At 41.1% G+C, this 121,896-nt stretch overlaps 2 protein-coding genes across 7 annotated transcripts; one reads left to right on the top strand and one right to left on the bottom strand.

Moving 5' to 3' along the window:
• The first annotated feature begins 51,824 nt into the window (after positions 1-51,824).
• LOC129173699 (homocysteine-responsive endoplasmic reticulum-resident ubiquitin-like domain member 2 protein) lies at positions 51,825-61,092 on the top strand. 3 transcript variants are annotated; one of them, XM_054764820.1, is made up of 9 exons: positions 51,825-51,966; positions 52,364-52,582; positions 55,244-55,321; positions 55,971-56,084; positions 56,217-56,332; positions 57,877-57,978; positions 58,063-58,368; positions 59,297-59,411; positions 60,401-61,092. In XM_054764820.1, exons 2-9 carry the CDS (start codon positions 52,436-52,438, stop codon positions 60,572-60,574), a joined length of 1,152 nt encoding a protein of 383 aa, XP_054620795.1. In that variant the 5' UTR covers positions 51,825-51,966; positions 52,364-52,435; the 3' UTR covers positions 60,575-61,092. The 3 variants fall into 3 exon arrangements, with proteins under 3 accessions (XP_054620795.1, XP_054620796.1, XP_054620797.1); XM_054764821.1 differs by having other exon boundaries at positions 58,066-58,368; XM_054764822.1 differs by having other exon boundaries at positions 55,974-56,084.
• A 794-nt stretch (positions 61,093-61,886) lies between these two features.
• Positions 61,887-120,892, bottom strand: LOC129173696 (sodium bicarbonate cotransporter 3-like). 4 transcript variants are annotated; one of them, XM_054764814.1, is made up of 25 exons: positions 120,734-120,892; positions 104,792-104,873; positions 102,263-102,412; positions 100,415-100,553; positions 97,032-97,192; positions 95,184-95,372; positions 94,024-94,407; positions 86,577-86,656; positions 85,014-85,171; positions 83,387-83,474; positions 83,082-83,228; positions 82,051-82,157; positions 80,342-80,516; positions 79,807-79,940; positions 78,078-78,323; positions 77,707-77,812; positions 77,378-77,539; positions 75,819-75,932; positions 75,561-75,722; positions 73,990-74,241; positions 73,850-73,918; positions 73,598-73,771; positions 72,691-72,828; positions 70,721-70,821; positions 61,887-67,475 (listed from the first exon to the last, which is right to left on the bottom strand). In XM_054764814.1, the coding sequence occupies exons 1-25, from the start codon at positions 120,773-120,775 to the stop codon at positions 67,394-67,396; spliced, it is 3,642 nt and encodes a 1,213-aa protein (XP_054620789.1). In that variant the 5' UTR covers positions 120,776-120,892; the 3' UTR covers positions 61,887-67,393. The 4 variants fall into 4 exon arrangements, with proteins under 4 accessions (XP_054620789.1, XP_054620788.1, XP_054620787.1 ...); XM_054764813.1 differs by having other exon boundaries at positions 72,706-72,828; positions 86,541-86,656; XM_054764812.1 differs by having other exon boundaries at positions 86,541-86,656.
• Between the last annotated feature and the right edge of the window lie 1,004 nt (positions 120,893-121,896).

Consider the following 121,896-nt stretch of genomic DNA (forward strand, 5'->3'; position numbering starts at 1 on the left):
ATATGTACAAATCCTCTTTTCAATTTAGTGGGTGCGGCTTATATTCCTGTGCACTCCATAGTCTAGAATTTACGGTAATTTAGATTCACCATGATTAATACCCATTCATTATTAATTGTGTAACATTTTCTGGAGGAATCAAAGGCAGAATTGGCAAAAATACAGCCAATGAACAGCTCACATGGAGCGCAATAATCCAAAATACAAAAATAAGAAAAAGGTAGCAACCTTTTTTTTCTGATGAAAGGCGGGAGTCTAATCTTTTTTTTTTTGGTATGTTCCATGTTTATTAGGAGTGAGTGAGTACACCACTATATGTATCTACGTCTGTATCTGTTTACTCATCTAAATGATCTGTATTCGTAGCTGTATTCGGAGTGGGCGTGGTTTAACCGTGTGATCTCTGTGAAGTTGGGGATTCATGCAAACATCCAGTGATGGCAAACAGGGAAATAATCTGTCCGCATTTTTCACAGTCGTTTTTCGCAAAAGCACTGCGTTCAGACAACTGACTTTCTAAAATAAAACACCAGCAGTGACCGACACGACACGAGCCGTTTACCGCTCTTGTCAAATGCACCGCGTACGTAACAGTTTACCGAGTAACCTTAGATGTGAGCTGAGCTGAGGAAAACCTAAAAAAAACATTTTTCCCTTCTCTAGTCAGGACTCTAGCAGCAGCATTATCTTGTCAAATGTGCCGCGCACGTAATGAATCAAGTCTACCAACTAACTTTAAATATCATACAAACCGAAACAGAGCAAACTAGAGAACGTGAGCTGGAGTCGAGCCAAGCAAGCAGAGAGTCGCTGTCTGTATTGTGTCTGTGTGTGCAAACGTGAGAGGCATGGCTCCTCTCTCCGGCTGTAGCGAGTCTGTCCAGGGTGGGGCGGTCGCTTTGTGTGACTGAAGAGCGAATACACAAGTAGTTACCCTTCATCACGATTATGGATAATGACGAGCGGTACTCGTTTCATGCTCATACTCGGCAAAAATGCATTATCGAGTATCCGGCTCATCCCTAATGTTTATATAGCCATAGAACACAATATTCTGTGTGCCTTGAAAGATCAGTCAAACTCGTCTAAAATGGCCGGTACATTTTGAAAAATGGCTGGGATTGAATGAGTTAATATAATCCTCAAAAAATAGGCACAAAAATACTAGACTGTACTGTAATAGAAGAAACCGGAGGAGGAGAATGCTCACATTTCTTCATCACACTGATCCATCCGGTCCGCCCCTACTCGAACCACGGTCCACCGAATGAGTCCAGAGCAAAACCCGATGTCCAGTGCGACTCTCAAGGTTTCACCAACGCACTTTCGACTGGAACATCGATATGTTCACGCGAAGCATGGAAGACCAGGAAAAGGAACAATCCGTCGACTTCCTGTCGCAGCCGCTGTGGTTTTGAACACCACAAATTGGAAAGCAGGTGTGCGTTTTTGCTCCACCTCGCACCGTACGTAAAGGGATCTGCGGAGAAAACACAAAAAAGGAAGCAGTTGGGGCAAACAATACAAACTAAAAGGCAGGGTATAAAAGTTGCGTTTTAATGTACTTTTGTGTTTTATTTTTACTGTGCTTCTTAATGGCGCTTTACAACCTGCAGAACTTTTGTAAAGACTTTGTCCGTGGTGATAATAACTGACCTGCAGTTTGGCTTGGCAATTTTTGCAGCCAATTTGTCAGAGGTGGGCTTACTGAGGCATTTTCGTGGAACGGGATGTTCTTCAAAAGCACTAAAAACATATTTTTCGATTCCTTTGCAAAAACCATACTGGTGAGCGCCATACTGGTGGGCTCATTGACAATATGGAGGCCAACAAAGGATAATAACAGATAAGTGAAGTCATCCAGTGGAGCTGCTATTGTCTGGTCCATTGAATATTTGATTTCACGCCACACATGGCAATCGAGTCAAATAGCAGGCACTCCTTACACATGCTTTCCATTGGACAGTGACAATAGCATTACACAGCGCAAACACAATGCAAGCAGGATGTTGTCGCCGTCTCGAGAAGAATGTGTATCCCCAGATTCTGTGAGTTCCTCTTTTGATGATCAGGGCTGTCCAAAGTGCAGTTCGGGGGTCATTTGAGGCAAGCGGCTGTTATTTTTATTGACCCGTGGCCAAGCCTATTATTAACTTTGCTTTTTTTTTTTTTTTTTTACCCATTTTTACTGTTTTTTAAATCATTATATTAATTTTCTTCTTAAATAATCTTCATACATTTTCTTCTTGTATTAGGACTTTATCCCCAAACTATTTTGACTTTATTCCCATTAACGTTACAACTTTTTTCCCAACCAAATTTTCCAAAAATTACGACATCGTTTGGTTTATTTCTCACAATATTGACTTAAAAACAACGTATTTTTTCTTTAATATTTCAACTCCATGTGACTAAAATGACATTATTTTCCATCATAATATTACGAGTTTATTCGATTATCACATTATGTTCATAAAATTACAGATTCATTTTTTTTTACATTTAAATAAGATTTGAAAACTCAGCATTTTTTTTTCTATTTCATACTACTTCTTGTCCATTTTTTTCTTGTAACAACACAACTTTATTCCCATAATATTATCACTTTTTCCCCAACCTGATGTTCCAAAAATTACAACTTTATTTTCTTCTGTTTTTCATGGTACGACTTAAAAAAAACATATTTTTTCCTTCATATTTCGACTTTTTTGTGACTAAAATGACATTTTTTTCATATTATTTGATTCTCACAAAATGATGACTTTTCTTGTTTAGATTATGACTTTTTTTTCGCAATATTTTCACTTTGTTTTTGTAAAATGACTGCTGATCTTTACATTTTTGCTGTTTTTTTTTTTGTTAAATTATGCAGTATGTGCCATGGGCCACAAATGGCCCGCGGGCCGTACTTTGGACCAAGCCCTGATCGGCATTTCTTCACTTTCTGAGCATTTTACAAAGTCTTATTTCGCTCTGGTTTACTTTCACGTTCCTTTTCCTCAGAAGAGTCTGCCGAGACCGAGTTGAGGTTGAAGCTAAAAAGTTAACAAACAAGAATAAATGTGCCATTCTTCTTCCTCAGTGTGGTGATGCTCGACTACAAGACTCGACCATATTAAAACTAGACTTCAGTCTTCCCAATATAGCAAACGTATAAAAGAATTCATAGATTTTATGGCGTAAACATCCAATTATAGCCCGATATGTTTTTTTTTTCAGACACAAAGCATGCCGGCTTCGTGAAAATGTATGTTTTTAACATGAGTCATCTACAGTAAGTCATCAGAGCTCTCGGACATGATGACAACAGCCAAGATTTCAGATCAGTTCCTGACATGACTAAAGCAGGACACAATGGCGTTTATTTGCCTGCCGGGCTTGATTGGTTTTCAAATTTGACACCCAATTACCTCTCATAAAAGGGTGCTCCTGTTTGAAGAAAGCAGCCTGAATACACCAATGTTGTTATTTTAGAAAAAAACAGATTGGTTGAGCCATTTATAGAGACGGAGAAGCTGACATGTTTGCTTGTTTTTATTTTGCACTGGACACCGTCAGCCAAAATAAGTGCAACGGTAATTGTTTGTATGCCTTGAAAATTGGAATACAAATTGGTGACTACAATTTAGGGACCCTCTTACCGGACTTGCTATTTCGGAGACAACTCTAGAAGAAGGGTGGGAAATCATATTTTATAATAATAATAATGATCATGTATTTATAGAGCGCTTTCAATCAAAGTGCTGTACATACCGTAGATTAAAAACAAAGCAAACACAGTAAAAAACAGTTTAAGTATCAAATCAAACAGTAAACAGGCCTTAAAAAAGATTTAAAAGAGATTTCACCCAACCATTTTCGATGCTACTTGTCCTCCATTAGGGTCACGCGTGAGCTGGAACCTATGCCAGCTGACTTAATAGGTGGCAAAAACCCATTACATTTTGGTAATAACGGTAATAAAATGATGGATATACCAAGTTATTTTGTTTTTTCGCCTATTTTTCTAAATTGCACGCCTGCCCTAGTATTGCGCTTCGCATTTTGCGGCTTCACTCTCATCATGGTTTTTCAAAATATATGAATTAATAAATCATTGCTGTTTCGTGGTTGGCTATAGCCCATTAGCAGACAGAAAAATATGCATATTTAAGCAACTTTAATGTATTTTTGTCCTAAATTAAGCAATTTAAAGCATAAAAATGGCTAAATAAACTAAAATACAAACATAAGGCGTTCAGAAAATGATATGTAGTATTCTACACTGGTCACTAGGTGTTAATAATGTTCCATCATGTTACACTGATGAGACAATAGCCACCGCAGGAAGTACGAAATCGGAAGTAAACAGAACAACAACAAGGAACTCTCCCAGTGCTAGCTGTGAATCTATATTATGTCTTATTTTGTCTTATTAGGTCTACTATATTGGGCATAGTCACCTTTCTGTAGGGGTGTTATTTCATGCCAAGGGGGCTCTAATAATGTTAAAAATCCTACTTAGAAGGTCGTAAACAGGTTTGCTACGCTGTAACTACAAAAATATTCCATTCATAAGTAAGGAATCCTACTTCTCAAAAATTCACTTGTCGTGGTCGGGTCTGGAACCAATTAACCGTGACGAATGAGGGATTGCTGTAGTCCCAATGACTCAAAATAATTCACAAAGTCAACATAGACATACAGAGAACTAAACTGCTACACTGAAGAAACACATCGCTTTCAATCTTTTTTCTTTTCACTTTTTTCCCTTCCCTTCCATAACAATTGTCTTAATATAATAGTTATCATATTCATTTTTAAAAAGTATTTAAAAAGTAAGAACTTCTTTGTCAAAATTTACAACAAATACGTACATTTAGCAAGAAAGAAGAGTATTCTTGAATTTTTTAATAAAAAAGTTATTTTTTAAAATTACTTTTTACTTAATATAATATAAATATATTTTAAATAACTTTAATAAATTTATAAAAATAATTTTCTTACAGTAAAAGTAACAACAATTATATATAATTTATAATATTAAAATAAGATTCAAGATTCAAGAGAGTTTTATTGTCATGTGCATGGTAAAACAGCAGTTATACCATGCAATGAAAATCTTATCCTGTTCATTCTCCCAAGAAAAGAAGGAAAACACAAGAAAGAATAAGAACATAAGAAACATAAACACATATACATAAATACCAAGAATTTAAGCAACAACAACAGAAGAGACATTAATACAAGTAAATAATACAAATAAATAAATAAATAAAGTGCTATGAGTGTGTGCGTGTGTTGCGTGTGGCGTGTGCGAGTGCTTCGTTGAGAAGCCTGATGGCCTGTGGGTAAAAGCTGTTTGCCAGCCTTGTGGTCCTGGACTTCAAACTCCTGTAGCGTCTGCCTGACGGTAGGAGTGTGAATAATGAGTGTTGTGGATGTGTGCTGTCCTTGATGAGGTTGTGTGTTCTTCGTAGGACTCTAGTTTTATAAATGTCTTGCAGTGAGGGGAGGGCTGCCCCAACAATGTTCTGTGAGGTCTTGATCACCCGCTGGAGTGCCTTCCTATCACGTGTTGTACAGTTACCGTACCAAACAGTGATGGAGGCGGTAAGGACACTTTCGATAGTGCATCTGTAGAAGCAACTCAGGATTGTGGTGGACATGCCAAATTTCCTCAGTCTTCTCAGGAAGTACAGTCTCCTTTGGGACTTCTTCAGAATTTGTTGGGTGTTGTGAGACCAGGTGAGGTCCTCGCTGATGTGTGTGCCAAGGAACTTGAAGGTTTTCACCCTCTCCACCTCAGTCTCACCAATAAACAGGGGTCTATGCGGCTCCTTTTCCCTTGTTCTTGGGTCGATGATCATCTCTTTAGTCTTATCTGTATTGAGAAGGAGATTGTTATCACGACACCAAGCTATGAGGTCCGCCACCTCTCTTCTGTATGATGTTTCAACACCACCAGTGATCAGTCCGATGACTGTAGTGTCATCCGCAAATTTAATGATGCTGGTGTTGTTCTGGGAGGCCACGCAATCGTAGGTGAAGAGCGTGTAGAGGAGTGGACTCAGCACACACCCCTGTGGGGTCCCAGTGCTCACAATTCTTGAGCTGGATGTGCGGTTGTGGACTCTGACTGACTGGGGTCTGCCCGTGAGAAAGTTAAACACCCAGTTACAGAGGGAGGGAGACAGGCCAAGTGTGAGGAGCTTATTTGTGAGTTTGTGGGGGCAGACTGTATTAAAAGCAGAGCTATAGTCTATAAATAGCATTCTGACGTATGTGTCCTGGCCCTGTAGGTGAGAAAGGGCTGTGTGGATGGCAGTGTTGACTGCATCATCTGTGGACCGGTTCTGGCGATATGCAAACTGTAGAGGGTCCACAGTTGCCGCCGGGATGCTCTTTTTGATGTGGGTCATGACTACTCGTTCAAAGCACTTCATAACAATAGGAGTGAGTGCTATAGGGCGATAGTCATTCAAGCAGGTCACGTTGCTCTTCTTGGGTACGGGCACTATGGTGGTGGACTTAAAGCAGGTCGGTACAGATGCTTGTGCAAGCGACAGGTTAAATATGTCAGCAAGCACATCAGCTAGCTCTGATGAGCAAACCCGAAGTGCACGTCCTGAGATGTTGTCTGGGCCTGCTGCTTTTCGTGGGTTTGTTTTGTTTAGAACCCTGCGCACATCAGCTGATGTCACCATGAGAGGTGAGTCCTGTGTGCTCCCCAGGTTCAGCCACCCTCTCTGCTCATCAGGAGTTTGGGTGTCAAAGCGGGCATAGAACTCGTTCAGCTCATCTGGAAGTGTGGTTTGGCTGGACGTGGCTACGCTACTCTGCTGTCGATAGTCTGTGATGTGCTGGAGCCCCGCCCACATGCGCCGAGGGTCTGAGGTGGAATAGTAGCCCTCCAGCTTCTGTCTGTACTGTCTTTTGGCCTCTCGTATGGACCTCCTCAGGTCATATCTGGCCTTTTTGTAGTCATCAGCGGTGCCCATGACAAATGCAGTCGAACGAGCACGTAGCTTAGCCCTTACATCACAGTTCATCCACTGTTTTTGGTTAGGGTATTTTCTGTAATACTTGGTGGTGGTAACAGTCTCTATACATGTGCTAATGTAGCCAGTAACAGCAGAAGCATATTCATCCAAATCAACAGTACAATCTTCCCTCCCCGCTGCAGTTTTAAACACATCCCAGTTTGTGCAGCCAAAGCAGTCCTGAAGTACTTGATCAGTTTCTTCATTCCACACTTTAACTGCTGTACTTACAGGGGGAGCTTTTTTGAGAAGTTGTCTGTACGTTGGATAAAGGAATATAGAGATGTGGTCGGCCTTTCCAAAGTGGGGTCTTGGAACAGCCTTCAAAGCACCTTTCATGTTGCAGTAGACTTGGTCCAGGATGTTATTTTCCCTTGTGGGAAAGCTCACATGCTGGTAATATTTGGGGAGGACAGTCCTGAGGTTACAGTGGTTGAAATCGCCAGATATAATGAATACAGCGTCTGGGTGTTTGGTCTCGTGTTTATCAATGATGTCATGCAGGAGGCCTAGTGCATTAGCAGTGTTAGCTCGTGGTGGGATGTAAACAGCAGTTAAATACACAGCGCTAAACTCACGAGGTAAATAAAAAGGTCTGCATTTCACCATCAGCAGCTCAATGTCCTGCGAGCAGTACTTTTCCATCGTCTGTACGTCTGTGCACCACCGTTTGTTTACGTAAACACAGACGCCGCCACCTCTGTGTTTACCAGACGCTAAAGTCCGATCTCCCCGGTAAGCAGCAAATGATTCCAACTGGATCGCCGAGTCCGGTATATCCTCCGTCAGCCAGGTTTCTGTGAAGGTGAGGACACAGCATTCCCTGATCTCACGTTGAGCTGTAATCCTTGCTCGTAGTTCGTCCATCTTGTTTTCAAGAGAGCGGACGTTGGCTAGCAGCAGGCTTGGTAGCGGTGGCCTCGTCGCTCTAGCTTTTAGCCTAGCATGCAGGCCGGCTCGCTTGCCTCGTTTACGCCTCAGATGCTTTGCTCGCCGGGTATTCAGCTCACCGGGGCCGCAGGCTGCTGCGTTCTCCCGGCGCAGAAGAAAGGCAAAGTCTGAGAGGCTAAATGAAAGTTCATGGTGAACCCTGCCGATGTTCAAAAGTGTCTCCCTGTTGTAATGTACTGCGTGAGTGTGTTGAATGTCCAAAATGAACAATAAAATAGCAAAAAATAGAAAAACACGGGAGAGTGTCACAGAGACGTCTGCCACGGAGGGCGCCATCTTTGAGGCACTACAGCAATCCCTCATTCGTCACGGTTAATTGGTTCCAGACCCGACCACGACAATCCTTGATCAATAATACAATAAAATAAGTGTCTTTTTGATGTGCATTATTTCCAGGCTTTCGCGGGCCACATAAAATGATATGGCGGGCCAAATCTGGCCTGGACTTTCACACCTACATACATGATCTTCATATGAAAGTAAAGGGGAGACTGCTGCTTACTGTACATATGAACATTTAGATATCTATACTTTTTTGGGAGTGTAAATATTGCTTGTTCAATGAGTTTTAGCGACACTTTTAAGGAAAGCTTCCTCGTGCCCAGGGTCACCACGGGTCTCACAGCAGTCTTTACAGCCTTGATGGGCAGTAACGGAGCAGGTCCAGTCTTAAATAGAGTGGTACCCCGGTTTTTGTTGTTAATTCTTTTGTTATTGATATTGAGCAGATACCATAGCGACATAGAACCCAGTAGCCTCCAGAAGCTCCCAATGTTTTAAGGCAGTTTGACGCTGGAATAGAATATTTATACCATTCCATTCCATTCCATTTTCCTCCGCTTATCCGGGTCCGGGTCGCGGGGGCAGCAGTCTCAGTAGGGAAGCCCAGACTTCCCGGTCCCCGACCACCTCCTCCAGCTCCACCGGGAGGACACCGAGGCGTTCCCAGGCCAGCTGTGAGACATAATCCCTCCAGCGTGTCCTAGGTCTTCCCCGGGGCCTTCTCCCGGCTGGGCATGCCCAAAACACCTCACCAGGGAGGCGTCCGGGAGGCATCCGGACTAGATGCCCGAGCCACCTCAGCTGGCTCCTCTCGATGTGAAGGAGCAGCGGCTCTACTCTGAGCTCCTCTCGGATAACCGAGCTCCTCACCCTGTCTCTTAGGGTGAGTCCCGCTACCCTACGAAGAAAACTCATTTCAGCTGCTTGTATCCGCGATCTCGTTCTTTCGGTCATGACCCAAAGCTCATGACCATAGGTGAGGGTGGGAACATAGATCGATCGGTAAATTGAGAGCTTTGCCTTCCGGCTCAACTCTCTCTTCACCACGACGGTCCGGTACAGCGACCGCATTACTGCAGACGCTGCGCCGATCCGCCTATCGACCTCACGCTCCAACCTTCCCTCACTCGTGAACAAGACCCCGAGATACTTGAACTCCTCCACCTGGGGCAGGACCTCATTCCCAACCCGGAGGGAGCAATCCACCCTTTTCCGACTGAGAACCATGGCCTCGGATTTGGAGGTGCTGAGTCTCATCCCAGAAGCTTCACACTCAGATGCAAACCGTCCCAGTAAACGCTGCAGGTCACAGCTCGATGAGGCCATCAGGACCACATCGTCTGCAAATAGCAGAGATGAGATCCTAGTGCCCCCGAACTGGACTCCCTCGACACCTTGGCTGCGCCTAGAAATTCTGTCCATGAAAATTATGAACAGAATCGGTGACAAAGGGCAGCCTTGGCGGAGGCCAACGTTCACCGGAAACAGGCTTGACTTACTACTGGCAATGCGAACCAGGCTCCTGCTCCGGTTGTACAAGGACTGAATGGCACGTAGTAGCGCGCCACCAATCCCATACTCCCGGAGCACCCCCCACAGGACACCGCGAGGGACACGGTCGAATGCCTTTTCCAGGTCCACAAAGCACATGTAGACCGGTTGGGCAAACTCCCAAGTACCCTCCAGGACCCTTGCAAGGGTGTAGAGCTGGTCCAGTGTTCCGCGACCAGGACGAAAACCACATTGCACCTCCTGTAGCCGAGGTTCGATTAACGGTCGTACCCTTCTCTCCAGCACCCTGGAATAGACTTTCCCAGGGAGGCTGAGGAGTGTGATCCCCCTATAGTTGGAACACACCCTCCGGTCACCCTTCTTGAAAAGGGGGACCACCACCCCAGTCTGCCAATCCAGAGGTACTGTTCCCGACTTCCACGCAATGTTGAAGAGACGTGTCAGCCAAGACAGTCCCGCAACATCCAAATATTTATACTGATATTGAATTCTCAAAACATGTACAGTATGTAAAGTCAACTGACGACTCTTAATTGCCCAAAGACATGGACGTTTTTCCGCGTGTACACTTATTGTAAAAACATGCAATTTTATTGTTTGTTTAGCTATGACTGGATGCCATTGTCCCTCTTTTGTTCCTGCAAACTTTACTCTTTTAGAAGTGTGAAAAGACAGACAATTTGCTTTTGTTAGTATTTGTACAAAAAAAAAAAATAGAGAACAATTTTTGTTCCCCGGCCTTCTGCCAGTGTCTGTGTCGTGCTGAGGTAAAGCTCGGAACTTGCTGAAGGAATAAGTACGATCGTCATGGTATACCTTCGAACACGTGAAAGGATCTGCTCCTATAAAAGGCAGTGAGGTGGTCTCACCAGTGAGACTTCCTTCTCCCAATAAGCCTGTCTCTCCCTCCTTTGCAACGCCCCTTTCAGTGTCCAAGACAACCACGCAAGGACTTGTTCTCTCTTTTTAAGTGCTGTTTGATTTAATTCTTGTATTTACTCATTGTATTTTGTATGTCCTTTATGTGTTACGTGCACACTTAGGCGTTAATTTAGGTAACTAAGTTACGACTTAGCATGTGGGCCGACGTCTTGAATCTCCTTGCATGGGTTTTCTCCGGCTTCCACATTCCAAACATTACATGGCAGGTTTATTGGAGACTGTAGAAATAGTCCATGAATAGTTGTTTGCTTGCATGTGCCCTGCGATTGATTGGCTGGCTAAGGACAAGCCGACAGGTGGTGTAGAAAATGGATGGATGGACGGAAGGTTGCAGTTATCACTAATCAGGAGTTTTTGTTGACATACAGTTGAGGTCAGAAGTTTCGTGGGAGTGAATGTCATATTAATCACATGCGACTTGTGCATAACCAGGTTTTGGTCTGCCTGTCACCATTGTCGCCTGCAGTACCTTTTTTAAAAAAAATTAAAGGTTCAAATACAGGAGATATACGGGACACTATTTACAGTAACGGGCCAGCCGTGGGCAAGAAAGGCAAAATACAGTAGTTTCCTGGGAAAAAATGCTTGACATCTACAGTAGCCCCTCGTTTATTGCGGTTAGTTGGTTCCAGACCCTACCATGATAAGTGAATTTCTACAAAGTAAATTCTTTAATTATAAATTCAATATTTCATACTTAGAGCCTAGAAAACCTCTTTATGTCATATAAGACATATAAGACATAAATACGACATGTGCTTTGCTGTAAATGTGTTCTGGTGCAAGGGGAGCAGAGTGGGGGGTGGACAAGAAGTGACGTCAGGGACATTGAAAGGTGGAAGACGGTTTTATTCTCTGATGATACAAAATGTAGCCTTGATGGTTACTGGCATGGCAAGGAGATCCCACCTGAGATGTTTTCCACACGGCACAGTGGAGGGTGCTTTTTCCTTCATGGAACAATGGAGCTTCAGGTTGTGCAGGGGTGTCAAACGGCAGTAGGCTATGTGGAGATGTTGCAGGGGGCATCCCTCACGACTGAAGGCCCTCGTCTGTGTGGCAATGACTGGCTTTTTCAACGGGACAACACTGCACTTCACAATGCCCACCTGACAAAGGTCTTCTTCCAGACGAATAAGCTCACTCTTTTGGACCATCCTGTCTTCCCCTGATCATAATCCAACTGAAAACACTTGGGGATGGATGGCAAGGGAAATTGACCAAAATGGACGTCAGTTCCAGACGGTGGATGCCCTCCGTGAATATCAGTGCCATTCAGTATTTCCAGTATTGATGAATTTCTTCTGTTTTCACGTCACATTGAATGAGCCCACTTTATAAAGTCGCTGACTGTATTCGTCAAGAGTATCCGACTTGACTTTGTTCTCATGAGGATGTTTGTGCCACGGAGAAATGTGCCGCTGTCCAAATTGTGCCGTTGCCAGCGTGATTTAAATTGATTCTTACTTGTGAATTTATTAAGACCAACCCGTCTTAAAAGAAGCATTATGTGTTCATTCATTGCACTGCCCGGTTGATATCGGTATCAGTAAGAAAGCCAATATCGAACATCTTTATTGTCCACACATACAGTAAATAAAAATGTTCGTACAAATCAAGGCCTACCTCCGAATAAACACTTTACCACCACTCGACTCAGCAAATGTTCGCCATCAAGAGATCATAGACTGATATGATAAGTAGAAATTTTACAACAAGATCCGGAAGGCACAACAAATGGGACCTACATTGCAAATCACGGCTCAGCCACTTCAAGTGCTGCTTCTGTTCAGTTACTCATCCTCCACTACATGATGTAGTCGATCAACCTGCTTCTCCGCAGCCTCATTTCTAGTAGTTGTCTGTGGGCTGGGAAGGCGTGCAGCACGAGGATCACGGGCTAAAAATGATTCCCACCTGCTCTCCCAAAGGCTCTCCCACACCAAGACGGGATAGAGTTGCCTTACAGGTCATCAGCATCTCACGCTCATTTCTCGTATTCAATCAAATGTCAATCAGATTTGACGCCGGCATTAAGCCAAGGCCAATTAGAGAATTAAAAAAAGTCCAGGGCCAGATTTGTGTCCCAGTCCACCCCTGCCTGGGAACAATACTCCAAATATAATAATTACCTGAACCAATATAATGAGGCAAATAAAATTCAATTAACTTCTTGATGAAGATCATTTTAGAAGGCTGCTTCACCTTTCGGAATTTGTCTTGTTGAAAGGGAGCTGCCATTCTTTCTCTTAACGAGACGGCCTTGCTCTGATGAATCATTTGCTGCAAGATTGGAAGAAGTGTCTTAAGTAACATGAAAGCAAGACAATTAGAGCGACTATCGCTTGTTGCCGCGTGGTGATTCACTCCGCTAAGTCAGCATGTATTACGCCACTTGCTGTGACTTGGGTTTCTGTTTAATTCCCACCTTCCTGCTCTGTCGTCGGCTGGCTTGTCGGTGACTGTGACGAGATCTCGCGAGATTATGAATGATAATACAGTATAAAATTGAAGTGATGGTTTGAAAGGCGTTATTTGGAAGTGCTTTGGGCACACCTTCCACTCCAACCTATCTGGTGTTCTCAGCGCCACCGAGTGATGTGTGGCTGTTTCTTCCATCGAAGTTGTTTGATCAGAGTTACTTCAGATTTGTCAGATCAACCTGAGTAGATGTTGGGACTTGTCCGCGCCTTTAATTCTATTTGCGCTCGTTATATTTGGTTGAGCACCAAATTTACAAGCTTCGTCAATCACCGGTTTTGCTTCATAACACACTCCTACGTAGAAGAGATCCGTGTCGACAATTTAGCAACATTGTCACTGTGTTAGCGAGTAGAGGTGCGCATTAAAAGTGAAAGTTAGGAAGTGTTTCTTGCTTCAAATATCCACCGCACGCACGATAAATATCACGTGTAATGCCAGTTACGCAGTGAAAGCTTCATAAACCCCTCCACAATGCAGCCTAACCCTTGCAGCGACACAACCACAAAGGCATAGCTTGGACAGACTCCTGAGACTTGCTTTCCTGGCCAAACCAAGACAGTCTGGCTCGCCGAACACGCATGGGTGTCCAAAGTATGGCCCAGGGGCCACCTGTGGAATGTGGCTCATTGTAGAAATAAAATAAACAAAAACCCGTCGCAAAAGTGCAAAAATAGAGCGAAAAGGCATAATGTAAGTAGAAAAAGCTAAAATGTCGATACTAATAACTAATAAACAACAAAGTCTGACAGGCGAATTGACAGACGCATTGCCTGTGAGAAAATACATGTCGCAAACGCCAATTTTGCAACTTTACAGAGTGAAAGATGACATATTGCATTAGTGTTATTATTTTTATGATATAATAACAACAATAATAATAATAATAAATTATATATAATAATTATTATTGTTGTTATTTCCATTCATTTATTTTCTGTGCCACTTAATCCTCACTAGGGTCCCAGCTGACTTTGAGCGGGAGGAGGGGTACACCCTGGACTGGTCTCCAGCCAATCGCAGGGCACATATAAACAAACAACCTTTCACACTCACAATCATACCTATGGACATTTTAGAGCTGCCCATTAACCTAACATGCATGTTTTTTTGGAATGTGGGAGGAAACCGGAGGACATGCAAACTCCATACAGTACAGAGATGCCTAACGGAGATTCAAACTCCATTCAGCACCATTTGGCAAAATGTTATTTTATGTGTGTGTGTGTGTGTGTGTGTGTGTGTGTGTGTGTGTGTGTGTGAGGAAAATAATGTAAATGTATGCCTTTTCAGCTGCATGACTAAACGACTGAGGCGTCCTCCTGTAAACTCCTCATCTGTACAGGCCACTGTGCAGAAAGCTGGCCAAGAGACGGCATCCCTAGCTCTTCTCTGCCCCCCTCAGGTTAGATTGGGAATGGCAGGACTTCCGGTTTTTATGGATATTAGTATTCCTGTTGCGGCGCAAACCTCCTCCCTTTTGTGCTGTGTTTTTATTGAGTCCTTTTCATTGAATCCTGGGCTGGTTGCGGCTTGAAGCATTGGTTAAAGCTTTTACTTCAAAGTCTGAAAGAGGCTCATCGTTAAATAGTCAACAGTGACGTGAGAAACTTCTGTTCTTTTAAATTTTATGCAAACAAAATCCACAGAAGACACCACATTACTTATTGACATCATACAATACATGAGCATAGACGAAGGGGGTGGATAAAAACATGGCAGGTCGAACAAACCCTCACGATGTAGAATTTCTACCGGATGTGTTGCATAATGTGTGTCTGACACAAGAGCCTCCCTGGTGCAGCACTCTAGCAGACCTTTGCAAGCAGATGTGAAATTAGGTGTGTTTGTCACCGCAACAAATATGTGTTGTAGGCAAAGTGCTCATATACAGCAGAGGTTTAGTTCAGGAGCATAGTTAATGTTACTGCTGATTGTTGGAGCTATCATTATTAAAATAAACATTTTACCTGCAATCGGGTCTTATCTCTCTGCATCCTGGGGTCGCGCGACAACACGAACATGCCGCGGCGTGGCAACATTTATTGCAAAACAACTCTAATAAATAACAGCTTACAACCAGCACTGCAACTACATTTATAAAAATAAAAAAATGTATCAAATATACGTATGAGATAGAAATACAGGAGTACCTCGCATAACGTAAACCTCCTTTTACGTAACTTCCACTGAACGCAAAGAATTTATGTAAAGTTTTTGCATCGTATTACGTAAGAAATTCCATATAATGTAAAGCATCTTTTTTTTTTTCAATCAACTTTATTAATGCCTTACAAATTACACTAACAGTGCATCTGAAAATGCACTGAGCTTAATATTGTTGAATTTGGCATCATCTATGTTATTGTTGAGTTGTTATTGTTGATCGTTGTTGACTTCCAGCAGCATCAAGTCTTTGATTGTGTCCCTAATTTCCTTGCAGTTGAGCTGCTGTCGTTTGTGCAGTTCCTCGATGTCTTTCATAAGTACTTGGTTTCCTCTGGTCCTCCGTTTAACTTGATGTAGACTTTGCAGTTGGCGCGCCAAGTGCATCGGTTTTTCTCCTGCTTCCTTAAGTTGCGTGCTTTCTTGTGTTTTGTCAGATGCGCATTGAGGACTTTTGTACCTTTCAACTCGCTTCTCTGCTTCAACAGTTCCAGCATGTTTTTATTGTTGGTGCACTTTGTGATGATGACAGGTGTGCTGTTGTTATTCCTGCCGGAGACTGGAACGCATGTATCGATGTTGCTGACATTCACATCCACCTTCCATTGTTTGCAGAAAGTTGGCGACCTGTTGAAGCAACGTCATCCTTTTACCCTCCTCTGTTTGTAACATATGCTAGCTAGTGGTGGTGCTCCTGTATGCTTTGAAAAAAAAAATTATCTTGAGCCAGCGATACACTTTTAAACAGATCAACTATTACTACGACAGATTTCACTGTGCATCGCTGTTGTGGCTACCTTTACCCAAGCTTTCCATCCATTCTTCCATTTCTATACCGCAGAGAACATGCAAACTCCACACAGATGTTCCAATGGGGATTCGATTCCACTCAAGAATCATGAATAAGCAGTAGAAGGATCAAGAATACACCAGTACACCAAAAATGATCATTATACCAACTGAAATCATGGCGGGGGATCAAACTTGCGCCCTCAAACCCACGCCCCCTTCCTTAAAAGCCAGCAGCTCAACCATTACACCAGCAGGGACTGACAGGTGAGTGGGTGGGTTCTGCTATTTCATTCTGTTATTCTGCTGCATGCTGTCTATCATTGCAGCAACGCGCCTGGTGTCGGATTTTTTTCCCGTCTTTTGCCTTGGGCTGACTTGGTGCTCTGTGCCACTTCCTCGTGGGGGCCTTACACAAAGCACGTGTCCTCCGTGTGGGGAGGGGCGGCCCTGTGAACGACGAAAGATGAAAAACGTGGGAAAACATCAGGATGAGGTCAAGGCAGGCCAGAAGTCAGAGGCACAGAAGGGAACCATCTGGCGTATTCCGTAAATGACTTGTCAATCAATTATAATGCAATGATATACAATTTGAATTCAATAAATGAAAAAGGCGTTGGTATTTACTGCAGTAGTTGTCCAGGGTTAATCATATACATGCTATCAACATATTCAGTGACGTGCGGTGAGGTTGACCTTTTACAATTTTCCTCACTTCTTCCATGACTGGAAGTGACGTTTACACCAGAAGTTCCCACCCGTTCACGCTAATGTTTTCCCCCATTCTTACGGTCTAGTTCTTGCTGAATTTTTAATGTTTGTTGTATATTTTATATATGGTGTTGTGTTGTGTTGGAACACTCGAGGAGATGGAGTAAGCTTGTTCATATTTCCAAAAGACGCCATTCTCCGTGTCAGACGCTTCGCCACTTCATTTTACTCGTATTTCATAGTTGTTTTTTTTGTCTATGACAGCAGTATGACAAAAAGATCACACAAAAGTACAGTAGTTACTGAGGAACTAATGCAGAACCAATGAACTAATGAGGAACTAATGACTAAGGCACATAAATTTAGACTAGTTACTGAGGAACTAATGAAGAACTAATGGAGAACTAATGATTAAGAAATGTAAATTTAGACTAGTTACTGAGGAACTAATGAAGAACTAATGATTAAAGGCACGTAAAGTTAGACTAGTTACTGAGGAACTAATGAAGAACTAATGAGGAACAAATGACTAAGGCACGCAAAGTTAAACTAGTTACTGAGGAACTAATGAGGAACTAATGACTAAGGCACGTAAATTTAGACTAGTTACTGAGGAACTAATGAAGAACTAATGAGGAACTAATGACTAAGGTACGTAAATTTAGACTAGTTACTGAGGAACTAATGACTAAGGCATGTAAATTTAGACTAGTTACTGAGGAATTAATGAAGAACTAATGAGGAACTAATGACTAAGGTACGTAAATTTAGTCTAGTTACTGAGGAACTAATGAGGAACTAATGACTAAGGCACGTAAAGTTAGACTAGTTACTGAGGAACTAATTGGGAACTAATGACTAAGGCACGTAAATTTAGACTAGTTACTGAGGAACTAATGAAGAACTAATGACTAAGGCATGTAAATTTAGACTAGTTACTGAGGAACTAATGAAGAACTAATGAGGAACTAATAACTAAGGCACGTAAATTTAGACTAGTTACTGAGGAACTAAAAAAGAACTAGTGAGGAACTAATGACTAAGGCACGTAAATTTAGATTAGTTACTGAGGAATTAATGAAGAACTAATGAGGAACTAATGACTAAGGTACGTAAATTTAGTCTAGTTACTGAGGAACTAATGAGGAACTAATGACTAAGGTACATAAATTTAGTCTAGTTACTGAGGAACTAATGAGGAACTAATGACTAAGGCACGTAAAGTTAGACTAGTTACTGAGGAACTAATAAGGAACTAATGACTAAGGCACGTAAATTTAGACTAGTTACTGAGGAACTAATGAGGAACTAATGACTAAGGTACATAAATTTAGTCTAGTTACTGAGGAACTAATGAGGAACTAATGACTAAGGTACGTAAATTTAGACTAGTTACTGAGGAACTAATGAAGAACTAATGAGTAACTAATGAGTAGTGGTTAGGGTTACGTAGGTTCGTTCCTCATTAGCTACTGTAATTTTGTGTAGCTTATTGTAAAGTGTTACCGACAAAAATGCTAATTTCATTAGACCAACTTTTTTTGGTGTCATGAGCACTTTAGGAAAATGTTTAAAATGATTGAAATCATACAGAAAATACATGTGTAATACAGTTCAATGGAAAATAACATTAATTTTATGTTTATGTTGTCATTATTTATTTATTTTTCATCATGACCGCCTCCCCTGACTGCACTTCACTGGTGATACCGCATATTTTGGTATCGATCTGACACCAATATTGCAAAATAAGCAGACATTTTTCAAGCTCCCTGAATGATTTTATGAATTTGCCTTTAACTTGTTGATCAAAAATAATAAAATAAACAAAATAATAATAAAATAATAAATAAAAAAATGTAATATGGAGTAATTAAAATAAAATAAAAAATATTATATCTTATTATCTTATTCCCTTTTATTATATACAATTGTTTCAGCAAAATGAAGTCAATAGTGCAAAGGAACTAAAAAAAAAAAAGCAAAAATGATCATTAATGCTGTCGTCATGCAAGTGTCTATAAATCCAATGCAGTCCCTCATTTATCGCACCTCATTGATTATGTGAATTTCCGTGAAGTAGGATTTCTTATTTATAAACTGAATGTTTTCAGAGTTAGAGAATAGAAAACCAGCACAGAAAAACTGTTTACGACCTTCTAAATGCTGTCTTTAACATTATTAAAGCCCTCTAGACATGAAATAACACCCCTATAGTCACCTTTACACTCATATTACCCAATATAGTAGACATAATAAGAGAAAATAAGACATATAAGACGTAAATAAGACTGACAGATGAGCATTTAGAGAGTTTCTTGTTGTTTTTGTTCCTTTTTTACTTCCGGTTTCTGGACAGTATGTCCTGTGGTGGCTAAAGCTAAAGCTATGTACACAAAAAAGTGACATTATCATCTAGCTCAGGGGTCGGGAAAATTTTGGGCTAAGAGAGCCATAAAAGCCACATATTGTAAAATGTATTTCCGTGAGAGCCATATCAGATTTTTTAACACCGAATACAACCAAATGTGTGTATATTTAAGGAAGAGCAACAATTTTAGAATATAATAAGTCTCTGAATTTATTCTTTGTAATAATGTTGTTATATTGAAGCTAACCAATAATAAATGAATTACTTTTTACCATTAATGCGACTTCTGGTGCTGCATGGTTTTGCGCCCTACTCCGTATCTTTCTTTCTTTTCCTTTTTCGTCAAAAGCGTTGTCTCTGCACAATTAGCCAGCTGACTATTTGATTAAAGGAGGGACGATCCCAATAATAATCAAGTTTTGGTGTCTGACACGGAAAATACGGGAAGGACAGCTGGCATTGCGCTAGAAAATAAAATGTATGGGTTAAAATGCATTAGAATGCATATTGTGAATGTTATTTTTAACATTGTAATTTCTGTAATGTTTTTACTTTAAAATGTCAGGAAAACAAATTAAAATAAACACATTTGATGGTGGGAAGAAATGTCTGAGAGCCAGATGCAGTCATCAAAAGAGCCACATCTGGCTCCCGAACCAAAGGTTCCCTACCCCTGATCTAGTTTATGCACCAGTTTTGGAACCAGTCTAGTGCAGATGTGGTGAATAGAGTTAACAAAGTGTACAGTTAAATATGATTTATTATACTTACAATGCATATCTGCCCCAGGGTGTGCTGCGACGGGCCGTGACCCTAATGAGGATGGATGGATGGAGGGATACTCACCATTCTGGAATCTTCCGCCACAAGCAAACCTACAGACAACAGAGAGATGTGATGATGCCGATGTGTGTTGTTATGGAAACAAGCCAGCTGCCACACTCGGGAACTGTGAAATGTTAGACAGGAGCTGCCTTGTAATTGCCTGGAGGGTAAGTAGCAGTTGTTAAAGTTAAGAGGTGCAACAGCTTCCCAACTCGTATCATAATGCGGCTGTTGCTTAGCTGCTGCTGTTGGGATGCTGTCAAAGGAACCCCACTGTTTCTCATTCACATGTAGAGGGTTTTATATATATATCTATATATATTAATTCTCTAGTACATAAAGCTGACACAATTAAGGTTCATTATACAAAATACTAACTTGTGTCAAAAAGGAATTTGGGAAGCTGTCCGGCAACCAGACTCATCAAAACAGAGTCATGGATGCACAGCTAAGCCAAGAAAGAGAAATATTCACAAGAGTCATACAATAATAACATTCACTGAAAGTGTAACGTTGTGATGAGTAGTTATTTATATACAATATGCATTGTATATACATGTGAATACAATATACGTTGTATATTGTTACTACGTACATGTATACATTTGTTTTTCAACATTTATAGAACAAGCATAAATATATTTGTGCAAGAGGTTGAGACATTCCGACTAGACATAGTCGGACTCACCTCAACACAAAGTTTGGGTTCTGGAACCAAACTCCTTGAGAGAGGATAGACCTTGTTCTACTCAGGAACTGCCACAGGACAATTTTGAACACCACGACGTCTATAACTACACCTGGAGCCAAGACACCTTAGGTCTAAGGTTGACCTGGAAGACGCAACGTATAGTGAGGGTGTGCCGGAACCATTTGTGTTGGCTGTTTGTCGAGTCTTTGACTTTCATCTCCAGCAGATCTTTGCCTGCATCCCGGGTGAGGACAAAGATATCAAGTCCGGATGGGTCGTATTTCTAGCTTCCATTGCTTAGGCAACCGATCGGAGCTGCAAGGTGGTTGGTGCCAGTCATGTTGGCAAACTCTGAACCTGATGTTGGACACCAGAATTTTGGGCTGCCGTCAAGCCGAAGCATACTGAGCATGGATGGCTTGTGGGACTCCTGAAGCAGCTGACAGATTCCGGCATGCGTCTTCCGCGATGGTGGAGGTGAAAACTTGGGTGTGGGAGAACTTCAATGAGGCCATGGAGTACGATTTTCGGTTGGCTTCTGGCAAACCACCCGACGCCTCAAACGGGAAGCAGTGCGCTGTCTACACTGCCATACTTCCCATTGATGAAGAAGAGTCTGAAGACATGAACACGGGCAGGTCCATCACCGTGTCTGGGGTGTCTGAGATAGTCAGAAAACTCCTCAGTGGCAAAGCTCCAGGGGTGAACCAGTTTCGCCTTGAATTCCTCTAGGATCTGGATGCTGTGGGACTGTCTTGGTTGTCACTTCTCTTCAACATTGTGTGGAAGTCGGGAACAGTACCTCTGGATTGGTAGCCTGCCAAACCAGAGGTACTGAGGTGGTCCAGAGGTGGTCCCCCTTTTCAAGAATGGTGATCAGAGGGTGTGCTCCAACAACAGGGGGATCACACTCCTCCCTCCGTTGGAAAGGTCTATTCTCGAGTGCTAGAGAGAGAGGGGTACAACAGTTAGTCGAACCTTGGCTGCAGGGGGTGCAAAGTGTTTTTTGTCCTGGTTGTGGAAGACTGGATCAGCGCTACACCCTTGCAAGGATACTGGAGGGTGCATGGGTGTTCGCATTTCTGGTTCACATGTGCTTTGCGGACTCTGAGAGGTATTTGACCGTGCCTCACGCGGTATCCTGTGCCGGGTGCTCCGGTGCCATTCAGTCCTTGTACAGCAGTAAGTCGAGCCTGTTCCCGGTAAATGTTGGCCAAACTTTCCTTTATTTTGAGGCACAGTATCAGAACAACTGTCCTCAAAATGCGCTGAACGTGTCTCCGGAAAATCCTAGCCGGAGAATGGTGTCTTTTGGGAATGTGAACAGGACTAGTCCATCTACTTGACTGTTCGAGCAAAAGCCTGACACACAATGAGCGGGCATCATATCAAAAAATATGTAACAACAACAGAAAACCAACAAAAAATGCACCACAACAATATGAAAACACTATTCCATGCGTAGCTCTGAGAGGGCACATTCTCGAAGTGACCTCCTACTTCACCAGTCTCTGACGGGATTATAATGGAAACGTGGAACATAACGCATTCCAGAACACAAGTGGGCCAGTCGTCCCAAAACGTCAGCATGCAAAGATTAAAATTCCACTGCCAAACCTTTGTATTAATCATGGACCACAATTGCCGGGACATGCAATTCCAAGAGGCATGGCATTGGCCTCCTTACTCTCCGGACTATCTGACTTCCACCTGTATCCACCCATGAATTTCAAGCAACTCTAAGATGGTAAAGCACTTATTTCCGAGGTCAAGTTCTGGCGTCTGATGCAACCTGCAGACATCTACAGGCTGCATAAAGCGATGGGAGAAGTGTGTCACCTCTGGTGAGTGCTTATGTAGAGAAAGACAACATAACACAATAAGTGTCCCGAGTTTTGTTTGTCTTGGTCCATGGGAAGTGGGTCAGATCATAAAGAGATCATCATTATAGGTGAACATACAGGTGGTCTTCGGTTTATGACGTTCCGTGGTTTAACACCCTAATTTTGGTCTGAAAGCACGAGGCCCTCTTGAGAACTAGTTACAGTGTTTATGGAAGAAGAATACACTCTGGGTGTGATGTACTATGATAGGGTAGAAGTTTACTCAAAGATACCTTACCATTACAATACAGTAATGCTTTGTTTATCGTGGTTCATTCGTCCCGATAAGTGAATTTCCGTGAAGTACTTATATTTCATTATTATATATAATTATTTTCATAGTTAGAACATAGAAAACTTGTTTACAACCATCTAAATATTTTTTTAACATTACTAGAGCCCTCTAGACATGAAATAACACCCCTATAGTCACCTTTACACTCCTATTACCCAATATAGTAGACATAATTTGACAAAATAAGCCATTAAAGACATAAATAAGACTTGTGCTCATGTGTATTGCTATAAATGTGTTCTCTAGTGGAGCTGAATGACGGGTGGACAGGAAGTGGTGTCCAGGGTTCAGAGTTGAGTTTTAGCTTGGGCTGGGTTACAGCTGCAACAGTAGCCTGTGTTTTTAGTAGGGGTTATTGTGCCTTTTGTGAGATCATTTAAACCTGCAATAAGAACCTGTTGTTCCGGCGATGTATGGTGCGATGTATGGTGCGATGTATGGTGCGATGTATGGTGTGTCTCATTGAACCTTACAGCAACATTACTGACACCTAGTGACCAGAGTAGAATACTACATATCATCCCAACGTCTCTGAATGTGTCTTCTGAATGCCTCTTAGTTCATTTATATGCTTGAAAATGCTTAATTTAGGCAAAAAATACGTCAACTTTGCTTCAATATGCACATTTGTGACTAATAAAAGGCCGTATTCAACCATTAAAAAAAGCACGGTTTATTTTTTTATTTGTTTTTTGATTTTGTTTTGAAATGTAACCAATATTTTTGGGAAAAATGTGCCCTCTAAGGTCATAATTTGAACTGCGCATTGTGCAATTTACAAAACTCAGCTAATAATTAACTCTGTGCATGTTTTGCTCTTTTGTTTGGCTTTTTGGCAATGCTAATTCAAAACCATGGTACCCTCTCAGGGATTGCGATACGCGAGTGCCCTAATGCTCCTCAATTTAATATCAAAAAACAATGAAAACCAGGACATTTTCATCACTTTCTAAAAAAAAAAAAAAAAAGCAGGATGGCTGATGCACTAATATTCAGGGATGGCTTTTCCAGCGTTTCCTGGCAACTGGAACAAAGCCTTTAAAACAATTACGGTACTGCTGATGACGCTGGAGTATAATTGCTTTCTCTTTTTCTCATGAGAGCAAAAATTATAAGGGTGGGGGGGGTGGGGAGAGGGGCTTAGTGTGATGGATTGCATCCCTATATGCTTATGCATTGTTCAGACACAACCACTGTAATCGGTATATTGCCTGAATTTATTTCACACATCAAGGCGCCCGACGTGATCCCTTTCACTCATTCATTCCATGCAAACACAATGAACGCATCTTCTACCTAGCCCTGGAAGCTAACAGGAAGTGTTTAAAAAAAAGGGATGAGGAATGCCCGCTGCAACATCTGCACGGCCGCCGTTTGACGACCCCGCACCACCTGAAGCTCCAGTGTTCCACTGAATGAAAAAGCACCCCAGATCATGATGGACCCCCCCCCCCCTCCATTGCACAGTGTAGAAAACATCTCAGGTGGGATCTCCTTGTCATGCCAGTAACGTTGGAAGCCAACTGGACTGTCAAGGTTACATTTTTTCTCATCAGAGAATAAAACTTTTTTCCACCTTTCAATGTCCCATGTTTGATGCTCCCTGGCAAAGTCTAAACGGGCAGTTCTGTGGCGTTGAAGGAGACAAGGTCTTTGAATTCATTTTTTTTAAATTACAAAGATGATTTAAGACGGGGGACGACGAGCTCGCTGACTACTTGATTAAAGGAGGGAAGTTTACTTTCTGACATCTCAATGACCCGGCTAGGCTACCGCACGATCCAGTAAGGGAGTTTTGGTGTCTGACCCGGAAAATATGAGAAGGACAGCTGGCATTGGCTCTGGCCACCCACATTGTGGTACAAAATGGATGGATGGATAAAAATGCATCGGAAAGTTTTACATTTTGAACGTTTTACTTTTAAAATGTCAGTGGAAAAAAACAATTTGGTCAATAAATTTTACCATTTAAGAAATGTCTGAGAGCCAGATACAGTCATCAAAAGAGCCACATCTGGCTCCCAAGCCATAGTAGGTTCCCTACCCCTGATTTAAAAAGAAAAAAAACACCAAAAAATGGGACTAAAAGAGCAAAGACTAATAATATAATACTCATACTAATAATAAAATTTCCACCAATATCACAAAGCAGAGATGCAGTCTTTTTTTAAATACACTCCTGATCAAAACTGCAAGAATTTACATTTTGCACTGTTGGATCTTCAGGAGGTTCTAAGTAGAGCTTCAAAATACAAAAAAAGAAATGAACAAAACAAATTGAGTAAGGAATTTATTTCCAGTAATCATTAAAAAGTGAAACAGGCTGTTCATCAGCTGATCAAAAGTTTAAGACCGCCGCTTTTAAAAGCCAAAATCTTGGCAAAAATGAGGATTCAATGTCATTTTCTGTCAGCTATTCACACTGTCATGATCTCTTGACGGCAAAGGCAAAAGCGCTTTCTCTCTTTGAACACGGTCGGATTGTTGAGGCCTCTCGCAGCGTGCCATTGCTGCTGAGTCATTTGAAACTTGTTTTTTTGGACGTTTTTGGAGGTGTGTGTCCCATTACGTGCCTCTTTTTATCTGTTTTTATATCTTTAGAACGTACAGAAAAGCACAAGACGTGTGTTCATGTCTCCCATTTTTTCTTTTTGCATTTTGAAGCTTTACTTAGGACCTCCTTAGGATCCAACAGTGCAAAATGTAAATTTTTGCAATTGTTCAGCCGGTCTTAACATTTGAATGAGTGTATATATCATTTCTGAGCATATCTACATGTGTTGCGTTACAAAATATCAGAGTGGTCGTTGCATCCTTACATTTTTCACAATGTGGCATTTGGTCGAAAAAGTTTGGACACCCCTGCCTTAAAACAAACCAAAAAACAATTTTAATTACCTTCGAGTTGAGGATCTAAGCCAGCAGTGTCCAAAGGGCCATTTGTGGCCCGCGGCTGTGATTTTATCAGCACAGTCTAAAAATGTAATTTAACAAGGAAACTTAAAAAAAACAAAACAACAGCAGCAGCAAAAACGGGAAAATCAATCAAAAGTCAAAATATTAAGAGAAGAGTTGTAATCTAGCAAGGAAAAAAAGCCATAATTTCACAAGAATAAAGTAATAGTATGAGGAAAAATGTCATTTTAGTAGCATGAAGTTGAAATATTAAAGAAAAAAATTTAGATTTTTTTTTTTTAAAGCCAAAAACAATGATTAAAGTTGTAATTTTTGGAAAGTTAGGTTGGGGGAAAATTTATACCATGGGAATAAAGTCAAAATATGACAAAGAAAGTTGAAATATTTGGAAAATTATACAGAAAAAATCCACAGCAGAAATGTGACCACGGTGGAGTCAAAATATTAAGGGGAAAAAAACATTTCTAATGAGAAAAAAGTTGCAATTTTATGAGAATAAACTTGTAAAACGAGGAAAAATGTCATTTTGGTAACACTGCGTCTGTGTAGGCTCTCAGTCGTACAGGAGTTGTCCATCGAGGAAAAGGCTTCTTGAGACGTCATCTGTACTTCTGTGAAGAAGGTGTCGGACGTTTCGCTCCTCATCCGAAGAGCTTCGTCAGCGAACTAATAAGTGCTGGTAGCTTAGGCCTTAAATACAGTAAGAGTGGGCGGAATTGGTGTGCCAACACCCTCCTCCTATTGGTTCGTTACACTAAGCCTGGGCGGAGTAGTGGTATAATCCTATCCTGTTATTAACACCTCCGATAAAAGGGAAGTGTCGCTCCCTGAATTGGGTATGAACGACTCTGATACTGGCTTGTTAGCATCTATTGTTCTGGCTCGGCCCTGGCTTCACCTCATTTGCAAGACTAGCTCGCTGACGAAGCTCTTCGGATGAGGAGCGAAACGTCCGACACCTTCTTCACAGAAGTACAGATGACGTCTCAAGAAGCCTTTTCCTTTTGGTAACACTGTTGAAATAAAGAAAAAATACACTATTGTTGAAATGGGAAAAAAACAGCTGTAATTTTCTGACAATAACGTCAAAATATTAAGAAAAAAGCCATAAACGAATGAAGAACAAAAGTCGCAATTTTACAAGAATAAACTCGTATTACACGTCATCTTTAGTAGCATTTCACATACGTTGCAAAGGTGGAATGCAGTTTTTTTTTTAGCTACATTTAGCTTCTTAGCATGTCTCTATGTGTTGCTTTGCTAAATATCAAAGTGGTCCTTGCATCCTTTCACTTTTCAGTATGTGACCCTTGCTGGAAAAAGTTTGGACACCCCTGATCATCGTTCATCTGCACATAATGTTAGTTTCACTGCCCACCGACATGCTGTTGGTCGCGGCTTAAGTGAGTGAGTCATGTGACACCCACATACATGTAGTACATGTGACGTCAGGCTGTGAGGCGCAGAAACACAACACGGAGACATCTGCACACTGCTGTCAATACGTTTTCATCATAAAGCGACATTGAATCTCTCAGGGTGTGCTGCACAGTGTTTCCTTGCAGGGACTTTGGACGTCACCAGCAGAGTTAAGAGGCAGACTGAATCATTAATTGCGTAACTCAGCAGTTGATTTTGCGGCTGTCGGAGCAACGAGGATTCAAATGGACACCTCGAGTTCACTTTTTTTTAGTCACAGCGGGTCCCCTCACTATAAAAAAAGGCGGGGGTACCCAAACTTTTTCCCGCAGACTTACAGAAACTTACTTTACAGAAAGAAATCGGGGTGTGGGTGGCCATTTTGATATTCTTCCTATTTGAAATAATGAAATACTGTATGTGCATGAAGATGTCTAAGCAATGAAATACAATCAAGAAAAAATAGCGCCGTGGTGTAGGACAAGGCTATTTTTGGAAAAACAACATTGTCTTCCCTCGTTTATCACGGTTAATTGGTTCCAAACCCGACAGCAATAAGTGAATTTACCATCATTAGAGCCCTGTAGACACAAAATAACACCCCTATAGTCGCCACTACACTTGTATTACCCAATTTAGTAGACAAAATAAGAGAAAATAATCCATGTTAGACATAAATAAGATAAGATGGACGTTTGCATTGACAGCGTACTTGCTGGTGGCTGTTGTCTCGTCAATGCAATGTTACTGACACCTAGAGACCAGGGGTACCAGAATACTACTCTACCGCTGCTGTTTGTGGTTAAAGAGAGACTCAAAATGCACTCACTTCAAGTGCTGATTCACAAACAGACAACGCATGCATTGAACATTCACACAGGAGCTGCTGCCGCCCACTCTCGACACTGCTGTCCTGCTGCTAGCACTCAGCTTGATGTCACGCATGAAGATACTGTATTACAAGTCTTTTGAACGCCTTGTATTTGTATTTTCATTCATTTAGCCATTTTTATGCGTGAAAATGCTTCATTTAGGACAGGAATAAGTACAATTTGCTTAAATATGCTTTAAAAATAAAAATAGACCATGTTCAACCAGGAAACAGCAATGATTTATCAATGAATACATTTTTGGAAAAGCGGCATCGAGTGAGGACGAACCGTGATGCAGCGAGGGACGACTGTATTTCATTGGGTTTCACCGAGCATTTAGTCCCACTTTGTCGGTCCTTGAACGCACCATCGTTGTGCGCTCCCAGACAAAGTGAAATGAACTTACTCCGATGCCGCCACAACTAGACGTCTTTGTTGTACCCCAATGCTAATGCTGTATATGGTTTAACTCTGAGGGTGAGTCCGGCTGTCATGAGTTAGAGTGCTGCTCTGCTGCCATCTTATGGTCTCTCGTTGCAGCGCACCTGCCCACCTTGGGGAGGAGCTCAGACACACCTGTTGTCAATCTTTGTTGGACTATTTTAGCTCTGCTTCCATGTTCAGTGATTGCCGGATTGTTTTCCCATGTTCACATGTTCCATGCTCCTGTCCTGTCTTCTATGCCTTCCCTTGTTTCTGGCCTCAGCTATTTCCTGTAAGTACTACTCCTGCAAGTTCCTGTCAGCCTTTTTGCTACAGTCTGTTTGTCGCTATTTTCAAGTTCTCGCTCCTGCGCAGTTTTCCATTGCAGTGAAGTTTTGTTACCATTTTCTGCTAGTTTTTCAGCAGCTACCTTAGTTAGCATTTTTTTTGTATTGGAATAAACCTCCGTAAACCTACACCCGTGTCTTCTCTGCATCTTGGAATCCGGTTACCGGCTGTGTGCCATCCCGTGACAGTACAATCCGGCCATGGTGGATTCCGCAGAGTTAGACTACCCGATTTGGGGTCGGGACACAGAAGAACTGTTCAGCCGCACCTCCCCCCAGCCGATACCACGGACGGTTCCCTCGCCGCACTGGGAGCGGCGCCTCGACCCCGCCATGGCTGAGACCACCGGCAGTTCCACGGAGGAACCCATGCAGCGGGGAACAGGTCGCCTGCCTACGGCGGAACTGGCTCGACGGCGTCGCCTACGCCTCTGCCTATACTGCGGAGCTGCGAACCACCTCATCGCGGCGTGCATCATCAGGCCACCTCGCCGCTCTCAATCACCCCCAGACAACGTCAAAGGTACTCGCCCTCCAGCTGACGCAGGTCGAGAATCGGCTGGGGATCGACCACCAGTATCAGACTGTGAGTACCCTGTCAAGCAAGGTAACAAGAGGACCACACAATTAGGGCTACATGTGGCTGGAACAATTAGTGGGGGGGGGAGGAGCATACCAGTGTCCGCATTCATTGACTCTGGAGCGGACGATAACTTCTTGGACTCAAGTTTCGTCAATGCTCATAAGATACCTAAGGTTAAGTTGTCTAATCCTAAAGTGGTTCGCTCCCTTGATGGTGCATTGTTAGCGATGGTGTCATATCAGACCGAACTGGTGTCTCTACGACTCTCGGGTAACCATCAGGAGATGATTCGATTCTTTATTATTCCCTCTCATTCAGCCCCCGTCGTACTTGGATTGACCTGGTTAAAACTCCACAACCCATCTATTGATTGGAAGAGCATGACTATTAACTGGGGGAATCATTGCTTTGCTAATTGTCTCCGATCTGCCGTACCCGAGAGTCCAATTAGTAGACCTATTGACGAGAAGATTGACTTGTCTAAGGTTCCCATGTGTTACCATGATCTGGCACGAGTATTTAGTAAGGATAGAGCCCAGAGTTTGCCACCCCATCGTCCGTACGACTGTGCAATTAAAGTCATGCCCGACGCACCATTACCTAGTGCTAGGCTTTACAACGTTTCCGCACCTGAACAGAAGGCCTTAAAGGATTATATCACGACCTCGTTGGCAGCAGGGCTCATCCGCCCCTCTTCGTCACCACTGGGGGCTGGTTTCTTTTTCGTTGAGAAAAAAGATAAATCCCTACGCCCGTGCATCGATTATCGTGGGCTCAACGAAATTACTGTAAAGAATTGCTACTCGCTTCCACTCATGGATTCAGCATTTTCGTCCCTTCACTCCGCTAAGATATTTACGAAATTGGACTTGCGTAACGCTTACCACCTGGTCCGCATTAGGGAGGGGGACGAGTGGAAGACGGCATTTAACACTCCACTGGGTCACTATGAATACCTGGTCATGCCCTTCGGGCTTACTAATGCACCTGCCGTGTTTCAAAACCTCATCAACGATGTTCTTAGGGATCTCTTAAATCAAGTCTGTTTTGTCTACCTGGACGATATATTAATTTTTTCCAACTCCTTACAGGATCACATTCGCCACGTACGCCAGGTCTTACAACGGCTTCTGGAGAACCGCTTGTTCGTGAAGGCAGAGAAGTGCGAATTTCATGTTACTACGGTCTCGTTTTTGGGATACATCGTGGAGAAGGGCCAACTGAGAGCCGATCCCGCCAAGATACAGGCGGTGGTCGATTGGCCTTCTCCCACATCAAGGAAGCATCTACAGAGGTTCCTTGGGTTCGCCAACTTTTATAGGCGTTTCATTCGCAATTACAGCAGCAAGGCGGAACCTCTGACGAGGCTTACATCCACCAAAGTACCCTTTGTTTGGTCTCCAGAAGCCGAAGAAGCTTTTGTTAAGTTAAAGTCATTATTCACATCCGCACCAGTACTTACTCACCCTAACCCCTCTCTACAATTTTTTGTTGAGGTCGACGCTTCGGATACAGGAGTGGGAGCTGTCCTGTCCCAACGTTCCCCAGTCGACCAGAGGCTCCACCCGTGTGCATTCTTCTCACGTCGCCTCACCAAGGCAGAGGGTAATTACGATGTGGGTAATAGGGAACTGCTTGCCATCGTTCTTGCGCTGCGGGAGTGGCGGCATTGGTTGGAGGGGGCAGCCATACCTTTTGTCGTCGTAACAGATCACAAGAATCTAGCTTACATTCGTACAGCCCAAAGACTGAACTCTCGTCAAGCTCGCTGGTCACTTTTTCTGACAAGATTCAATTTCTCAATCACGTACAGACCTGGCTCCAAGAATGTTAAACCCGATGCTCTTTCCAGAATATTCGACCCTTCCAAGGAGGATGGACCACCAGAGACCATTTTACCTGTAGCCCGGGTCTTGGGGGGCCTTCGCTGGGACATCGAAAGGAGAGTCTTGGAAGCAGCGGCCGAGACAGATCGGCCCGAGGGGTGTCCAGAAGGAAAGCTGTTCGTGCCACCAGAACTCAGACCCGAAGTCCTTCGCTGGGGCCACACATCTAAGTTTTCCTGTCATCCCGGGGTCCAACGTACCCACTTCATCTTGGCACAGAGGTTCTGGTGGTCATCTATGTTGGCTGACACCAAGGGATACGTCGCAGCCTGCTCTGTCTGTGCCAGGAGCAAACCATCCCATCGCCCTCCTGCTGGATACCTGCAACCACTACCCATCCCCTCCCGCCCCTGGTCTCACATTTCCTTGGACTTTATTACAGGACTACCCTCTTCACAGGGAAAGACTGTCGTACTTACTGTCGTAGACAGATTCTCCAAGATGGCACATTTTATCGCTCTCAATAAATTGCCATCAGCTCTCGAGACCGCACGCCTCCTTGTAAAACACGTGTTTCGTATCCATGGAATTCCTAAGGACTTGGTATCAGATCGTGGACCTCAGTTTACCTCCAAGGTTTGGAAAACATTTTTAAAAGCGTTGGGAGCTTCGGTCAGTTTGTCTTCAGGTTATCACCCACAGTCCAATGGCCAGACAGAGCGGGCCAACCAAGATTTGGAGTCCGCACTTCGATGTGTATGCCATCGACACCCCTCCTCGTGGGCCACCTATCTTCCTTGGGTGGAGTACGCCCACAATTCGCTCCCCAGCTCGGCTACAGGTATGTCCCCATTTAAGGCTGCATATGGCTACCAGCCTCCCTTGTTCCCTTCCCAGGAAGCAAGCACCACGGTTCCGGCAGTTCACTTGCACCTACGGCGAGCCCAGCGCGTATGGCGAGAGACAGAGGCGGCCCTCACGCGCACCGCTGCACGCAACCGCCAAGTTGCAGATCGCCACCGGATTCCTGCTCCCAATTACAAGCCAGGACATCAGGTATGGCTCTCAACTCGTGACCTACCTCTAGCAGGGACCAGCCGGAAGCTTGCTCCAAGATTCATCGGACCTTACACCATCAAGTCCATTATCAATTCATCGTCGGTCAAGCTTCAACTTCCATCCTCGATGAAGATTCATCCTGTATTCCACGTCTCCCGCATCAAACCAGTATCATCCAGTCCACTGTGCCCTCCGGCTGAAGCTCCGCCCCCGCCGCGTATGATCGATGGCTCGCCCGCTTATACAGTGAAGGCTATTCTAGATGTCAGAAGAAGGGGTAGAGGGTGGCAGTATCTGGTCGATTGGGAGGGATATGGTCCGGAGGAACGCTCCTGGGTTGCCCGCTCCTGTATCCTTGACCCCACCCTCATTAGTGTCTTCCACTCGCTCCATCCCGACAAGCCAGGTAAGCCGCCAGGGGTCGCCTTATAAGAGGGGGGAGTACTGTCATGAGTTAGAGTGCTGCTCTGCTGCCATCTTATGGTCTCTCGTTGCAGCGCACCTGCCCACCTTGGGGAGGAGCTCAGACACACCTGTTGTCAATCTTTGTTGGACTATTTTAGCTCTGCTTCCATGTTCAGTGATTGCCGGATTGTTTTCCCATGTTCACATGTTCCATGCTCCTGTCCTGTCTTCTATGCCTTCCCTTGTTTCTGGCCTCAGCTATTTCCTGTAAGTACTACTCCTGCAAGTTCCTGTCAGCCTTTTTGCTACAGTCTGTTTGTCGCTATTTTCAAGTTCTCGCTCCTGCGCAGTTTTCCATTGCAGTGAAGTTTTGTTACCATTTTCTGCTAGTTTTTCAGCAGCTACCTTAGTTAGCATTTTTTTTGTATTGGAATAAACCTCCGTAAACCTACACCCGTGTCTTCTCTGCATCTTGGAATCCGGTTACCGGCTGTGTGCCATCCCGTGACACCGGCCACCCTGCGAAGGAAACTCATTTCGGACGCTCGTGTGCGTAATCTTGCTCTTTTGGTCAACACACGTGAGAGTAAGAACATAGACTGAGCGGTAAAATCGAGAGCTTTGCCTTCCACCTCAGCTATCTCTTCAGCGCAACGGTTGCATTACTGCAGATGCTGCGCCAACCGCCTGTCAATGAGCCTTCCCTCACTCATGGAGAAGACCCCAATGCATGAACTTAATAAACAAACCATATGTTTCCCCTACTGTCCACATGCAATCCCTCTGGTTCTTTTCACCATCAGCATCCAGAGACGTCATTCACAGCTCAGGCCTTTCACAGCTAGTTAGTCATATTGCCATTGTGCGCAATAACTGCAATCAACCCACTTGACTTGCTTTCTCTCTGTGGACTGTGACAGTGTGTGTGTGTGTGTGTGTGTGTGTGTGTGTGCGCGGTCGGGTCTGTTTGCACGGTTCATTTGCGTCTGAGTCGGAATGAAAAGGGTCTGTGAGATGTTGTCGAGGCAGCTCCGGTGACGTCAATGACATTATAAGAATGGCGGCGGATCAAGTGAACACTTGTAGCAATCACTCGTGTGAAAGTTCCACCTCAGTCGAACAATGTGAGTACAGCATCGACTCGCAATCATCATTCCTCTCGTCGCATGCTGTGCCGTTTGCCTTCATTTCCCGGAGAAACCTAATGTTTTGCAGTGTACTCGTGCATATGTCGCTCGGTTATTAATATCACTCGCCAGACACGCTGTTCTGCTTCGATGGATTTAAAGGTGTAAATTTTTAAAGGCACTCATTAACTCAAAAGACACACCCTTCAGTAGCGGCCATTTTAGACGATTTTGACTGATCTTTCAAGGCACACAGAATATTGTGTTCTATGGCTATATACTATAAACATGGAACCTACCAAAAGCACGATTAGAATCCTGTCTTTCAGCAGAAAAATAAAGTTTGTTTCTACCTTTTCTTTAGTAATCAGCAGTAGAACGTAGGTAAGTTTCAGGAAAATATCAGTTCCCAACTAGAAAAGGGAGAAAATGAGCTTTTTGTGAAAGGATACATTTCAAGCATAACATTCACTTTGACCAAATATTTTGTTTTGCTTTTGTGACAGCTCAAATATAAACAACTACACCAACATAAACAACACAAAAAAGGGGTTGTTTTACATCAAAATAACTATTTATTTACAAATATTACACCATGAACTATTTATTTGGAACTGAGCTGTGTGTGTGCATGTGCGCGTGTGTGCGTGTGCATGCGTCAAAATGTCCCTACAACGTGTGACATCTGCATGCTCCACTCCTCCACGCTCTCTCGCTTCCTCCATCCTGTCACGTGTGATTTGTCCGTTCACATGATTCCCGCCGAGCGCTTACCAAATGCACTTCTGCCACCTTGTGGCCGTTTTTAATGGCTTAAAATTGCTCTGCAAGTGACATGCATTGGCGGAGAGTTGCGCCATCACCCCTTTTTGCCTCTGGTGCTAAAAAAAACATAAAAAACGTATAACTACGTTGTTGGGATCACGCGTTTGGGTTTATTAAAACGTATAACTACGTCTGTGGCGTCTGTTCCAATGCTTGCCCCCAATCCATCCAGTTGTGCAGAATGTATGCATTTTTGCCCATTTTGCACACTTTAATTTTACTTAAAGTTTTAAAATGACTGTTCAACTTACATGTCACCAAATGTACACATTAGTTCCTCATTAGTTCTTCATTAGTTCCTCAGTAACTACTCTAAATGTATGTGCCTTAGTTCCTCAGTAACTACTCTACACATTAGTTCTTCATTAGTTCCTCAGTAACTTGTCTACACATTAGTTCCTCATTAGTTCTTCATTAGTTCCTCAGTAACTACTCTACACATCAGTTCCTAATTCGTTCCTCAGTAACTACTCTACACATGAGTTCCTCAATAACTACTCTACACATTAGTTCCTCATTAGTTCTTCATTAGTTCCTCAGTAACTAGTCTAAATTTATGTGCGTTATTCATTAGTTCCTCATTAGTTCTTTATTAGTTCCTCAGTAACTACTCTACGGATTAGTTCCTCATTAGTTCTTCATTAGTTCCTCAGTAACTAGTCTAAATTTATGTGTGTTAGTCATTAGTTCCTTATTAGTTCTGCATTAGTTCCTCAGTAACTACTCTGCACATTAGTTCCTCATTAGTTCTTCATTAGTTCCTCAGTACCTAGTCTAAATTTATGTGCGTTTGTCATTAGTTCCTCATTAGTTCTTCATTAGTTCCTCAGTAACAATCTAAATTTATGTGCGTTAGTCATTAGTTCATCATTAGTTCTGCATTAGTTCCTCAATAACTACTATATTTTTGTGTACCTTATTGTGAAGTGTGACCACAAAAGCAAAATCTACAATGAGCCTATTATCTCTCATTTAAATCCTTTTTGCCCCCAAGCCCGTCCTGTGTCCAAGCACTTATACCCTCAGGTAAGTTTTTGTTTGCAAACAACAATATCATCAATGTAACAACACACAAAAAAACATAGATTTTTATCAAATGAAGCATATCAATCTCACCACGCTAGTATCCATTGATACTAATACTACCCTTGGTGTTAAAGTTTTAAAATGACTGTTCAACTTACATGTCACAAAATGTACAAATAAAAAGGCGTTGTTTTTGGACAAACTTTGTATGTTTTCTGTTTTCTAAAGTACCGATTCGGTCACAGTTTAAGCCGTTTCCAAGGTACCGATTTGGTGCCGGTATGGGATCATATGTAAACCATATTTAACAGATGTGGCTCTCTGCTGCCAGGCCTTGCTGCTGATGTTCACTGGTTGGCTGTCACTGTGACCTGATGTCTCTTCGAAAATGGCCTCGGCAGAGAATGAAAGTGTTGGCGGGTTCTTCTTCACAGCTGGCCTGCCAAAAAGAGGTTATGCATGCTCTGTGTGCGTGTATGTGGTCTTTTTGGCTGCGTTTGTGTATTGTGTCAGAAGATACACAGTATACTTTGAACTAGAACACTTTGAGGTCAGACTAGACCTCAGAAGCTCCAGGAGGGATATTTGCCACTTCCCATTGTTTGCAATGCAGCACAATGTCAGTGCAACTCTGAATATTTTGGGTTTCCAATAAAATAAAATGAATCATTTTCATTGAGGGTCCAAAAAAATATACTGTATGTATATGAATTTGCAAAACCATTTTTTAACCAACTTTGCTCTGAGAAATATCACTTTATCACTTTGACCCCCCCTCAAAACACATAGGTTTCAATCGATTCAAATATTTAATCACAATTAATTGTCCATAGTTAATTTGTAATTAATCGCAATTGATCGCCGATAGAAAGCGTTTTTATGTGTAATAAGTGTAGCTTTTGAAAGATTATTTACACCTATCAACATCCATCCATCCAATTTTCTATGCCGCTTACCCTCAGTGGGGTCGCAGGGGTATGCTGGAGCCTATCCTAGCTGACAGGGGTATGCTGGAGCCTATCCTAGCTGACTTCGGGCGAGAGGCGGGGTACACCCTTGACCCGTCGCCAGCCAATCGCAGGGTACACCTATCAACATAAGACCGGATAATATTTTTTCTTTATGCTCATTTTTGTTGATTAAACAAGGTGTTTTTTAAACAGCTCAACACAAAATGGATCTCTATGTGTAAAAAACAAACACAATGTACAACAAGTAGATGATGGTAAGGTAAACTGTCCATCGCTCAAATATCATTCTCTTAAAGCAAATAATCTCACAAACTGTGACGAACATTTGAAATAAAGCTTTGCAAAATCACCCAACAACTCCCGTAAGTGAAATGAGAAGCACGGTCATCCCGGAGGAGCTCGGAGTAGAACCGCTGCTCCTCTGCATTGAGAGGAGCCAGATGACGTGGCTCGGGCATCTGGTCAGGATGCCTCCCGGACGCCTCCCTGGGGAGGCGTTCAGGTCACATCCGGGGAAGACCCGGGACACGTTGGAGAGACTATGTCTCTCAACTGGCCTGGGAACGCCTCGGGATCCGCCGGGGGGAGTTGGACGAAGTAGCTGGGGAAAGGGAAGTCTGGGTTTCCCTGCTTAGGCTGCTGCCCCTGCGACCTGACCTCGGATAAGTGGAAGAAGAAGGATGGATGGATGGATGTTTGAGGAAAATAAGTCAACAAAAGCGGTAGCACTTTACAATAAGGTACACAAAAATTACAGTAGTTAATGAGGAACGAACGAATCTAAGCATAAACCTAACCACTACTCATTAGTTATTCATTAGTTCTTCATTAGTTCCTCAGTAACAACTCTAAATGTATGTGCCTTAGTTTCTCAGTAACTACTCTACATATTAGTTCTTCATTAGTTCCTCAGTAACTTATCTACACATTAGTTCCTCATTAGTTCATCATTAGTTCCTCAGTAACTACTCTACACATTAGTTCCTAATTAGTTCCTCATTAGTTCCTCAGTAACTACTCTACACATTAGTTCCTAATTAGTTCCTCAGTAACTACTCTACACATTAGTTCCTCAACAACTACACTACACATTAGTTCCTCAATAGTTCTTCATTAGTTCCTCAGTAACTACTCTACACATTAGTTCCTCAATAACTACTCTACACATTAGTTCCTCATTAGTTCTTCATTAGTTCCTCAGTAACTAGACTACACATTAGTTCTTCATTAGTTCCTCAGTAACTTGTCTATACATTAGTTCCTCATTAGTTCTTCATTAGTTCCTCAGTAACTACTCTACACATTAGTTCCTAATTAGTTCCTCAGTAACTACTCTACACATTAGTTCCTCAATAACTACGCTACACATTAGTTCCTCAATAGTTCTTCATTAGTTCCTCAGTAACTACTCTACACATTAGTTCCTCAATAACTACTCTACACATTAGTTCCTCATTAGTTCTTCATTAGTTCCTCAGTAACTAGACTACACATTAGTTCTTCATTAGTTCCTCAGTAACTTGTCTATACATTAGTTCCTCATTAGTTCTTCATTAGTTCCTCAGTAACTACTCTACACATTAGTTCCTAATTAGTTCCTCAGTAACTACTCTACACATTAGTTCCTCAATAACTACACTACACATTAGTTCCTCAATAGTTCTTCATTAGTTCCTCAGTAACTACTCTACACATTAGTTCCTCAATAACTACCCTACACATTAGTTCCTCATTAGTTCTTTATTAGTTCCTCAGTAACTAGACTAAATTTATGTGCGTTATTTATTAGTTTCTCATTAGTTCTTTATTAGTTCCTCAGTAACTAGTCTAAATTTATGTGCGTTATTCATTAGTTCCTCATTAGTTCTTCATTAGTTCCTCAGTAACTACTCTACGGATTAGTTCCTCATTAGTTCTTCATTAGTTCCTCAGTAACTAGTCTAAATTTATGTGCGTTAGTCATTAGTTCCTTAGTTCTGCATTAGTTCCTCAGTAACTACTCTGCACATTAGTTCCTCATTAGTTTTTCATTAGTTCCTCGGTACCTAGTCTAAATTTATGTGCTTTTTGTCATTAGTTCCTCATTAATTCTTCATTAGTTCCTCAGTAACAAATCTAAATTGATGTGCATTAGTCATTAGTTCCTCATTAGTTCTGCATTAGTTCCTCAGTAACTACTATATTTTTGTGTACCTTATTGTGAAGTGTGACCACAAAAGCAAAATCTACAATGAGCCTATTATCTCTCATTCAAATCCTTTTTGCCCCCAAGCCCGTCCTGTGTCCAAGCACTTATACCCTCAGGTGAGTTTTTGTTTGCAAACAACAATATCATCAATGTAACAACACACAAAAAAACATAGATTTTTATCAAATCAAGCATATCAATCTCACCACGCTAGTATCCATTGATACTAATACTACTTGTACCCTTGGTGTTGATACCATCGATATTTGCATATATCTGCCCACCCCTGGTGTCAACCAGTTTCCTGAAGAGGTCCCCTGTGGCTCATTCCATCTTTCCAGGAGACAAAAAACATTACAAATCAATCATTATAGCTCAGGTCAAAGACCTTGCACTAATCACGGTTTGTTTCTCTGATTTTGCAATTAGACTTTAATGTCTATCCATTAACACACATTAGTGCGTAACATGTGGCTGTTTCCTGCACCTTGCATCCACCGCCTGAGTTAGTCAGAGGATACCACCTTACAGAGGCAGAGATGTGCGTCACGTTAGCATAATGACGCTTATGGGAAACAAAATAAATAAATAATAAAGTACATTTTAAAAATGTACACATCATTTAAAGCTGGATTAGTGAAGTTTGGTTGTCACCGTAATACGAGCCAATGTGGGCAAAGAACACTTTCCACACTGGAAAATAAAAAAGCTTACACAGTTTGACGTTACAAACACGAGTGTGACCATTTTAAAGAAAAACAATGAGAGGTCCCATCTTAGTTTAATATCTGGGATAGGGGTTAGGGTTACGGTTTAGGGTTGGGCAGAGGAGAGGAGAAAGAATAGTTAAAAGAGGTTTGACACAATTCCACGTGGATTCTTCTGAGATGACTTGTTCGTGACGTATTCACCCCAGCGAGGCTTTGCACATCAGCTGGAGCGCGCGGCTTGACCTTTACCGACAATGTCTTTTCCTCGTCCTTGTGACAAGGTGGTGTCATGTTTGGAAGCGGGGTTGCACATCCGGGTGCAAAGTACTGACTCACTGAGGTAAAAGAAATGAATCATCAATTATAACTCCGAACAGTTTGTCTTTGGCTATCTAAAAATCATAAACGGAAGGGAACACTTCATCACTGCAATAGCCACACGTATGATGCCAAGGGCTGCAATATCTGGCCAATGCTCTCCCATGGAAACAAGAAAACACACCAAAATCTCCACAGCATGTCAGGAATACCACAAACACAAGAAGTGTGCCCTAGGCAGGTCAGAGGGAATGCAACTGAGCGTCTGCGTCACAATGGGAATTGATATGTTAGACTGGGTGGCTACCATGCTGCTTCTTTTGAAGGAAAACACATCCTCAATCTCATTTTGATGCCCCAAATCCCAAACGGAAGTAAAAACCAAAACAAGAAATATATTTTCCACACACACACACACACACACACAAAAGAAAGGTAATTGGTGGACGTGCTGAGTATTTGCCACCCTCACGCAGGGAACTCCTCTTCACCATGAAACACATCGCCATGGTAACTGAACTTGACATATGGAGCACTCTGAAAGCTTTGTTGCTGCGATGACGCTTCTCGGTTGGCCTCAAAGAAAAAGTGTGAACGTAAAATGGTTAAAAAATGCAATGCGAGAGGCTTCGTTTCTCTGAATGACAGAAGCAATGAAGTAGAAGCAATGGAAATGCAGGGACGCATGCTATACTTCTGCACACGACATGCCTCTATCGTGTTGCAGTTCATGACCTTACACGTGTACTCTTTGAATGTACAATTCAGCGAAAATGAAAGCCGTCGTTAGAGCCTGCTGAGGATCTCTGCTATTGCAATTACAATGACTTGCATTGGCTGTCATTGTCTGGTGGAGCCTCTGCTTCCGGCTGCAGCTCAATGGTGAATACTAATGTCGGAATTATTGTAACCCAGCAACAGGAAGTGGGCTGCCCCTTATACGATAAGAACACGGTTTCTTGCGAAAGTCGTGAAGAGGATAGTATGGATGTAATGAAGGGATCAGTATCTGAGGAAAAGTGCAACCATGTTTGAAATGTTCCACCGAAATGGAAATCGTGTAAAAAATGTAGAATGGTCATGGACAAAGGTTTTGAGAACGGCTTGAATTCATTCTTTTTCTGTATGTGGCCTTCGGGTTAAAACACTCCTGCTTTAGTAGTTTAAGTAGTAGTAAGTTCAAGATGGGGAGACCCTGCATGGCATGTTCAACCAACGTTGAGCGTGTTTCTTCGCACGCTTTTTCAAGCTTTGCACCCATTATCCCAATGATGATTGACATGATGATAATAGTCGATCCTCAAAGTTTGAACACGTGTGACATTTTGTTTGTGAATAAACAATGACGCTCGTTGGAAGCGGCGTCTGTGGGAGGTTTACAACCTGTCACGCTTCCCGCTGCCAACGCGCTTGCTGGTGAAATTTTGCGTTATTTTTGGAGTAGAATGACGGTAAACAAATTCATTGTGGTAGTATTATTCATTGAATCAACTGAGGCGTGGGGAAGTAACTTGAGTGGGACTTGATATGACACATTGTCACCCACTGTTTATTTTCTGTGCCAAGTGGTAGCGGTTAATGTTTGTGTTTAATGTGCGATTAATCTCTGAAATATGGATTCAGATCGGAATAAAAGGAAGTTAGCAAAAATGTTGTTGCTCTAGAGTCATTTCAAAAGGGTCTGGTAGTTACAAGCAACGCACTTTGACCAGAATTTAGAAGACACTCATAAAATCACTCAAAAAATTTCTGCACCACTCATGACTGTATGTCTATACTTTGCAGGCCCATTAACACATGGAAGCTGAAGGTCTTCATTCGGGACAAAGTGGTCCAAATATCGATAGCATCAATACCAAAGGGAGTATCCGATTGATATTTTTACAAATATTTGTGTTATTTTGTTTTGTTGCTAATATTGTTACATTGTTGTTATTGCTATATTGTTTACAAACCCAGGGAATACATCCTTGGATAAAGGGGGGCTTCATCCATAAGGAAGCTGGAAGAAAGAGCCCAGAATGAACGAACACAGAGTCTATATAGCAGTTGACGTCATATCTAAGTGTTGCACAACTCTGTGCTATGTGAGTGTGTGTGAGAAATTATTAGACTGAACCTAAAAGTATAACAATTAGGGATGCTCCAATCAGGGTTTTATGCTGCCGATTAGAATACCGACCATCCATGACTGAAATCAACCAATACCAATATCAATCACATGGATTAATTATCAATTTTTCCATTTATTTACAGTATAATGAGTGCTATTGGCCCAGGGGTGCCGTATAAGGGGGGAAAGTGAGAAGAATTCCAAGGTTCCCTGGGGGCCAAAAAATAGGTAATTACTAATGATGTGAATAATTAATTGATAAAAGGGGGACCTGATTTTTTGTTTTCATGGGGCCCAGAGTTCCTGGCTGCACCCCTGCTGTCGGCTATGTGATATGAAAAAGGGAAGTACTTACTTTTTCAAGAGAACATGTAGCACTGGTAAAACGTACAGAGGATGAGACGCCTTCTTTTAAGGACACTTTGGACGTGAGAGTACATTGCTGGATCTTTAGCAGGACCTCCAGGTAGCACATAGGTGGGCTCCAAGTGAGAGAGCAGTCGGCAAACCCAGTGTCTTCCACTGCTAATTCAATTATTCCTTCTGAGTAGTCATTTTAGTACTTTTACTGGTAGAGATGCTCGATATTGGCTACTTTCCAATATCCAGCATTCCGATATTGTCCAGCACGTCATTTCCGATACCGATATAGGCAGATATACTGGATGCATTTTGCAAACAAATGCTGTTTGGGCAAAATAAGACAAATACTGCAGAATGCAGTCTAAGTTATAGAAATAGTGCCATATTTAAAATAAATGATGATCAATTGTCATCTAAAATAACATGTTCTTCCACTATCAACAAGTAAGACAGGGCACAAACGTCGACGGGCGAACTGGTGCGGCATCTGTATCGACTCTGAATCGGGCCGTTGTGGTGAAGAGGGACCTGAGTCGAAAGGCAAAGCTCTCAATTTACCGGACGATCTATGGGTAGTGGAGCTTTGGGTAGTGACCGAAAGGAGAAGATTGCGGGTACAAGCGGCCAAAATGAGTTTTCGAAATGAGATCTCCCCTAGACATAAAGTGAGAAACACTGTCATCCCGGAGAAACTCGGAGTAGAACCGCTGCTCCTCCACATTGGGAGGAGTCAGATCAGGTGGCTCGGGCATCTGGTCAAGATGCCTCCCGGACGCCTCTCTGGGGAGGTGTTCAGGGCACGTCCCCGGGGAAGACCCAGGACAACTCTCAACTGTCTTGGGAACGCCTCAGGATCTGCCAGGAAGAAGCTGGACGAAGTGGCCGGAAGAGGGAAGTCTGGGCTTCCCTGCTTAGCTTGCTGCCCCTGCGACCCGACTTCGGATTAGCGGTAGAAGATGGATGGATGGATGGACGGATGGATGGATGGATAATGATCGTGAGGCTGCGATCAGCTGGCGACCATTCCAGGGTGTACCCCGGCTCTCGCCCAAAGTCAGCTGGGATAGGCTCTAGCATACCCCCTAGCATAAAAGATCAATGGATGGATGGATGATAGTGATAGGTCTAGCAATAATAGAAGGGGGGGTGCAGTTTACTTGTACATCTTTGCATATTCACCATTTCCAAAGGTACTATTTCCGGCTCTCCATCATTACATCCGATTATTAATATTTGTCTTAAGACACGAGTCACTGTTTGCTCACCCCTACTGTTATCATTCATGTTTGGGAGTCGATGTAGTACACTATTTTTAGTGAACGGAGCTACTAATTTTGTTGCGTAAGAGCCATTTTGTCTCTGCCAAGATGTTCCTCTTTCAACGGTACATGTCCTCAGCCCGCTAAGAACACTCTACTCTGTCTGTAAGGGGCCATTAGGAGGTGACCAGAAATAGCCCAATATTGCACCCGCATGTGGCACATGCATCCGTAATGGCTCCTTTGTACAGAATTGGCTCGAGGTCGCCCTGCCTTTCATGTAAACTAACGACCCGCTGCAAGATGTGCGACTTAAATACCGTCACTGTGAATGAAGCGTTCCCCTCCCAGTCTTCCACACGGTCATTAACACTTCCATTTAAAGCACCAGTGGGAGGGGTTTCCTTTGGTCCGGTAGCACGCAATTGACCGTGTCGAATTTGAACACTTCCGCCCTGCCCTGCGAGCAGAGGTGCCTCGCATATGGAGGGGAAGGTTGAGTCATGCTTCTTTTCTGACAACCTTCACTCATTCATTCATTCCTTCCTTTTTTTATTGGACAAGCGGACAATGCCAAAATGTGAGTCAGTCAGCGGATGTGCCATAAAAACGTGATATACCGTGGACCAGGTCTAAAAAAAAGGCTGAAAGAACGTATGATAAGTGATACACGCTGGATGAATGTCACAGAACTTAACCACCTGACTTACAAACAACCTCCTTCTCTTTTGCAGGAGATCAGTTTAATGGATCTCCAGCAGATCTGGAAAGCAGTTTCCATGGGGATTGCAGTTTTGTAAAATGGTAAATGACTGGAAGTAATGCCTGTAAGACTATTGTCGAGCGTGGTAATGGTTTTAATTGATTTCAAACATGCATGCAGGTTACAACGGAGTATGTCACATGTTTACAATTCACACTTCACCTGAAGAAGCTAAATTGATTGTTCACCTCCTGTATTCAACATGCAGCCGTTACCAAAGAAATGGTATGTGCTTTGTGTAGTGCCTGAAAGGATAAGATCGCAGGTACAAGCGGCCGAAATGAGTTTTCTCCGTAGGGTGGCTGGGCCCTCCCGTGGAGATAAGGTGTGAAACACTGTCATCCCGGAGAAACTCAGATTAGAACCGCTGCTCCTTCGGATTGGGAGGAGACAGATGAGGTGGCTCGGTCATCTGGTCAGGATGCCTCCCGGACACTTCCATGGGGAGGTGTTCGGGGCACGTCCGGCTAATAGGACGCCCTGGGGGAGACCCAAGACACCATGTCTCTCAACAGGCCTGGGAACACCTCAAGATCCGCCAGGAGGCGCTGGATGAAGCAGTCGGGAGAGGGAAGTGTGGGCCTCTGCGACCTGACCTCGGATAAGCGGAAGAAGATGGACGTATGGATGGATAAAAGAAAAAATGATAAACATTAGCGGTGCAACTGCACAGGTAACCCGTGGTACGGTCCGTACTTCGCTATTTGGGCTACTTCCCCCCCCCCCCCGAGAAACGAGGAAAACAGACACACACGCACATGGCAATATATTGAGGCAGGCAAAATGATCAAGTTCATTTGCATTTATTGTGTTATTCATTCATTTGTTACTGTTATTGGTCCAGGCCCAGTGGCCTCGTTTTTTTTCTGAACGAGAAATCTTGTCATGTTTTAATCTTGCGAGATCTTTTGACACGAGATCTTGTCTAGTCTAGTCATTTGTAATTAGTATTAATTAGTTTTCAAAATCACCCACCTGACACCATACCGTTCTAATTTCTTTATAAATATGTTGTGATTTAATAGTTAATAGTTTCATTACTACTAATATGTATGACTATTTCAATGCAGTATTATCATTGTGGTTTTATATGATGTTACTTTGTCATCTCCATTGTGGTCTTTACAGCCGTCACAGGCATTTGCTGATGTAGTCCTGTTTGTTTCTGTTGTTTTGTTATTGTTGTCACACTTGTTGTTGTTGCTGTTGTCCTTGTCTCTCTATTGTCCCCCTTTTGTCCCCGCAATCCCTCCTCTGTTTTCTTCTCTCTTCTTCTCTATCCCCTCATGCTCCGCCGCTCCAAAGTTGCATAACAAGAAAACATCAAAGTTAAATAAATTTTGTATAACAGGGGAAATGTATCTCACACTATTTCCCGGACAAAAAAATAATAAATAAATAAATAAATAAATAAATAAATAAATAAATAAATAATAGTGATTAATTGTGTCAAATGCTTTTGACAGATTTATAAATAGTCTGGTTTTAATTAATAATTAAATCATTACTAAATAAATAAATAAATAAATAAATAAATAAATAAATAAATAAATAAATAGTGATTAATTGTGTCAAATGCTTTTGACAGATTTATAAATAGTCTGGTTTTAATTAATAATTAAATCATTACTAAATAAATAAATAAATAAATAAATAAATTGTGATTAATTGTGTCAAATGCTTTTTACAGATTTATAAATACTCTGGTTTTAATTAATAATTAAATCATTACTAAACAAATAAATAAATAAATAAATAAATTGTGATTAATTGTGTCAAATGCTTTTGACAGATTTATAAATAGTCTGGTTTTAATTAATAATTAAATCATTACAAAATAAATAATACATAAAAAAAATAATCGCTTCAAATGATTAAATAAAATAATATTAAACATTCACATTCAAGCTTGCTTCTCCGTCCCGCACTGTCACTGTCACAATCATAGTCCCTATGATTACCATGACAGCCCAGCATGCTTTGCGGCGGGAAGATACGGGCTTAATATAACTGAACCAATATTAAGAATTTCAGTTGTAAATGTAGGTCAGTGCTTCTGCTAGTGGTTAAGACAGCAGAGAAGGCTTTGCTGGCCCTGACTGCGCAGCACCGGTTTCACACATGTGTTGACTGTTGTTTGTTTGGGGTGAGGTGGTTGTCTGGATTGCTGTACATCTTTAAACCATTGAAGATTGTCTCAAATTGTGTGTGATTATGTGATGCGTGACTGTAAATCATGGTGCAAAGGTTTTATATCAAATTAAAAGCAATTGGAAGGTTGAATTCAAACCCTTGGCGACCTGAATAAAAAATACCTCTGAGACTTATTTCATCCATGTGTTGCATGCATGGTCCAAAGTCCGCCATGACATTTTGGACAATTCTAAGCATTACAATATTGTGGGTACATTTTGGTGAAGGTTCTTTTTTGTGTCCCAGTGCAACCTCAACTCCATCAGTCACCTTTGGAATGAACAAAAGACAAACATTGAGAGTCAGTCCCTCTTTGTCCAACATCCGTGACCTCTGACATTACAAATTTCCATTGTTTGGAAGTTGTTACATCTGCGGAGCGGATGACAATGTTTCACGAACAGTCAGGAAGTGTACTTTGTGTCCTTAAACATAAGGACACAAAGTGTGCTTAAACATAAAATAAAGTGTCTTGGTATGGGGGTGAGAAGGAAGACGGCTGACTAGCTTGCTCCACCGCTCAGCTGTGGAAATGAATCCACACTGCCACCTAGTGGTCAGGAAGGTTTTGCATCTCATTGGCGCAAGTAATTAAACCCAATTTGCATCATTTTGATACAGTTGGTTATCGCCTGAGGCATAAAAGATGTTCAAACGAGACTATAGGTTTTGATTTCTTGTACATTTGTATTGTATTTGTACTTACACTGTGTACGTTTATATCAGGGGTGTCCAAACTTTTTCCAGCGAGGGCCACGTGGTGAAAAATGAAAGGATGCAACTTTGCCACTTTGATATTTTGTAAAGAAACACGTGCTAAGAAGTTAAGCTATTCTATATTAAAAAAAAAACAACTGTATGTCGGCTTTGTGAGATAGATGAAAAAGTGTATGAACTAGTCTGAACTTCGCTCTTACATTTTTCAAATCTTTCAACAGATTGTTATATCATCTTCATAAGTTGTCTTCTCATAATATTATGACTTTATTCACATAAAATTTTGACTTTATTCTGCTAATATTATAACTTTTTCCACAACCTAGTTTTCCGAAAATTACAACTTCATTCTTTGTTTTGTTTGTTTGTCATAATATTACGATGTAAAAAAATAACATCTTTTCTCATGAATATTTCAACTCTAAGGTATAAAGATGACATTATTTTTCAAAACTGCAACATTTTTGTCCATAGAATATGACTTTTTTTCGTTGAACATGTTGGCTTTATTCTTGTAAAATTACAGCCGTATTTTCCAATTTTTGCCATTTTTTTTTTTTTACATTTTCCAACTATTTCAACTTTCTTCTTGTAAATGTTCTTCTCGTCTTCTTGTAATATTTTGACTTTATTCCAGTAGTATTTTGCCTTTATTCTTGTAATATACATTTTTCCAGATCAAATGTTCCAAAAATTGCAACTTTATTTTGTTTTGTTGGTCATAATATTACGGCTTTTTTTAGTTAGTTTCCAGATTTTTTTTCTGAATATTTTTGTCTTCAATTTTTTTCTCGTAATTATAACTCTATTCCCATAATAGTTTGACTTTATTCGCGTAACATTATAACATTTTTCGCAAACAAATTTTCCCAAAATTACTTTATTCATTGTTTTGTTTGTTTCTCATAACTTTCCACCGTGAAAAAATAGTATATTTTTACTTTAATGTTTCAACTTTATGCTACTAAAACGACACTATTTATTCTCGTAATATTATGAGGTTATTCTCGTTAAATTTAAAAAAGTTCTCGCTATATTACAACTTTTTTCTCTTAATATTTTTACTTTATTCTTGTAAAATTACTGCAGCTTTTTGCGTTTTTGCTGTTGTTTTGTTTTTTATTTTTAGTATTCTTGTTAAATTATGTTTTTAGAATGTGTCGTGGGCTAATAAAAAAAGAGCCTTGGGCCGCAAATGGCCCCCGGGCGCACTTTGGACTCCCCTGATTGATTGACTGACTTCTTTCTGCTTGTAGATTGTAGATTTGTAGATTTATTTATTTAAGAAAGACAGGAACGGTGCATATTAATCAGCATTTCCATGTAAACATGCAAGATTGGTCCCTGGTCTGAGCGCAGGTTGATCTTAAGTGCAATAAAAATAACATTGTCATAAAAGACAATACGTGCACTTGACAGAACCTTGAATTTGGGAAGACATAAAGTGCTCGAGTGCTAAAGTGCTGTAATATCAGAACCAGATGATGTTATTGCAGGTTTTAAAATAAAGAATTGCTCAAACGATTTAAAATTAGCTAGCTTACCTGGCACACTGCCAGTCTCACGTGTCTGTCACATGACTTGAGTTAGTCGAGCACAAAGCTGTGATGATTTTAGGACATTTCAAGTGTCACCACGGGTTGGTATGGCTTAAATCCTCCTCCTCTTGTGTGTACATTTTCATCCACCAAGCAAGGGAGTGAGTCATTAATTGCAGGCAGCAGCACAAACTGCACTGGAAGGGCAGCAGGGCAATCATATGAACACAATGCAAATTCAATTGTTTGTGGTTGAATAATAGACAATTTCGAAACGAAATGTCACACTCCGAAAGGTTACACGGCTACTGAGAAATAACAATGAGTGGTGCAGATTGCTCACAAATCCTAAGTATAGTTTGCAAGACTAAAGGGTTAAACCATTTCAAACACTAAGTCTCTAAATCAGGGGTGTCCAAAGTGCGGGCCAGGGGCCATTTACGGCCCGCGCCACGTTTTAGAAATATCATTTAACAAGAAAAGTAAAAACAACAGCTAGGCCTGTCACAATAACAAATTTTGATGGTCGATAATCTTGCTCCAAATTATCGCCAATATTCGATATTATCGGCAACATTTTTTATTATACCATTTTTTTTCATGAATTATTGTCAATGAGAGGTGTAATTGACATTTATCACTTTTGTGCCATCATTCATTCACTCATTCACGCTGGCTCGTGGTTAAACCCTCTGTACCAAGTCACTAGTTGCTCCGCCTCCACAAAGAGGCTGAATGAGATGAGGGCCCCCTCTCTCCGTTCATGCCGCTATAGAACCGATGCGCAGACAGACGCAGGGTAAACCCCGCTGTCCTCCAGCCTGTGTGGTACAGAGAGACGACAAGCAAACACACGCATACATGCACATGTCAGTTTATTATCGACCCTTTTTTTTCATCGTTTGATTCATCGATTTATCGATTATCGTGACAGACCTAACAATAGCACACTTCTGCAGTCATTTTACAAGAATAAAGTCAAAATATTAAGAGAAAAAAAGTTGTCATTTAACTCATTTAAGTTGTGCATTTTTCCTCATAATGGTATAATATTATGAGGAAAAATAACACAATTTTAGCAGTGTAAAGTTGAAATACTGAAGCAAAAATACATTTTTTTTAAGGTTTTAATATTATGAGAAGCAAGCAATGAATAACGCTGTAATTTTGGGAAAATTTGGTTGCGGAAAAAACACTTTTCCTCACTCTTTTTGCTGGTCTGATATGAGGCACCACACAAAGTATATTTATGCAGTATATGATATACTTAGTGTATATTTACTGTTACTGTCATGAGAAGTACAGACAGCCTGGCTGGGGCTGGCTGTTACATATGTAATGGGACGTGGTGCCTCAGTGAAGGACGTCATTGGAGCAGACAGCGCATCGCCCTCGTCATAAGAGTTTTTCCCATTGCATTAAATACCGATATTGTTGTATAACTGTGACGAATGAGTAAGCGACCGTTCTGCAGGATATGATTCATGAGGCTTTCACTCCCGCCACACAATTGCTAAATGGTAAAGCGCATTTCAAAGTGTTTTAATTGCAGAGGAAGCAGACGCAGACTCATTGAAATCACCACAAAGTTCCGGCTCAGGGAAAATATCCATCAGCTGTCTTCATAATGCCATCATGATAGACAGGCGACCGGTGCAGGGTGTACCCCAGTCTCAGCCTGAGTCAGCTGGGATAGGCTCTGGCTCAGGATAAGTGGTCAAAAAATGATTGTCTATGTTATGTTATTTCTTTTTTCAACTATTCACAACTCTTGTGACATGGATTTTATGATTACATGTGTTTGTATTTACTACCTGCATGCTTTCAGGGCAACCGCAAGTTGGGATCTGTTCGGGGTTTCTTCCCAAGAGGACGTTTTTCCTTGCCTCCATCGCCACGTGCTTGCCCATGTGGGGTTCTGTTGGTTTTTTCTTATGCAGGGGTGTCCAAACGGGCCAATTTGCGACTTCCAACTGTTGATTTTTATAATCTGCAGTAATTTTACAGCAATAAATTCAAAATATGAAAAGAAAAAAAGTTGTAATCTACAGAGAAAATGTGGTCATTTTACACAAATAACGTTGTAATATTATAAGGAAAGAATAGCATCAGTTTTGCAGCATAAAGTTGAAATTTTCAATTAAAATAAGGCATTATTTTTCTAAACTTGTAATATTCTGAGAAACAAAAGAAAATAAAGTTGTAATGTTGGGAAAATTAGGTTAGAAGAAAAGTTATATTACGGGAATAAAGTCAAGTGATTGTGTGAATAACGTCATAGTATTACAGGAAGAAAATGTAAGATTATTTAAGAAGAAATACATTTGGATAATAAAAAAGAAAACAGCAAAAATGGGAAAATCGGAAGTATGTTTTACAAGAACAATGTCAAAATATTCCGACAAAAAAGTTGTAATCTACGAAGAAAATCATTTTACGAGAATAACGTTGTAATATCATGAGGAAAAATAAAGTCATTTTAGTGGCAGAAAGTTGAAATATTAAAGAAAAAAGACGTTATTTTTCTAAAGTCATAACATTATGAGAAACAGACAAAACAAAATAAAGCTGTCATTTTTGGAAAATTAGGTTGGGGAAAATTTATCATGTTATGAGAATAAAGTCTAAATATTATGGGAATATAGTCGTAATATTGCGAAAAGAAAATGTACAAAAAGAAAGTTGAAAGCGGTTATCCTACTGGCGTGGTTCTTCTATTGTGAAGGCCTGGTTTTACCGGATATTGGATTTATTACGCCGGTTTTGCCCGAGTGTCGCCGAGCTGACCGGAAGCTGTGCTGTGAGGATGTTTTTTTTCCGTGAATGTAAAAACACAATATTTTATTCAAACGGGAAGGCGCCAGCAAAGAAGGGGAAAACACGATGATTTTCCCAGTGAAAACGGGAGGGTTGGCGTGTATGTACAGAATACATTCCATGAATTCCAGCAGTTTGGTCAGTTGCGATTTTACCGCCAGTACACGAGGTGTCGCCCTGTAACTTAATGTTGCTTGCGAACACGCTGTTAAAGTGGGGGAAAGTAAGAACACAGCTGGGCTCGGTCACTGGGAGTAAACACACAAGGTAAACCCAATTTGTCTCTTTTTTTGTAGAGTCACCAGTCTGAAGATGGTTGGTCGTTTTATTTAGCTTTTGGACTGTTTCTGGTCTTGTTTTTCTCTCTGTTTAACGAGACCAAAAGCAACAGCGTCGCTTCATGTCGTATCGGGGCTAATGTTAGCGTAGCTCCATGGGTATTACATGAATTCCTAACCAGTGCTTTATTTACTAGCGCTATTAAGGAGGTAAATTGTAGCGTATTGAGCATGTCGTTTACTGCTTTTTTGTTTTGTCATGTTATTAAATTCCTTGTTCGACTGTCACTATAACGAAGCTTCTCAATAAAAATAAAAAAATCATTCCCCCCCCCCCCCCCCCCCCCCCCCCCCCCCCCCCCCCCCCATCTGTCTTCACTTTACAGCCAGAGATGAAGTTCACGTAGCGTTCAAGAGTTCCTCTGGTGTTTTCGGAACACTTTACTCTCTTGTGAATAATGGCTCAAGGTGTGATGGGTAGTCCGGTTACCCTTGTCATCAGGGCGCCGAACCAGAAGTATGACGACCAGACTATTAACTGCTTCCAGAACTGGACCGTAGAGAAACTGAAAGCCCACTTGTCAGATGTGTACCCGAGCAAACCTGTGAGTATTCCACTCCGTTATGATTCCAAACATCTCATCCATACCTTAAAGGATTGTTGGCGCCAGTGTGGCAATAATACCGACACTTGCACAATAATAACTGTGGCAACCAGGTCATTAGGTGCTTGTCTATTTTGGGACAATTTTAATCCTGCTAGTGAGTCGCGTAAACAGCGATAAGGGCTTGAGATCGAAGTCCATCTCATGCCAAGGACGCAGATACTGTATATGTTCTAGCATAATGTAGTACAGTAGTCTTTTGCCACTTTGCGCTTCACTTTTCGCAGCTTCCCTCTATTATGGCTTGTCAAAAGTATATGAGTTAATAAATCATTGCTGTTTTGTGGTTGAATACGGCCTATTATTAGTGAAAAATGTGTATATTTAAGCAAATTGTATGTATTTCAAGCATATAAATGGCTAAATGAACTAAACTAAATACTAGAGAAGCACTCGGAGAGCGCAGGCCTCCACCAAGCACCATAGTCCCCCCCCAAAAAATTTCCGACAATTCCTGAATACTTCATCCAAATCCATTTGGAACTTTTCAAGTTATTTTGAACAGAATCAAACAAAAAAAAAAGAAACAAACAGATATAAACGGCGGCAAAAAACATGACCTCCGCGCTCGGCAGAGGTAATAAATACAAGGTATTCAGATGATGCAATCAGACATGTAATGATATGTAGTATTCTACACGGGTCACTAGGTGTCAGTAATGTTACATTGATGAGACAATGGCCACCACAGGAAGTACTGTACCGAAACCAGAAGTAAAATGGTAACGACAAGGAAATCAACCCCACTAACGCACGAGTCTATATGTCTTATTTATGCCTTGTGTCTTATTTTCTATTATCATGTCTACTATATTGGATAACGGGGGTGTAAAGGTGACTAGAGGTGTTATTTCATGTCATGGAGGGCTCTAATAATCTTAAAATCACATGTAGCAGGTTGTTAGGTTTTCTCTGCTCAAACTACGAAAATATTCTGCTTATAAATAAGGAGTCCTACCTCGCAGAGATTCACTTATCTCGGTTGGGTCTGGAACCAGTTAACCGTGATAAATGAGGGATTATTGTACACCGGCAAGATTGTGAGCGGAGGAGGACTCCCCTTGGAAAAATGGTTCCATTTATGTCATCGCGTTGTTGTATTGTTACCTTCGTCATTTTTACGAAGCGGCGTAAAAACGACAATAGCGACGTATTAAAACGTGCACAGGTTGACTTCCTGTTCAGTGCAAAATAAGCACGGCAAGATGAATCTGAATTCTACCATTGCTACTTGCAAATAACACTCATTTATTCATTTTTTTTTAGATTGTTAGAAAGTGTTGCCTGTGGATATAAGCTTTTTGTCATTGGTAGTGAAGACACAGAACAAAATTAGCCTGTTAGATAAGAGTATAAAATGTTGTAATATTGGCAGAATCACAATGTGCACAAATTAGCCTTTTATTGGCGTCTACAAAACAGCACTGTATACGTTCCAGCAAGACCCACACGTGAATGAGTCCAAACCTTGAGCTGGTTCTATCGAGCTGGCAAACGCTACTGCCCCCTATAGCCTGACCCCTGAATCACAGCTCAGCACCATGCACGATACTCCCATTGCGACGATACTGTATATGAAAACAGAGGAATCAAAATGAAAATATGCACAAATGTCAATGAAACTATGTCAACACCCGAGGTTGAAAAATCCATTCTTATTTTCAGTTCCCCTTTTATATGTTGTTTCAGTTTTAGTTTGTTGATGGTCGCCAGTCAGACCGAGGGGAGTCGAGACAAGCGTTTCCTTGTATAACCTCACATGAACATGACAAAACACCCGAGAGTTCCGATAAAATATTCATTTTCAACAGAACTTTGTCATCAAGCCCTTGTTGCTATAAATGGAAATCATTTTTTATAATTCCTTTTGTTCCTCCCAACACCTCTCCCCCTCTCTGAAACTATAAAATGAAGTAACTTGGCCGCGTTCTAAAGACATGACTTGAAAGCCACTGAGATTATGGCTGTGTTGTGCTGCTAATCTGACGTTGCCCCCTTTTCCATTCCATTGCTCAAGACTGATGTAACCCTTGTAAACACACAATCATGTAAATGCTTTTGTTTGTGGAAAGCAAGCGGCTGAAGGGTAGCTTTATAATATATAAGATTCTGCTTCCTGCACAACAAATGTCAGAATATTCTGGAAGAAGACACTTTTAATACGTGACATGACACCCAGAAACGTATCGGTCGGCCACTTTTGCATTCAAAAATGGATTGAAGTTTGTATTTAGTTAGTCATTGGCAGACGCAGCAGCTGCAATCTCCAAGCCAGGCATAATTCATGTCCGAATTAAGTCATTAAACACTGCTGTCTTAAATACGAGGGCCGCACGGTGGTCTAGTGGTTAGCAACACAGTAACAGTCTGGAGATCGGGAAGACCATTTCAGTGTGGCGTTTGCATGTTCTCCCCGTGCGTGCGTGGGTTTTCCACGGGTACTCCGGTTTCCATCTCTCCACCTATAATATTCCATGCACACAAGACCCAAATAGACGTAACATAAATGTAACGGTAATGCTGCTGGTTGAGTGTGTTGCTATATGACACTTTTATCTTCTGCTTGAACAATACCTTTGTCACATTCCAATGTGCTTTCAGAGCTCCAAAGACCAGAGACTGGTGTACTCCGGGAAGCTGCTTTTGGATCATTTTACTCTAAAAGACGTCCTCCGAAAGGTAACTTCCCCCACTTTTCTCAATCACAAGAAAAACACGAGAGATCGAGGAATTTTCCCACGACACCAAAACGCTATGCCCACACGAATACGGAGGTGTTTAAAAAGTTCTGGCCTCTCACTCGCACGCAAATGCAGGTTTTTGTCCTCAAAAACTGTGCTTGAGGTGCATATGAGAGGCTCTGATGAGATGTGTAGTCGCATGCTGCAAAACACGCACACAGTTTCTGCTAGACGGATAATACTGACCAAGTACAGGAAGCTTGGAAGCCCAATAACAGTCGTTAGCGTGGGAGGCGCCTTGAACGCCTTGTGTTTTGCTTCTAGCCGCAAAGCAAGACGCTAGACCAATCATGTCAATCATGTGTTGATGTCTAAAAATCACGTGGCGTCCGATCATCACGACACTTATGACCCTTTTGAGCGTTTTGCGAGCGCTGGTGTTGATTTGCTGTTGTTTTTCATTGTGCAGTTATCTTTTGACATGTTTTTTTAAGGATGTGGCGGCGATTGAACGCCGCAAAATAAAAGCAACGTTAAATGTTGTCACATTTTTTTACTCAGCACGGTCGAATTGCTGAGGTGAGGAACCGGACAAGTGCACGACTTGACTAGTCTGCACAACTAATGGGTTCTAATTGCTTGTACAGCAGGATGAGTACCATATGCTTCACTTGGTCTGCCCCTCGCCGACTCCCCCCAGCTCCCCCAGCCCCGCCCGCAGACACATAAACAAGCCTCAGGGGAATGCAGCAGGACCTGCAGTGAGTCAAAAAAAAACAACATTCCTTTCCATCATGAGCACTTGGTGCCATCATTCACATTCACGCTGTCAAAACAAAGCCTGCTCAACTACATCCAGAAGCTAAATGCTAACACCCCCTCCCCGTTGGCAGGTCACTCAGACTCCTAGTCCTTCCTCCCCCGGCCAATCAGAGGACAGCGGTGACGGACTCGGACAACAAGCTGGACCTTTCCCTTACCACCAGTTGCAGCAACAACTTATTCACAGGTAAAACGTGTTGTTTTATGAGAACACAGATATCGAAATGTGTGGTAGCTCAAGTCTTAGGGTGCAAAGGACGCCGGTTTTAGCAGTATTGTACCACGAACGATGACAATGTGACGTCCAACGATTAAAAATAACTACGAGCCTTCTTCCCGACAGTCAACGCTAAATATTTCAATGAAACATCGGAAAATGGTGTGCTATGTTGCAAAAGAAGTGCAACCTTTCAATACATTTGAGAAGCCAGCAGTAGGAATCGCCTGGGAGATATCAGCAACGTGGCATTTTAGCTCACCGCCTCGTCTGTTTTAATCTTTTTATCCACCTAGTGCGTTGCTGTGCGTAGTTCTTTAGACACCATGAGTAGGGCGGTCTAGTAGGCGGCGTCTGTGCCTCAGTTACACAATGCTTGAGCGCCACCTAGTGGCGCAAATCTGACATGACAAAATGATCATTGAATAATAATAAACCAAATGATATTATTGTTTAAAAAAAAAAAGTCCAAATTGTCGATTATCGTCGATAAATTTGAGCACAATTATCGACCAGCAAAATTTGTTATCGTGACCGGCCTAGGTGTGGGCGATTCTGCAAATTGTGGGATGGATCCAACATCATGTAAATGCCAGTACTGTGGTGCCGATACCGCATTGCTGAAAGATTTTGTGCTCGTACCTTTACTTCTATCACAATCACAGTAAAACACATTTGTGAACAATTTAACAATATTTACTACAACATAAAACTATGTAACAATATCAAGAAAATAATACTATTATTCCTTTTTACTCGATATAACGGCAATTACAAAATAGAGCGAGTAGTGCAAAAATAAGTTAAAAAAAAAAAACAAAAACAGAAAAAAGTAAAAGGTACTATTGGCTCTCACTGGAATCCTTGGGATTTTTGCACCCATTTTTGCCCTCATGTGTCCAAGGATTATTCACTGAGCGAGTTTTTGTTTTTAAAGAACATACAATAATCCCCCGTTTATCGCTGTTAATTGGTTCCAGAACCGACTGCGATAGGTGAATTTCCGCAAAGTAGGATTCCTTAGTTATAAATGGGATTCATACAACCTTGTAAATACGGTTTTTAACATTATTACAGCCCTCTAGCCACGAAATAACACCCCATGACCAAATACAGTAGACATAATAAGACAAAACAAGCCATTTAAGACATAAATAAGACATAATATAGACTCACATGTCAGCATTGGGAGGGCTCCATATTCTTTTTTTTTTTTGGTACTTCCTGCTGTGGCTTTTGTCTCATCAATGTCGCGTTACTGACACCTAGTGGCCAGTATAGAACACTACATCTCTTCACATCGGCTTTGATTGAGTCCTCTCGTGTTTGAGTTCATGCTTATGCTTGAAAATGCTTAATGTGGGCAAACGATACGTAACATTTGCTTAAATCCGCATCTGTTTAGACCAACAGCAGGCTGCGTCCAACCAGGAAACGGCATCGTTTATTCATAGGACCCTGACGAATGATAGCACTGAAACGCTCTCATGTCCTTCTGGTGGCATCTTTTCCAGCTGGAGCATGTCGACCCCTCCGGCAAATGTGACCTCCTATTACAACCACATGACGCTAATGTGGTGGCAGCAGCTGTATGCTCGGCAGTACCCCCTGCACTAGTACGCCTCCTCACTCCATCACATTCCCTCAGCTACTGCCCAATCCGCCTCCGACCCTGACGTCTCTCCATCTTTTCCACTCAGCAGTCAGTTTCTGGCCGCCTCCGCCTCCTCCTCCCAAAACCTTAGGCCACCACACCTGCCCAGGAATCCCCCCGTCTCCCAGGCGGACCCGCAGAACCGGCGACCCCCGGCGGATCGCCGCGGCAACCCCGAAGTGGAGATGAACGCCCAAGGAGGGGAGATCCTGAATGAGGAGGAGCTAAACCGGGATTGGCTGGACTGGGTGTACACCTTCTCGCGGGCCGCCATCTTGCTCAGCATCGTGTACTTCTACTCCTCCTTCAGCCGCTTTCTCATGGTGATGACGGCCATGCTGGTGCTTTACCTGTGAGTACTTGCTAATCTACTCATTTGGATACACAAGCCAGGCTAGCCTTTGTGCTGTCGTGCTAACAGTTAGCAGGCAGGCGATTTTGCTCATTTGAAATAAGAGAAACCTACTTGGATCGAACTGCCTTAGCCCTTTCTGTACTTACAGTCGTGTGTAACTCTGTGTTAGCATACTTGTGCTCAGTGCAAGCACACCAACTGTTAGCATTTACGCCGCCATCTTTGTGTTAAATTGCATACAGGTTTACTGTATTTATGTGCTGTGATGTTAAGTCACAAAAGAGCGTCCTTACCAATTTTGATACCTGGCGCTATCTTGCTAGGTCTTCTAACTGTTAGCATTTACGCCGCCATCTTCGTGTTAAATTGCATACAGGTTTACTGTATTTATGTGCTGTGATGTAAAGTCACAAAAGAGCGTCCTTACCAATTTTGATACCTGGCGCTATCTTGCTAGGTCTTCTAACTGTTAGCATGTTAGACATTTTATTATTTATATTGAGTCATCAAATTAAATTGAATATATTTACATGGCATGATATAAAATCACGGTAGCTCGTCGGTCGCACTTTTGGTACTTTGTGCTATGCTATGTAGCTAGGCGCTCTCATGCCAAGTGTAGCAAGTTAGCAGTTTTACTCATTTGGCATTTTTGAAGCATTTAAAATACAGTAGCTATCTGTGTTAGCATGCAATACCTTGGATTGAAACGTTGAGCGTTTGAAGTATTTTGATATTTCACACCGATCACATACTCGTTTGTTTTGGTGACGTTTCAATGCCTTTGATGTGAACATGCAAACATTCAACAGTAAGCTACTACATTTATCGTAGTAAAAATAACAAAAAACACATGAATCGCTGCAGTAAGGCTTCATTTAAGCTTTTTTTCGGACATGTTTGTAATGCCAATGTTGTTTGGCAGGCACCAGGCCGGCTGGTTTCCCTTCAACTTAGAAAACGAACTCCAGCTTCCTGGAGACGGAGCCAATCAGGAGGAGATGGAGGCGGAGCTCCCGAACAATGACCCCCACGAAATGGTAAGGGTTGGTCCGCATCCATCCATTTTCTATGCCGCTTATCCTCATTAGGGTCGCGGGGTTATGCTGGAGCCTATCCCAGCAGACTTCAGGCGAGAGGCGGGGTACACCCCGGACAGTCGCCAGTTAGGCATTTTACTAGTTTGAAATGGTATATAACTACTGTACATGAGAGCAAGTAAAATGACTACGGATCTGCCTTAGCACTTTCAACTATTAGCTATTGCTAACTGTTAGCATGTTGGCATTTTAGAGATTATCCTCCATGTTAAATAGCATGTACTATATAACAAGCCTTAGCATGTCCAGCACTTAGAACCATCTATGCTAGCAAGGTGCTAGCATAGTTTTGCTAAGTTGTGACCGACTGTATGGTAGCATGGTAACAGTCTAGCCACCGCCGTCAAGTTAAATTGAGTATATTTACATGGCATGATATAAAATGACAACAAATTGTCCTTAGCACAAAATTCAAAAAATGCTATCTAGCTAGGTGCTCTCATGCTGTTAGCAATTTACTCATTTGAAATAGTAGAAACCAACTTGGCATGATGTAAAAGCTTTATTGAACTGCTTTAGCACTTCCAGTGCCGAGTCATGTGTAGCTAGGTGTTAGCATGCTTATGCTCAGTGCAAGCTACCAAACTGTGAGCATTTTCGCCTCGGTCCTCATTTTAAATTGCATATACGGTGATGTGACGCAAAATCACTTCAGAGCTTCCTTACCACTTTCGATACCTGGTGCTGTCTAGCTAGGTACTCTCATGCTAACTGTTAGCATGTTATGCCTTTCACTCATTTGAAGTAGTGTAAACCTACTCAGCATGATGTAATCACGATGGAACTGCCTTGTCACTTTCATCCTTGGTGTTGTCAAGCTAGGTGCTGGCATGTTGAGTGTTAGCATGTTAGCATTCTTCGCATGTTAAACAGCATATACCTACACAGCATGATTGAATGTGTATGGTTTGTCACCGTAATGTCGTCAGGAACAAGTGGTGGATGACAGCTCTGATGATGAAGAAGCAGAAAGCGGAGAGGAAGGAGCTGAAGGTCCAAACAGCAACGCCCCCCAAACAGGCTTCCTGTCCTCCACGTGGTCGTTTATCATCACCTTCTTCATGTCGCTCATTCCGGAGGGTCCGCAGAACGCTGCCAACTGAGCCAAAACATTCTTTAGCAGTGTCAAAAGTCGTGTGTTCGGTGTCGAGCGTTCCTTTTTCCTCCCGTGTTTGAAACTAAAGAACGGCAAAGATGTGTTGGATTGTTGCCACGTTAGCTCAGTGCGACGTCGCATCGTCTCAAAGGTGTTCGATAGGGTTGAGCACTGCAGTTGCTAACATCACCAATCAAGGTTAGCGGATGGAATCATTTCTTTGTGGGTTTTTCAAAGTGTGCCGTTTCAATTGTGTACGTGTGACGCTAATTGAGGTGTAAGACTCTATTCCATATAGAAGGGTTACGTATTTCAGATCAAATTATTATCAATGTTTAATCTACATTATGGTAATAGGATGTGCTCCTCTCGGTTTCTGTCCAGATTTTCAAATTAAGGGTCAACACGAACACAAATAGTGACTTAACATTGGGGGCATGGGGTGTGTGACGCCCTCCATCCCTAAAAACACATTTAAATGGATTACGAGGCTGCTTTGGAAGTAAAATGTTGATTTACAGTAAACGATGTGTGTGATGTTTTGTGTGTGATACCTTAATAGAACAGATGGCCTGCTAACTTGCAATGAGTCTCTTACAGCGCTGTGGAGGAATTTTGGCCCACTCATCTTTGCAGAATTGTTGTAATTCAGCCACATTGGAGGGTTTTCCAGCATGAAGCGCCTTTTTAAGGTCAGGCCACAGCATCTCAATAGGATTCAGGTCAGGACTTTGACTAGACCACTCCAAAGTCTTCATTTAGTTTTTCTTCAGCCATTCAGAGGTGGACTTGCTGGTGTGTTTTGGATCATTGTCCTGCTGCAGAACCCACGTTGGGTTCAGCTTGAGGTCACCAACAGATGGCCGGACTTTCTCCTTCAGGATTTTTTGCTGGACGGCAGAACTCATGGTTCCATTTATCACAACAAGTCTTCCAGGTCCTGAAGCAGCAAAACAGCCCCAGACCATCACACTACCACCACCATATTTTACTGTTGGTGTGATTTTTTTTTTTTTTTCTGAAATGTGACATTACTTTTACACCAGACGTAATGGGACACACACCTTCCAAAAAGTTGGATATGGAAATATCAAAATCCTGAAGGACAATGTTTGTTTGATGATCTGAAACTAACCCCAACACTCTGACTCTTGGATTTTCTAATATTTTCTCCTCTCAGGCACTAAATAACCAAAGTATTAGACATGCAATATTTACACAATAGCACTCATTCAGTACAGTATTACTGAGGCAACACTGGATTTGAGACGCGTGCGTGAAAAGAGAGACTGGACGAGCAAAAGGGAGGGAGAGCCGAGAAAGGTTTGTGTATTTCTTTATTGATTATGACTTTTATTGCCTTTATCACCTTGACAGAAGTCGTCATTCACACGGACAACAGGAGCGTTCGCTTCACAGATGTGTCCCCCGAGCGCAACGCTCTCCGGTCTCTAACTGTACAAAACAGTCACATTCAACAGTCACACGACCTGATTGGTGGAGGCTCACTTCCAGCTTGAAACCCGACGACCAAGACTCATTCCCGACTGCCTTCTGATTTTGAATTCCTTATCGTAAAAGTCAGCAGCTACGGCTACCACGTGAACACGAGACGCGATCCAACGACGACACGCCAGGAAATAAATAAAGCACTGGTCCACTCCATAAACGTCTTTGGCATTTATATACCGGATGCGGAACACTTCATGATGAGGACAACACAAAGAGCGTAGACAAGGCACGTACTGTACAGCTACACACACACACACACACACACACACACACACACAAAGCAACACTGGATGTTGTCATGAATCCATAACGCTTATTGCTGAAACCAGACTGCACGCGGCAAAAACTACAACAGCTTTGTAGAATATTACAAATGTCGGAAATATTTCTTTTGCATAAAATGTTGAGCATCACTAAAATACAGTTTTTTTTCCCCACACAAACACACACGCGATACAGGAATACAGACGGTATAAAAATAGACGCAACTAAGCGGGGACACTCACTTTATTCTTACCCGCTGCATGTTGGCTGGTGGTCTGTTTGTGTGAGTGTGTGTTTGCCACAATCAAAAAAGAAAAGAATACTGTGGAACCTCAAAAGATTTTAAAATTATTTTTTTGGGGGGGGGCTTTTTCTTTGGATTTCTTTATTCCCAAAAGGAAAGAAGTCGACTGTTAATGCTAGCAGCCAGCGCTAGCTGATGGGAGTGTTTTTACTGCATCGCATTATCATACCTGTCAACATTTGCACTTGCAAGTACGGGAAACTCCCCTGGAAAATAAGGTAAAATTATGGAACATTCCATGACCTTTTTTCATGGAAGTTAAAAAATAAATAAGAATGATTATATAATAACAGAAAACACGGAGGCCGGGAAAGATGGGGAGAACGAGAGACTTGACAGGTTTGGGCTTAGTGGTTCATTTGTAATGCACGGAGAATTCATGCTTTGACACCACATGACTCATTTTGGGCTTCGACAACAACAAAACACTCAGCGGCTCAGGGGTGTCCAAATTGAGGGCCATTCATGGATACCAGATTCAGGATCAATAACTATGATTCTGTTTTGTGCCTCATTTGTAAAGTGATCGTAAACATCCATTGCAGAGGGAGACGGGGAAATGTAAGCCAGCAGTGCCCTCAAGTGGCCAAATGACGCAAAAAGGACAAAAATGACCCTGGACTCCAAAGCTATATAAATAGATATTGCACTGAATATATATATATATATATATCAGTGCTTTGTGGACCTGGAAAAGGCATTCGACCGTGTCCCTCGCGGTGTCCTGTGGGGGGTGCTCCGGGAGTATGGGATTGGTGGCGCGCTACTACGTGCCATTCAGTCCTTGTACAACCGGAGCAGGAGCCTGGTTCGCATTGCCAGTAGTAAGTCAAGCCTGTTTCCGGTGAACGTTGGCCTCCGCCAAGGCTGCCCTTTGTCACCGATTCTGTTCATAATTTTCATGGACAGAATTTCTAGGCGCAGCCAAGGTGTCGAGGGAGTCCAGTTCGGGGGCACTAGGATCTCATCTCTGCTATTTGCAGACGATGTGGTCCTGATGGCCTCATCGAGCTGTGACCTGCAGCGTTTACTGGGACGGTTTGCATCTGAGTGTGAAGCTTCTGGGATGAGACTCAGCACCTCCAAATCCGAGGCCATGGTTCTCAGTCGGAAAAGGGTGGATTGCTCCCTCCGGGTTGGGAATGAGGTCCTGCCCCAGGTGGAGGAGTTCAAGTATCTCGGGGTCTTGTTCACGAGTGAGGGAAGGTTGGAGCGTGAGGTCGATAGGCGGATCGGCGCAGCGTCTGCAGTAATGCGGTCGCTGTACCGGACCGTCGTGGTGAAGAGAGAGTTGAGCCGGAAGGCAAAGCTCTCAATTTACCGATCGATCTATGTTCCCACCCTCACCTATGGTCATGAGCTTTGGGTCATGACCGAAAGAACGAGATCGCGGATACAAGCAGCTGAAATGAGTTTTCTTCGTAGGGTAGCGGGACTCACCCTAAGAGACAGGGTGAGGAGCTCGGTTATCCGAGAGGAGCTCAGAGTAGAGCCGCTGCTCCTTCACATCGAGAGGAGCCAGCTGAGGTGGCTCGGGCATCTAGTCCGGATGCCTCCCGGACGCCTCCCTGGTGAGGTGCTTTGGGCATGCCCAGCCGGGAGAAGGCCCCGGGGAAGACCTAGGACACGCTGGAGGGATTATGTCTCACAGCTGGCCTGGGAACGCCTCGGTGTCCTCCCGGTGGAGCTGGAGGAGGTGGTCGGGGACCGGGAAGTCTGGGCTTCCCTACTGAGACTGCTGCCCCCGCGACCCGGACCCGGATAAGCGGAGGAAAATGGAATGGAATGGAATGGAATGGAATATATTTATTTATTTATTTATTTATTTATTTATTTATTTATAATTGGCCCTCAGCATATTTCAAAACAAAAATGAAAATAACAATATTAACATTAAAATCAAAGTGTCTGTTTTCAGCCCCAAACTGTTTTTTTTTGTTTTGTTTGACCACGTGCAAAATAAAAAATACGCCCATGTCAAAAAAACCCCCCTACAAATTCAAGCGTCCATTTTTGGCATGCAGATTGCTTTTTTTTTTTTTTTTTTTTTTGGATTTGATTGGCCCTTGGCATATTATAAAAAATAAATAAATAAAATTAAAATGCCTCGCAACTCCTTTTCTTGATTGACCGGAAGCATATTCTAAAAATAAAAACGAACATCATCATCAAAGGAGTCCGTTTTCGGCCCGCAACTAGTGTTTTTTTTGATTGGGCCCCCTGCATGTTGCATGTTATACGTGTTATACAAATAAACATACAAGTCATTATGATTGAGATCCAGTATATTGTTACATATTACACTCATTAGCTTTGTCACCAATAACACGCAGCTAACGTGGGTGTTTTATTTTGATAGTTAGCATATACTGGCCTATATTGGGGTGGTTAGCATTTTGGCCACATAGTCAGGAGATCGGGAAGACCTGGGTTCTAATCTCCACTTGGGCATCTCTGTGTGGAGTTTGCATGTTCTCCCCGTGTGGGGGGGGGTTACTCCGGGTACTCCGGTTTCCTCCCACAGTCCAAAAACATGCATGGTAGGTTAATTGGCGGCTCTAAATGGTCCATAGGTATGAACGTGAGTGTGAATGCTTGTTTGTCTGTAAGTCTAAAATGCATATGTATGCATATACAGTATAAGTACAAGTGGCCTCCACATCTTTCTGTTTTTCGGTGTGCGGCCCTTGCTGGAAAAGGTTTGGACACCCCTGCACTAGGCAAAGTGAAAACAACGTTATTGTTTTTTTTTTTTTTTTTTTTTTAAGTCGTATGACTTGATATCGGTATCGGTAACGAAGTGCTCGCCAACTTCGGTGTGTCGGTAAAAAGCCAATATGGAGCATCGCTACATCGGACCCATTTTGTCGCGCATTTTTGCCGTGGCAAAGTGGAGTTGGGAGGCAAAGGGGGCTATTTTATTGCTTCACGTTACAATAGAGGTGAACGTCTTTTTTTTGGAAAAGAAAATTGCCTGGTGTTACGCCAGTTAACCTCATTTCACAACACTTACTAGCAAAGATGTCAGCGGGCATCCAAGTCTCCCTTTTACTTCGATGCCAAGGTCATCCATGCGGATGCGGAGAAAAACTACTTGCTACTACAACGTCCCAGGGTTTAAAAGGTTCAAATACTCGTTCATTAGAAATAAAACAGTTGGCTCCAGATTCATTATTTCCATTCATTTCTGTGGGAAAATGCTTTCACCGATATCAGTGATACTTCCTAATAAGGGTGTCACGAGACATTCACTTCACGAGACAGGGACGAGAATGAGACAAGACAAGATTTTAACATTACTTGTAAGAAAAGTACAATGAAGAAATACGAAAAATATAGCAATATATTGCAATACTAATATAATTTCGACTATGTTACACTCTTCTGCACTCTGTGTGCGTGCGCTGGTGGCCCCGCCTCCACCCACCAGGACAAAGAGACTGTATGACTGACGAAAGGGCTCACTCTGTTCATGCTGTTCTATGGAACAAACGCGCCAAGGTGCCCTCTTCCTGCCTGTTTGGAGGCGAGAGACAAGGGAAACAGACACGTGTGCACATGGCAATATATTGAGGCGGGCAAAATGGTCAAGTTCATTTTCATTCATTGTGTGATGAATTAATTAATTTATTATTGCTCCAGACCAGTTTTTTTTCTGAATGAGGAATCTTGTCACGTTTTAATCTCGCGAGATCTTGTGACACCCCTACTTATTAATTATATTTCCATTCCTTTATATGGGAAAATGTTGCTTATATCTCTAAATCAGTGACGCAGATGAATTACATTTCCGGTCATTTCTATGGGGAAATGTTGTTTTCACCTCTAAAGAAATCCACCAGCGTCAAGAACCGAATTATGTGCGACCTTTACGGTTCCACCGTGCTTGGCCGGGCGCGGAAAACATAAAAGTTTAAAATTTGGACGATCGGAACTATCGTGACGTAGTGATGATGGGCTAAAAACCCACTGGACAGTCACGCACGCAGCCTTTTGCGAGAGCGTGACCCCGCAGTCAGAAATCCTGAAGAGATTCCTGAGTTATGTCACTTGAAGAAGACCTCATTAGAACGGTTGGGAGAAAAAACAACTTTTGAAATATAACATTAGCAATACAGTGATCCATTTTAGGTACGAAACGATGCTGGCAAAGTGCTTCCTGTACAGTACAGACTTCATATGGCCTCCGTCGTTATTTTTATATATATCGTTACAAATGAAACAGTAGAAAAACATACATGCATTCATTTTTAACCTATATATATTTATATATACTGTATATATAAAACAATTCTGAATTTTAAGCAGCACTGTCCTCCGAGGAGAGAGAACGCTAAAAGGTGTCATGTTTAGTTCCGTGTAATGCAAAGTGCCGCTTCAGGATGTTTCCTGAATGGCGCTGGTGCTTCAACTTAAAAGCCCGTAATGTGGCCTTCAAATACCGTGCAGGGCTGCATTTTTGCAACACAGAGGCTAAAAGGAATAAAGTAAGATCATAAAATCAGCAATGACACCAAACGATTCCCCAGCAGTGAGGCTCATTCCTTTGGTGTCCGAGTCGCAAACGGTGCAAAAAAAAACAAAACATTTCAATAAAGTCACGACACGTGGCGGAATATGTTCACGAGGAGGACATGACGGCAACCTGGCCTGGTGGCGCTCACCTGCTGTGGCAGGTTAAGCCGCGTGTGCAGGTGCGTTTGGCGCCCCTCGGCTGTGCTCTGTGTCGTGCGGGAGGAGATGTCATCACAAGAAGGTCTCCACAGTGGAACTCTCTCCTGGGGTGTCCGGGCTGATGTCCACTCTAACGCAGGCCGCCTTCTCCCGGCTGTTCACAGCAAACGGAGACAAGGTGAGCGTGAGTAGGAGGAGAAGGTGAGTAAGGTGAGCACACAAAACAAAATGTATTATTTTTTTTTCATAGTATGCTTTGTACTGTGCTATACAGTCGCGGCCAAAAGTTTTGGTTTGCTTCTTCGGTGTTTTCAGATGTTTTTGTCAGATGTTACTACGATATACTCAAGTATTCGGGCCACATTGAGAAAAATGTTGAATAAAGTTGGACATTTGCAAAAGAAAAAGTTGTAATATCATCTCTGCCCAAGGCCAAAGGTCATATAAGCCCCCCCTTTTCATGGCTGCACTAAAATGATCTGAGATTTTGAAAAAAAAGTCACAAATTTACGAGAAAAAACTCGTAACTTTATGTTACAAGCATTGCCTGAGACAGCTATGAAAAGGGGGGACTTTTGTGACCTTTGGCATGTGGAGGGGGCCGGAAGTGAGAAGGGTAGACATGCTAATAATCTGTGCTCAACTGCTCTGTTTTGCTGGATGTTGCCCTGTTTTACAGAGCAGAATCCAAAGGGCTGGAGGCGAGTCCGGGTGTAATTATTACGCTGGCTGTCTAGACTTTGAGAGGCGCTGGCTGAGACAAAATATTAAAATTATTTTTATTTTGATGAAGTGATGGCCAATTTTAAATGAACAAACCGAGACGTTTTTTTTAGTAGTTCTAAACGTAATTGAGGTGTTTTTACTCACTTTGTCGTCTCTCCTACGAGGTTATGCTTTTTTTCCTACAGCATCTGTTACGTTACATGCAAATAATATGCAAATTAACAGATGACATCATCTAGGGACTTCTAGGACTGCCAATAGCTACTTTTCTTACGGAGGAGTTGGCAACAGTGATTTTGGCACCATTCTTTATTCATGGCTGTTTTCTTAGGCAAAATTGTGAGTGAGCCCACTCCCTTGAAGAGAAGCACCCCCACATGAATGATTTCAGGAAGCTTTACTATTGGCATGACACAGGACTGATGGGAGCGCTCACCTTATCTTCTCCGGACAAGCTTTTTTCTGAATGCCCAAAACTATCAGGAAAAAATGACTTTATCCCAGTCTTCAGGAGCCCAGTACTTGTACCTTTTTGCCAAAACCAGTCTGCGCCTGATGTTTTTGCTGGAGAGAATTGGCTTTTTTGGTGCCCTTCTTGACAACAAGCCATCTTCCGAAAGTCTCCGCCTCACTGTGCGAGCTCATCCACTCACACCTTCCTGCTACCATTCCTAACCAAGCGCTGCACTGGTGGTGCCCCGATCCCACTGCTAAATACATTTTCGGAGACTGTCCAGACGCTTGCTGGACTTTCTTGTTCTCCGTGTGTGTGCATGGGTTTTCCACATTCCAAAAATATGCCCGTCAGGTTAATTGGAGACTCTAAATTGTCCATAGGTGTGACTGCAAGTGTGCATTGTTTGTCTATGCAGTATGTGCCATGCAATTGGCTGGTGACCAATCAGGGTGTAATACCATCCCCCCCACCGCCCACACCATCACCCGACCAAAGTCAGCTGGGATAGGCTCCAGCTTACCCCCGTGACCCTAGTGAGGTCAAGAGGTATAGAAAATGGATGGATGGATGTGTTTCCTTGCAGGTAACCATGTTTAACAGAGGAAAAACAAAGATTTCAAGCATCACCCTCCTTTTAAAGCTTCCAGACTGTTATTCTCCAGCCTTTGTCCTTGTCAACACTCTCACCTACTGTATGTCAACCAGAGAACCACTGACATGATGTCAGATGGTCCTACGTGACAGGGCTGAAATGCATCAAAAATGTTCCTTTTTTTGGGGGGGAGATGAAGTTCATTTTCATGATAAAGAGGGACTTTGCAATTAATTGCCATTCCTCTTATCACTCTGCAAATTGCCATCATAAAAACTGAGGCAGCAGACTTTGTGAAAATGAATATTTATGCCAATCTCTAATCCTTTGGCCATGATTGTAGCACCGAAAAGTTCTCTGAAGTAAAAAGTTTCACATTCAAATCAGTCTGACTCCAGTAAGCCCCAAGAGATGTTTATGTTGATGTGTAGTATTGTAAACTTGATCAATCGGTGTGAAACGACGACAGCGACGACTGTCCAGTTACGCAACATTAAACCGTGACTTCTTGTACCGTGCAACGCTTCAAAATGCACCAAAATAACCTGAATTCTACATGAACTAGTAAAACGTACCCATTTAATGCTTCTGTCTACGGAAACAGTCAATGAAACAAAGAGCAACATTCAAACTCGTGGTGAATAAGTATCCTTGGGAAGACATTCTTCAACCTGTAGATCTGCACAAAGCTTTTTACCTTCAGAATGTCTGGCCTCTGCCAGAATGCCTATGATTTATGTTTTGCTTCATATAAAAATGAACAAATGTTATTGTAAAATCGGATTTTAATGAGCTGTACAAAAGCGGACTACGTAAACAACGTGCCAACATGCTGAAATGTGTGTAGGAGTGTGATTATGGTGCCTGATGTGAGATAATTCAAACCTGCAATAAAAGCCTGCTGTTCCGGCAATCAGGTCTGGTGCTTGTGTGTCTCACCGAACATTACTGACACCTCGTGACCAGTGTAGAATAGCTTCTGAATGCTTTATATTTGTGTTTGAGCTAATCTGACCGTTTGTAAGATATGCTTTATGGGTACAATTTTCTTTTTTTGTTTTTGTTTAATTATAGAACCCCATGCCAAAATGCAAACACACAAACAGGTAGACATTAAATCAACACAAACATGCCCATAAATTAGAAAGACACAAACTCCCAGCACTGCAAAATGCGTGTTTTCATGTTACTAAGTGGACATTTTACTAATGTGACTTGCATATGCACACAGTGTTAGTGACATCATTTGTACATTCAAAAAAATGTACAGTATTTTTTAAAAATCCGTGTGCTTGTGACAGTTTAAGCATGCGCTGTCTGTCGAGTGTGAAAGGTTAGGACACGGGAAAGTGCCTCAAATGTTTTCCTGCTACCTCTTCTTCCTGACGGAGGTTGTGGGTCACTACTCCTACTCTGTATGATCTGTTCAAGATGGACATAACAACGTTCTGACCTCATTTTGCTCATTTCGGCCACAAAAGTACTGAGTATAAGGAGGAATCGTTTCGGCTCTTCAATATCAGACATTATAGAAATACTGTACAGTAAAAGGAGGAACACTACATAAGAAAAAACACAATATCATGATAACATTTTACCTTTTTACAGTCTTAGGGTTACTCACCTCCCTGAGAGAGTCTTTTCTGGGATGTTTAGGCGGTTTGAGTTCTCATAGCTGACCTGTAGTCCCAGCTGCTCTTGTTGATGTAGAAGAGACTCCTCTTCCTGAAACAAATAATATCAGACAGGTATTCATTTAATAACACGTTCATTATGTGGTTGTACTTTGCAAAGATACAACACACCACAGCATTGCTATTTTACCACCATTGCAAACCACTAACATGTCACAATAAATGCTTCTGTGGAAGTGTGGCTTTTAAAAACTGACCCGTATGAAGACATTTATCCGTTCATTTTCTATGCCACTTATCCTAATTAGGGCCATGGGGCTATTAAATATACAGTGGTGTGAAAAAGTGTTTGCCCCCTTTGGGATTTGTAATTTTTTGCATGTTTGTCACACTTAAATGTTTCAGATCATCAAACTAATTTAAATATGAGTCAATGACAACACAACTGAAGACAAAATGCAGTTTTTAAATGAAACTTTTTATTATTTAAAAGGGAGAAAAAAATCACAACCTACATGTCCCTGTGTGGAAAAGTGATTGCCCCCTAAACTTAATAACTGGTTGGGCCACCCTTAGCAGCAACAACTGCAATGAAGCGTTTGTGATAACTTGCAATGAGTCCTCAATGGAGTAATTTTGGCCCACTCTTCTTTGCAGAATTGTTGTAATTCGGCCACATCGGAGGGTTTTCCAGCATGAAGCGCCTTTTTAAGGTCATGCCACAGCATCTCAATAGGATTCGGGTCAGGACTTTGACTAGGCCACCCCAAAGTCTTCATTTTGTTTTTCCTTCAGCCATTCAGAGGTGGACTTGCTGGTGTGTTTTGGATCATTGTCCTGCTGCAGAACCCAAGTTGGTTTCAGCTTGAGGTCACCAACAGATGGTGACTTCATTGAGGATTTGTTGGAAGACAGCAGAATTCATGGTTGCATTTATTACAGCAGGTCTTCCAGGTCCTGTAGCAGCAAAACAGTCCCAGACCATCACACTACCACCACCATATTTTACTGTTGGTATGGTGTTCTTTTTCTGAAATGCGGTGTTACTTTTACACCAGATGTAATGGGACACACACCTTCCAAAAAGTTAAACTTTTGTCTCGTCAGACCACAGAGTATTTTCCCAAAGGTCTTGGGGATCATCGAAATGTTTTCTGGCAAAATTGAGACAAGCCTTAATGTTCTTTTTGTTCAGCAGTGGTTTTGGTCTCTGCCACTCTGCCGTTTTTGCCCAGTGCCTCTCTTATGGTGGGGTTATGAACACTGACCTTAACTGAGACAAGTGAGACCTGCACTTCTTTGGATGTTGTTGTGGGGTCTTTTGTGACCTCTTGTATGAGTCATCGCTGTGCACTTGGGGTAATTTTGGTTTAGGAAGGTTCAACACTCTTTCATGTTTTCGACATTTGTGGACAATGGCTCTGACTGTGGTTCACTGGACACCCAAAGCTTTAGAAATGGCTTTATAACCTATTGCAGACTGATAGATCTCAATCAATCTCAGGTAATAGGGGGGCGCAATCACTTTTTCACACAGGGACATGTAGGTTTAGATTTTCTTTCCTCCCTTAATAAAAAAAAGTTTCATTTAAAAACTGCATTTTGTGGTCAGTTGTGTTGTCATTGACTAATATTTAAATTCGTAAAAATAAATCAGGAAGGGGGCAAACACTTTTTCAAACCACTGTATATAACGTCTTAGCATATCTACATGTGTTGCTTTACAAAATATTCAAGTGGCCCTTGTATCCTTTCATTTTTCACTATGTGGCCCTCGTTGGAAAAAGTTTGGACACCCCAAGCGACGGATTGTGTCGCTTAACTCGCCACTGAAGGCCCAGGTGCCAAATGCACCGCCCGCCACTACAAGTACGAGTATCTTGTCTCATTACACTAGATTTCATGAGTCCAAACCAATTTTGTGCCATCCCACCCAACTCAACACAATTTGAACAAGTACCAGCTTTGCACGTGCTTTCTTTTTCTTGTCATCTTCTTTTTTCTTCTTGCTCTCTGGCATCAAGTCGTCCAGCCAGCTCAACTCTCTTTTCGTGAAAAAGAAATCTAGGAGCTTTCGGATGAAGACCAGTGCTAAAACCTGTAAAAAAAAATAATAATAGTTTGACAAGGAAGTTATCAACACAGTTCTTGTACAAAAGAAAGTCCACAATATTTCGGTATCACTTTCCCCAGCTGAAACAGGATAGAGTAATCCCTGGTGTATCGTGGTTAATTGGATTGAATTTTGTGGGATTTATAAATGGAGTATTTTCATACTTAAGAGCAAGGAAATCCTGTTCACAACCTTCTAAATACGATTTTTTAACATTATTAGAGCCGTCTGGACATGAAATAGCAACCCTATAGTCACCTTTCCACTTGTATTACCCAATACAGTAGACATAAGACAAAGTAATACATATCAGACATAAATATGACTGGTGCTTGTGTGTTGCTGTAATTGTGTTCTGGTGCTGAGTTGAGTAACAGTAGCCCGTATTAGGGATTACTGTGTCGTTTATGAGATGAACAAACCTGTGATAAACCTGTAATGGTGCTTGTGTGTTATTACTAATGACACCTAGTGACCAGTGTAAAATACTACTTATCATCACAACGTCTTTGAATGAGTCTTCCTAATGCCTTGCATTTGTATTTCAGTTCATTTAGCTATTGTTATGCTTGACTATGGCTAAAATATGTATAATTTGCTTAAATATGCATATGTTTAAAGGTAATAAGCCATATGCACCCACAATACATATAATAATATGTTTTTGAAAAATGGTGATAGAGTGAAACCGTAATTCAAAGTGCGAAGGGGCAAGGGATCACGGGATTTGTTGAGTTAATTGTGATTGTATTACCATCATGGGGAAGACGACCGCTGCAGCGGAGGCCTTGATGACCCAGAGAAGCACCAGACAAGTGAGCTGCACCAAGGTGAAGATGTGGACTTTCCACAGAGGAACATATCGCAGGTAAATAAGATCGGGCTGGTGCTTGGCAGGCATGCCAAACAGTTTGATTCTGTCAAAGAACTGTCCAGGAAATGAAAGCAACAATAAAGATACGCTATTTGAATTTTTTTTTTGGGCATTTTATGCAGAAGCGCTTACTTGGATGCCTTTGAGAGAGGAGGCGCCCATGTAGAGGAAGACTCCATACAGCACCGGCATCGGAATGAACTAGAACGAGCAAAATTTATCGAACGGTGCACCACACAAATCCATGGCGGGATGAGTCCTTGCCACCTCACCTTGAGCACCGATGTCATGAAAACGGAACAACCCATGAGGACAAAGATCATGAAGCCAGTGACCCGCTGCTCCCGGATACCGAGAAACTTTGGCTGCTCCCCGGGAGCGGAGCAGCCGGATTCCACCTTCAGGCTGTTAACGTGCGAAATGGAGAGGACAGTCGCGGCCACGAACCAAGGCAGGCCCATAACAGAACACACGCCCAGCATGACTGCCACGACCAGCAAGTCCAGGTGATAGCCACAGCCTTTCTGAAGGTTGGAGAGAGAGAATTGTGGGGTACATTCAACATTACATTTACAAAATATACTGTATACAGCAGAGGTGTCCAAAGTGCGGCCCGGGGGCTGCGGCTTTATCGGCCCGCAGCACAGTCTAAAAATGTAATTTAACAAGGAAACTTATAAAAACAATAACAACAGCAGCAAAAAAATGGGAAAATCAATCAAAAGTCAAAATAAAAGAGTTGTAATCTAGCAAGGATAAAAAAAAACAACAACATAATTTCATAAAAATAAAGTAATAGTATGAGGAAAAATGTCATTTTAGTAGCATGAAGTTGAAATATTACATAATTTTTTAAAAATTCAAAAACAAATGAATAAAGTTGTAGTTCTTAGAAACTTAGGCTGGGGGAAAATTTATAAAATGGGAATAAAGGCAAAATATTATGAGAAGAAAACAGAAAAGAGAAGTTGAAATATTTTGAAAATTATATTAAAAAACAATAGAGTAAAGTCAAAATATTAAGAGAAAAAAATGTTTTCTAATGAGAAAAAAGTTGCAATTTTATGAGAATAAATATCATTTTAGTAAAAATGTTGAAATAAAGAAAAAACAGGAAGAGGAAAGCTGAAATGAAATAGTTGGAAAATGTAAACAAACAGCAGAAACTGAAAAAAACAGCTGTAATTTTACGGGAATAAAGTCAAAATATTGAGAAAAAAGTCATAATCAAACAAAGAACAAAAGTCGCAATTTTACAAGAACAAACTCGTATTATTATGGAAAAAAATTCATTTTTAGTAGCGTTTCACCTATATTGCAAAGGTAAAAGTGTCCATCCTTTCATTTTTCAGTATGTGGCCCTTGCTGGAAAAAGTTTGGACACCCCTGGTATACAGTACCTTGCAAACTCAACTTCTCGTATCAGGCAAATAACTCGTATCATTCATTATTCCTATCATTTGTAAAAGTTAACAGGTTGCAGGGGGAATAATTTAATGGAGACACTTTACAGAAAGTGACTTGGGCCAGTGTGTGTTCACCAACAAGTCTTCAATAAAGGTAAAAGTCATGTTAAATTTTCATTTATAAAGTTCTTCCCTCATTGATATGTACTGTGTTTCTCATTGTTTCTGCATGTAAAATAAATATTCTCTCTAAAATGTGCTTTGTGTCAATATACAGTATTTGTCTGGAACCAATTAACTGGACATACATTATTTCTTACGGGGAAAATTGATTCGGTTTTCAGCTGGCCTTTTGGAACCCATTATTGACAAAAACAGAGGTTCCACTGTATATCCTTATTAAATTCCACGGAGTTACCAATGTGCACAGGACTGACCTTGAGCTTGTGCTCTTTGCGGTTGATGATGACAGCAGTGATCTGTTGATCCATAAAGATGAGGATGGTGCACAGCAGGGCAGGAAGTGCTGCCACCAACATTGTCCACCAGGGGTTTTCTCCCAAGGGGTCCATCAACCAGCCTCTGTTCTTTGAAGTAGGCTGCACAGGAAAGAAGCAGAGGTGTGCTAAATTTTGTTTTGACAGCCTGGAAATGCGCTTGTTTTGTAACAGGATTGTTCTGGGAAGGACGCCTACCTCAAATCGATCGGGGACGTTTAGCTTAGGGGAGGGGATCCCCATTAGGTAGTCCACCAACACCATAATCATGATGGTTATAAAGACAGCAAAGTCACTGATAGTGGACCGCACCTAGCGCACACACACACACAAAAAAAAACAAGTTTTTATTCAAAACAGAGAATGCGTCCATCTAGCTACAACAGGAACGCTGGCCATGTGTGGTTTACGGCTGTTTTTTTTATTGGCCCGCGCCACATTCTAAAAATATAATTTATCAAAAAAAAACCCGAATAAACAAAAAAAAAACAAGAGACAACAAAATGCGAAAAATGAGCAGTAACTGTTAAAAAAAATAGTCAAAATATTAACAGAAAAAAGGTGTAATTTTACAAGAATAAAGTTGTAATATGAGGAAAAATAGCAGAAATATTTAAGAAAAAAATGCATTTTTTTCATAATGTTATGAGACCAACAAAACAATGAATAAAGTTGTCATTTAAAAAAAAATTGGGCTGCCAAAAAAGTTATCATGTTATATGAACAAAGTCAACATATTATGGGAATAAAGTCATCATTACGAGAAAGAAATTTAGGAAGACATTTAGTAAGAAAGTTGAAATAGTTGAAAACAAACAGCAGTCGCAAAAATGAAAAAATGTAAAAAATTTGTAATTTTACAAGAATAAAGTCAATAAGAGAAAAAGTCATAATTTCAGGGGAATAAACTGGTAATATTATGAGGAAAAATAACGTAATTTTAGTAGCATAGATTGGAGATACTAAAAAGAGAAAAATATGTTAATGTATGTTATCATAATATTCAGAGAAACAAACAAAGACAAAGTCGTCATTTTTGGGAAATTAGGTTGGGGAAAAAGTTATAAGATGGGAATAAAGTCAAAATATTAAGAGAAAAAAGTTGTATTCTAACAACGAAAGGAGTCGCACTTTTTAGAGACTAAAACTACTTATGAGGAAAATGTTCATTTTTGTAGCATAGAGAAATATTAAAGAAAACATATGTTTTAATGAGAAACAAAAGAAAATTGGAAAATTAGGTTGGGGAAAAAGTTATAATATGGAAATAAAGTCCAAATCTTATGGGAGTAAAGTCATATTAATACAAAAAGAAAAGTTCCCATGATTGTTTCAGAAGAAAAAAAGTACACAAATGTGAAAAGAAGCTTGTACTAACACACTTTTTCATCTATGTATGTCACAAAGCTGTGATGCAGTTTTTTCTTGAAATATCTATAACTTCCTAGCATGTTTTGCTTTACAAAATATCAGTGGCCCTTGCATCCCTCGGTGGAAAAGAACTGGACACCCCTGATCTACAATAACATGGCTTCAAATTTGAGTCAATAGCGTGTTTGTCTCAGTAATTCAAGGTCCAACAAAGTACAAAATGTTCTTCTAATTACATCAGGTGTTAAGTAGGGATATCCGATAATACAGTATATTACGATATCAGCATAAAAATGAGATGTCTGATACAGTGTGAACATCCATTTAACGCAATAGAAACAATGTGGTTTTATGCCATGAAGCATCACAGTGGGAGTAGACCAAACCTTGGTGGGGAAATATCTCTCTGTTTTGAACTGCTTGAGGAAAGAGGACAAGAAGAAGGTGGTGAAGAAGAGGATGATGGACCAGAAGAGGACATCTGGGATGTAGGGCCCATGGTCACTGCATGCTATGCCCACAAAATCCCCGTGGAGCTTTTTACACATCTAGAGGAAACATAGTACTGTTTTTTATTAACACAACAGCCACAGAATGAGAATCATTTGGTATATGTGCACGTTCTGTAACATGATGACTGCATATTTACAGTAAATGCAGCCATCAGTGTAATGAACTGCTTTTGACACTGGAGGTCACTGTGTGGCAGTCTCACCGAAACGTTTAAGCTGCTCCAAGGGATGGAATCTGGGCTGTATCCTGTCTGGTTCCACGTCTGCAAGAGCTGAGGTGAGGCATTAACAGGCTGAGCGCACTGACACCTGGGGGGAAGAGAACAAATACAAAAATAATTCATATTTCATCATCAGTTTGAAATCTTGCCTGCAGCAAAAGGTTGTGGACTTCATTCTGCTTCGTTTCATGTGTGAGAACACAGGTAGGAGAAAGTGGGACTGACATTAGCAAGCAGAGGCTCTCAAACTCCTCGGGACCATTTTTCAGGGATTGTACAAACATACTGAGTGTGTATGTAGTCGCAACCCAGCAATAGGAAAACAACACCACAGCTGGCACATCAGCACTTACAAATATGACGTGAGGTTGTCCAGGCTGTTGTGACTGTTGACGGGGTAGTGTTCTCCAAGGTGGAAAAGCTTCTCAAGAGCCTCATAGATGAAAATAATGCAGATAAGTGCTGCAAAAGCTTCCTCTGTGAAGCGGGTGATGTAGCACACCAGGGAGCTTGCATCTGTGGCAACCAGGACAACACATAGGAAGGCTGTCCACAAACCAATGCTAGTTCGTAACGACAGGTAGGACAGACCATAGTCACTGGCGTGAAAGGGGGAAAAAAGGGACATAAAGAAGAATATACATGTAGAGTATGTATACGTATATACAGTATAGACAAGAACAGTATGTCATACACGATGGAAACTCAATAAGAAAAGTACTATATCAGTGATTCTCAACTTTTGGGTCTTTGCATGGGGGGGGAAAAAAAATTGCACTGGATTGTTTATTGCAGTAGGGTGTCTTAAAGTAGATTAATACTCCTTAAGGTGGCGCCAATGCTGTGTAGTGCTCTTTGAAACACGCTGTCATCGAAGACCATTAAAGTTTGTTAGTACCGTATTTTACGGACTACTTGTATAAGCCACACTTTTTTTCATGGTTTGGCTGGTCCTGCGACTTATACTCCAAAGCGACTTATATGTTGTTGTTTTTTTTACACACGGACAGCCACGAGAAGGCGCTCTAGTCTTGTGTGCCAATATCTGCTACTCCTATCACTCCTTCACCGCTGAAAATTGACAATGTAAACATCAACTTATAAAGACAACCGAGAAAGACGGAACACAAATGCCCTCAAACAGAAAATCATATTCTGCAGATTACAAGCGAGTTACGATCATCATCAAAACGTACTTTAAAAAAAAAACAATCAAAAACAATCTCGCTCTCTTGTTGTCTTGTCTTCAAAACATTAGCTGTGTGTCGAAGTTGTGCAACAAAAACATGTAGTGTGTACAGCTTTAGACAGGTGACGCTATCACGGGCGTCTCCAACCGGTACCTCAACAGCTGATGTTGACTAGTTCACCAAAGAATTTGCTTCACGGCTTAGTATAAGTGTTCTATTCAAACGTGACGCCTGTATTTAAAGACAAATGAGCACACTTAGTGGAGGTGTGCTTTGTAAATAAAGCACTCTGAACAACTTTGCCATTAAATTAACAGTTTTGCAATGCTCTCGGTTCATGTTCTACTAGTTGTTGAAACAAGTTAAATAAATAAGTCATAAAAAAATGCTATTTGTCATTAAAAAAAATAAATAAATTGCAGACGCAGCAGTGGCAGTCTGCCCTCCCATGCAGCCCACCACCGCAACTTCAAAAAAATCCAAGGGGAAACCCTGGATCACCTTTGTTATCTTGCCACTGAGTTAGTTTATCCGTAATGTGGATAATAAAAGATGAGTTGTATTTCAGTGTAGTTGAGTGTAGTTGCACTCTTCCCCACACTCCAAAATGTTCATTAAACTTGATCTGTGCTGGCCCACGGTGTTATTCTGCACGGTATTTTCATTACTTTGCTTCTTCCTCCTCCTTTTGGACATGTGGCATTGTGAAATGATGAGATGTATTCCACTGTAACCTGCATGCATGCTCAAATAAAATTAAACCAAACCAAATCTAAGACATCCGAAAAATTTGAGTTTAAGAGGTGATGGTGGGTCCCCCAGCCAAACCAGTTGAGAACCACCGTACTAAATAGTAAAGTAAAGTAAAGCCAGTTCATGTTTTTCAACTTACGCGCAGAACTTAAAGAGGATCTTCTCAAAGACTAAAACAGGCCCCGTGCTGCCAAGAATGGTGAGGGGCTGGCCGGCAAAGAGGGAGTACGCCACCCCGGTCATGGATGCCCCAAACAGAGACTCAATGGCGCTCTGTGGAGACAAAGCAGAGGGAGTGAATGAGGGTGAGAAGAAAAGGAGAGAACCAGGTGAATACGACGCTCAAATGTTTTCATCCTAGTGTAATATACAGTTTACTGAGACTATACACTGTGTCAGCATTAAACACAACCCAGCGGTCTCTTCTCTAAGACTGGAGAGTAAAAACAGACACATGCAAAGAGAAAAGGAGTGACAAAGAGATTTGTAATGCAAGAACTGAACATGAGGGACTGAAAAAGCCTTACGATGAACTTGACTGAAAATTAATTAAAAAGGTACCAGTGTGGATGGGGACAGCAGCAATTCCCATGATCAGTATTCAACACATGAGACAAATGTAATCTCATTAAAAGGCACAGGTATCGTTATTCCACATAATCTATTCCACTCACTATATTGCCTTTGGTTGCCTCCCCAAGCAGCCCACCGAATGTAATGACAGGAGACATACAGGCACAATAGAGGAAGAGGATGGAGGCGAGACACTGCAGGCTAAAGGAGTCTCTGACATCGCTCCAGTAAAACGGGGCCTTCCGCTTGATATCCAGTACAAGCCCGCCGAATATCCTACAAAAAAAAGGGCAGTAGAATTAATTAGTCAACGAGTATAATACTATTTAATGGGATTGGTTTGTTTTTGGACAGTTTTTTTAAGGTCATCCCATTAACAATGATTTGTTCTTCAGTTACTTTCTGTTTTTCCGCTTTTTTTACATAAGCGCCTTATATTCATGTACTCTCTTATGACCCCCATTGCCTTCCTCAAGCCGCGATCCTTCAATAGAAACAGTGTGAAGTGAATAAACCAGTGTGTATGTGCACTGCGGCTCAGTTAAAGCTCCACCATTTTTTTACATAATACTTTTTTTTACATAAATGTCAGCTTGAAAACATTTTATTAATTGTCCTGTTTTAATTATTAATTTGTATTATTATTTTAATTATGTATTACTATTAATTTTTATTTATTTAATTTAGAAATTGTTATTTTAATTATTATATAACAATAAAATGGTGTCAGAAATGCATAATAAAACATGGCTTTTAATGCCTTGTGGAAAAAACTAATGATAATGAATACCAAGGATATCTGGTTTCTTGTTCAGGAAAAAAATATCTTATGGGTACGAGGCCTGTGACAAACAAAATAAATGAATTAATCACACAATAAATGAAATTTGTTTGAATTTTAATGAACAACCTGCCTTTTTGTCCTGGCATCACTCGTCTGTCCTGTAGAATTTTTGTATCCTTTTTAAAACGTAATGCTGCAGTCCTCCTTCGAACCGAAGCTAGCTTTACAAGCTAGCAAGCAGGCAAGCTAGCGATGACACAGGAGACACGCAGGGCCGCACAAAGGAGACTGATTGACAATGGTCTAAAGCCAATCAGGACGCAGAAAACAATGGGTGGCGCAGACAGACGAGCGAGGGAAGAGAGACACTCAACTTCCCACGGTGCAATTCTTAAAGGGCCAGGTAACGGCAAATCTGCGAAAGGTGAACCGCGATGGAACACTATATTGCAACTGATGTGAAACAGATGGGGGGGTAGGATTAAATAAGCTTTGCTTCTTCCTACTCCTTTTGGACATGCGGAACTGCGAATTGTATTATGTGACGTATTCCAATGTAACTTGTATGCATGTTCAAATGAAATTAAATCATTACTATTACCATGAACTTGATAATTTTGCAAATTATGCATATTTAAGCAAATGTCACGCATTTTCTGCCTAAATTTCAAGCATAAAAATTGCTTAATGAAGTACTACACAAATAGGCATTCAGTAGATGCATTCAAAGACATGATATGGGGTATTCTATACTGGTCACTAGGTCTCAGTAATATAATTATAATGTTCAGTGAGACACACAAGCACCAGACTTGATCACCGGGACAACAGGCTTTTATTGCAGGTTCAGATTATTATTATTATTAAAGATTATTGTACTCACTTTTTGTTACTCTTTATCTCAGTGATTTAAAAGTAAATGACATACTTTACAACTGTAGAGGGAGCCAATAATAATCTCTGCTGTTCTATTCTATAATTTTAATCTTGACTTGTTGCAGACTCACAAAAACGGATTCTACTTGCCTTCCAGTTCTCTGCAGTTCTGGTCCCGCATGGTGGTCCTCTTCCTTTTCAAGTTCTCCAGCCGGAGATGTGGTGCCATTAGGATGGGATGGCCTTTTCCTCTTCAGCTGCAGGTCAGAACACATCAACAACACCTTCAACAATAGCACACCTCTCAGGCCGCCTTCACACTAGGCAATCTATGTTGTGTATTGTTAAAGCTTTGTTAATGTTAAAAAAAAAAGAGACACGCTTGACAACTAAAGGGAACAGGAAACTGTATTATAGAACCAGAACAGTGGAAATAAGCCCACAATGCAGGGGTGTCCAAAGTGCGGCTCCGGGGGCCATTTGTGTAATATATAATATAATGTAATATAATGTATATATGGTAATATAATGTATATATAATGTAATATAACAAGAATAAAGTCAAAATGTTAAATGAAAGAAGTTGCAATCTAACAACAAAAAGTTGTAATTTTACAAGAATAATGTAATATCATGAGGAAAAATTTTATTATTCATTCTAGTAGCATAAAGTTGAAATATTAAATGATTTTTTAAAAAAGTTGTAATGTTATGAAAAACAAATAAAGTTGTAATTTTTGGAAAATCAGCTTGCAGAATAAAGTCCAAATATTGTGTGAATAAAGTCATAATTACGACAAGAAAATGTACGAGAAAAAAGTTTAAATAGTTGGGAAAAAAAAACAAAAAAAAAAACAGCTGTAATTTTATGAGAATTAAGTCGAAATAGTGAAAGAAAAAAGCTGTATTAGAACAAAAAAAAAAACATAATTTCACAAGGATAAACTCGTAATATTATGACGAACAATAATGCAATTTTAGTAGCATTAATTATTAAAGATAGAATACTTTTCATTGAAACACATAAGTAAATAAATTAATAAATAAACCTCACTTCTTAGCGTATCTATATGTGTTGTTTTACAAAATATCAAAGTGGCCCTTGCATCCTTTCATTTTTTCAGTACGTGGCCCTCGCTGGAAAATGTGTATTTTGTGTAATTTTCGCCAACAAAACTCACCTGGGATGGTACATTTTTGGGGGGCTCAATCCGGATCGTGGGGTCCCACTCTCCAGGAGGGAGGACTGTCACCTGGTCAAGGAACTCATCAATCCCGGAGAGAAGGTCAGTTCGGTCTTTGGCCTTGTACGCCACGTCATGGAAAATCTACACACCGAAAATATTTTGTGCTGTGAAACGACTCGGTAGTAAGACGCTAACTTGTCTACACGGAGGAAGCAAACCGAATCGCCTAGAAGTCCCTTTAAGTCTAAACCAGCAGAAACCTTTTTAAATTGTATCAATAAAAGATTCGTGTATGGCACCTCATCTGTCATCAGGGTGGCCATGGATCTGCCAATTTCATGGTACTGAGGACCCTTTCCATGGGGACCCAAAAGCAGGAACAGAAACCTTTGGGTGAGACATACATGCATTGTAAAATAAATGAATAAATAAATAAATAAAAGCGCGTATTCAACATATTCTCAAATGAGCCCAGTTTATAATTTCACTGACTGTATTAGTTCAGACTTTCATACTTTGCACCTTCCTTTGTTCTTATTGGACGGATGCTTGTGCCACACAGAAATGTGCAGCTTTCCAAATGGTATCGTTCCCAGCATTATTTCATTGAATTCTTATTTGAGAATTTTTTGAGGCTGACCTGTCATGATTTCTTTAATGCCTTCTGTTGAGACAAAATCTTAAAAATAAATTTTAAAAAATAAATTATTTGCGAAACGCATCCAGTGGCATCGCAAGTAAAAGAAGCATAATGTGTTCGTTCATTACACGATATGTGACCTCACATGAATTTGAGGGAAGAGCTGTCGCCATTATCAGAAATCAAGTGCTGGACAATATCAGTATGTTGAATATCAGTAAGAAAGCCAGTAACAAGCATCTCTAATTACTATACAGTAATCCCTTGCCACTTTGTCCTTAAAATTCCACGGCTTCACTCTCACAGTATTAAAAAAATAGCTTAATTAATAAATCATGCTGTTTCATGATTGAAATTAGTCATAAAATCTGCACATTTAAGCAAATTTTGCCTGAATTAAGCATTTTAAAGCATAAAAAATGGCTAATTGAACTATAATATAAGGCATTATGTAGTAATCTACACTGGTCACTAGGTGTCAGTAATGTTACTGTCATGTTCGGTGAGACACACAAGCACCAGACTTGATTGCCCGGACAACAGGCTTTATTATCTCACAACAGGCGTAAAAATCCCTAATACAGGCTACTGTTGTGGCCATAACTCAGACCAAGCTAAAACACAACTGTGAACCTCTGAAGTCACTTCCTGTCTGCGTCCTACTCAGCTCATGTAGCACCGGAACACATTTACAGCAACACACACAATAACGAACTCAATAACAATGCTCTTACAGGTCATTACATTACACTGAATTATATTATCCATCACAGGATGTACTGTACAAAACAACATGAGTCTATATTATGTCTTATTTATGTCTAATATGTCTTATTTTCTCTTATTGCGTCTACGATATTGGGTAAAAGGAGTGTAAAGGTGACTATCGGGGTGTTACCTCATGTCTAGAGGGCTCTAATAATGTTAAAAAACGTATTTAGATGGTCATAAACAGCTTTCTATGCTCCACCTACTTCTACAGGTTAACTTGTCAATGTCGGGTCCGGAACCAATTAACCATGATAAACAAGGGATTATATATGCAGTTGAAAATAATAAGGCTTTCCAGGAAGTGTGTTTATATTGGAGCCTCTTAAACAATTCATACATACATTACGTCTATATGGGTTTAGATTTTCTTTAATATTCTTTCGGCTTGAATTAAAACACTGAAAGTGTTAATGCTTGCTCACACGAAAAAGAAACACTCAGCGAGTTAAAATGCCAGATGTTAAGAATGAAGATGATAATGTGGATTTGGTGTTTTTTTTATGTATTATTCCTACCTTGTGGGCACTGGAACCTCAGTAAGACCAGTGATAAGAACAGCAGGGGATAGGCGAACAAAGGCAATTATGGGTTTCTCTAAGAAATCCACCTCTCCCACCAGAACATTGGACGCTTCGGCACCGGGGGGAATCTTTTTCATGAAATTCATGTCCACCTGAAAACAAGGGAACCAACAATACTCACGATTCAGAAAAATGGATAACGCACCCATCAGAACTATGGAGGACTGTGAGGTTATGGGGATGTTAGGAGGAGAGTTAATATCTACAGCCTTAAAATCAGAAAAAGTTGGGACAGTATGTTGAATTAGAATAAAACAAACAAATGAATAAAAATCCCTTGATTTGACTTGGCCTTTTCTGGATGCTGCCAGAATTTTCATCATATACAGTTGTCATTTGCTATATCGTGGTTCGAATATCGCTCCCTCACTCTAGTGCAGTTATCCCAAATGTTAATCAATTAATAAATGGCCGCTGTTTCATGGTTGACTATGGCCTATCATTAGTCAAAAACATGCATATTTAAACAAATTGTACGTACTTTTTGCCCAAATTCAGCATTTTCAAGGATAAGCACGGCCATTAAGACCACCATTCACCTTATTAATGTAGTATTCTACATTGGTCACTAGGTGTCAGTAATTGCTCTGTGAGACAAGCATCGGACTTGACAGCGGGAACAACATGCTTTTGTTGCACAACAAGCAAAATAATAATAACATAATAATATTAATATGCCTAGATTTCTCTATTAATGAAAAAAAAGTGTTTTAGAAGCGCCATATGCCATAGCTACAAAATTATTCCATTATAACAAAGAAATTCTGCCTCACCGAAATTCACTTATCGGAACTAATTAACCAAGATAAACGAGGGACTACTGCATACAGTTTTTCCTCATACAGCAGCCGAGGGTGTTTATTTACTCACCTGCAGAAAGTCAAAGGTGTCTATCACAGCGTCTTTGAATGTGTCTTGTGAATGCAGTGATATAATGAACCATTACAGTGGAAGTAAACAGAAAAATCACAGCTTTCTTTGATGTTTTATAACCCAACTTTTTCTGATAGAGTTGTAGATCAACACCTACAGAGTACTGAGCAAAGACCGTCCAAAGCTGTGATGCATTTCCTGTCATAGCATTTAAACATCTCCTGTGTGCAATGCCTAACAGATCCAAGTCTGCGCCTTCATCCCTCTTTTGTACACGGTGACTCATATAAACAGTGCACCTTATTTTTGGCAGACATAATGGGTGGTTTTATAAACCACTAATGGCAGCTTGTGTGCAAGCTTGCCAGGTTTGTGGAGGAGGAATGGCGAGATGGAGACCATGCAAAGCACAACATTTCCAAGACTTTTACTTGGATGTTGTAATGATTGCATGATTTATGATGAATTTTGATGTTCACCCTTACTGAAGGAACTTTCAACACAATGCCTGTGGAAGTCCGGACATGTGGTCACGGGCCCACCCACCATTATAGACTGTGTCTGTGCTCAGCACTGTGGTTAGGTTACCTTGCTGAAGTCGACACTGCTGCTTTCTCTACTGACCCCTACTTTGGAAGGCCGCCTCTCCACTGCCTTATCACTGTCCGGGTAGTTTGGGACCGAGTTCGGATGCACCAGTGGTCCTGGTAGAGAAGAAGACGGACATAAACGGGTCATCGAACTTAAGGCCTTTTGAGTGTAGTTATTTGTACGCCACACTTTTTGTTCTACTGTATTTCATTAGTCACTTCAATTTGGAGGATTTTGAAAAAAGTAGTATGTGTTTTCCTCACTCCAGGCCCTGCATTAACACGAGTATGTTCAGTGAAATTTTCAGATGCAGTCTGACAGGACACACAAATATATACAGCATTTCTATTTGGAAATGGGTTTTTTTAAGCCGAGAAAGGCAGCAGTTCACCTTCTGCGTATACTGTAAAAAAAAATTAAAACTGAGTCTAAATCCCACATACATTTGTGGGCTTTGTGAATAGAACAATACAAGTTGATACACGGCCTGAACATTAAGCATTAATAGCAATAAAACTAAAATATAATTAAAAGTTATCAAGCTTTTATTCTACCAGTGTGTGAATTACATTATACATTGATATTATTATCATTATCATTATTATATTGTGCATGTATTATAATGAACCATTATCCATCCATCCACTTTCTATGCTGCTTATCCTCACGAGGGTTGCGGGGGCATGCTGGAGCCTATCCCAGCTAACCATGGGCGAGAGGCAGGGTACACCCTGAACTGGTCGCCAGTGAATCGCAGAATAAACCATAATGATTATAATAAATAACAATTATTATTATTATTACTATTTGAAATACTAATAACAATTAACAATATTACTGCTAATAATGATAGATAATAATGATACATAATAGTAATTATTATTATTGTTATAAATAATAACACTAACAACAATAATAATAATTATTATTATCATTATTATTATTATTATCTTATTATCATTATCACTACTATTATTATTATTATACATAGAATTTGTGAAGCCAAGTAAAGTAATTACACTGGAATCTCCAAGTTCAAATCACTCCAGGATGCCGATTTGCGTGGAAATATTTTTTTCCCCATTGGAAATAACAGAAATGCATATACAGTGCTACCTCCGTTTTCGTTATTAAATCTATTAAAAATATTGGCGAGATCGAATTCAATAGTGTTTCTCACCTTCTTTATCAAAGTGCTAGCACTTTGGCCCCATGGCAGGTTATTTAGCAATCACAACCAATACAAAAATGCATGGACAGTGGTCAGCAATGCGGAGGGTGCTCTGTTTGGGCACTCAATTTAGCGGAATGATACAGTACAGGGCAAACAGACTAAATTTGTTGCCTGCAATATTGCACAAAAAACTAGGCAAAAATTTGACGAAAAACGAATCATACAAAAATCGGGGCATACTTGACTGTCAGTTGTCAAAGGTGAAGCTATCACCGTCATAAAACATTTAAAAACAATAACAATCAAGCCTATACGCAATGCCAAGGCAGTTAACCACTGTCATATTAATGTTAAATGTTACAACAATGAAACACTCAATTCTCTTTTAACATAGGCTCCAGCACACCAGCGACCCAAGCGAGGACAACTGGTATAGAAAACGGATGGATGGAATTCTCTTAACTTTGGTCACAAATGAAGAGCATTTTGTTAGCAATTTGTTAACTGCCGCACACGGTTCAAGATATGTAAAACTTTAAAACTTTAAATAGTCTACAGTCATGGCCAAAAGTTATGAGAATGACAGAAATATGAATCTTCACTAAGTCTGCTGCCTCAGTTTTTGTGACGATATCATGTGCATACACTCCAGAATGTTATGGAGAGCGATAGGATGAATGGAAATGAGTTGCAAAGTTCCTCTTGGTCATGAAAATTAACTTAATCTCCTCCCCCCCCCAAAAAAAACAATTCCACTCCATTTCAGCCCTGCCACAAAAGGACCAGCTGACATCATGTTAGCGATTCTCTGGTTAACACAGGTGAGAGCGTTGGCAAGGATAAAGGATGTAGATGACTGTCACCCTGATTGAGTGACAATAACAGACTGGCAGCTTTAAAAAAAGGGGAGTGGTGCTTGAAATCTTTGTTTTTCCTCTGTTAACCATGGTTATGTGGAAGGAAACATGCAGTAATCATCATTAAGAACTTGAAGGAGAGAGTTTCAATTGTTGTGAACAAGACTTCAGGACGCCCAAGAAAGCCCAGCAAGCATCTGCACAGTCTCCAAAAGTTGATTTAGCTGTGGGATCGGGGCAGCACCAGTGCAGCACTTGCAAAGGTGAGTGCACCCATCAGTCCTGTGTCATGCCAACAGTACAGCATCCTGAAATCACTCATGTGTGGGGTTGTTTCTCAGCCAAGGGAGTGGGACTCACTCACAATTTTGCCTAAGAACACAGAACAAAGAATGGTCCCAAAACAACCTCTAAAAGCAACTTCTCCCAACCATCCAAAAACAGTTTGGTGACAAACAAGGCCTTTTCCAAAAGGCAAAAGTGACAACTAAGTGGCTTGGGAAACAACATGGTAACATAGACATCTGACACGCAGATCTAAAAAGCAGCAAACTTTGTGAAAACAAATACTTGTGTCTATTCTCAAAACTTTTGGCCATGACTGTAAACCACCATGATACCATGGGTACGAGTTTTTAGTCACAAAATTTGTGGCAGTTTGCGTAAATTGTTACATTCGAAAAAGGATATCCCAACGTACATTTTACTAAAACATGAGCATTCTTCGATTAACGACTGAAATCATGAACATGAAACTGAAAAATCATAAATCCACACTCTTAACATTATCACCGGTTAAAAAGCAGGCTGAAATATGTCATTTTTCCAAATGTAAGACACAAAAAGGAATAATTGCAGACTCTTGAAAATTATAAAAAAATATTTTAAATGACGTATTAGAATCTAAATGTGTATTCTATGCAAGAAAACACTTTTTTTTAATTAATTTGAAGACTATAAAATATGCTTTCATGACATGAAGCAGACACAGGAAACGCTAGAACTCTCGAACATGAAGCGTGAAATGACGTCATGCATCTAAATCACAGAATAGAAGTACTATTCTGTGTGTGCCTTATTAACAGTTCTTTTACCCACGATTCCTTGGCCATCAGCGCACATCGGCCATCAGTCCAACACCAAAGCCATCTGCTGCTCATTCAAATTTACTACGAGTAAATGTGTCATTTATGCAAGCATGCAATTCATACCCTAGTAATGGTGCCCAGAAGTAAAGCATGTAGATGCTTGGGAGATGTGACTAGTGAACAGGAGCCTGATTGCTCACATACCCGGCAAAGCCTCTAGGAATAAGAGAGGGATTAGCCTAGGTTGCATCCGCTAAAGGTCTTCATTCAGGAAGGCTAAACCCCGGAATGCTCACCCACAACAACCTTTTCAACAGTGATGACTCAGCAGATGAGGATTAAAATACATAACTGAAATTGTATGACTGACTGCTCGGGGGGGGGAAAGAGTGTTTATCTCACAAAAAGGATTTGAAACGTATTGCTGTTTATTTGCCGCATGACTGTGTGACCAATGCAGTTAATTTCCCATTGCAGGAACCATGAAATAGTCGCACTCCAGATAACCCTATGAGGCAGTTGGAGTGCGGCTCATGATTTGTCACTCGTACAGTAATCCGCAGGTGGCTCTGATGTGTCAAAAAAAACAAAACAAAAACAAACTAGGAACATGTAAACACATGTGCAGTGGAACATCGGTTAGCGTACGCCCAGGTTAGCATGTTTTTCGATTAACGTCACCAGAGTTGAGCCTCGGTTTGTGTACATTACATTTGTCATTTCACTACACTTTGTGAGCCCAACTGTGTTCTCATTGCAAGTGTATTGTCCTTGTTAGCAACTAATACAGGGAAACAGGAAGCGGAAGTGAGCTCTGTCGCTCGTCTACGTCGTTGCCGGTTGGCTCTGTAGTTCTTTTCAAAAACGTTAACCCCAAACACATTTTCATAGTCTTACAATTATAGTTTTACATGCGTAACACAATTCGAAATGCATGTAAACGGCGAATGAAAGGGATGGAATCGCCTTAAAACTCGACTTGCAACGCCGTCGCAGGAACGGAAATCGTACGTACACCGAGGACCTCCTGTACTGGCAACATTTCATTTTACAAAATAAAACTCAAAAGAGGTTAGAACTGCTTGTAACCAGGCACGGACCACTCATCCAGACAAATTATTGTTAATGACACATGAAAAGGTATTTCACTGTCTAGTCTCTGCTAAATGATCAGCTATTTAAGGACTTTCACATTTCACCAAGGCACACTAAGTAGACTAATGATCACAGCTTGATAATCCCATTCAAGTGAGGTAACCCCCCCACGCTAAAGTCAAGCCACTTGGGGCGGGGGGAGTATACATCCTCCTTGAAAGGGGATACAATTACAGAAGCTTAGCAGCTATAATAAGATGAACCTTTCACAGAACCTCTCAGGTTCAACAAGTGATAGCCAGTTCTCATGCCCCACACGTTGATATGGAGCCATTCCCAGAATAAGACCAGCACAGACCTACACACGCACACTCCTGTCTAATAATAAACCGACAGAAAGGAAATAAAAGTCTCTCTTGGCACTCTCATGACTGCTCGTAAAGGACCGTCAAAGCCAGTCTGCTCTCATGTTCCTGCCAAGCTGTGTCGTTTGCGCACGTCAACGCTAACTTCAAACTCTGGGTAAAAGAAGGTTGCAAAAGAATGATTCGGAGCTGATGAAGACATTGTGTATGGGCACAAAATGATGCAAGAGCCGTTATAGCTGCGGGTACTCTGAATAAAAGTGGACCAAACATGTTTAAAGGAAAACACTTTACACTTTTTTGGGGGGAATTTTGTCAATCATATACAATCCTTACGTGAAACATGAACACGCTCTCTCGCACTCTAAAGAGAGAAAAACAGCAAACATGAAGCAGTTAACGTAATGGGACAGGGCCTCATTCCCAACACCTCACGCCACTACCAAGTATTGATGTGCGATACCACTGATTCCTTTTCCAATTTGAGACCGAGTAAAATTCTGTCTGGTGTCGGCAATACCGTTCCGATACCGATACTTTATGTAAATACAGCTAACAAGTCAGGTATACTTTAAAAAGTAGTGTATTTCAAATCATAGCATAGCTCATAGAATAAACAATATAAGACATTATAGGAATTTACTCATTTACAGCCGTCTCTCGCAATGAAAATGAATTAAATAAATCAATTAGAAATGATTTTGCGGTACACTATAGTCTATTATTAGTCTAAACATATTGAAACACAAGTGATAGTAGTATTCTGGTCACTAGGTGGCAGTAATGACACAAACATTGAGACATTACATTACCTTAACACTGCATGATCAGCCATGATATGTCTGACATGATAGAGTGGAAAAAAAAGTTCTCTGAACCCCTGTGGAAGTGGTAAGTTTTTGGCTTCTTAAGTTTAGAAGAAATAAATTTGTGACTAACTGATTAGCGCTAGCTTGTTAGCTCGCTGCCCCGCTAGCTAGCCGTCGTCTCGAGTCCCTACAGAATAAAACTTGCAATGCGGTGTAAACAATGAATAATGGAACAATAAGCATTTCAAAACACTGCATTGTTTTGTGACTCAGTTCAATAAAAACGTTTGTTTGTCCAGTCACATTTTTGAATTGCACTTTTCTTAAAATGAATGTTAAAATCTCGTCTTGTCCTCGTGGACCCAATGTTGTGAATTGTCTTTTCCTGTGAGTTGGGTGTCTCGTGACACCCCTATTAAATACCCTGACACCTCGCACATGATGACATACGAGCAAAGCATTTTCAGAGGGCAGCCATGACACCTCACCCAAAGGGCCATGAACATATTTTGTCAAGCGAGCGACTGAGGAATGCTTTGAAAAGCTGCATGGGGACAGAGCAGTTTAGATGGCAAAGAAGCAGAGGGGGATTTGAGACATGTAAAAGGAGATTAAGAGGGTTGTAGAGAACAAGAGGACGTTGAACATGTACAGTACTGTGCAAAAATCTTGGGCCGCCACTCGCTTTGTCGTTTTAAAGACCTTTTCCCACCTGCATAAGCTATTATCAGTCAGTGTGACATCAATGGAACCATGCTACCTGTTAAAAATGATCCAAGTGCATGTTTATGCGGATACTCTTGGTTTGAAAGCTTTTACTTTGAAAGCGTCAATTCTGTTTGGGGTTTTGTGTGTGGCGCAATCGGTAATGCTGTTCTCTCAGCCGCTTTCTATGATCGATCCATGCAGAAGTCACGGCAGATGTGAGTTTTCTAACGCTTTAAGAGATGAATGTGAAGCATTAATGGCTTCTCCTAATTGTCTGTGGTGTTTTATTGACCTTCCGATAGTATTATGGTCGCAATGACCGCTGTGTTTATTCAGTAAATAGAATCTGACTGCTACACGAATTATCTCGCCACTTCACACATCGACTTTCACGACTTCCCTGTGTCACAGTTTTTCAAAATATATAAATTAAAATAAAAAAAACATTGCTGTTTCACGGTTGACTACAGCCGATTATTAGTCCAAAAATTATGCACAGCAGTAAATTTGATGTATTTTTGGCCTAAATTAAGCTTTTCCGTGCATAAAAATGCTTAAATGGACTAAAACGCAAATGTAAGGCATTCAGAAGATGCATTCAAAGATGTTATGATGATATGTAGTATTCTACACTGGTCACTAGGTGTCAGTAATGTTACAGTGATGAGAGTAGTCCTTTCCCAAACATAAAGTAAAAAAAAAGGAAACGAGGAACTCTCCCAATGCTAATGTGTGAGTCTATATTATTTTCTCTGATTATGTCCACTATATTGAGTAACAAGGAGACAATGTTATTTCATGTCTAGATGTCTCCAATAATGTTAAAAACTATATCTAGAAATTTGTAAACAATAATCTTTGCACAAAGAAGGAATCGTTACTTGTGGAAATTCACATTCGGGTCTGGAACGAGGGACCGTAGATGCATATGAGATGCAGACATTGAGTTTATTTCATTTAGAGTACAGAATAATATAATCTTGTAGTTGTGTAGTCCATATTTTTTGCATTTCATCCATAAAAATGACATGCACTTGCATCATGGCCAATTATGCATGTTATAGACTATAACGTGTGTGGTAGACTATAACACGGTATTGGTATCATCTGCTTGTACACAGAGGCCCATCTGGTTGACATCCGCAATAAGATGCAGCTTCCTAATTAGCAAACAACCAAAACACACGTTTTTGCTAATTAACTCTTCATATGGAATTGTGGCGGAAGACTTTTTGCACACTACTGAAGGTAAATATAGTTGCAAGGATGCTTTGGAAAGTGAGTGACGTGAGGTAGGTGAGATGGCCACACAGAGCTTTCATGCTAGTCCTAGTGTTTTCTGTTCAAGCTGTGACTCACACTGGCAGGCTACACAGATAATTGCCTTCTAAGGGCAGATGCTCATGCCCCTGGGATGCACAGGATGATTGCCGGCTGAACTGTGGCGATGCTGCCTCCTCCTCTGCAGGATTTGGCGGGTCGTCATCATTGGGGGGAGATACCACCACCTCTGGGATGCTATGAGGGCCAAAGCCTGATCCACGACTGCACGGGGGACTCGGGGAGGCACGTCTGAACAACGCGGGGGTACTTTGAGGGGTGGTGAGCGGCGAGGGACCTGGGGAACGACCCGTGTTGGAGGAAGAGGAGGGCAGGAGCTGGTTGAGTAGGATGGAAACTCGGGACTCTTGTCTCTGAGCCAGGTTGGAAGCAGAAGAGGGTGCTCCTGGCTTGTGGAGGGAGAGACGCGAAGAGGACAGGCCCTCTCCTAATAGAGGAGACAATGGTAAAAAGGAGAAAGAAGGCAGGGAAAAGGAGGAGGAGGAAAAAAGGGTGGAACAGATAGGGAAAACATATGAAGTCGAAATACGTCAAAGGGATGGTAGTTGAAGGAGCCAATCAGAAAGTGTGCGAAGCAGGAAACATTGCAGAGATGTTCGAGAGAATCATGCACGCATCCAGTGAGCAAAAAGAATAGTGCAAGTTTAGTGCAGGACAGAACACGAATGATTCCGTGAGAAAGGGAGGGGGTGTCCACACGACTGAAAAACCCGTCTCAGTCAAGCTCGATCGTGTGACTGGTTAGGCAAATCTTCAGCTTGCATGCCAGGTAATGCAATACCAATGCAACTAACTCCCAAGGCAAACCCTGCAGAGTTCACATTCACGTGGCTCATAGCATTCATCGACACCGCAGCTATCACCATCACCACCAATCAATATGAGAACTCATTTTGATCACAATCTTAACTGCAGCCATGCACACTTTCAAAAAGGAAAAGCATCATTTTCTGGGTATCAATATGTGAAAGCAAGTATTTCAAACCAAGCCAGCCATACAGACAATTATGAGCACCCAGATTTCTCTTTCACTATGGTGGGACCTATAGCGCCACTACTGATCAATCCCTAGATGGTACTCACTTTTACCATCCACCTTCTACGCACACGTTGAAGGATATAAACATTGCATTTTTAGAAATACTTCTGTATAATTGAATAGTGCGGAGGAAAAAGAAAAGTGAGTGCACTGCAGGATCTCACCGTTTCTTTCAAGCAAGAGTGGGTCAGAATGTTTCTTGCCTATGTCAGCAATGGAGCGCACCAGAGGGATGCGATTACTGAGCTTCCTCTCGTTCTGATGGTGGTGTTTCTTCAGCATGGCTTCTCGCACCTTCGCCCGCAGGTCCTCCTTGAGCTGGCCTGACGCCACCATGCTGTCTATCACCATGTCTAAATCAAACAAACAAGGTTCAAATCAAATTAAAGCTACCATATTTCCTATTTAGGAGCAGCCCAGGGTGTGCCCCTCCCCCTCTCGCCCCAAGTCAACTGGGATAGGCTCCAGCGTAACCCCGTAACCCCAGTGAAGGATAAGGGGCATAGAAAATGGATATTTCCTATTTACTCGTTGACTACTTGAGGTACAGTGATCCCTCGCCACTTCGCGCTTCCAATTTCGCAGCTTCACTCTATCACAATTTCTTAAAAATATATTCATCATCAGTGTTTTGTGGTTGAATGTAGCCTCCTGTTAGTCAAAAATATGCATATTTAAGCAAATGTTATGCATTTTTCGCCTAAATGAAGCATTTTCAAGCATAAACAGGGTTAAATGAAGTAAAATACAAATATAAGGCATTCAGAAGATGCATTCAGACATTGCGATATGTAGTATTCTACACTGATCACTAGATGGCAGTAATGTTACATTGATGAGATAATAACCACCGCAGGAAATACTGTACTGCTCTCCCTGTCTTCTTTACATGAGTACAAACGTAAAGGTGGCTATAGGGGTGTTATTTCATGTCTAGAGAGCTCTACTCATGTTAAAAACCGTATTTAGAAGGTCGTAAACGGGTTTTCTATGCTCTAACTATGAAAATATTCCATTAATGAATAAGGAATCCTACTTCGTGGAAATTCACTTATTGCGGTCGGGTTTGGAACCAATTAATGACGATAAAAAAAGGGATTAAGGCTTTTTTGTAAAACATTTAATTAAATAAAAAAAAAAAAGGTCCGGCAAGGGTAGAAGTGAATATGTGTTCCTAGAAAGGGAAAGGAATGTGTAATTGCTTCACATGAAACGGTTCCATGAATCTCGTTTCCTTTTAATAAAGCTGCACAGTTGGAGATGGAAACACTGTAAATGGTTTCCAACACGTCACATATGAGACCAAAGCAGACAAGCACGATGATTTTGGCAAAATAGGTACCAGGCTTTAGCTTATAGATATATTTAAAGTTTTTATAAGGCATAAGCTGTATTGTAATATGTACAGTTGCACTAAACATTACTCAGCTTCACTGTAAACCACATTAATTTTCAAATTGTAACAACTTTCAACAAAAAAGCAGCCATTTTTAATATTAGATGTACTTTGTTTGTGTATTGCAAACTACAGCAGATCCGCGCCTATTCTTTTCTCTGCTTTAAAGTGTAAATATTTACTTTCTTTCATGGTAACTTCAATAGAAAGTGATTTGATGGTGCTATCTGCAGGGAGAAAACAAAAAAAAGTGCTGCAGATATAAATCCAGCAGAGACCGCTGTCTCAAGCCAATTTTCCAGCAGGAAGCTGCTCTGACAAGACGCAATGCATGTTTTGTAAGTAAAGACTGTACAGTATAACATGTGCCTATAAAACTGTATTTAAAATGCATTCAATCACTGAGAGGCATAATATATGAATATATACAGTATATACATATAGTATCAAAAATAGCAGGGCTGTGTAAAAAAAATGGGTTGATTTTATTTAATTGGGTATTGATTACTGCATCACAGGAATCAGATTAAGACTGATGAGAGATGTTTCTTTCATTACATTGCAACATTTAAAACCAAAGGGAAAATGCAATGAAAAGGGGAAAAAAAAGACTTACCAGCGATTTCCTCAATACTGTTGGCCCTCATATCCAGCATGACTGTGCCATTGAGGATGCAGCTACGCAATTCAAATAAACTGTGCAGCGACAGCGTAGCCACATAGGGCTTGCTCCATCTTTCCCCTCCATCCTCCACATCCTCTTCAAACTTAAGCCACCTGCGCGCAAACACACACACACACACACACACACTTGCAATCAACATTCATTCGTTCATCCATTTTAACTATCCTCCGTGTGCGTTGCTGGGAAATGAGATGATTCATCAGGAAAATCTGTCATCCCCCAATCAAATAAGAGTTGCTTGATACCAAAAAAAAGCATGTCTGTATGAAAACAGGGAATATTAAAGTGAATTTTACAACAATAGTCACTCTGCATTGAATTGCTCTGTCTCCACTTTTTAAACAACCTTATTGCCGCTACGACCACTATGATAACATGGCCCAATAGCAAATCTACCACATTCTGGTCCATTTATTTGATTGCTGACCAACCACAGTTTCAAAGAGAGCCTGAAAAGTAGAGATTTATGTAACGAAAAACAGCAAACAGTTATTACAGTGTTGTGCATTAAAAGCTAAACCAGGGGTGTCCAAACTTTTTCCACCGGGGGCCACATACTGAAAAATCAAAGGATGCAAAGGCCAATTTGATATTTTGTAAAGAAACACATGCATATACAGTACACTAAGAAATGATTTACATATATATTTTAAGAAAATATAGCCTGCATCTAAGCTTTGTGATATAGATGAAAAAGCTTATTTTTGGTATTGCATTTTCAAGTTTCTTCTGGCAAATTTTCTTCTTGTGTCCACCCATCCAATTTCTCCTGCTGCAGTCTCAGTACGACATCCCCGTCTCCGGCCACCTCCTTTAGCTCCACCGGGAAGACACCGAGGCGTTCCCAGGCCAGCTGTGAGACATGATCCCTCCAACGTGTCTGAGGTCTGCCCTGGGGCCTCCTCTCAGCTGGGCATGGCCAGACTACTTCACCAGGGAGGCGTCCAGGAGGCCTCACTCCCAACCAGAAGGGGGCAATCCACCCTTTTCCAACTGAGAACCATGGCCTCACATTCGGAGGTCGGGAGTCTCATCCCAGAAGCTTCACACTGTAAACCGCCCCATTAAATGCTGAAGGTCACACAGCCTGATGAGGCCATCAAGACCACATCAGCTGCAAATAGCAGAGATGAGATCCTAAGGCCGCCAAACTGGCCTTCCTCGACACCTTGGCGTATGCCAACGTTCACAGGGAACAGGCTTGACTTACTGCTGCTAATGTGAACTAGGCTCCTGCTCTGTTTGTACAAAAAACGAATGGTACGAAGTAGTGTGCCACCAACCCTGTATTCCAAGAGCACTCCCCCACAGGAAACCATGAGGGACACGGTTGAATGCCTTTTACAAGTCTACAAAGGACATGCAAACCGGTTGGCGAAACTCTGTACCCTCCAGTAACCTTTCCAGAGTGTAGAACTGGTCCTGTGCGCCGCAACCGGGACGAAAACTACATTGCACCTCGTGTAGCTGAGGTTCGACTAACCATCGTACCCTTCTCTCCAGCACACTGGAATAGACTTTCCCAAGGAGGATGAAGAGTGTGATCCTTCTATAGTTGGAACACACCCTCCGGTCACCCTTCTTAAAGAGGGGGGCCACTACCCCAGTCTGCCACTTCCACGCAATGATGAAGAGACACGTCAACCGAAACAGTCCCTCAAAATCCTTGAGGAATTCAGGGAAAAACTCATCCACCCCCAGAGCTTTGCCACTCAGGAGTTTTTTGTTTTTTTTTGACTACAGTCATCCCTCGCTCCATCGCATTTCACAAAACGTTCCCTCATTCTATCGCGTTTTTTTCAAAACGTTATAAATTATCACTGTTTCATGGTTGACTACGTCCTATTATTAGAAAAAAAAACAACAAAAACACATATTTAAGCAAATGTTCTGTATTCTTAGCCTAAATTAAGCATTTTCAAGCATAAAAATGTTCTGAATTAAATAAAATACAAATACAGTTTAAGGCAAAACAAGACGATGAACTGTAGTCTACACTGGGAGTAACACACATCAGACTTGATCGCCAATTACTTTTATCATTTTATAATTACTTATCTCACAATAACATGACAGCAATAATAATAATAATAATAGTCATCATCATCATCATTACAATAACAACACGGGCTACAGTTGTGGCTATACTCCAGCTGAAACTTAACTCTGAATCCTCAACGTCGTTTTGTGTCCACACGTCCAGAAGACATTTATTGAAATACACACAAACACGTGTCATGGGGCGCACTCCGGACACCCCTGACCTAAACATTATTACCAGAGCTTGGTCAGCTTTCCACCACTGATGGATATCTTGTATTTAGCTTGAACAGGTGTGCAGCGCTTGCATAATCCTTAAACTTATTTGCCGTAGTTTGTGCCATATGCTTGGTATGTAGCAGTGTTTGAATATTTAGAATGTTTCTGCTTTGTCATGAAGTGTAATTTGATGGTGGGGGAAGATGTGAACCCATCTAGTGTATACAGCATAATATTCTCCACATCCTTTGCGTGTGAAGGAATTTGCCTGCATGGAACATGTAATCTGCAAACTCCATTTGTAGTTGATATCGTTCTCCAAGAATACATTGGCAAACATTTGATACAGTATTAGACTATATACTTAACCCTTTCTGGTGCCTCATCCGTCATACGAGCTTGAATGTCAAATTTTGGTCCCTTAATACTTTATTTCAGGGGTCACCAATGTTTTTCCTTGTGAGAGCTACTTTTACAAAATGAAAATGGTCAAGAGCTACTCATTTTTGTAACATTTATTTTCAGACCTTATTTTAAACCCAAACAAAGCGAATATGCTTGTTTTACCAGAACATTAACAAAACGCTGGTGTCCACAACTCACGTTTTGTATTTCAGAATGCATTTCTTTCTACTGTTCTTTCATTATTAACTGAAAACCTGAATGAAAAGCAGGCTTGCGGGCACCTCATGTGGTCGTGGGGGGCTACCTGGTGCCCGCGGGCACCACGTTGGTGACCCCTGCTTTATTTGAACTGTTGTTTTCCCAAGATGTAGTCAATAAAGCCTATAGCTTTAATGATGTTTAAAATGAGAATGGTGCGCTAACGCAGGGTTAAAATTATACATTGAGATTCAAATAAACACTAGAGATGCGTGATATTGGCTTTCCTACCAATGTCTTGTATTCCAATATTGTATTCATTACTGATACTGATATATGTAGCAGCTCTTCCCTCAAAATGATATCACGTAACATCTCATGTAATTAATGAACACATTATGCTTCTTTTTCTGCGATGACACATTTTCATTACGCAGAGTATTTAGCCTGACCTGGCAGTTTCCCTCCATTCAGTGGCGCTGCCATCTCTGAAGGAGAGCTCATCCAACTCAGTGAAGAGGTCATGGGGGACGTGCTCCAAGTCGTCATCCTCCATGCCCAGAATGAACTGGACCCGCTGGGATGGAGTGTCTGTTGTAGAAAAGGAGTAGAAACAGTTGCTTCATTCACACTCTACTGTACATACACAGAGAAATACACACCGTGTAGTCATACTGGCAAATTGTGTACAGGGGATAACAATTTTGAATCAAATCTGGAAATCTTCCCATCATGTCTGATGGAAAACAGCAATTCTTTTTTTTTTTACATTTCTATTTGCCTTGCCTTACACTGTTGCTGCGCTTTTGTGTACGTACTTTACCCAAATAGAGATAGGATTAAATATGTAGCAAACATACAGACATACAAAACAAAACCACAAAAAAGTAGACCCAGTTTGAATAATTAAAGTTGTTCACTACAAGTTCTTATCTCACATTTTCTAGCATTTGGATCTGGGCTTTCATAGCAAAGTGCGAGAAGGTAGCGTTGCTATAAATACAGTACCACGTTTGACCGTGTGAGCACCTTGTACTTAGCCAGCCAACATGAGAATGGAATTAAGGAGTTCAGAAAGGTATTTGGGACTTAAGCCTTTCAACCATATGTGAATAATACTTCATAATTTGAAGCCTTTCAGCCATATGTGCATAATACGTCATAATTTGAAGTTCATTCTTAATGAAGCGATCTGAGAACCACAATTTGCACAAGCTTTTTCGACTGCACTTTGTATAAGGTGATGTTTTATTCCCAATTTTTAAGATAAGAGAAGCATCTTGCACCTGAGTTTATGTGACTGCCTGAATATTGAATAATATTGTTGTGTTTATGTGAGAAATAACTTTATTAAATGGCTGACGTGGCAGGCGGTCAGGGCCAGCAACGCCTTCTCTGATGGCCTAAACACTGTCACAAGCACTGACCATCCATCTCATCTTCCATCTTTTCCAAGGTCAGGGTGCGGGGGCAGCAGCCTAAGCAGGGAAGTCTGGGCTTCCCTGCTTGGCTACTTTGTCCAGCTCCTCCCAGAGGATCTCGAAGTGTTCCCAGGCCAGTTGAGACATAGTCTCTCAAACGTGTCCTGGGTCTTCCCCGAGGCCTCCTACCGGTCGGATGTGCCCTGAACACCTCCCCAGGGAGGCAGCTGGACTACATGCCCGAGCCACCTCATAGGTACGCAATGCGCAAGAACGCCTCATCACATGAACAGCGCAGTGCTTAATTGATACTGTTCTGACACAAAAAAGGAGATTGACAGTGTTCATCGTTCTGTGTGAGTTAAATGAACAAATAAGTGAGTTTTTATATATGTGTGTGTGTGTGTGTGTGTGTGTGTGTGTGAGCCCTGGAAAGGGTTTGTTGTCATTTCCACTGGAAGTCTTGCAGACTAGTGCTTACGAGTGCGTTGTGAGTGTGATGTATTTTTGATGTTTTTATCACGTTATTATTCAAAAGATGAATGATTAACTGGGTTTCTTACTTTAGTAATATTGGGATTCATCCCCAGTTCTGTAATGACACATGTATATTACTGACATGATAGTGGTGGCATTAAGAGGCCAAGATTCACCTATTTTAATGTGTAAGGCATGATGTCTTTACAGTCTGTCAGAGGCAACTCTTGGGGGTGTATAAACAAACAACAAAAGCCTACCAAATCGAAAATTATGCACAGTGCAGGAAGTGTGATATAGACTTTGATGCTCGTAATGATAGGACTGAGTAGAGTGATGCTATTCAAGCCAAAGTGTTAGGAGAAATTGAGTGCAAAAGACACATAAGGCTTCGGTTTTAACCATAAGGGGGAGATTCTCTGTCATTTTCCTTTCCGTCGTCCGAATCCTTATCCCTTCTTTTTCTGTGGTGCTTGTGTCCTCGGTGACGATGCCTCCGCTTGTTTTCCCTTCCAAGAGGAACATGAACGCCTACGTACACCGCTCTGTGGCCTGCAGGAAACAAATGTAAAACAGCATTAAAGATAAACTGTCGGAACAAAAGGACTAGATTCACATAACAGGGAGAGGGATTAGGTGTTTGACCGTGATTCAAAAACCCAAAAGATTAACAAAAAAAGAAAAATGAATAAAAGTGTACTTATTAAAAACAATTTTTCAAGGTAAGCCAAGTAGAACATTCATATTCAATAAAAATATAAGACACAGGGCTTGTTCTACAGCTTTTTAAAGTACAGCATGTTCCATCATTTTCCTCTCATGATTATTACTGACACACAAGAGTTTTGCCTTCCATTGCCAACCACTCGCTGTCTTTGATCTCAGAAGGAACTAACAATGAAATAACTAATAAAAATGACGAGAGATGGCATTAGATATCAGCCAAGAAACACAAAAAAACCTAACAAACATGCAGAAAATACTGTAATGGGCAGTATAATGCCGAGGTTCCCAAAGTGGGGCACACCCATTACACACATTGCCATGGAGGGTACATGAATAAAATTAAAAACACTCAGGAGTTATGTAGTGCACTTCAGCGCCTCATCATGTGAATAACACCTGCACAGCGCAGGGAGTCTAGTGCGCAAGAAAGGAGACAGACCCGAAGTACGGTACATACATACTGTACTGTAAACCATGTGAGGAAAAAACGACGACAGGAGCAGTATGTTTTAATAAGGATACAAAAACGCTACTGTACAGCAGAACGGCGCCAGGACGACGAGGCACGGTCAGAGGAGTGAAATACGCACGGGTAACTTAATTTCTTGTGTCCAAACGAGGTTGATCATTAAAATTCAAACAAAATTGTAACTTTGAGAGTGTTTAAACAAGAGAGAAATGTGAGAAAACGTGAATGCCAGTGTATGAGAACAGTGTATAAAGTGTATGGTGAGGGGTTTTACTTAAAACATATATAATAATTGTAAAAAAAATATAGTTGACAACATCGCAGATTACACTTATTGTGTGCTATTTTGGGAACCTATCCCCCATGATAAACAAGGGAACACTGTATACCGTAATCCCTCGTCGCTTCGCCTTTCAAATTTAGCAGCTTCACTCTATTTTCAATAATACATTAATTAATAAATGTTTCATGATTGAATACAGCTCATTATTTGTCTAAAAATATGCATATTTAAGCAAGTTTTATGTATTTTTTTCCCTACATTAAGCATTTCCAAGCATAAAAATGGCTAAATGAACTAAAATGCAAATACAAGGCATTCTGAAAACACATTCAAAGACATTGTGTTTTACACTGGTCACTAGGTGTCAGTAACATTACTGTAATGTTTAGTGAGACACACAAGCACCAGACTTGACTGCCGAAACAACAGGCTTTTATGGCAGGTTTGAATAATCTCACAGCAGGCACAATAATCCCTCACACGGGCCGTAACTCTGAACCCTTGACATCACAGTGTCTTCCTGCAACTCAGCTTCCCTAGCAACACTTTTACAGCAACATACAAGTCTTATGTCTTATTTTCTCTTAAAAGGTGACTATAGGGGTGTTATTTCATGTCTATAGGGCTTTTATGATGTTAAAAAAAACGTACTTAGAAGGTCAAAAACAAGTTTTCTATGCTCTAACTAGACAAATATAACATTTTTAAATAAGGAATCTTACTTTGCAGAAATTCATTTATCACGGGCAGGTCTAAAACCAATTTACCTCGATAAATATGGGATTACTGTATGTGGAGTTGAAAAATAAGCCACATGGTTTTATTGAGACAGAAAAACTATTCAGACCATGCCTTCCTCAAACAACACTGTTTCTCGGCGCATTAATGACATGGCGGAGGATGCTACAAGAGCGCATCTTTTGGTCAGCGAGCGTTTCAAAACCTCAGCTTTTCAGTCGCCCTGCCGCGAGAAAGTGAGCTACCGTCACCCCAAAATGTTGCCACCACAGATGGTTTGTTGTGAGTTTCCGAGGACAATGAGTCACATTGGCGGGCTTTCAAAAAAAAAACGAACTTGTAGCAAATGAGATGCCACCCCATTGCCTCTGCAAAGACCCTGATAGCACCGTGTCTGGATAGATATGACGAATACGAAGTTCCAAAGTGAATCAAGATGGACACGGTACAGCACTTCGGTGATCCCCAAAAAAAACAGAAACCATGAGGTAGTACAGCCACACAACAACCAATTAATTTTATGGGCACAACAAAACGGACAGTGAGGGAGATGTTTGTATTCTTGTGAAATTGTTTCGCCGCATTATAAGAACATCACCGATGCTGATCAAGGACCCTCCATGAGATAAAACAAAATCATGAAGCTAAAAAGACAGTGACAATATTCAAAGCTCACATGGTCAACCAAAGAATGCCAGGGTGGCCCAAGACTTACTTTCTAACTCGTCCTTTTCGTAGTTTGTGTGAGTGGAGAAGCTGGTCTTTCCATGGTCAACTATTGCCTCCTCGTCTAGACCCTGGGAAAGAGACAGTTTTAAGAAACAGTTCAACAATACAGATGCCATCATTATCATGGTGATGTTTTTTTATGAGATTGCATGCATCGGTAACAACACAAATATATCTGTGGCGGTCCACATGTATTTGTGGCGGGCCGCCAAAACCACTGGTATTGACTAGGGATGCGTAATGAATCTCGGTATCGTTATGGCTGATGTAGACATGAACGGTGATAATCGGACCGATAGACTAAGTAGCTATCGGTGCCTGACTTCAGTGCTAAATTAAAGGGATAGTTCGAATTTTTTTTTACATGAAGTTGTATGACATGTGTCTTTATTCCCATAATATTTTGAGTTTATTCTCGTAACATTATTATTATTTTCTTGGCAACGTAATTTTCCATAATTACAACTTTATTTGTCGTTTGTTTTTCATAATTGTACCAAAAAAAAAGGCTTTAATATTAAGTTGAGGTTGCCTTTACTCATAATACTGCAACATTATTCTCATAAAATGTTCTCATTAGATTACAACTTTTTTCTCTTAATATTTTTGACTTTATTCTTGTAAAAAATGAATGCTCATGTTTCCCATTTTTTTGCTGCTGTTGTTTTTTTTTCTCTTCTTGTTAAAAAAAAAAAAAAAAAAAACTTTGAGTGTGCTGCGGGCCAATTAAAAACAGCCACGGGCCACACTTTGGACATCCCTGCTTTAGATGGACCAAATCAATATGAACCAAACACAAACAGAGGTTTGGTCCAAAACATATCAGACACAGGGCAAAAATGTCCATCACTGTTTTCCAAAATCAAAACTGATGTGTGAATAATTTGTTTTACCTAAAACACAAAGATTAAGGTCTACTTTCATGGATGTCTAAGGAAATTAAAAAATATTCATATTTGAGAGGCTGAAATCAGGTGATATTTACATTTTTAAATAAAACAAGATTAGTCGAATACCAAAACAGTTGTTGATTAGACAATCGATTAATTCATTGTTGCAGCTGTGAAAAATTCCCACTTTTCTCGTAACTCCACTTTGACTGTGACGTCAAGACTAATTCCACATTTCTCAACGATTCAAACCATCTCAAATCCTACACTTCAAAACATTTCTCCAGCGTTTCAGATCAGCGTCAGCTCTTAAGCATTCACACCTAGTTATTAGTGGTGTCTTGACTCCCTGCCCTTAAGTGTCACAACATTTCAGACAGCTGCAGAAAACTGTATTTAGTTACCGGCAGCATGTTCGGCCAAAGCCACCACAGGAATACAAATGAGACGTCATAGGGATGTTATGCATGGATGTTGTACACATCATACATAAACTTAAACTCCTTTTTAAATCGCCACAACTGCCGGAAAAAAAAAAAAAAAACACAATGGATTGAAAATGAACGCTTCCTCCTTGGAATGCACGGAGGCACACTGTACATTTGTAAGACTGCCGCAAAAGTGTTCCCTGGATGACCAACGCATGTTGGTGCAAAGCATGATGTATTGAGACCAGGAAGGAAAAGCCTATTTGAGACACAGTCACACGGGTTTATAAACACCACAGGCTGACAGTGACCTAACGTTGGCACAGACTGCTGGCTGATAAGAATGGACTGAATTAAGAATACACACAGGAAGGGTTAAGCGTAGTCATTCATGAGGACATGCGCTGTGAAATGTTACTTTTTGAAGTCAAATGCTTTGTTTTTTTTAATTAAATGAATGCATAACATGTTGTTTTGACCAATTGTTTTCACCAGCATTTCTCAAATAGTGGGGCGGGAACTCATTTTGGGCGTGAGAGGAGGCAGAAAGTGCTTTCAATGCTAGTGCAGACGTGCAAACACGTATGAATTTATCGTACTCAACGTGCAAGTTGACTCTTGAATGTGCTTGGTATGCTTCACACTCTTCATTTTCGAGTTCAGTCTGTACAGTACAGATAAATAAATAGATATCAGCTTGTCAATGATATTTAAAATGGGGGGGGGGTTAAAACATGAAAACATTTCAATCCCCTAGGGGGGGCATGACAGAAAATAACTGAGAACCACTGGTTTACAACAAGGTAGCATTTTTTTGTGAGTGAAAAAGTAGAAGATGTTACTCACTATGAAAGAGTGCATACATTTATTTGTGGTGGCCCGCCACAAATACATTAGACACAACCTTGCACAAAAACACATTATTGTCGTACACAGAGCATGACAATCTTTTTCAATTGTTTTGCCGTCCATAACACACCAACAGCAGTGTCCTTAAGCTCCCACGCGCATTTGTCCATTGCTTTCCACAGCAGTAACACATACGCACGCTTACGGGTGTTACGCTTATATCCAGTCACATACGCCCATACGCGTCCTCATTACCCACCAATCCCTCCCATGGTAAGGTGCATTCACAAACATTTGATTTATTTATTGGAGCTTGTCATTCCACCTCTGCACAGTAGACTACATCATCACTCTGCAACGCAACTCTTACGCACCTGGTCTGCCAGAGAATAAGAAGACGTAGCAGGAAGGATCAGTGTTGCCAACTTAGCGACATTGTCGCTATAATTAGCAAGTATTCAGACTCATCTAGATACTGTTATTTTGTTATATCTTTTTTTAAAGCAACTAGCGATACATCTAGCGAGTTTTCCCGGTCTTCCCGGAAACTAACATGAAAGAAAGTATCGCCAGAGCATAAATAATAATATCAATAAATACAAATTTCGTATTCTATAATTTTCTTTTTTTTTTTTTTTTACAATTTACCTCCTACAGCATACATAATAATTTCATTATTATTATTATTATTATTTTTAGTATTGTTAGTATTGTTATTAGTATTGTTATTACTGATATTATTGTTGTTGTTATTATTATTATTATATTTAATTAAATCTGTTTCTTCTTATTATTATTATTTATTACTATTATATTTTTATTAATAATAATGTAATTATTATTATTACTGTAATAATTACTTAAAGTGGTACAGTTAATAATAATAATAATAATAATAATAATAATAATAATAATAATAATAATAATAATAATTAAATCTAGCCCCCCACCCCTTTGCCGCAAATAGATTGTAGACCTGTGGGTAACACTGGACTACTTCTACAACTCAGATTCCAGGCACAAATAACATAAAGATATTAAAAATATACTTTTAGCAAGTCGATGTGTACTCCCATTGTTTTCAGGCATTATTATAGATCTGTGTAAAAGGGAATTGTTTCATAACTGTTCTTGTGTAAACATGCCCAAAGGCAATAAAACATTTTTCACTATTCAATGATCAAATGCGCTGGTATCTGGCCTGACTGACCAACAGTGGTCCAAACAAAAGGTGAAGGCACACACTGAAAAGATACATGATACATTCATGACATCACCGCCTCGTGTCTTGGCCTCCACAAGTGAGTCACCTTCACTGATGACTTAGATATTTTAGCGTAATGGAAAGCATGTCTTGCTTCCCATGTTTCCTCCCCGATCATGAACATGCCTTCAGTGACATTCACATCCCCACATATATTACCATAATCACTCTATTGTTAGATTAGGCCATCTGGATGTGGGCATGCGTGCTCAAGAGTATGTGTGTGTGTGTTGTATTTGCATTTCTTCGATGAAAGTGGACACTTGGCGACACTGTTTGTCACAACTGGTGTTATTACCCTACCATTGTAGGTGAACATGATCAATGGTGACCTAAAGTTACCTCATCTGTTCTTAATAAATCCAAAAACATGGTGAAATGAAGATACTTTCAAGGTCAAAGCCCAAAAGTAGAGGTTTTCAAAAAGGTGTGCATACAATTCTTTGTGTAACACTTTTGAGAAAAAAAGTGAAATAAATAATAAAATCACTGCCAGTTTGTCGCTAATTTTTGTATTTTTCCTTTGGCAAAATCACATGAACCAAATGTTTACTAACAGAACAATAAAGCTGTTTAAGAAAAAAAATCTGGTCTTATTCTTAAGCTTCTTATAATGACATTTCCACAAATATGTTGCTTGTGGACATACCAACAATGTACTGTATGTTGTGCATTTTTTGTTAATGACGCACTTGTCTAAGTATAAGTATGTTGGTAACTGTGTGCAAGGTACTACATGAGAACACATGATCCACATAATAAATATGCAGCCTGGTACCTGCAGCACGAAGGGGGTTGCTATCCTGTGGCTGTACGGGTGTGCTGGAGCCTATACCAGCTGACTTTGATGAGAGGCGGGGTACAGCACTAATATAGCCGAGTCATCTTATCTGAGATCTATCAGTCTGGAAAAGGTTATAAAGTAGTTTGGTCCACAAATGGGGAATATAACATGGAACAGTGGTGAACCTTCCCATGCAGGAGTGGCCGTCCAAACAAAATGACCCCAAGAGCGCAGCAACGACTCTTCTAAGAGACCCCACAATAACATCCAAAGAACTGCAGGCATTACTTGACTCAGTTAAGGTCAGTGTTCATGACTCCACAATAAATAAGACATTGGGCAAAAACGAGTTCCAAGACCAAAACCACTGCTGAAGAAAAAGAACATTAAGGCTCGTCTCAATTTTGCCAGAAAACATCTTGATGATCCCCAAGACCTTTGGGAAAACATTCTGTGGTCTGACGAGACAAAAGATGAACTTTTTAGAAGGTGTGAGTCCCATTACATCTGGCGTAACCGTAACGCTGCATTTAAAAAAAAAGAACATAGCAGTAAAATATGGTGGTGGTAGTGTGATGGTCTCAGGCCGTTTTGCTGCTTCAGAACCTGGAAGACTTACTGTGATAAATAGAATCACAAATTCTCCTGTCTACCAAAATATCCTGAAGGAGAATGTCCAGCCATGTGTTTCTGACATCAAGCTGAACCCAACTTTGTTTATGCAGCAGGACAATGATCCAAAACAGACCCGCAAGTCCACCTCTGAATAGCTGAAGAAAAACTAAATGAAGACTTTCGACTGGCCCAGTCAGAGTCCTGACCTGAATCCTATTGCGATGCTGTGGCCTGACCTTAAAAAGGCAGTTCATGCTGGAAAACCCTCCAATGTGGCTCAATTACAGCAATTCTCCAAAGATGAGTGCGCCATAATTCCTCCACAGCGCAATAAAAGACTCACTGCAAGTTATCGCAAATGCTTGGCCCAAGCAGTTATCAGGTTTAGGGGGTAATCTCTTTTTCACACAGGGCCATGTATGTTTGGATTTTTTTTCTTCCTTAATAATAAAAATGTTTCATTTAAAAACATAAGCATTACAATGCTCTGAATTACAATGAAGGAGCTGGTTAGTGATCTCAAGGGAGTTGGGAGCACAGTCACCAAGAAAACCACTAGTAACACACTACACTGAAATGGCCCGTTACCCTACTGTGACCGTAAGATCCCCCGGCTCTTGAAGGTACAGGTAAAGGCCCTTCTTTGCCAATAAACACCTGAATGATTCAGACAAGGCTTCGGAGAATGTGATGCGGTCAGATGAGGCCAAACTTGAGCTCTTTGGCATTTCAACGTGTTTGGAGGCAACGTGACCCCAGCAACACAAGCACTCCTGTCAGAAAGGGAGGTGGAAACAGTCTGCTTTGAGGCTGTTTCACTGCTAAGAGTCCCCCCTGAGATGTGTGTAACTCTGGTGACCAATTTCAAGAAACGTCTGACCTCTGTGCTTGCCAACAAGGGTACAAAGAAACATTTTGCACTGGGATGAAATAGTTATTTCCCTCAATCATAAAAAAAATTAATGTATTACACTATTATTTTTTTTTATATATACTTGCTGTCTCTTGGTTACATTAAACCTATCATAAAAAATCTGGACTGATCATATCTATGTAAAAGAGCTAAACTTACAAAATCAAAATCAGCAGTGGATTAAATATCTATTTTCTCACCTGTATAGATAGATATACACATATCGATATATATATATATAAAAAACACAATTGGTTCCAGACGACCGTTCTTATGTCGAATTGTTCTTAAGTAGGGTAAAAGGTAATATTACCAATGATATAGGTACTACATGTACGTGTATACATATACAGTATATGTGTATGTATGTAAATATGAGTTTGGATGCAGCAGTAATATCAAACGAGGATAATTAATGAAAAAACAATAATAAAAGTGACATAATAATACGTAATGATAAATGTTATTTACCTTTGAAGAGGAGTCGCCGAGCATACGTCGTCGTGGTGGAGTTGGAGGAGGCGTTATTGAAAAAAAGGACAAATCGTCGTCGTCGTTAGGCTCTTCTAAAAGAGGTAGTGTTCTGTGGGTGGTGTAGAATTAAGCAGGCCTATTAACTCTTCATAAACTTTAATCACACGCTCTGTCCGGGTTGTATAATTTAGCTTTCAATTTAGCTTTATCTCCCCAGCGTCCAACTTTTCGTCTGTTGGTCCCATTAGCAGTGTCACAGTGCCCTCTACTGGCCAAGCATGTACAGTAGCAGTATAAATACTGATTGAGCGACTACAAGGCAAAATAAAATAAAATATAAAACAACGTTCCGCGTAAATAAACATCTTGTGGATTGCAGTGATTTTGTGTTGACACGATTGGAACATTTATTGATGTAGATATTAATCTTACATTATAAAAGAAATTCTATACGTGGCATCCTTACAGTATTTTCAAATGTGTAAAAGGCCACATCATATACCCAAGCATGCTGGAATGCACTGGCAAAAATAAAGTCAAAAGACATTTATTGTATTTAAAAAAAGACTTGCTAAATGAACATTTTGTTTGATGGGATCTATAAAAAATATATCAATAAAAAACCAGAAGTTTTAGCCAAGTTTCAACCAATAAAAAGAAATAAAAAATAGTGCATAGCCCCTCAAGTAATGACAAATTTCTTCAAAAGTTGCACAAATGCGTCCAAGCAACGGTAAGTAAAATAGCACTTTTTGCAACATGGGTGCAATGAAAATGCTGCGTTAGCTTGGAAAAACAACAATCCCATACTCAAAATGTAACCGTGCAGCATTTCAGCCTGAGCATAGTATTTTCACCACTCCAGATAGGTAGCAAAGGTGCAACCTTTCAAAGTAAACAAGTTACAAACCAAAAAAGGTCAGCAGCAGCCCTAGAAAGACAGAGCTGCTCTGCAGAGCTTACAAACAGCATGGCTTTTGTGGAGTTTTCCGTCCTTGTAAAATCCAAAGATGTTCCAAACTGTTGATTTTTGTTTTGCTGATGTGTTGAAAAGCTTTTACGGTGACTGGCTAGTGCTAGCGCGCTGCTACTGTTTACATTAATTCCCATCTTCAGTCATTGTAAGCTCTGGAGCATGCGCGACCATGGTTTCGCTCTGGTGCATGTCTCTACAATCAATTAATCTAAGGATTTATGGCTGATTCTTATAGATCCAGCAGGCTGGTACTGACGCGGCCGTATCTCTCACTTGTCAAACCGGATATCCAGTCAGACAGGAAGTGACATCGGGGATTCAGAGTTGAGTTTTAGCTTTGTGTGGATAGCTGCTGCAACAGTAGCCTGTGTTTTTATTGGGGATTATTGTGCCTGTTGAGAGATCATTCAAACCTGCAATAAAAGCCGGTTGTTCCAGCAATCAAGTCTGGTGCTTGTGCGTGTCACCAAGCAGCACAGCAGTGGTTCTCAATTATTTTCTGTCATGCCCCCCGCTGAGGGACAGGAATGTCTCCATCAAACGTAAAGAGCGTATTCCACACACAACTGGTAAAAGTCAATCAAGGAAGTGCATATGCAAATGAGTTGACGTCCGCATTCACACACAATGTCAACTTCCGCTTTCCGTCTTTTTGTTCCGTCAGCATCGATTGACATTTACGAATCGATTAATAAACGTCAATGTCAGCATGGCGATGCATCTAAGAGTCGATTATTTCCCCCACCCCTAATTATGATGCCGCATATTATTAAACTAATGAAGAAATGGTCTCAAAACAACGTTGACAATAGTGTTGTTTATCGGGAATACTTTATTTAGGCAAAAAATACATAACATTTGCTTAAATATGCATATTTGAGTAATTATAGGCCGTAATAAACTATGAAGCAGTGTGATTTATTAATTTATATACATTTTGAAAAATAAGCATTTGAAAAATTCGAAGCATGAAGTGGCGAGGGACGACGTACACGCATACCAAAACAGTTTGAGATTAATTGGATAATTATAGCTCTTACTGAATCGAAACTAGATTGCATTCAGTGAACCGTAAATTAGAATAATAAATAAATAAATAAATAAATAAATAAATACACTACCTTGCAACCAGCCTGTGCAAAAGGAAAACAAATACACCTTGGAAGACATGATTGCCATCAATGTGCCCCAAAATTCTATTCCACTGTATGACTGCACCTCGATGAAAGTTCCTCTGGATGGTGGATAATTACAACCATCTTGCCATCGATGCTTGTAGCGGGACTAAAGAGTCTACGCTAGACAGCTCAAATAGCCTGCACCAGCCTTTTCACCCACCTCTCCCTGACACTCTCCTCTATTTCTCTCTTTTCTCCTTGTCCCACTCCTTCAAGACGCCTCCGCGTCTCTGCTGGTTTCTTCTCATCTCCATTCCTTGAGATAAAGATCAGAAAGCAAGGGCTCCCATTTCAGGGAGCAATGAACGAATGAGGCAACAGCCTAATCGCCCTCTCTTTCACCTTGGATTTGACTTTCTAAAACCTCCGATTTCTTCTTCTTCTTCTGCCAGACACTGCACTGAGCACCTGCCCTGTTTAATAGTGAGGAACACTCTGTTCTATGTTAGGATGGGGGAAAAAAAAACTCAAACACTGCATGTACCATCACGGGAGATGGGATATTGTTGGCATACGTGCTAATCACGGCTCATACAAACACAGGACCTACCGTGAGCGCATGCTTCCCTTCGCTCTGTTTGTCCATTTAGATCCTAAGAAAAGACAGCAAGGACATTCGGCAGCTCCCTCTTTTTAACCTCACGTGAAAACGTGCCGAGCAGCAACGGAGACACAATCACATTCGTCTGTTCCCTATTCCTCCGCCGGTGTCTTTATACAGCGAGAAAGAGAGAGAGAGAGGGAACGAGCTGCTTCAGAAAACACACCGCTCTGCTCTACCCCGTTGTCAGCGCGCTCTTTGCTCGCCAGCCAATCCCACCATGGCACCATGAATATTTTATTCGCTCCGGCCAAGAGCTATAAAAACGCACAACACATGGAGGGCATACACACACGTTGGGCGCACATGCAAATGTTCACCCGCGGAGGTATTCAGGTCACAAATGAAAACCAATCCCCACCGCACAGATAAATGGAAACAAGCACACGTGTTAGCTTGGCATTCTTCGGACAGGGGCTTTGAACTGCAGATAGGAATGTGTTCATTAAGATTCCAAAAGGCGACGCGCCGCTGACATTGACATTCAAATATGTCGCCTGTAATTCAATGAAAAGCTTTCTCTCTCTTTGTACATTTATCAGTTTTTTTTTTAAAAAGGACAAAGGTTCATACAAGCAGCAATGACAAAAGCGGAGTCTCTAGGGTTCATAATGGATGCCTTATACCAAAAACACCACATGGATTTGCTGACGTCACAGATTCAAGGCGACTGTATTTTTCACAATTACGAGTGAAATCGCAGACAGAATCGCGGAATTGGCCAATGAAAACACAATCTACTGTTAAACGTGGAATCTCACAGAAATTGACATCATGTGAATGAAATGCTGTCATGGTGCGGCGAGGGAGTGTTTGTGTGGGGAAGTACTTCCCCGGCAGACCGCTCAATCATGGTGGAATCTCATCGCAAACGCTAACCCGCCCCCTACCAAACTGAACATGTCGAAATGGTGACCTGAAACAACAAAGAAAGTTGGCGTAAAAACCTCGAAGCTCATCTCTTAGGGAGCGTGAAAGGACGCTAGCGGGATTAGCTTAGTTCAGTAGAGTAGTTCAGTACAGACAATAGCAGTCTCAGAGGTGATCAACAATTTGTAGTCATGATGTACGCGTTCATTGAGCGCTAATGTTAGTCGCTAAACTTAGCCAAAACGTTAGGGGTGTCCCAATCCAATACTGGTATTGCATATCGGTCAGATATCGGCAAAAAAAAAAAAAGAGCATTGGATTGTATCTGCCTGCATTTAAAAATCTCCGATATTGGCACTCCGATACAGGCAGCAGTCCATTCCAGACTCCGCTCTAGCACTTCTATGCAGAAGCCGTACAGATGTGGGCCGTGTGGCACTATTTTTCGTCAACCCCTGAAAAAGACGTTGCGGTTGAGTGCAAACTTTGCCATGCACAAGTTTCCCGTGGTGGCACAGATAATGAAACTATTACAAATGCAATAGCCACATTTATCCGTCGTAGCTAACGCGAAAAAAGTCAGACGGTGGAAAATTATAGGACTGTCTACATGGAAATTAGGACAATTTTAACCGTGAAAACTAGGGATGCTCCGATCCGGTTAGTATCATTCGATTTCTGTGAAAAAACATGTGAGTGGCATATGCCGATATGCAGCAGCAAACCCTACATGTGTGCTGTGTCACGTACCAACAACCGTATTGAGCTGACAAGTACTGTAAAATGTTAATGTTGCCAACTGATGAATAAAATACCCCTGAACTACAGTTCCGGTCGGGGTTTACATGCACTCATCATGGGAATGAATGGATGTCATATCAATTTTGGGCCGTTAATTTAGGGGCAGAATGATTATCGAGTAATTCCTTGTTTATCTGGGTCAATTGGTTCCCGACTCGACGGTGAAATTTCCATAAAGTAGGATTCCTTCTTAATAAATGGAATATTTTGGTAGTTAGAGCATAGAAAACCTGTTTACAATCTTCTAAATACGTTTTTTAACATTATTAGAACCCTCTACACATGAAATAACACCCCTGTATTCACCTTTACATTTGTATTACCCAATATAGTCTACATAATCAGAGAGAATAAGCCATTTAAGACATCAATAAGACTCGTGCTTGTGTGTGTTGCGATATATGGCTAACGGACGCGTGGACGGGAAGTGGCGCCGGGGATTCAAAGTTGAGTTTTCGCTGGATTACAGCCACAACATTAGCCAGTTTTGTTATTATTATGATTATTGTGTTATTATTACTATTGTGCCTGTTGTGAGATCATTTCAACCTGCAATAAAGGCCCGTTGTTCCACAGACCAAGTCTGGTGCTTGTCTCACTCAACAATTACTTACACCTCGTGACCAATGTAGAATACTACATTCAATATTTTAATGTGGCTCCTTAATTCCTTGTATTTTCATTTTAGTTTATTTAGCCATTTCTATGCTGGACAATGTTTATAAAATATGTTAAAACATATTTGCTTATGCACTTTTTTTTTTTTTTACTAATAATAGGCCGAATTCAACCACGAAATACACATTATTTATCTTATTTATGATGTATTGTGTAAAACTAAGACATGAATAACATCACATTAAAAGCGCAAAATGAATGCCGACCCACCGTCCACCAGTTCAAGCCTGGAGTTTTTCCAGAGAGATTATTACATCACTGTTTGACGTGTGTGGTAAAAGGCAGTGCGCTAGCATGAATTAACTTCAGACAAATGTGCACATTAGCACTCAATAAGTCATCAAAACTTACCTTTATGCATTCCCACATAGTATCAGCATTTGAGACCAAATATGAGGTTAAAGGAAAATGGTAAAAATACAGTAGGAGCATGAGACAAAGTTAGCACACGCACAGTGGACATGCGTCAAGTGAGATGGATGTAACAGAGAGAATCCGGCAGCTTTTCAAAATAAAACATCCAAAAAAAAAGGGAAATTATTTTTTCTTTCTGTGCGGCCTGGTACCAAATGACCCCGCGGCCCGGGGATCACTGCCATACAGTACATTTGTATTTTACTTCATTTAGCCAGTTTCATGCTTGAAAATGCTCAATTTAGGTAATAAATATGTAACATTAGCTTAGATATGCATATGTTTTGACTAATAGGCCATATTCAATAACAAAACAGCATAATTTATTCCTCAATATATTTAGAAAAAAAAAAAAACCCTGATAGACTGACGTCGCAAAGTGGCAACGGACGGCTGTATTGTATTTGAGTCTGTATGAATAATTCTGCCCAAAATAAACTCAAAATTATTTTGCACCTAATTCCAGTTCCCCCCATCAAGTGATGCCGTGGTCCCTTTTCATTGAGCAGCAAAGGATCATGTTTCCTCAGCAGTAAGCACATGCTTATACATGTACAAATAAGTACGTGGCGTCATAGACAGACACATAGCAGTGGGCAACCCAACACTAGCATTTAGATCCAGTCAAGCACTTTAAACTTAGCACTGCAACCTGTTTCTTTTTTGGATTTGTTCACACAGCTCCGTGTTTGACAGACATTAGCCCATCTGTCATTTACGTTAAACTCCTGGGACCGGTCACAAGGTTCAAGAAGGGTTTGGCTATTCCCAGTCTTATGTGAACCCACTCAAGTTCACCATATTCTTCTGTGTGTGTGTGTGTGTGTGTCATTTCCATTTTCTCCTCACAAATTTCATCGCAATTCTGACAAGTCAGCAGGCCTACCTGGGGTGTTTTTTTTAGACTTGACACGGATCAGACGATAATTTTCATAAATACAGTGAAACCTGATATATCCAATTTACCGACGGACGTGCTTTACATGTGCATCCAACGCAGTCTTCTACCAATCACACGTCATCGTCACACCGAGTCACTCCTAAGGTGCCCGCACTGACCTGCGTAATTTAGAAACACCAACGTAAATAGCGTTACCGCCCCTTAACTGTCACTGCTAGCATACAGTATGCCAGTTCATTATAATACGGTACCTTTTTTTTGCAATGCATCAACAAAAAGCCACAGATTTAACACTCTTATGGTTCTGTAATGAGCAGTTGAATTCAAATGTTATGTATTTCAAGTCATGCAAATTTTAAGTCATTCTAACAAATTGGCCCGATTGGTCCTCATATTACGATGTACACGCTCCCATAAATGATTAATAGAGTGGAACCTCGGTTAGTGTACACCCCGGTTAGTGTGTTTTTCCGTTAACGTCAAGAATTTCTGGCAAACTTTTTCCTCGGTTTGCGTACATTTTCTGGTTAGTGTAAAGTAATGGCGCCCGTCTTGTCGTGTTATTAATACACTGCATGAGTACAACTGTGTACAGCACTTAACTCATTCAATACCAGCCATTTTTCTGAACACAACCCCTTCAGTAGCGGCCATTTCAGACGATTTTCACTGATCTTTCAAGGCACACAGAATACTGTGTTCTATGGCTATATAGACATGCAACCTACCAAAAGAAAGATTAGAATCCCATCTTTCATCAGAAAAAAAAGTTTCTACCTTTTACCGTTCTTTAGTAATCAGCAGTAGAACATAGGTAAGTTTCAGGAAAATATCAGTTCCCGACTAGAAAAGGGAGAAAACCAACTGTTCGTGAGACGATACATTTCAAGCATAACTTTCACTTTGACACAAATATTTTTTGCTTTTGTTACAGCTCAACATTCTAAACAACTATACCAACATAAACAACACAAAAAAGGGGTTGTGTTGCATCAAAATAACAATTTATTTACAAATATAACACCATGACTTACTTACAATTTTCACATTTGGAACTGAACTATGTGTGTGCAGGCGTGTGCACACGTTAAAATTTCCCTACACTCCTCCACGCTCTTTCACTTCCTCCTTCTTGCCACGTGTGTTTGTACCGTCCACATGATCTCTGCCGAGCTCTTACCAAATGCACTTCTGCCACCTTGTAGCAGTTTTTATGGCTTAAAATTGCTCTGAAGTGAAATGCATTAGTGGGGAGTTGAGTCTTCACCTCTTTTTGCCTCTTGCACAAAAAAACCTAAAAGACGTATAAATGAGTTGTTGGGATCAGACGTTCGGGTTTATAAAAACATAAATACGTCTTTGGTATTGAATGGGTTAATGTATTTTTATCATGAAACGTCCTTGTTAGCATCGTATTAGCCTGCTAATACATGGAAACAGGAACCAGAGGTCAACGCCGTCGCCTGTCTCTGTAGTTCTTTGCCAACTATCACAGTTACACCACAAATATCTGCTTTTCTTTTGATCACTGCTGCAAAATAACCAAAAATGGAGTCAAAAAAAAAGGAGCAAGCGCAGAATTCAAGAAGTAACTCATAGCAAAACACAAATGTGACGCCTGTGAGGATCTCGCTGCCACATCGTCTTTCTCAACTAATGTTCAATGTTAATTTATCCCTTTCAGTCATCATTTATATACATTTCAAAGTGTTTTAAGCAGGTAAAACTATAATTGTAAAACTATAAAAACATGTTTTGCATTCACATTTTTTGCTTTCTGGAACGGATTAGTTGGATTTACATTATTTCCTATGGGAAAAATGGATTCGGTTAGAGTATGTTTCGGTTAGAGTCGGACCTTCATGAGCGGATTAATGACGCCACACAATGGCACTTCCGCTCTGATCCCTTCATTACGTCTCCCAACTGTGAGGCTGACTCACCTGATGTCAGTAAGTCAAAAGGAAAGTCAAGTGTAGTGAAATTTGACGTCGTAAAATACTCCAAAAAGGGAAGAAATGTCGAGCAACATTGGCTGCATGCACGGCCCCAGCCTTTCAAACGTTGCAACCATTATCAAGGAACGCCTGTCTCGCTCTCCCTTGCAACGTCCCTTCCAGTGTGCAAAACAACCACACAGATAAAAATAAGGAGTTATTATTTCATTATTTCGTTTTTATAGCTGTTCTTTTCGTTCTCCATGTGCTCGGTGTACAGTCTGAGGTGTTAATTCAGGTTCAAATTCCGACTTACAACGCTGTCGTAGGAACGGAACTCGTACATAGACCGAGGACCTCTTGTAATACTGTTGATTAAATGAAAATCATTCAAAAAAACAAAGAAATTCTCTGAAGTAAAAACTTGAAATTCCATACTAAATCACAATATTGTTTTTTTTGTTGTTGTTGTTGTTTTTAAATGCAATTAGATTACATACCCCAAATCTTTGAGTCCAGGTTTTAACCCTTGCATCTACAGTATGTTTGGGGCATGGCAAACATACGTTTATACATACAAAACACGTTTATAATGCTTTTGTTGATACTCACGAAACGGTACTTAAGTACAGTACATGCAGGTAAATAAACAAGTTCTTTAAACAGATTTATTGCTCCCTCACATGATCGGATAGGTTATACATTTAATCCTTTTTATTTAATCCTCTACTATTTGAACTGTTCAATTCATACAGTGTGTGCCCCTATTTAATGACAAATGACCATGAAATACCATAACGACAATGACCACGCTGTTTGAGCGGAGCTATAGAGCACAATTTAAATGTTGCCAATCATATAAATAAAACACAAAAAGCTCTCCTTTCTTTTACTCTAAGTAGCTCTAATAGTAATGAAAGCTAGAGAGCGCTAATCGACGTGGTAGAAGAGAGCCAGCACTTTTAATATGTATTTCAGTAGCATAGAATGGACTAACAAGCAATTAGGTTCGTTATTTAAACGCCAAAAAGTCAAACGCAAACCTCAACTCGCTGATTGAAACCAAAACCGGATCATTCTCGGCTAGCCATTAGCTACTCTGGAGAAAAAGCCACCCGTTTTTATAATTAAAAAAGCCGCTCTCGCTAACAGAGCAGCGTGAAAAAACTTTTGAAACCATGCCACGCGTCAGGATGAGAAAGCCGGCTCACAATAAGAACCTCGTTGAGTTGGACTCCAAAGCATCCCTTGTGCTTTACCAGCTGCCGGGGAAACACAAGGCAAAGGCGGACAAAGAAGCAGACAAACGTGACGGTAAGTTAGCAGTTCTCCATGCAGTGTGTGCGGGTACATACTGTTCTCAAGAAAGGCCGCGTTTGCTCCGATGATTCATCCATCTCGGTCCACGCTAGACTTTTGTGTCACCGGTGAGTTTTTCTGCCGGTAATATAGCGTAGAGGAAACCGGCTAGGTTGACACTTCAGTGAACTGAGGACCAAGGACTGCCTGTGCGTTTCTCCGTGACGTACAAGGCCACGCCTCCAAAATGATTGGCAGCGATTGTTTGCCAATAAGAGTCCACCATTTAGACTTTTGACCAATCAAACCTCAAGACGTCATTTAAGGTTGTATTTTAGGTACCTGTCGAACGTCAAAGCGGGCTTTTTGCATTAGACGCAATTAAATCCTAAAATTGAGATGTGGAAAGGGATAATAATATAATGACAGTGCAATTCAAGTAAGTGGGTGTGTGATTAGGGGGGCAACAGTGATGTGTTCAAGTGTTGATCAGACTGACGTCCTGGGGGAAAAAACTGTCTCTGTACCTGGAAGTTTTGGCGTACAGTGCTCTGTAGCACCTACCTGAGGGGATGAGTTTAAACAGTTTATGCCCGGGGTGTGAGGTGTCAGCAGTGATGTTCCCTGCCCGCTTCCTGGCCCTGGACCGATACAGGTCACATATGGAGGGAAGGTCGGCTCCAATTATTTTTTTCTGCAGACTTGATGGTCCTTTGTCGTCGGATCCTGTTCTTTTTGGTGGCAGATCCAAACCAGACAGTGATGGAAGTGCACAGAACAGACTGAATGATTGCGGTGTACAACTGGATCAGCAGCTCCTGGGGCAGATTGAACTTCCTGAGTTGTCGTAGGAAGTACAACCTCTGCTGGGCCTTTTTACGTACAGTGTCTATGTGGGAGGACCACTTCAGGTCCAGGAACCTAAAGGTGTCCACATTCAACACTGTGCTGTTGAGAATTGTGAGGGGAGGTAGTGCAGGGGGGTTTCCCCTGAAGTCCACTGTCATCTCCACAGTCTTGAGCAGGTTCTCACCACACCAGAGGACCAGTTGGTCCACCTCCCGTCTGTATGCAGACCCCTCACCGTCCTGGATGAGACCGATGACGTGTCGCGTCGTCTGCAAACTTCAGGAGTTTCACAGAAGGGTAATACAAGTATAAAGGTGGCTATAGGGGTGTTATTTCATGCCTAGAGGGCTCTAATAATGTTTAAAACCGT

The sequence above is a fragment of the Dunckerocampus dactyliophorus genome, chromosome 20 (genome assembly GCF_027744805.1).
Source record: "Dunckerocampus dactyliophorus isolate RoL2022-P2 chromosome 20, RoL_Ddac_1.1, whole genome shotgun sequence".
Lineage (NCBI taxonomy): Eukaryota > Metazoa > Chordata > Actinopteri > Syngnathiformes > Syngnathidae > Dunckerocampus > Dunckerocampus dactyliophorus.

Bases quoted from the DNA above. Each gene is read 5' to 3' on its own strand.
- LOC129173699 (XM_054764820.1), top strand. From the start codon at position 52,436: ATGGCTCAAGGTGTGATGGGTAGTCCGGTTACCCTTGTCATCAGGGCG. The intron at 52,583-55,243 runs GTGAGTATTCCA...ATGTGCTTTCAG, and splicing joins ATGTGTACCCGAGCAAACCT to AGCTCCAAAGACCAGAGACT. The intron at 57,979-58,062 runs GTACGCCTCCTC...TTTTCCACTCAG, and splicing joins CGGCAGTACCCCCTGCACTA to CAGTCAGTTTCTGGCCGCCT.
- LOC129173696 (XM_054764812.1), bottom strand. From the start codon at position 120,775: ATGGATGAATCATCGGAGCAAACGCGGCCTTTCTTGAGAACA. The intron at 82,158-83,081 runs GTGAGTTTTGTT...TCTGACCTGCAG, and splicing joins CCAAAAATGTACCATCCCAG to CTGAAGAGGAAAAGGCCATC. The intron at 73,772-73,849 runs GTAAGCGCTTCT...TTTCCTGGACAG, and splicing joins CCTCTCTCAAAGGCATCCAA to TTCTTTGACAGAATCAAACT.